Raw genomic sequence first — 117,002 nt, forward strand, 5'->3', positions numbered from 1 at the left:
AGCCTGCCACCTGGACCATGCTCCTTGGTCCATTTGAATCCAGCCAACGCCCTTGCTTAGCTTGCTGCCACAAGGCAGCCCTTGCAGCTCTACTGCAAGCTCCAACTGCACCATTGAGGCTCAGCAAGCTTCCTGCCACTTGTCCAAGTCCTGCAGGCAAGGCAGAACACCACTCTGCCCACTGTAGCAGGCAATGATCAGCCATGGGGCTTGGCCAGCGCCCCACACCATCCCACTGCTACACTCAAGGTCATTCAGCCCTCCAACTCCACTGCAAGGCAATCATAGCACCCTGGCACAGCAGGTCTTCTTGAACAAGGCAAGGGCACCATGTGGCTGATCCAGCAAGCCACACCATGCTTCAACAGCACCATCACTTGGGCAGGACAGTGCCACCACGTGGCCACTGCCTGCAGGCATCCCTCCAGCATAGCTCAAAGGCATCTTGGGCGCCATGTGGCCCCTCTCAGCAGCATACTGCACCATGGTCCAGACAGACAAGCATACAAGGGCCTGGGCCACGCCCAGCCCACTCACACAAGCCATCCCAGCAATCCATGCGCCCCACAGCAGCTCTTGGGCCAACAGCAACATGCCCAAGCACCTTGACAGTGCATGGGCCACTCCCTTTGATCCTTTGCAGCAAGCTTTAGCCTTCTCCAAGCAGCATCCTCAACCTTGGCATGCCCCTTCATGCCTTGGCTTAGTGGCCAGCAGGGGTGCAAAGCACTCATGCCCCTGCTGCCATACCACAGCCACATTAGGGCCGTGACATTAGGTCTATCAAGTTTCTGTTGAAAGAAATAAATTACTTGTATTCCTTTCATCTCCTTCCTTGGCCTTTGTAGTAGCTGTGGACATGAGCTCTGGTGAAGTCCTTTCATTCTTGTGCTTCAGACTCCATCCTTGACCTTTTAGGGCACTTTTCTTCATTATAACAATCATTGCTTGGTCCTGCAGCCTCATTTTCCTCTCGACCCCTCTTAGCAGACACCATATCCATACTAATTACATACCCATCATCTCTTACAATATTTGAGTCATCAAATAGTAGAAGAATTCCACACTTCTTCACTTCAATGGCTTCCCCAGCTCTGATGGACACCTCCAACTCTTCACTTTCCATCTCAAATTCATATCTTTTAAGTGGCCGGTATATAGGTGGCACAGGTATGATCTTCACAGGTTTTGGGGATGGCATAGAATGTTGGACTAAAAATAGCACGTGCCCTCTAGTTTTATTAGTGATTATCATGAAAGGAGCTGCAGTTATGGCATTGGATTCTTCCTTGGCTCCATAGACAGCACAAACGAGCAACCCCTGGACTTCACCCTCTGAAAGTGGAGGTACGTCAAAGGACATAGAACATCCAATCCCATGATGCTTGAACCAATTTGGAACCTCAAAACCAGGGAGGAAAACATCTCGAAGCTCGTTACGCTTGGACATGCACTATTTCAACAAAAAATATTCACAAACCATCATTTATCCCAAAATTTTAAGCTTATAAAAGAGTTCAGCAGCTAATGGAAGTCTTCCAACATAATCCACTACATCAAGTGAAAGCTTTTTGAAATCTTATGCTGGATCGGTCATTCTAAATGCATGCCAACAAAAAAGTTGAAGGAACTCCTCATAATTCATTTCTTCAGCCTTATATTTTTCATTGACTCCTAGTTCAGTCAGGACATATTTATCTCTTGATGTTACAATGAGTATACTTCCTTGGCCAAACAATTCGAAGTTTCCAACTAATGAATGAAGTTGTTTCAAGTGATCCACATAATCAAGAACAACAAGAACTTTTTTGCGATAAAATCTTTTTGTAATCAAATTTATTCCTCCATCAACACTGCCAATCTTCCAATCCTTCATTTTCAATATATCATAAAGAAATTATTCTTGTAAATGAATCAAACTATTTGGGGTTTTGATAAAGGACCAATTTAGTCCATCCGATAATTGACCGTTAGTTGACCTTTAAGACTGACACGTGGACCAATCAGATGTTGACACGTAGCACATATTTAATTTTTTTTTTATAAAATTAAAAAAAAAAGAAAAAAAAAGGAAAAAACTGGGGGTGGCTCGGCCATTTGGGGGTGGCCGAGCCACCCCCTTTGGCCATGGGGGTGGCCAGGCCACCCCCATCTGGCCGGATGGGGGTGGCCGAGCCACCCCCTGGGCACCAGGGGTGGCTCGGCCACCCCCTTAGGCTCCAAGGGGGTGGCCGAAACCACCCCCAGTACCCACTGGGGGTGGCCGAGCCACCCCCATGGAGCCTTGGGGGTGGCCGAAACCACCCTCAGCTCCTCTTAGGTCTGACTGCGTGGAATTGGAAATAAAGCTTTGCAATGCCATTCAAAATTCCAATTCTTTTAGATTTGGAATCAAGTTGAATTACTATTCTGATGTTGGACGGCCAAAAAACAACTGAAGACAAAAGTTGCAAATGGTACTTATGAGAAAAGGTAACAAAATATTTTCCATAAGATGGAAACTGGAAAAGACTAATTGAAAAATAAAAAAATTGGAAATTTCCAGTCTCAGACAAGGAAAAAGAAAACTCAAAACAGAAAAATCAAGTAATTGAGAAAAAGCATTTAATGAAGAAGAAAAATCAATTGGTTGAGAGTTACATTCAAGCCTTAAAAAATTAGCCTAAATATATGATAGCTTTATAGAACAGAAAAAAAATAAATAAATAAGGAAAAAAATAATAATTCTAATCTTGCAGTAGCACCAAAGGACATAACTAGAATCAGGAGGCCCATTTCCAATACCCAACCTCAATTCTGCCTCCAACTTTGGTCTCCAATTGGACCCTAATAATTTGAATTATGCCAAATTTCATACAAAAGCTCGATTGTTCACTTCAGAGGTCTGACTTGTATGCTACCATCACTGAGTATCCTCCCCACAGATTTTCTAACTTTTGCCTTCCCTAGAAGATCACAAAAAAAACCATAATGGACTATAAGTCCTACTCATGTAAACCCTTACAAAATCCTGGACACCAATGAAGAGCACTTCCAGACATCAAATGCAACTCAATAAAAATGGCCTCATCTTCAGCGCCATCAAACCAATCCGAGAAAACAAATAGGAAACAGTAAATTTAATCATTTAATTAATATTTTAACGCAACCATCAAACTAGCTCCCATGCAGAACTCTCCACAAAAAACAACTCCAAAAAAAAAAAAAAAAGTTAAAAACATAGGCAATCGGAATACTTGGAAAGGATGCTACTTTATAGATGCCATAACCTTCTCATAAGCTAAGGAATAAGACCCCAAATGAAAATGAACCCAATTTCAGAAACCGCCACAACATACAGAAAACGAACCCAATTTCAGAAACCGCCACAACATACAGAAAACGAACCCAATTTCAATCTGGGAAAGCTAACAACAAAATACAATTTCTAAATCTAGTTTAGCACCAATGGATTCAACCCATTCAAAATCGCTTAAAATTTACTTACAACACGCTTCCCCTCCTTCAAATAAATTCAACAATTAGAAGCTGAGCCCAATTCGAATCAGAAGCGGAATCAAAACAAATAATAAGAAAGCGATGAGAGAGAGAGAGAGAGAGAGAGCATACATAGGTGTTGAGCTGGCGGATGAAGCTGGAGAAGTTGTTGTGCTTGAAAATGGCCGGGAGGAGGACCCGGGCAAACTCGGGCGGGTTCCACACCACGAAGCTCGTCTTGTTCTGGCTCCACGACACGATCTCGTCCATCGTCGAGTCGTCCACCATGTCGTACGACTTCATCAGAAACGGCGCCGGACCGCCTCCCCCTCCTCCTCCGCTCCCGCTCCCGCTCGTCGTCGGAGCTCCGTCCATTTTCAGGTCCCGGATTCCGCGGGTTGGGCTTTTGGATTTGGATGGATGGTTGTGGACGTGATTAATTACTAGACTTCCAATTGTGTGTTTGACACTTCAGACAAACGAGGCGATGGTAAAACTTGTACGATGGAGGAGGAGCTGTTGACTTTTCTTAGACTCGGACACCGTTTCAATTGATTTTTTTTTTTTTTTTTCCTTTAAACTTGTTAACCAAAGTCAGTCTATTATTATTATTATTTTTTATTAATTTAGCATTCATTTTTAGAATATTTGATTTTTATGTGCTTTTTTTTTAAAAAAAAAAAAATTAATAAAGCACATAATTATCACATTTAAATTTTAAACTACAGATGATAATTACATGTTTTAAAAATAGACGTTGCTTTAATAGATTAAGTTGAACAACTTTTTTCTAATATAATTTGAAAAAAACAAACCTTTATTCAAATTATAGTGTTTGAGAACAAAATAAATAAAAATTCATTAGGGATTTTTAATCTTTGTACAGGACTCTTTGATGGAATGGATATATATATATATATTTCTTTCTTTGTCAAGTTCATAAGTTAGAATATTTTTAACCTTGGAAAATACAATTCTCTTTCCAAATTCTGAAAAATAGGGCCCTTCACATAATAGTTATCCAACAATTTTTAAATGCAGCTCCCACAACTAATATACTTTTCAAAACAAAATCACAAAATACATTTTCAAAAACTTTACAACCTTCGTACGTATAGGAATATTTTGGAAATTCAGGTGTGGAGGTTGACTGATATTGTTACTTAAAAAAAGAAGATTTTAAATTTTTTTTAAAGAGAAAATACATTTTATCCGTCCAAAGTATCACCACTTTATCCTTTTAGCCTCAAAAGTTTAAAAAGTAATGCTCAAACCCCCCACAAACTACAAAACTGTAACAATTTAGCCAATCTATTTATTTATTTTTATCTGTCAATTTTTATGCAGTCAGACAAGCTAAGAGTCTTTAAAGATTTCAATTTAGAAATGCTTTCTGAAAGATTCTTTAAGTTATCACATCCTTTCAAATTCAATAAAACAAGCTTTTTCAAATGTCTAATTGACTCATGTACCTCAATCAAGCTCGTGCAACCTTTAAGTATGAGCGTCTCTAAATGTGGGAGTTGTAAGAAGTTTGGTGATTGGGTGAGACATTTAGAACCTTTGAGATTAAGAACTTTTAACTTGTCGAATATCTGCCAAAACAAAATCAAATGAAAAAAAAAAAAAAAATCATTTAAGTTATTCATTCAAAGTTGAGAAGAAAATAAAAGGTAATATAAGATTTGCTATACTTTGATGTCCTTCCAAACTTGTTTGACATTACTGTGCTGCATGTCGAGGATAAAAAGGTCCTCGAGATGAAAATTTGATGGTAGAAATTCCAGAGGACACTTATACCAATGAAGCCATCTTAACTCTTTGGAAAGGTGTTCATAGGATCCTGTGAGATATGCACCATCAATTTGGAGCAATCTCAAATTTTTCATATTTGCAAATGCTTCAGTTTTCATTTCTACATCTTCAAATGCAGGTAGATTTAGGTTGAGACCCTCTATTGATTCTGATCCCTGGCAACATAGCTGGGTTAGCAATGCGTATTCACATCTTGTGTGAAGCTAGAACACCTTCAAATTGGAGGTGACCTAGATATTTTCACAATAACTAAATTAAAAAAACTAATGTGTTTTAGACATGATCATAATTGCTTAAACATGCATGATTGCATACATTTTTTTTTTTTTTTTTTAACAATAGTTAAGTATCAGTTTTTTGCTTAGTAGAAAATTGTTAGATATAAAATCATGTTGATAGAATATTCAAGCTATATCCATGTTTGGACAAAAGACAAAACTCTCGTACATACTTTTATAACATGTGCATATTATGATTATGTGTTTTTACATGTATTTATATAATATTAATGCATCTACCTCTTACCAGATGTTTGTTAAGCACATTTAACACATCCTCGTGAAACCACAATCTACTTCGTTTTCTTAGATCCCTGGGTGCCATTTCGCGAACAATCTCTCTTCCCATATCGCGAATCAAATCATGCATCCTCAACTCATTTCTTTCATTAACTGTTAGGAGGGACCTTTCAATGAGAATGTTGATACTAATATCTGGAAAGAAACCAAAACCATCGAGAACTTTGCTGACATATTCTTTCTTTGTACCGATAAAGAAACATGTTATATCAAGGAATATGTCCTTCAGTGTAGAATCTTCTAGTGAATCAAAACTTATTCTGACTATTTTTTGAATCTCTTTGTGAGGAATTTTTTGTAATTTTTCCAATGCACTTTTCTATTCAATAATACTTCTTCCTAATAGATAAGAACCCAAAACTTCAATAGCTAATGGAAGTCCTCCAACATAATCCACTACATCAAGTGAAAGCTTTATGTAATCTTCTATTGGATCGGCCATCCTAAATGCATGCCAACTAAAAAGTTGAAGGGACTCCTCACGATTCATTTCTTCAACCTTATATTTTTCATTTACTCGTAGTTCAGTCAGCACATGTTCATCTCTTGTTGTTACAATGAGTCTACTTCCTTGGCCAAACAATTCGAAGTTTCCAACTAATGAATGAAGTTGTTTCATGTGAGTCACATCATCAAGAACAATAAGAACTTTTTTGTCACAAAATCTTTTCGTAATCAAATTTATTCCTCCATCAACATTGCCAATCGTCCAATCCTTCGTTTTCAAGATATCAGAAAGAAGTTGTTCTTGTAAATGAATCAAACCATTTGGTTGTTCTAAAGTTTCTTTAATATTGAAAAGAAAGCTGCTTCCTCCAAATTCGCGGTATATTTTGTTATAGACAGCTTTTGTTATTGTTGTTTACCTATTCCACCATTCTCATAAATGCCCACAATATGAACATCACTTGCTCCAAGATTTAATAAATTTTTTATTTCTTTAACACAAGAATCTATTCCTACAAGGTATTTGGCAACATGCAAGTAAGCTGGGTTCATTTTACGCAAAATTTCTTCAACAATCTTCTGAATGAACCTTGATTCAAACCTGATCATCATAGTTCAAATAAAAATACAACAAGAATATAAGCATAAGAAAAGAAAAATAAGAAACCAAATTATTTTTATGCAACTGTAAACAATTAAGTTATATCAACTATTAAGAATATCATTTAAATATATTCCTATATAATTTCTTATCCTATCCAGTAACATGCCTTAGAATAATTTTTATTTTTCCTTTTCGAAAAAGAAGTCTGTTAGTTTAGGTTTGGCACATTCGGTTTGCATGTATGTTGGTGAAAATAATCACCTCAAAATGTTTCAGGAAGCAAATTCTAGAGGCATGTCCGGACCTCCAGAAAACGGGTCCGGACACAAAAACCAGCAAGGGTATTTTGAAGAGCAGGTCCGGACCTCCAGACGCTGGGTCCGGACCTGATTTCCAGAAGCTAAGTTTGATGAAGCAGGTCCGGACCGCCAGACGCTGGGTCCGGACCTGATATCCAGAAAGTGATGTTTGAAGGAGATGTCCGGAGCTCCAGAAGTTGGGTCCGGACCTCAGTTCCAGAGAACACGTTTTTGAAGGAGATGTCCGGACCTCCAGAAGTTGGGTCCGGACATCAGTTCCAGAGAACACGTTTTTGTTGAGATGTCCGGACACACGAATTGGAGGTCCGGACATCACTAGGTTACGAATAAGTAATCCTAGCCATGTCCGGACCTCAGATCAACCATGTCCGGACACGGCAGTCTTATGTTGTGTATTTTTCTATTTAAGCTACGGGAGTTTGCCATTGTAACTTACGTATTTTATTTAGAAAAATTAGAGTGCTTTGAGAGAGAAAATTTGTTCTAGATTATTGTTGAAGAGAAAATACGTGAAGCCAATCGGAGTTCCGGTGAAAGAAAATCTTTTAGAAGAATCGTGTCAAATGTTCTGGAAAGGGCTACTGAGGTAGAAGTCAAGTGGGTCACTTGTCGTGTGCAAGGGAGAGTCAAAGGTTTTGTTATTCTTCTTGTATTCCTTATTCTTCTATATAGTGAATTGATTTCCTGGGTTTGGCTGCCCCGGAGAGGTTTTACATTTAGAGAGTTCTCTAAATGGTTTCCTCTTCGTAACCAAATTTCTGTGTTCTTGATTGCATATTTCATATCAGTATTTGGTTGATCTTTTAACTGCTAAGTTAGATCTGCTTTCTGGTTATTTTCTGTAAAACTCCTAAGCGTGTGAGTTGGTGATAATTGGAGTCGTTTTAGAATTTTCAATTGGTATCAGAGCGGGTTCACTCTGTGAAGGAATTTTTTTTTCCTGAGTGTGATCCAAGACTCCATATCAAATGTCTCTTATGGTTGCTCCTAATTCTCTTCCCGTCTTTGACGGAACAAATTATACGCTTTGAAAAATTCGTATGAGAGCTTATTTTAAATCCATTAATGTTTGGCATATTGTTGAATCTGGATGGACATGTCCAGACAAAACAATTGCTGAATGGACAACGGAAGAAAAAAATAATGCTACTGCGAATGACAAAGCTATAAATGCTATTTACATCTCTGTTTCAAATGAAGAATTTTCTAGGATTTCTAGATGTGCAATAGCTAAGGAAGCTTGGGAAACGTTAGAAATCACACATGAAGGAACTAAGGTTGTTAGAACTTCAAAAATTCAAATGTTGGTTTCTCAGTTTGAGGAGATTAGAATGCAGGAAGATGAAACTTTTGATGAATTCTATTCAAAGCTTAGTGCCATTAGAAACTCTACCATTAATTTGGGAAAGAAAATGGATGATGCTAAAGTAGTAAAAAAAATCTTAAGATCATTGCCTGAGAGGTTTATTCCACAAATTGCTGCTATACAACAGAGCAAAGACTTAGACACTATGAGAGTAGAAGAACTTGTAGGTTCCCTTCAGACTTTTGAACTAATTCTACCCAAACTCAAGAAAACTAAAAACATTGCTCTTAAAGCAAAAAATGTTAAAGTCAATTCTTGTGGGTCGTCTGATGAGGATTCTGGGGATGATGAAGAATTTGCCCTGTTTGCTAAAAAATTTAGAAAATTTTTTAGACCCGTGAATGGAAGGTTTAAAAATCGTGACTCAAAAACTCTTGTGAAACCTAAAGGTGAGTTTAGAAATAATCCACGTGAGAACTTAGAGAATGATCAGAAAGATAAGTTCACTAGTGGACGAAAATGTCATGAATGTGGGGGTAGGGGTCATATTCGAATTGAATGTGCTAATATGAAAAAATCCAAAGGTAAAGCTTTCAATGTCACTCAGAGTGATGAATCAAATGATGAAAAATCCGAAGAAGATGTTGAAGGAGGAGTGAATTATTTAGCTTTTACTGCTTCTTATGATAATTATTATGAGACTGTTAACTCACCTCACATGATAAATGAATCTGAAATTGAATCTGATGATGAGGTGGATTTACAAACTGCTTATAATAACTTGTTTGTGGAATGTGATAAATTAAACAAGCTGAATAGGAAAAATCTGAAAAATCTGAAAGAAGCTGAACTTGAGAAAGAAAGATTAATGAAATCTATGGATGAATGTTTAGCTATTCGAAACACTTTGACTTCTGAAAATCTCATGCTGATTGCTAAAGTGAAATCTCTGGAAAAGAACTTGAATGATTCGAATGATCATTTAAAGAAGTTTTCGAGTGATAAATTGAATCAAATGTTAGGAAATCAGAAACATTCACAAGATAGGACTGGATTGGGTTTTAATAAACATGTTAATGCATCTTCTTCAAATGTTGCAACCACTTCAAAAATCATGTTTGTGAAACCTAAAATGAAAAATGTGGAAATTGAGAATTCTTGCTTACCTCAAGAAAGTTCAGAAGATGTGACCAAGAAAAATAAATTAAAATTCAAAGTTCCGGTAAGGACTAACTTCATTCCTACTTGTTTTCACTGTGATGTCAAAGGTCATACTCGACCAAACTGTTTTCAAATTAGGGCTCAACAACCATGGTCTCATAAGAATTTCCCTAGAATAGATGAACCTGGAATTGGAAATCAACTAAAAGTTTTAACTGCTCAAGTGAAACTTATTAGTGAAAAGTTAGCTGTTTTGTCAAATTCTGTTGATATAAAAGATATGTCTAATTTAATTGACAAAAATGTGCAAGTTCCTCCTCAAAAGGAACAAGTCTGGGTTAAAAAGAAGGATCATCTATGTCTTGTTGCTCATACTGCCTTAAGTGTGCTTAACTCGTGTTTGTGGTTTCTGGATAGTGGTTGTTCAAAACATATGACAGGTGATAAGTCGCTATTCAAAGAGCTTAAAGAAGGCAAAGGAGGTGGAAGCATCACTTATGGAGATGGCAGCAAATCGAAGGTGATTGGTCAAGGAATTGTGGAAATTTTCGGTGCCCCTACTCCACAAGAAGTACTGTATGTTGAAGGTCTCCGGGCAAATTTATTGAGCATCAGTCAATTTTGTGATTATGATTTAGTGGTCCAGTTTTCCAAGAAAGAATGCAGCATATTTGACTCTCAAGGAAAATGGTTGATGGGAGGAAAGCGCACTGCTGACAATTGCTATTGTCTCTCCTCAAATTCCCAAATAATATGCAATAAGGCAACCCTGGACACTGGAGAATTATGGCATCAACGGTTGGGGCATCTAAATTTTCATGATCTGGTCAGAATTTCTAAGACAGAAGCCATAGCTGATCTACCAAAGATTCATCAGGCTGATAAAGGAAAATGTGGCCCATGCCAATTGGGGAAACAAACTAGAACTCCTCACAAAAAGATCTCAGGTATTGTTACCTCTCGAAACTTAGAGCTTCTTCACATGGATCTCATGGGCCCTACACGGACAGCTAGTTTGGGAGGCAAGAAATACATTATGGTGATCGTTGATGACTTCTCTCGATACACATGGGTAATTCTGTTAAGAGAAAAATCTAAAGCCTTTGCACAAGCTCAGATCTTGTTTCAGAAAATCCAAAATGAACAAGACTGTCTCATCAAGCGGATCCGAAGCGATCATGGCAGAGAATTCGAGAATTCAAGTTTTGAAGATTATTGTGCTCAGCAAGGTATCAAACAAGAATTCTCATCTCCCATAACCCCTCAACAAAATGGAGTAGTTGAACGGAAAAATCGAGTCATACAAGAAATGGCAAGAGTTATGATACATGCTAAGGATTTGGCACAACATTTTTGGGGAGAAGCAATCCATACAGCATGCCATATTGTTAATCGAGTTTTTCTCAGACCTACTACTACCAAGACACCATATAAGCTATGGCGAGGAAAGAAACCCACTGTCAAATATTTTAGGGTGTTTGGAAGTACCTGTTACATTCTTCGTGATAGAGAAAACTTGGGGAAGTTTGATGCAAAGAGTGACGAAGGAATTTTTCTTGGATACTCTAATACAAGTCGAGCCAGTCGTGTGTATAACAAAAGAACCAAGACAGTAATGGAATCAGTAAATGTTGTCATCGATGATGAAACTACCAATGAGCATTTTGCAGAAGAAGAGCCTCAGGTTGAGGGGGAGCAAGTTGATATGTCTGATAAAACTCATGAACCTCTTAGTCCGAACAGCTCAGCAGTCCGTACTTCAATACCTTCAGATACTGAAGACAAGACTCCTTCACCAGTTCCACACTTGAACACTCATGCACCATCCTCCAGAGTCAAACTTAATCATCCTAGAGAAAATTTGCTGGGAAATGTTAATGAAGGATTACGTCTACGAAACAGGGTGGTCAATCAAGTCACTCATTCTTGTTATCTCTCTCAGTTTGAACCAAAGAAGGTTAATGAGGCATTAAAAGATGAGAGTTGGGTGTCAGCTATGCATGAAGAACTCAATCAGTTTGTTAGGAATGATGTCTGGAAATTGGTTCCAAAACCAAAATATCAGAATATCATTGGCACTAAATGGATCTTTAAGAATAAATCTGATGAGCATGGTACAGTGGTAAGAAACAAAGCTCGATTGGTTGCTCAAGGATACACTCAGGTTGAAGGAGTGGATTTTGATGAGACATTCGCACCAGTAGCCAGATTGGAATCTATCAGAATTTTGTTGAGCATCTCATGTCATCTCCAGATCAAATTGTATCAGATGGACGTCAAGAGTGCTTTTCTTAATGGCATTCTTCAAGAAGAAGTATATGTAGCTCAGCCAAAAGGGTTTCAGAATCCAACTTATCCGGATCATGTTTACAAGTTGAAAAAGGCGCTTTATGGATTGAAACAAGCTCCGAGAGCTTGGTATGAACGTCTGACAACATATCTTCTTGCATATGGGTTCATCCGAGGACAGGCTGACCGTACATTGTTCATTCGTAGGAAAGGCAGTCACCTTCTCATTGTCCAAATTTATGTAGATGACATTATATTTGGCTCTACAGTTGACTCTCAGGCTCATCAATTTTCTACAGAAATGAAGCAAGAGTTTGAAATGAGTATGATTGGTGAACTGACCTATTTTCTAGGTTTTCAAGTTCAACAATCCAACAAAGGCATCTTTGTATCTCAACCAAAGTATGCCAAAGATCTTGTGAAGAGATTTGGGTTGGATGGAAAAAGTCATGCTCGCACACCCATGAGTACGAGTGTTAAGCTGAGTGCAGATGTAGCTGGAAAATCCGTTGACCAAACTTTATACAGAAGCATGATAGGCTGTCTCCTTTATCTTACAGCTAGTCGACCAGACATATCTTTCAGTGTGGGTGTATGTGCTCGATTCCAAGCTAATGCAAAGGAATCCCATCTGACAGCTGTTAAACGGATCCTCAGGTATGTAAATGGCACAATCAATTTTGGAATTTATTTCTCTACTAATACAAATCTTGAACTTGCAGGATATTCTGATGCTGACTGGGCTGGAAATGCTGATGATCGAAAGAGTACATCAGGCGGATGTTTTTACGTGGGAACGAATCTGGTCGCCTGGATGAGTAAGAAACAAAACTCCATCTCTCTTTCTACTGCTGAGGCCGAATATATAGCTGCTGGGAGCTGCTGTACACAGCTCATCTGGATGAAGCAACTTCTTGCAGACTATGGATTTGATCAAGGAAAAATGATTGTCTACTGTGACAATACGAGTGCCATCAACATCTCAAAGAATCCGGTTCAACATTCACGCACGAAACACATTGACATTCGTCATCATTTCATCCGTGACTTGGTAGAGACCCAGGTGGTATCTCTTGAATTTATGCCTACTGAACACCAATTAGCTGACCTGTTTACAAAACCCCTAGATGGATCTAGGTTTGAGTATCTCAGGAATGCTATTGGTGTATGCGATCTCTCATGATTGTATACATAGAACATGCCTAGAAATTGCACATATTGATACTTGTCTATAGCTGTTCTAGGGCAATTTTTTTTTTTTGTCTTATTTGTTTTTATTATCTTTACTTCTTTTATTTTATTTTATTTCTTTTCTAATTGTTGGATATTCAGTTACTCATGTCTTGTGCTCAAATGAATTTTTCACATATGAGTGGGGTCAATATTTCTGCAATTTACATCTATTGCTCCATATGTTTCTGATATACTTTGTTTTTCTGAAGACTGTTAAAGGAGTAAAAGTCAGTTTTTTTTTTCTCATGTCCCAAATTGTGCACTTGTTACCCCCATTAGGTTTAGATTTTTTTATGTGTTTGGAAATTTGGAGAAAACATTTTGTTTGGAAGATAGGAAGTGTAGAATCTTGCCACTTGACCAACTCGTTAGTTGAACCTAGCTCCTAAAAATTCCACCATTTTTCCATATAAAAAAAAAAAAAAGGGCATAAAATAAGCTCAGATGATTTCATTTTGCTTCTGTCTGTCCCTAAAGAAAGAATCAGTGATCAAATCATTGCGGAAATAGATGATTACTAAAGGACATGGTAAAAGAAAATGATCAGTCTCAGGGGGAGTGTATCGGATGAGGGAATCTAGGTCCTAACAGTATAAGGTTTTACTGTGGTTTGAATCAGCCTGCTGGTCTTCCTTTACAAAATGTCTGCCTAGATTTACCTTTCATTGATGAAATCTTAGTTAATGGGAGTATTCACACACTACACCATCACATGAGATCTCTGATAATTGCTTACTTGACCGAATTCACAGAATAAGGTTGTGTCTTGCATATGGTACATTCATGGGTTATTAAATATCTAAACAATTCTGTTTGTTTTATGTTTTTTTTCTTTTTCTTTTTTTTTTTTTTAAAAAAAAAAATTAATTAATTAATTAATTTTTTGTTGTTTTTAGTTTCTTTTTATTGTTGCGGTCCGGACACTGTGCTTACATGTCTGGACACGCATACAACTTTGGTTGTATCGACTGGTTGCTTAAAAACCTTGCATTCCCATTGTTCATATTTCTTGCTCGGCCGAACCATTTTTTTTCTCTCAATTTTTTTGTGTTCTTTCGTTTGCTTCTCTGTGTGTCCATCTCCTCTACCTACATTCAACATCCAACAATCCACGGTATGTTCTTATTTCTCCTTTATTTTTTTTTTCAGTTTTTGTGCTCAAATCAAAACTTGGGATGAATATGGTTGGGTTTGAATTTGAAACTCCGAATTGCTGTTGTGATTATTTAGAGTTGATAGTTCTATCTCTTTCACATAAGTGTACTCAAATACATTACCTATGATGTATTTAGGACTCGGTTTCTCTTCTTGCCATGTGTTTGTTCATGCTCACATCTATATGCCCATCTTGTGTTTGATAAAATGCCTCAAAGAATCAAATATCCATGTGTGCTTCATTTTCTTTCAATCACATTGATCTACTTCACTGTTATTTGTCTTTCAATATTGATTGGCATAGCACTAGGAATGCTTTGTATCAAATTCATGGATTGTTCACGGATGATTTTTTTCTTGCCCATAACGTGTTTGATAAAATGTCTCAAAGACTCAGTTTTGAAATTGTGTTCCATTTTTTTCATTACCATGTTTTATTTCAAGACATTTAGTTTTTAGATGTTGGTTGCAAAGTGTCAAGATATATACATGATTTTTTTTCAACTGTGATAATACATAGCTCAATGCCTATTACAAGGTTGATGTAATCCACATTTCAAATCTGTTTAGGTTGCATCTTTTTCGATTGTGGGATCACTTTGGATCACTTGTTTCATCTCAAAAATTATTTTCCATGATAATTTCTTCCATGATTTGAGATATTCGTTTATTTTCTTTGATATGACTGCAGCAAATGGTGTATCCAATTTCAGAATCAACAATCAGGAGAAAGCGCACCCGTGAAGAAAAATCTGCCCTACAAGATAAGATTTTGACTCGCAAAATTGTGATCGAGCGTGGAGTAGAACAAAATGACCTTCGAGTTGAACCGTTTCGATTCATTCATGACATCTTCCAAGTAAATCAACGGACCTCCTTGTTCATTCCTGTTAGTGCCTACACTCGGTTAGTTCGGGAATTCTACTACAACATCAACGACATTGACTTAGTTGGCCCCCCGTCATTCAAGACCAAAGTATCCGGGAAAACTCTCAATATCACTACTGAGCTGATCAGTGAAGTTACGGGAATTCCATTGACGAATGAGAAGCCGCTCCCATTTCTGGATGATGACCCACAACCGACAAAAGCTGAAATCATGGCAGTTCTAAATCCAAGTCAGCAGCTTGTATGGGATGAAGACCTGAACAAAATTCCGATTGGCTATGTCCGGGCTCCAGAGAGATTGTTAACTTGGATTTTATTGCAGAATATTTGGCCAATGTCTCGACATAGTCATTTAACTATCGAACGAGCAATGATGATTTATGGCATCATCAAACGTGTTGAGTTTTGTCTCTGCACTCATATGGTATTGACCATGATCGAGCTCCATGAAGATCACGCCATTGCATTACCGTATGGCGGACTCATTACGAAGATTTTGCACGCCACTTTGCCAAAGATTTCTGCCAATGAACACATGGAAGCTCCTGAAGGCTACTTTGGCAAAGGAACTGTGCTGAAGTCAAATGCACAACTTAGGCTTCAAGCTCCAGCTGCTCATGCTCCTCCGCTTCTTCAAGACCCTCCAGCTGCGTCTTCCTCAGGCTCATCCGATGCTTCAAGTCAATTCAACCAAATAATCTCCTTACTTCAAGCTCAAGGCCGAAGCATCGAAGATTTACACACCCGCATGACGACTTTGGAAAAAGATGTGAAATCTATCAAGGACCGGCTTTACCAAGAATAAGTTTGTTGCTTGCGTTGCATTCTGGCTGCTATGCTTTATGTTTTTGGACAAGACTATATTTTTTTTGGTTTCTCATGTCAACGTATTTCAGATTTCATGAGATATTTTGATTCAACTCTAGAATTTACATGTTTATTTTTAGCTTCCTTTGCCCTTCCGAGACAAAAAGGGGGAGTTGTTTTGATGTGTCAATTTTGTTCCCGAATGGCCAAAGGGGGAGTTTGTTAGTTTAGGTTTGGCACATTCGGTTTGCATGTATGTTGGTGAAAATAATCACCTCAAAATGTTTCAGGAAGCAAATTCTAGAGGCATGTCCGGACCTCCAGAAAACGGGTCCGGACACAAAAACCAGCAAGGGTATTTTGAAGAGCAGGTCCGGACCTCCAGACGCTGGGTCCGGACCTGATTTCCAGAAGCTAAGTTTGATGAAGCAGGTCCGGACCGCCAGACGCTGGGTCCGGACCTGATATCCAGAAAGTGATGTTTGAAGGAGATGTCCGGAGCTCCAGAAGTTGGGTCCGGACCTCAGTTCCAGAGAACACGTTTTTGAAGGAGATGTCCGGACCTCCAGAAGTTGGGTCCGGACATCAGTTCCAGAGAACACGTTTTTGTTGAGATGTCCGGACACACAAATTGGAGGTCCGGACATCACTAGGTTACGAATAAGTAATCCTAGCCATGTCCGGACCTCAGATCAACCATGTCCGGACACGGCAGTCTTATGTTGTGTATTTTTCTATTTAAGTTACGGGAGTTTGCCATTGTAACTTACGTATTTTATTTAGAAAAATTAGAGTGCTTTGAGAGAGAAAATTTGTTCTAGATTATTGTTGAAGAGAAAATACGTGAAGCCAATCGGAGTTCCGGTGAAAGGAAATCTTTTAGAAGAATCGTGCCAGATGTTCTGGAAAGGGCTACTGAGGTAGAAGTCAAGTGGGTCACTTGTCGTGTGCAAGGGAGAGTCAAAGGTTTTGTTATTCTTCTTGTATTCCTTATTCTTCTATATAGTGAATTGATTTCCTGGGTTTGGCTGCCCCGGAGAGGTTTTACATTTAGAGAGTTCTCTAAATGGTTTTCTCTTCGTAACCAAATTTCTGTGTTCTTGATTGCATATTTCATATCAGTATTTGGTTGATCTTTTAACTGCTAAGTTAGATCTGCTTTCTGGTTATTTTCTGTAAAACTCCTAGGCGTGTGAGTTGGTGATAATTGGAGTCGTTTTAGAATTTTCAAAGTCATTAATTAAGTGTTTCACGAAAAGTATGATTACAATATTATTCCTCTCGAGTGTATTAAAATAAAATATTTAGTTGAAATGAAGGGTGAATGAGGAAGATAATATTCAAATTTAGAACCTTTGTTATGGAGTTATAATATAATGTTGAATCAACAATTATTCAAAAGCTTAAGATAATAGAAAATGATAGACTTAATAAACTAAATTAAGATTCAAACAAACCGACCTAATTGAGCAAATCAAGTTTAAAGAAAATCCAAATGAGAAACCAGAAATGGGTAATCACTTTGAGTGAGCCCAAAACGAGGTTGGGTTGGTGGTGGCTAGCATGGATTCGATTAGATGGGTCCAGTGGAAGTGGAACTTGAGATTTGGGGGATTTGTGACAAATGTAAGAAAATAATTTTTTTAAAAAAATGTTTATAGCTATATATGGGCTATGGAGCTACCAAAATCATTTTTACTGTTTTACCAGCTTCAAAATTCAAAATTTCGAACTAGAAACAGCAAATGAGCCACTCCATTATGAGATTGGAAAAATGTTAGACTTACAAACAAATTTTACAAAAAAACTTTTACAAACAAATTTGTTTATAAACTTAGCATTCCTCTTGTGATTGGGAGTTTCCATGGCCTCTTATTAAGGTGGTTGCAAGCCACCTCGTTATTCAGAAAGGTCGCATGGTGTCTGTTTTGTTTTTTTTTTTAGAAATGTTATTTGAGGAGTACTATAATTGTATTTTCTGTGTTATTTCTATTGCCTATTTAATGGAGAGAGCTGACAAAAGTCATGAATTTAGAATAGACTTAAACTCGTGAGTCTTGGATACATCAAATTTAAAAACTAAAAAATCTTAAAAGTTAAAATGACAAAAATATTTGAGAGGGGAAAAAAAAACACAAACAAACATTGTCTTAAAATTGGAATGAGATTTCTTGGGCTAAGCAACCCAAGAGCTATCTTTTGATATGGAAGGAAGAAGTTGGTCAAGAGGAAATGTGAAGACTTTAAAATCCAATGAAAAAAATATGTAAAGGAATAGAAATATCAAATAAATATGTAGAAAGGCAATTGAAGTTGCTTGTTTATCCCATTCATGGTATCGTAAGTATAACCTTATAATTGGTAATTTGGTATAATATTTTAGTGGTTTATAAAACATGGGAGACTCTTCAAATGGCAAAATTGTTATTCTGTAAACAGTTGATATCCATACATATATTTGGTTTTTTATGTTATACGAAAATGACCCATTTGAACATTCAACCTGCTTCTTTCTTCTATAAGGTAGACTTTGAAATGTACAACAATTTTTATTAAAAAAATAAAAATTGAATTGAATCTCTTCTATAAATGGTCAATGAGATTTTCAAGTGGAATTTTCTAGTGCACCAATCTTCCTATCACTAAGCATCTATTAATTTGTATGGTTTGAGGATTAGTCCAAAGATTTGCGCTAAGCCACGCGTAGACTAATTAAATATTAGCAGTTGATTTGGATGAAGAACAAGTGTGCATTTCCTTGCCACGGGTCTTCTATGCTATGCATTTCAAAATAAGGGTCACTCTTTATTTGAGCGTGGCCCTTATTTTAAAAAAATGTTTGTTTGCCTATTTATTTGAGAGGTTTAATTTTCACTCTTTAATTATACTTAATTCAAATCCATTAGATTCAAAGGCATGGGGTAATTTTCTCATATGAAAGAATTAAGCAATCTCGTTTATTCTCTCTCTCTCTCTTCAATGCGCGCGGGAAAGGGGAAAAAAAGAGAGGAGAATCTCTTTTATTCTCTCGGATGAACTTCAATTACTAGTTAATTAGTTTGCTCCTAGTGGATCATTTTCCATTAGCAATTGTTTAGAACAAGAGATATGCCATTTTCCCATTGATATTTCAAAATTAATAGCCCACTACTATATATCCAATACTCATTTCACCTTTTTATTGGGTTTATTGAGAATTTATTATAAGAGTTAAATACTTCATATCCCCTAGGGTTTCTCAACTTTATTTTTTTCCTCCTGTGGTTTCATTTTTATCACAGGAGGTCCTTATGGTTTTGATAAGTGACCAAGTTAGTCCATCCGTTAGTTGACCATTAGAACTGACACGTGGACCAATCAGACGTCGACACGTGGCGCGCGCACACGCGCACACACACATATACACACACACACACACACACATATATATATATATTAAAAAATGTATATTTTTTTTTAAAAAAAAAAAAAAAAAAGGTAAAAAAATTGGGGGTGGTTCTTGGCCATTTGGGAGTGGCCTTGGAGCCCAAGGGGGTGGCCGAAACCACCCCCAGTGGGTACTGGGGGTAGCTCGGCCACCCCCATGGAGCCCTAGGGGGTGGCCGAAACCACCCCCAACGATGGGCCGAGCCACCCCCAATGGGTACTGGGGGTGGTTGAAGCCACCCCCTTGGGCTCCAAGGGGGTGGCTAAATGGCCAAGAGCCACCCCCAATTTTTTTTCCTTTTTTTTTTAAAAAAAAAAATATACATTTTTTTTTATTTTAAAAAAAAAATTAAATATGTGCCACGTGTCGACGTTTGATTGGTCCACGTGTCAGTCCTAACGGTCAACTAACGGATGGACTAACTTGATCACTTATCAAAACCACAGGGACCTCCTGTGATAAAAATGAAACCACAGGGAAAAAAAATAAAGTTGAGAAACCCTAGGGGGGTATGAAGTATTTAACCCTTATTATAAATGTAAATGATCGTTATGTTGCTCATAAATTTAAACATAAATGTTGATTCAAGAGTCATCACAGTTCATTACTCATCATTAATTAGGTTTCTCCAACTAAACCATGCATTTCGAGAATGATTAATAAAGCATGCCAAATTTATTAGTTTGAAATTGTTTCAATTGATGAAAACACTTTTCTTTTTCTTTTTTTTTGACATGTCCACACAAGAGGGGGAGGGGGATTTAAACTAGTGGTCTCCGCTTCATGAGGCGTGGTTTCTAACGGATTGAGCTACCTCTTGGGGACACGAAAACATATATTAAACTTGGATTTAAAATATTTTTAGAGAAATTTTTCATTAAATTTTGTCAGTCCATTTCTGCACTCAACTTTAATTTTTATGAATTTTCTTCTAACATTTAAAAGAAGAAGAAAAAAAAAAAAAAAAAAAAAAAAAAAAGAAGAGACAAACGACATATTAAAAACTGAATGAAAAGGCACAAGAGAGCTTAACATAATATAATACCCGTTTGTAATATTCTGTAGATCCCAGCTGGCATAGCCTGCAACTTTAGTAAGAGTTGCTCTCCACTTGTGCACCCTCTTCATCTCTGCTTGAAATTGGTCTTCATGCTTAGCAAATGCATCGGCAAAAGTGCCAGTTTGTTTTCGAACCTCCGAGGGGTCCACATCATAAAATATGGGTAGAAGAGTTTGACCTATAGTATTCTTACAATGCAGGATCTCCACAAGCTCATCAAGGCACCAACTAGAAGTAGCATAACCTTTAGAGAAAACTACAATGGAAACCCTTGATCCTTGAATAGTTTTGAGCAGTTCTATAGAGATGTGCTCTCCACTAGAAAGCTCGTCGTCATCTCAGAAGGTGTAAATTCCAACTTGTTTCAAGGCAGAGTAGAGATGATCAGTGAATTTTTTGCGAGTGTCTTCACCTCTAAAACTCAAGAAAACGTCATAATTCCAACGAGGCTTGGAAGGTGATGAAAGGGTTTGAGCAGCCATGATGAGCAGGTGCGTGTTGTAAACTTAAAATTGAGGAGTTGACTGGATTGCACAAGGGGCTCTTTTGGAGTTAATAGGAAGGGTGGATGCCTTACACACCTTTACACGATCAATCCTTTTATAGAAGAGTGAGAGACTACAAAAACACGTACAACACAATTTGAAGAAAAAAAAAAAAAACCCTCGAGAGAGAGAAAAGGAAGGGTGGTGGACTTTCTATTAGGGGTGCAAAGGCGGTTACGGTTAGTGGTTAGTGATAATAACTGCTAACCGTAACCGCCCTAGCTGTTAGTAAATTTCACTAACCGCAACCGCTAACCGCCTAGCGGTTAACCGCCGGTTAGCGGTTAGCGAAATAGATAACCGCCCGCTAACCGCTTTTTTAAAATTGGGCTTTTTTTTTTTGGCTTTCTTTAGGGCTTTTTGGGCTTTTTTTTTTTGGCTTTTTTTTACCCTCATTTTTTTTCTTGTATTTTTAATATCTTCTTGGCCCCAATTGCTATAAAAAGAGCTCATATTGAAAAATCAAAAACATTTGACCCAAAATTTACATTTACTTGTACTTTAAAAAAATTTCCTTAAATATTAAATCATAACCGGTTAACTTTTTTTTTAAAAAAAAAAAAAAAAATTCAACACAACATACAAAAAAAAGTTCAGAATTCAGACAACTGTCACAACATATAAAAAAAAAATATAAAAAAAGTTCAACACAAAGCATATAAAATAAGTTCAAATAAAACATTAAATGATACAAATAAAACATTAAAACTTCATCAATCCTCTCATTTAATCCTCTAGCAAATCCTGTGGACATCAAAAGAAAAAAAGTTATCATATTAAACATAATAATATTAAGGCACAAGCATGTACACATATCAAAACGTGCTTAATATAATTTTATTGTAATTAAAATACTATGACAATTCAAAAAATAATAACCTTCGTTACTAACAAACCTCTAGGCAAAAGATGAAGCAGGACTTGAACTTGAAGGTTGAGTCACATCTATGAATAAATAATATATTGTTTAATTCAATTGAATCAATTGTGATTATCATTGTACATGAATCATATGATTAACTTGTAGACTTACGACGTATGAGTTATGTTATATTATATATGTATTATTTATTATTATATAATCATATGATTTAATGATCAAGTCATCATGTGATATAATCATATCAATTACAGTTATAATATATAAATTACTAAAATTATAATGATAATACATTAATACTTAAATTGTGTTTATAAGTAACACATTGGTCATTGTTTAATCTAATGTCAATTACTTAATTTGATATTGTTCAAGACTTCAAGTAAATCATATTATCAAGTCTTGAATAAAGTATTTGAATTGTCATTGAATCATATGATTAAGTATTGATATTATACATTTATATTATTCATATGCATATGTAGACTTATATAGACTTATAACATATATAGACTTATAAGTTTATAACATACATTGGAAATAAGTCTCTAGATATTTAATTGTTGTATTAGTATGAATTGGTATACTTATGTGTTATGTCATATTATATATGTATAATTTGTTATTATATAATCAAATGATTTAATGATCAATCTCATGTGATATAATCATATAAATTATAGTGATAATATATTAATACTCAAATTGTGATTTAATTACTTTTTAAAAAAATTGTGATTTAATGATAAAGTGATTATGTTATATGTATAAATATTTTTATAATTATAATTATAAAAATATATTATATAAAAAGGCGGTTAGCGGTTACGGTTAGTAAACCCAATAACCGCTAACTGCTAACCGCTAGGCGGTTATAGCGGTTAGACGGTTAGCGGCTAATACGGTTAAGCGGTTAGAGCGGTTAGCGGTTAGCGGGTGATTTTTTACCGCCCGCCTTTGCACCCCTACTTTTTATGAAAAGAAAAGGGAAGGGTAGGGAGCTCAGCATAGCGTGTGAAATCAACAATAGTATAACTTTTACTGAACATTGAAGAAGGTAGGAATGCCGCTTCTCTTGACTGGTGCCATTCACACCTTTTCTTTCCATTTTACTTTTTTTTTCTTTTTTTTTTTTTTTGGGGGGGGGGGAGGGTGTGGGGGGTGTTTGTGGGGGTGTTACATCTCTTGAACGATATAAGGGTAATGATTTTAATTAAGTATTTAAATTGCCTGAGTTAGAGAAATACAAAAACTATAATAGAGAAATTAATTACTCATAATATTCTACTTTCTGTATTATTGACAATACAAAAATCAATAAAAATTCCCAGCAAGAAATTTAACAACAATATATATATATATATATATATATATATATTGTAGGTGCCTTCTTTTAATATCTTCAAATCAACTTAAATTCTTCTCTAAATTTTTCTTTTTAAATCGGTAACAAAATAATTGCCCCACTCAGTGTCGCTACGGCTTTGTTCAAACTAAAAAACTAAGGGCTTTGCTTAAAAAAAAAAGAGACTTCCTCTTGACATCAATTTTTTTTTTCCCCCTCTTATTTTTTTGTTGAGTAATGCTAAATGTCACCCCATGTTTTTCTTGTGTCTCCTCAAAACTGATGTAACTTTTTAAAATTACCATTGGATTAAAATTCAATAATAATTTTACTAGGGCCACAAGGGATGGTTCGGCCACCCCCATACCGGCCGTCTGAGAGTGGCCAAACCACCCCCAGGCAAAATGGGGTGGCTGGCCACCCCATAGGCCACCCCCTATGGGGTGGTTTGGCCACCCCTGATCTTTTTCTTTTTTTTAAAAAATAATAATTTAATTTAATTTTAATTTTTAGATTTATTTTAAAATCAAATTAATATTTTAATGAGGTGAGAACGGTGTGTTTTGAATTTAACTAACGGCTGTTAAAAATTTTGACGGCATGAATTTTATTGTCATTTCCATTGACACATGGAGTAAAAAAAAAAAAAAAAAAAAAAAACCTTAGGAATATAAAAATTTTGGAGGGTTGACTCAGGGACTTATTATACAAATACCTTCTTCTTTTTATTGAGTTTGAAAAAAAATATATATATAGAGTTTTTCGTAATTTTGATTCAATTCCAATTTTTTACATGTACGTTGTTACCAAATTAAGGAATAAAAATAGATATTTTATTTCATACTCTTCTATTTTCAATAGTAGCTATTTCCTTTTTAATGAACTAGACACTCAATCATGTTCTGCAACAAGCATTAGGTATTAGGCACCGTCAAGCACACTCAATCCAGCTTATTTAATGGTGGAAACATTCTCCAAATAAATAAATAAATACACAAAAAATAAATAAAAAATAAATAAAATAAATAAAAATAAAAAAGAAAAAGAAAAAAAGGGGACTTTCAGCTTTAGATTTCTAAAATGTTGGGCTGGATGTGAACAAAAAGCTTGAACCGTGTGGAAAATTTGGAGAAGTTTCTTTGGCAGAGCAGTCAAGCTCACAATCACAATGCTCTACACCTAATTAGCTTTTAGTTAGATTTGTACAACCCCTAAGCTAGGAATGGCATAAAGAATATATTTTATATTACAAGTTGCAGCTTTCGAATTTGAATATGATAAATTATATATATAGTTTATATGAATTACTTGGCCTTGATTACCTGGCAAGTGGCAGCTGGTTGGGAAAACTAAATAATTATAGTGTTGTTATGTGCTGACAAAGACATAATGATATTGATTATAGTTAAAAAGTAAATGCATTTTTCACATGTCCGAGTTTCATATATTCAAGACCATGACAGGTTAAATTTCCTCAAATCAAACTGATCAAACTCAAACATGTGGAAAATGAATTTAATTTGAACTATAATCAATATTTTTGTATCTTGGTCAATACATAAATTCTATAATCAATATTCTTATAGGGTTTAATGGGTTCCAATGCATCAAATTCTTTATTCAAAAGAATTCTTTATAAGGGTTTCAATTCCAAATCTAGATTGAAAATTCTACTGTAAATCTCCAAGAAGAGGGTTAGTGACCTCGGCCGACATTACACAAAGCCAAAATCCATATTTATAGAAACCTGATTATTTAAGGCCATTACATCTTGCATGTTAATATATATCATCAAGGCAAAAGATCCATAACATATGCATCATTAATTCAAAAAATAATTATTAGGATTTTATGAATTCTATAATTAAGTTACCCTAAAAATCTAAAAGTATCCTTGTGCATGCATCCAGAATTTGTAATCCCGTAAACAATTAAACAATTAACTAATAAACTCGATCCACCACTTATTTTTAGAGTAATTGATTTTTATCACATTTAAATTTTGAAATATAGGTAACATTCACATACTCTAAAAATAGACGTCACTTTAATAGATTAAGTTGAACGACTTTTTTCTATTATAATTTATTTGAAGAAAAACTTTATTATAATTGTAGTGATTGAGAACAAAATAAATAAAAATTCATTAGGGATTTTTAATCTTTGTACAAGACTATTTGATGGAATGGATTCATGTATATATATTTTTTCTTTGTCAAGGTCATCATAAGTTAGAATATTTACTTTTCTCTTCTAAAATTCTGAAAAATACTCTTCACATATAGTGCATCTATATATCTCTCTTCTGAAACATATTTATGAACAAATTTGTGGTCTTAGTTTTGGTTTCTGATGAAACATATTTGACCACATTCTGTATTTCTCCAAAGTTGATATAAATTCAAGAATATATATATATATATATATATATATATATATATTAAACATTTCAACAAAAATAAAAGCGATATTTTTGATCTCCTTATATATATATGGTTGGAGGGTTAGAACAAAGGCGGTTGAATAAATAAGATCAACAAAATTCAATTATGAATAAACATATTAACAAGTCCTCCTTTCATTATTGCGCTTGATCCGAGTCATCAAGATCCTTGATCTTTAATCTTTTAGGGCAGTTTAATTGATCATCAGTAGACGAATCAATGCTTGGTCCGGCCTCATTGTGATGATCATGACCTCTCTTCAAAGTAACAGAATCCATGTATTCATCCATTGCATTTGGGTCATCAACTATTACATGAATTCCACACTCCACTTCAAAGTATTTCCCACCCTCGCACTCTATCTTTACTTCCATTCCACTTGCTATTTCACCTTTAATCCATGAATAGGGAATATAGATTCTCCAGGAAGGATAATCTTTATGAAATATACCACTGCCGAAATCGTAACCTCTCCAACGCTTGCTATTAATGTACAACATCATTTCCACGTACTCGTGTCGTGCTTCTTGTATTTGTATGGGTGCAAAACCAGCACAAAAAAGCAACCCCTTGATTTGACCCTTTGGAAGAAAAGGTATATGCAAGGATATCGAACATCCAATTCTCTTATGGCTGAACCAATTTGGAACCTCACCACCACCAGGGAGCATAATGGAAGAATAGAAGCCTATACTCAACTTGGACATGTACTGTTTCGAAAGAGAAAAATAGTTCGCTTCATAAAATGAGAGAGAGAGAGAGAGAGAGAGAGAGAGAGTACCTGAAGAAGACTCTTCCTGAAATCATATGCTAGATTGTCACTACTTTCCAAGAAAAACTCTGCCCATAAACTTCCGTGATTTGGCACATCTGGGAATCTCTGCAATGATGAGCAGCCTCTTGCATCCAACCTTGTTAAACTTGTAGGAAGTTTTGAAATTGATTCGAGACTCGCACACTCATCCACATCAAGATAATATAATTGAGGAAGTTGACCGATGCAATGAGGCAGTGTACGGAAATTATTTCTTGATAAAGACAAACAATTGAGCGAAGATAAACTCCCAAGATCAATAGGAATCTCATCTTCAAACAAATTGCAACCACTGAGATTTAGTCTGGTCAAAGAACACAATCCAGAAACAGAAGTTGGTAGCAAATATATGGGTTTCGTGAATTTTGGTGATATCCACGACACGAACCGTGACATCCATGATCTTGAGGATTGCCCTTTACATCCCGATAATGAAAGAGTTTTGAGGTTCTTCAAAAGACCAAATGAGTATGGTAGTTGCTTAATGGCAATTCCATTTGCAAGCAGCTCCTCTAAAGCAACCATATTTCCCAATTGTTTTGGTAACTTGTCAATTTTGATGCAGTAAGACAAGTTAAGAGTTTTTAAAGATTTTAAGTTAGAAATGTTTTCCGGAAGATTCTTTAAGTTCTTGCATCCTTTTAAATTCAATAAAACAAGTTTTTTCAAATGTCCAATAGACTCGTGTACCTCAATCAAGCTCGTGCAACCTTCAAGTATGAGTATCTCCAAATGTGGTACTTGTAAGAAGTTTGGTGATCGGGCGAGACATTTAGAACCTTTGAGATTAAGAACTTTTAACTTGTTGAGTATCTGCCAAAATAGAATCAAATGAAAAAAAAAAAAAAAAAAAAAAAAAAAAAAAAAAAAAAAAAATTCATTAAAGTTGTTCATTCAAACTTGATAAGAAAATAGAAGGTAATGTGAGATTTGTTATACTTTGATTTTCTTCCAAGCTTGTTTGACATTACTGTATTGCATGTCAAGGATAACAACATTCTCAAGATGAAAATTTGGTGGTAGATATTCCAGAGGGCACTTATGCCAGTGAAGCCATCTTAACTCTTTGGAAAGGCATTCATAGGATCCTCAGAGATATGCACCATCAACTTGGAGCAATCTCAAACTTTTCATATTTGCAAATGCTTCAGTTTTCAACTCTACATCTTCAAGTGCAGGTAGATTTAGGTTTAGACCCTCAATTGCTTCTGATCCCTGGCAACACAGCTGGGTTAGCAATGTATATTCATATCTTGTGTGATGCTAGAACACCTTCAAATTGGAGGTGACCTATATATTTTCACCATAACTAAATAAATAATAATAATAATAATGTGTTTTAGACATGATCAAAATTGCTTAAATATGGTTGCATTTTTTTTTTTTTTTTTTTTAACAATAGTTAAGTATCAATTTTTCGCTTAATAGAAAATTGATGGATTTAAAATCTTACAGTTACGAGTCATGTTGATAGAATATTCAAGCGTTATCCATGTTTGGCAAAAAGAAAAAATTCTCATACATACTTTCATAACATGTGCATATTATGTTTATTTGTTTGTACATGTATTTATATAATATTAATGCATCTGCCACTTACCAGATGTTTGTTAAGCACATTTAAGACATCATCGTGACACCACAATCTACTATGTTTTCCTGGATCCCTGGGTGCTATTTCGCGAACAATCTCCCTCCCCATATCGCGAATCAAATCATGCATCCTCAACTCATTTCTTTCATTAACTGTCATAAGGGACTTGTCAATTAGAATGCTGATACCAATATCTGTAAAGAATCCACAACCATCGAGAACTTTGCTTACATATTCTTTGTTTGTACCGATAAAGAAACACGCTATGTCAAGGAATATGTCACGTGTGTAATCTTCTAGTGAATCAAAACTTATTCGGAGTATTTTTTGAATCTCTCTGTGAGGAATCTTTTGTAATTTTTCCAATGCACTTTTCCATTCAGTAATACTTCTTCCTGACAGGTAAGAACCCAAAACTTCAACAGCTAATGGAAGTCTTCCAACATAATCCACTACATCAAGTGAAAGCTTTTTGAAATCTTCTGCTGGATCGGTCATTCTGAATGCATGCCAACGAAAAAGTTGAAGGGACTCCTCATGATTCATTTCTTCAACCTTATATTTTTCATTGACTCCTAGTTCAGTCAGGATATGTTTATCTCTTGTTGTTACAATGAGTGTACTTCCTTGGCCAAACAATTCGAAGTTTCCAACTAATGAATGAAGTTGTTTCAAGTGATCCACATTATCAAGAACAACCAGAACTTTTTTGCTATAAAATCTTTTTGTAATCAAATTTATTCCTCCATCAACACTGCCAATCTTCCAATCCTTCATTTTCAAGATATCATAAAGAAGCTGTTCTTGTAAATGAATCAAACCATTTGGTTGTTTTGAAGTTTCTTTAATATTAAAAAGAAAGCTGCTTCCTTCAAATTTATGGAGTATTTCGTTATAGACCGCTTTTGCTATTGTTGTTTTGCCTATTCCACCCATCCCATAGATACCCACAATACGAACATCACTTGTTCCAAGATTTAATATATCTTTTATCTCTTTAACACGAGAATCTATTCCTACAGGGTATTTGGCAACATGCAAGTAAGCTGGGTTCACTTTATGCAAAATTTCTTCAACAATCTTCTGGATAAACCTTCATTCAAACCTAATCATTATAGTTCAAATAAAAATACAACAAGAATATAAGCACAAGAAAAGAAAAATAAGAAACCAAATTTTTTTTATGTAATAGTAAACAATTAAGTTATATCAACTTTATTAAGAATGTCATTTAAATATATTCCTATATAATTTCTTATCCTATCCAGTAACATGCCATAGAATAATTTTTATTTTTCCCTTTCGAAAAAGAAGTCATTAATTAAGTGTTTCACGGAAAGTATGATTACAATATATTCCTCTCTAAATTAGTAATTTTTATCCAAAAGGCTTAGTGGACAATGAGCTGGCGAATGGGCTTAGTTGGGCTCATTGCAACTGAATGGCCTATTGGAGGAAAAGTCTGTTAAATTTGTTATGGGCCAATTTTGTGTATTTAAGTCAGTATTAGTCTTCTTGGTGAATGGAGGTTGGGCCATCCCCGAATTAGGCCAGTTTTTATTATTTTATTATTTTTGATTTAAGTCCTTTAGCCCAGTTTATCACAACTATATTAGTTTGGTACAATAATTCCAGCTATCGAATTTATTACATTCTATTTCACATTCATATCAAATCAAATACAACAACCAGATTTCCATAGACCAAAAATAGTAAAGAAGTGTTACATTGAGCAGTTAGATGGGACTGTTAAATTACCGTTTATCTTAAAAATTTTATAAAATAAAATATTTAGTTGAAATGATGAAGATAAGATTCGAATTTAGAACATTTGTTATTATATAATGTTAAGATAATAGAAAATGATAAACTTAATCAACTAAATTAATATTCAAACATACCAACCTAATTGAGCAAATCAAGTTATTTGAGACAAAGTTAAGAAAATAAATTGTTAAAATTTGTTTATAGCTAGCTATATATGGACTATGGAGCTACCAAAATCATTTTTAGTGTTTTTTGTTTTTCTTTTCCATTCAGTGCGGGAGAGGAAAAAAAAAAAGAAAAAGAGAGAATCTCTTTTATTCTCTCAGATCAGATGAACTTCAATTACTACTTAGTTTGCTGCTAATCGATAAATTAACAATTGTTTAGAACAAGAGCTATGCCATTTTCCCATTGATATTTCAAAATTAATAGCCCACTAATATATATATATATATATATATATATCCAAAACTCGTTTCACATTTTTATTGGGTTTATTGAGAATTTATGATATACGTGAATGATCAATTCGTAGTTCATAAATTTAAACAGAAATGACGATTTTGGAGTCATCGCAGTTCATTACTTACCATTAACTAGGTTTCTCCAACTAAACCATTCATTTCGAGAATGATTAATAAAGCATGCCAAATTAGTTTGAAATTCTTTTGATTGTTGAAAACATAGATTAAATTTGAATTTAAAATATTTTTCGAGAAAATTTTGGTTAAATTTTGTCAATCCATTTCTGCCCTACTTTGATTTTTATGAATTTTCTTCTAACATTTAAAAGAAAAAAAACAAAAGACAAACAAAAAGATAAAAAACTGAATGAAGAAGCACAAGAGAGCTTAACAATTAACATAATATAATACCCGTTTTGGAGATCCCAGCCGGAATAGCTTGCAACTTCAGTAAGAGCTGCTCTCCATTTGTGCACCCTCTCTATCTTCGCTTGAAACCGGTCTTCATGCTTAACAAATGCTTCGGCAAAAGTTCCGGTTTGATATCGCACCTCCGAGGGGTCAACGTCATAAAATATGGGTAGAAGAGTTTGGCCTATAGTATTCTTACAGCGCAGGATCTCCACAAGTTCATCAAGGCACCAGCTAGAAGAAGCATAGCTTTTGGAGAAAACCACGACGGAAACCCTTGATCCTTGAATAGCTTTGAGCAATTCTGTAGAAATGTGCTCCCCTCTAGAAAGCTCGTCGTCATCTCGGAATGTGTAAATTCCGACTTGTTTCAAGGCAGAGTAGAGGTGATCTGTAAAATTTTTGCGGGTATCTTTACCTCTAAAACTTAAGAAAACGTCGTAATTCCAACGAGACTCGGAAAATGATGAAAGGGTTTGAGCAGCCATGGATGAGCAAGTGCTTGTTGTAAACTTGGAATTGACTGGATTAAGGGGGCTCTTTTGTGTTAATAGGAAGGGTACTGGATGCCTTACACACCTTTACATCACTCTTATTGCAGAAGAGTCAGATTATTAAAAAATAATAATAATTAAAAATAAAAAAATAAAAAACGAAGGGTCGCGGAAGTTCAATGAAAACAAAAAGGTCGGTAGTGGAGCCCAGCATAACGCGTGCGTAAAATAAACTATATTTTTCTTTACCGACCCCTTTAAAAAAAAAAAAAAAAAAAAGGGAACGAGAACGTTGAAGACAGTGAGTTATCCTCCGCGGACATGAAATAGTGAGACCGGTCCTATTATAGCACAATAAATGATCTTAACCGTTGATAAGGATCTTTATATTTTCATTGAGTTCAGAACATTGGATTTGAGAGCTCATGGTTTTATGTGATACACGATATAACTCTCACTTTTGAAATGGATTACAGCCAGGGGCGGAACTAGGAATTGAGACGAGGGGGGACGAATTTTTTTTTTTTTTTTTTTAAAGAGATAAAATATTAATTTTAAAAGAATTATAAAAATGTTAAACGAAATAAAATGGACAGTGGAGCATGTTGGATCAACTTGGTAAGGGGAAGCATCAAACCTGGTCTTAAATATGGAAGCCATGATATCAAATATACCACAACTTAAAACCTTGTGTTACCATGAAACGTACAGCTTAACATCTAACAATACACCAAACCAAAACGCACAGCTTAACATCTAACAATACACCTAACCAAAACGCATAACCAACACACATGAAACAGTCTTCATAAGTGGGCGCCAGCTTTCCACTTCTTCTCCACCATTTCGACACCTGGGCATACGGATATACACTCCTTCACATACGTTATCTCGAGCCCATCTTCTCCTTTCTTCTACAAGTCTGTAGCAACCCATTTCAAATGACATAGCCACTCACTAGTCCATCTCTAAAAACTCCTTTCCTCCAACTCCAGACGTGAGGATGGTTCTACACTTAGGACAGGGGGGACGAATACCGTAGGATTGGGGGGACAAATATTAACAATTAAGGGAACTCTTCATTCAAAACCCCTTAATAGTAGAAGTCTTAAAAATTTTTGCAGGGGCGGTCGCCCCCCCAACCCTTAACGTGGGTCCGCCCCTGATTACAGCTGTATTAGATTTATCAAATCCAACGGCCTATATTAAATTGAATTCAATCCGACGGTCTAAAAAGGTCAAGTTTTTTACAACCGACCTACATTGCTATTAATTTATTGTTTTTAAGAAAAGCAATGTCTCAATCCATCCAATCTTGTGGAAAGTGCATCGAATCTTATATTCTTTTCTTTGTTTTCTCCCACTCCCAGGCACATACGCGGCTCCAGATAGATAGGGTTTTATTTTAAATACCCATAATTATTTAAGATTACAACGCAATAAGGAAGGGCAAAATGATAAATTTAGCTCAAACAAAATTCTTAGTTTCTTACAATCACTGTTGAATATGTTCAAAAGACATTAATGGCATAATTGTTTAAGATAGCAATGCAATTAGGAGGGTCAAAATAGTAAATTTAGCCTCGAACGGTGCAAACGACATGAATGCCCATAATTGTTTAAGACGACAATGCAATTACTAAGGTCAAAGTCGTAAATTTCTCCGTTCAAAAGACATTAATGCCCATAATTTTTTAAGATGGCAATGCAGTAAGAAATGTCAAAATGGTAAATTTAGAATACAAAATATGTTCAAAAGACATTAATGCCCATAATTGCTTAAGATAGCAATGCAACAAGGAAGGTCAAAATAGTAAATTTAGCCTCAAAAACAATTTATTTGCTTTTTCTGTCGGTGTTGTTTTATTTTCTTTTATTTGCTTTGATTTGAAGGTTAAATATTTTCTCTTGTCAGTATAAATAATTTTTCAGGTTTATGAAAAATTTTAGATTACATCTTAGGCAAACCAAAAACAATTAGAAAGGTTAAAATTATTTTTATTGTATTTATCATATTATAATAAAAATATAATACATAAAGAGAACAAAAAAATTTTATCATTATGTTTTATTGTTTATTTTTGCCCCTAATAACTCCAATTCCTCAATCTGCCACTAATCACACCCTATTTGAGTCAAATATGATTTAAAAAGTATCAATACAAGCATATGTTATGCTCCCATGATTATTGAAAGGGGAAAATAAAAACTGTGAAGGAGATATCACAGCATGATCTCAACTGTTTCCATGTGATAGATAATTAATAAATTCCAATATATTACTATATATATATATATATATATATATATATATAATGTAGTGATTTTTTATTTGAATAGTAATAAAAAGATTTGAATAATAATAAAAAGTTATTCAAGTGATGTAAAAAATAAAAATATTGGGATTGATTTTTAGATAAATAGTAAATGACTTTTTTTTGGTTTTTTTTTTTTTTTAATTTTTTAATTTTTTATCCTTTTGGCAAGTTCCATGCATGTTCTGTAACAAGTATTAGGTATTAGGCACTGTCAAGCACGCTCAATCTTGCTTATTTAATTGAGCTATGTATTACACCCAATCCTGCAATACATAGGGTTTAATGGGGGCCAATGCATCAAATTCTTTATTCAAAAGAATTCTTTGTAAGGGTTTCAATTCCAAATCTACATTGAAAATTCTATTGTAAATCTCCAAGAAGAGGGTTAGTGACCTCGGCCGACATTAGATGTAAGAGAGCAGTGTCATACATACAAGCAAAATTCAATTTTGAATAAACACATTAACAAGTCCTTCTTTCTTAGGCTTCAGAATCAAAGATCCTTGATCTTTTAGGGCACTTTTCATCATCAGACAAGTCATTGCTTGGTCCGGTCTCATTGTCATCACGCCCTCTCTTGGCGGACACCATATCCATCATACAATCTCCAGAAGTTGCAGAATCGATGTATTCATCTATTGCATTTGGCTCATCAACTAGTAGGTGAATCCCACACTTCCTCACTTCAAAGTCTTCCCTAACCTTGCAGTCTATCTTTAATTCCATTCCACTTGCTATTTCAGCTTCAAGAAGTGAAACGGGTATATAGCTTAGACAAGAATGATCTTTACGGATTTCATTAATGAAATGGGAGATTCTCCCAAAAGTGCGGCTGTTGATGTTAATAGAGGGTATAGCGAACTTGGGCACTGTTTCTTCTTTGGGTGCATAAACAGCACAAACAAAAAACCCCTTGATTTGACCCATTGGAAGCGAAGGTATTTGAAAGGATATCGAAGATCCAATTGTCTTGTGGTTGAACCAATTTGGAACCTCAGCACCCGGGAGCAAAATGCCACGATACCCACCACACTTGGAAAGGTACTGTTTCAAAAAAAAAAAAAAAAAAAAAGTTCACATCATAAAATGAGAGAGATACCTAGAGAGAGAGAATACCTGGAGAAGACTCTTCTTGAAATCATATGCTAGACTGTCACAACTTTCCAAGTGAAAATATGCCAATAATCTTTCCTGGTTCGGCACATTTGGGAGTCTCTGCAATGAGGAGCAGCCACTTGCATACAAGGTGCTTAAACTTGCAGGAAGTTCTGAAATTGATTGCAGACTTGTACACTCATTCAACAGAAGTATATCTAATTTAGGAAGGCGACTGATGCAATGAGGCAAGCTACGGAAATTGTTTCTTGACAAATTCAATTCTTCGAGTGAAGATAAACTCCCAAGATCAATAGGAATCCCATCTTCAAACAAATTGCAACCATTGAGATTAAGTTTTCTCAAAGAACATAATCCGGAGACAGAAGTTGGTAACAAATTTTGGGGTTTCTTGCATTTTAGTGACATCCACGACAAGAAACGTGACATCCAAGATTTTGAGGATTGCTCTTTACATTCAGATAATGATACAACTTGGAGGTTCTTCAAAAGACCAAAGGAGTATGGGAGTTGCTTAATAGTAGTTCCATCTGCAAGGAGCTCCGTCAATGCAACCATATTCTCCAACTGTTTTGGTAACTTGTCAATTTTTATACAGTTTGATAAGTTAAGAGTCTCTAAAGATTCTAAGTTAGAAATGCTTTCTGGAAGATTCTTCAACTTCTTGCATCCTTGTAAATTCAATAAAACAAGCTTTTTCAAACACCCAATGGATTCATGTACCTCAATCAAGCTTGTGCAACATTCAAGTATCGACATCTCCAAATGTGGGACTCCTAAGAAGTTTGGTGATTGAGTGAAACATTTAAAACCTTTGAGATTAAGAACTTTTAACTTGTTGAGTATCTGCCAAAACATAATCAAATGAAAAGAGAAAAACAAAAAACCATGTAAGTTCTTCATTCAACATTAATAAGAGGCCGGATAAAAGATAATATAAGATTTGTTATACTTTGATCTCCTTCCAAACTTGTTTGACATTACTATGCTCCATATCGAGGATAACAAAGTTCTCTAAATGAAAATTTGCGTCTAGAAATTTCAGAGGGCACTTATGCCAGTGAAGCCATCTTAACTCTTTGGAAAGGTGTTCATAACATCCTGTGAGATATGCACCATCAAGTTGGAGCAATCTTAAATTTTTCATATTTGCAAATGCTTCAGTTTTCAACTCTACATCTTCAAGTGTAGGTAGATTTAGGTAGAGACCCTCTATTGCTTCTGATCCCTGGCAACAATAGCTGAGTAATTAGCAATGTATATTCACATCTTATGTGAAGTTAGAACACCTTCAAATTGAAGTTGACCTAGATATTTTCACCATAACTAAACAAAAAAACTAAAGTGTTTTAGACATGATGAAAATTGCTTAAACATGATTGCATACATTTTTCTTTTTTAATAATGGTTAAGTATCAGTTGTTTGCTTGTTTGGAAAATTGTCAGATTTAAGATCTTATAGTTATCTGTCATGTTGATAGAATATTTATGCTATATCCTTGTTTGGCAAAAAAACAAAACTCTTATACATACTTTCATAACATATGCATCTATGATTATGTGTTTGTACATGTATTTATATAATATTAATGCATCTGCCTCTTACCAGATGTTTGTTGAGTACATCTAAGACATCTTCGTGAAACCATAATCTACTACGTTTTCCTGGATCTTTGGGTGACATTTCGCGAACAATCTCCCTTCCCATATCGCGAATTAAATCATGCATCCTCAACTCATTTCTTTCATTAACTATCAGGAGGGACCTTTGAATGAGAATGTTCATACCAATATTTGGAAAGAAACCACAACCATCGAGACCTTTGGTGACATATTCTTTGTTTGTACCGATAAAAAAACATGCTATATCAAGGAATATGTCCTTCAGTGTATCATCTTCCAGTGAATCAAAACTTATTCCAAGTATTTTTTGAATATGTTTGTGAGGAATTTTTTGTAATTTTTTCAATGCACTTTTCCATTCAATAATACTACTTCGTGATAGGTAAGAACCCAAAACTTCAATAGCTAATGGAAGTCCTCCAACATAACCAACTACATCAATAGAAAGCTTTAGGTAATCTTCTATTGGATGTGCAATCCTGAATGCATGCCAACTAAAAAGTTGAAGGGACTCCTCAAGATTCAATTCTTCAACCTTAAATTTCTTATTTACTCCTAGCTCAGTTAGCAAATGTTCATCTCTGGTTGTTGCAATGACTCTACTTCCTTGGCCAAACAATTCAAAGTTTCCAACTAATGAATTAAGTTGTTTCAAGTGATGTACATCATCAAGAACAACAAGAACTCTTTTGTGACAAAATCTTTTCTCAATCAAATTTTTCCCTCCATCAACATTGCTAATCTTCCAATTCTTCGTTTTCAAGATATTAGAAAGAAGTTGTTCTTGTAAATGAATCAAACCATTTGGTTGTTCTGAAATTTCTTTAATATTGAACAGAAAGCTGCTTCCTTCAAATTCATGGCATATTTCATTATAGAGAGCTTTTGCTATTGTTGTTTTACCTATTCCACCCATCCCATACATGCCCACAATGCAAACCTCACTAGTTCCAAGATTTAATAAAGCTTTCATCTTTTCAACACGAGAATGTATTCCTACAGGGTGTGTGGCAACATGCAAGAAAGCTTGGCTCACTTTACACAAAATTTCTTCAACAATCTTCTCAATGAACCTTGATTCATACCTGAACATTATAGTTCCATTGAAATACAACAAGAATATAAGCACAATAAAAGAAAAATAAGAAACCAAATTATTTTTATGTAATGGTAAACAATTAAGTTATATCAACTTCATTAAGAATATTATTATTTCAATATATTCCCATATAATTTCATATCCTATCCAATAACATGCCATAAAATAATTTTTATTTTTCCTTTTCGAAAAAAGAAAAGAAAAAAAAGGTCATTAACCAGTTTCACGGAAAGTATATATGATTACAATATCATTATCCAAAAGGCTATCATAGACTTAATAATTCTAGAAATGAAATCTCACTCTAACAGGCATGATCTATATAGACTTTCCTATAAAAAAATAAAAAAGCCAAAACAAAACAAAACAAAGATCTATAAAGACTGGTAGAGTGAGTCAGTGGGCTTTGAACACACAATTTCACTAACGTTTCAATGAATGATTATTTTGTTTTGTTTTTACTTTTTTAGAAATGTTATTTGAGGAGTACTGTAACTGTATTTTCAGTGTAAATGAAAAAAAAATAAAAATAAAAATACAGGAGATCGAGCTTTTACCTATTTCCCTTCAATTAATTCTTACCTTATGACATCAATGTCGTATAGTACATGTGGCATGTGCTACCTTATATTTACTTTTACCTCTATTTGAGATGTTTTCACTCTTTAATTATACGTATTTCATATCTATTTCACTATTTGAAAATTTTCTTGTTCAGCAACTTTGCACAAGTGAGAATCTCTAAGGCATGGCGTTATTTTCTCAGATGAAAGAATTGAGCAATACATCTCTTTTATTCTCTCAGGTGAACTTCAATTACTACCTAATTAGTTTGCTCCTAGTGGATCGATAAATTAGCAATTGTTTACAACAAGAGCTATGCCACATTTTTCCCATTGATTATTGATACTTCCGTTTATTCATTAAAAAATAAAAAATAAAAAGGGAAAATCTTACCAAAAATAAATAAATTAAAAATATTTTTTTTATAAAAAAAATAAAAAAATTAAAAAAAAAAGAGGGAAAAGAAAGAAAGAAAACATAGATTAAATTTGGATTTAAAATATTTTTCGAGGAATTTTAAGTTAAATTTTGTCAATCCTTTTCTGCTCAACTTTAGTTTTAATGAATTTTTGTCTTAACATTTAAAAAAAAAAAAAACTGCATGAAAAACCACAAGAGCTTAATTAACACAATACCCATTTGCCATATTCTGAAGATCCCAGCCAGAATAGTTTGCAGCTTCAGTAAGAGCTGCTCTCCACTTGTGCACCCGCTCCATCTCCACTTGAAACCGGTTTTCATGCCTAGCAAATGCTTCGGTTAAAGTTTCGGTTTGTTTCCGCACATTCGAGGGGTTCACATCAAAAAATATAGGAAGAAGAATTTGGCCAATGGTATTCTTACAGTGAATAATCTCCACAAGCTCATCAAGGCACCAACGAGAAGAAGCATAGTCTTTAGAGAAAACGACAACAGAAATTCTTGATCCTTGAATAGCTTTAAGCAGTTGTGTAGAAATGTGTTTTCCTCTAGGAAGCTCGTCTTCATCTTGAAAGGTGTGAATTCCGGCATGCACTAAGGTAGTATAGAGGTGATAGGTGAAGTTTTTACGAGTATCTTCACCTCTAAAACTCAAGAAGACGTCATGATTCCAACGAGGTTTGGAAGGTCGTGATGAAGGGGTTTGAGCAGCCATGGATATGCAGGTGCTTGTTGTGATGTTGAATTTGAGATTGACCGGACTGCACAAGGGGGCTGGCTCTTCTGAGTTAATAGGAAGGGTGGTGGAGCCATCATAGTGCGTGAAGTCAACGCCATTTCTTCTTTTTGGCGTACGTTGGTGCCGTCACCTCCTATTCTTTTCAATTTACTTCTTTCTTTCTTTTTTTTTGTTTAATTTTTTTCCACATAAAGGGAAATAAAAGATTTGAAGTTTGAACTAATGACCTTTATTTTATGAAGCATAATTTTTAGTTAATTGAATTACCTCTTGAGAATTACTGTATTTTTTTGTTTTCCTTTCAAATCTTACGTCACCTCGAGGAATGCTAGGAAAAAAAAAAAAAAAAACAAAAACAAAAAAGTATTTAATAAATTGCCTGAAATAGAGAAATACCAAAACTATAATAAAGATATTATTCATAATATGTTGAAAATATAATGAAATATCAGAAAAAATATGAAGGTAAAAAGAATCTCATGCGAATTTTTATAAATAAATAAATAAAAAGAAGAATTGAAGTTTATGTGGCTGTAACAAGTTTAAAACGCACTACTTGTGGTGCCTGTGGTCTCGTACATTGCTTTTTAAGGGTTGCGTATTGACGAAGCGGAAATCTCATCTTGTTCTCATTTTTCTCAAACCCTGTGTTGACATTAACTGTCTTTTTTCTTTTTCTTTTAAAGAAGTCCTATATATTTCATTAAAAATCAAAAATATCTTACCCATCAGGTACAAATATGGCAAATGAATACCAAGTTTTTCTATATTTCTATCTCTTTTAAGATTGGTAAAGGTTATTTCTCTAAATAAAAATATAATATCTAATATTTCTCTAAATTTTATCTTCTTGCCACCCAAGATTATGGGTCGTCCCTATTATCCTCCCAAAAGGCTTGATTACTAATTAAGTGAAGCAGATTTTTAAGTTTATTTTTATTTATTTATTTTTAATGTGTGAAAAGGAAGAGTTTAAACTCATAATTTCAGTTCGAAACATGTCTTAAAAATCCACGGTCTTGGAGAGTTTAAACATATATGCCTTAACACATTAATGTTTTTTTGTCCTCAAGAATCAGTTGGGAACCAGTAACCACGCTTATGAAGTAAATGTCATTAGTTTAAATTTCTCTCACCATTTATCTCCCGTGCAGACATGTTGAAAAAAAAAAAAAAAAAAAAAAACTAATATTTTTGATGCTCAGACCAGATTTTCAAGTTGTCTACTAAACTCATAATTTTAGTTCGAAACATGTCTTAAAAACCGACAGTCTTTAAGCTTGACATAAACCCGATTTGAAGTTTATCATAATTTCTTAAAATAATTTCGAAAAAATTCAATATATATTCTACCAAGAAGTGAATCAAGAGTAGCCAAAAGTATGAAGTGCAATCAAGAGACCGTGTTCCCTTTTCTATTTTTGTTTTTTTTCCTCTGAAGTGAATCAAGAGACCATGTCAAGAAACGAAGGTTATTGATTAATTGATTATTCTATTCCTTTCATCTCCTTCCATTACCTTAATAAGTAGTAGCTATGGACGTACATGAGATGTGGTGAAGTCCTTACAGCAATGCACTTGTTCATTTCAATTAAAGTCCTTTCATTCTTGTGCTTCGGACTCCATCCTGGACCTTTTAGGGCACTTTTCTTCATCATTAGAACAATCATTGCTTGGTCCTGCAGCCTCATTGTCATCTCGACCTCTCTTAGCAGACACCATATCCATACTTACATATCCATCATCTCTTAAATTTGAGTCATCAAATAGTAGATGAATTCCACACTTCTTCACTTCAATGTATTCCTGAGATATGATGTACACCTCCATTTCCTCTCCACTTTCCATCTCAAATTCATATCTTTTAAGTGGTATATGGCAGACACAGGAATGATCTTCACAGGTTATAGGGATGGCATAGAATGTTGGCCTAAAAATATCTTCGTGGCCTCTACTTTTATTACTGATTTTCATGAAAGGAGCAGAAGTTATCGCATTGGATTCTTTCTTGGCTGCATAAAGAGCGCAAACGAGCAGCCCCCGGATTTCACCTTCTGAAAGTGGAGGTACCTTAAAGGATATAGAGCATCCAATTCCCTGATGCCTGAACCAATTTGGAACCTCACTACCAGGGAGGAAAATGGCACGAACCTCATCACGCTTGCACAAACACTACAAAAAAAAAAAAAAAGAAAAAGAAAAAAAAGTGCTCATATCATAAAAATGCAGTCACATAGAGTGAGAGAGAGAGAAACCTGAAGAAGACTCCTCTTACAATCATAGTTGCACCGTTCCATGTGAATTAATGGTCCAAATTCCAAACTCTCCAAGCCTTGAATCTCAACCAATTTCTGACAGTTAGTAAGGAAACATATAGGTGGTCGTTTCAGGTTTGACGGAATTGCGAGTGTTTCTATTGATGTGCAGTCAGTTGCATGCAAGCTCGTTAAACTTGCGGGGAGTTCTGAAATTGATTGAACTTAGTCAACCACAATGTAGTTAATTTAGGAAGGCGACTGATGCAATGAGGTAGATTAAGGAAATTGTTTCTTCCTAAATCCAGCTCCCCGAGTGAAGATAAACTCCCATGATCAATTGGAATCCCATCTTCAAACAGATTGCACTCGTTGAGAACTAGTCTTCTCAAAGTGCATAGTCCATAAATGGAAGCCGGGAGCAAATGCGTTGGATTAATGGAGTTTTTTGGGGATATCCACGATGAGAACCGTGATAACCAAGATTTTGAAGATTGTCCTTTACATCTAGATAATGACACAGTTTTGAGATTCTTCAAATGACCAAAGGAGGTAGGGAGTTGCATAATAGCAGTTCTGTCTGCATGCAATTCCGTTAGAGCCATCATATTCCCCAATTGCTCTGGTAGCATATCAAGTTTTAAGCATTCAGACAAGTTTAGAGTTTCAAGAGATTTTAAGTTAGAAGTACTTCTTAGAAGATTCCTTAAGTTCTGGCATCCTTCTAAATTCAGCAAAACAAGTCTTTCTAGATTTCCAATGGACTCGTGAAGCTCAACCAAACTTGTACAACCTTCAAGTATTAGCATCTCCATAATTGGAACTTGTAAGAAGTTTGGTGTCTTGGTGAGATATTTGAAATTGTGGAGATTAAAGACTTTCAACTTGTTGAGTATCTATCAAAACAAAAATTGTTAAAACAGAAGAAAGAAAATTTTGACTTATACATTTGAAAATAATATAGAAATATAAGGAAATATAAGGAAATGTAAGATTTAAGTCATTAATTAAGTGTTTCACGGAAAGTATGATTACAATATATTCCTCTCTAAATTAGTAATTTTTACCCAAAAGGCTAAGTGGACAATGAGCTGGCGAGTGGGCTTAGTTGGGCTCATTGCAACTGAATGGCCTATTGGAGGAAAAGTCTGTTAAATTTGTTATGGGCCAATTTTGTGTATTTAAGTCAATATTAGCCTTCTTGGTGAGTGGAGGTTGGGCCATCCTCGAATTAGGCCAGTTTTTATTATTTTATTATTTTTAATTTATGTTATTTAGCCCAGTTTATCACAACTACATTAGTTTGGTTCAATAATTCCATCTATCGAATTTATTACATTCTTTTTCACATTCATATCAAATCAAATACAACAACCAAATTGTTCTCAATGAGTAGTTCAATCGGTTAGGGACCATGCCTTATGAAGCGGAGGTCACTAGTTCGAATCCCACTTTCCCCCTCTTGTGTGTGGAGACATGTCAAAAAAAAAAAAAATACAACAACCAGATTTCCATAGACCAAAAATAGTAAAGAAGTGTTACATTGGACAGTTAGATGGGACTATTAAATTACCGTTTATCTTAAAAGTTTTATAAAATAAAATATTTAGTTGAAATGATGGGCGAATGATGAAGATAAGATTCGAATTTAGAACATTTGTTATGATATAATGTTAAATCAACATTTATTCAAAAGTTTAAATATGTTCAGGGCTTTGATGGTGGCACTGGTTATGATTTTTGAGCTTTTGGTTGGTTGGCGTTGATCTGAATGTAGACATTTGTAGAAATTGGGATATTGCTTTTGATGTATTGTATTGATATTTGGTTGTATTGATGACATATAACTTTTGATGGTTGTATTGATGTTTGGGATATTGCTACAGTGGCATATTTCTGTTTTGTCTTAATCAAACTTTATTCATCCTACTGAAATTTCAAAAATGATAGAATCAAAAACCGAACATATAGCTCAACATTCATCTTGGAATGCAGACTTCTAAAGCAAAATCGAAATCAATATCTTAATTTCATCACCTGCCAATAGAAATGAATATAATCTGCAAGTTCTCATTTTGGCTAAAAAGTTTCAAACAATAGCAACATAATATCAAAACACTGTATTTTACATTTTTCAAATATATATATTTTTTTTTGAAAAAAAAATTAGTTAGTGAACTAAAAAACAGCAAATCTCCTACATCTCTGCATATATCTGATTTTTGTAACTCTCTTAATGTCTACATCAGATGACACTTTTAACTCCCTTTATCTGAGCCGGAACAGTGACTCCAGCTCTTTGCGCTCATATGTTCCTCCAAAGCCAGAAGTGTTTGATATAGCTACTCTAATTGGCATTTAAGAAATCAATGGTGCAACTCCCTGCAATGGAACACAACCATTTAGTCATGATTGCTTAGGGTAATTGGCTTATTGCTGATAATCCACTAGAAAAGATCTGGGAAAAAAAGTTGGGCAACAATGAGTCAAGGGTCCCTTACCACAACACCATAAAAGATGACTACAACATCAAATCTTGCAGGCACCCAAAACCACCAACCAATCCTGTAGCAGAGAAACTACCAAACACCATAAAAGATGACTACACTCAACACCAAAGATCACAAAGATTACCCACAAACCCATAAAATTTCTCATTCCGAATTCACCCCTTCGGATGAACACCTAACTGGTTGCTTCCTTCTCAACCGAAAATTCAAGAGGAAATTAAAAACTCCTCCATTAGACCCCTCTTACCACTCATTCAGCCAACACAAAAGCATTCAAAAAAAAATTCCCATTCCAGAAACAACCCAAGAAAACCTATCCAAACATTAGCAAGACTCTTCCCTTCCCCCATTCGGTTAAATAAAAAATAAAAAATAAAAATAAAAAAGAAAGAAAGAAGCACAAAATTTCGAACTTCACTCATTCAGTTAAAGGAACACAAGGTCTAGATTGGGTCCTGATCCCTATCACCCCGGTTGCTTTCCTCCACACACAGACAGTGGCCAAGTCGGTAAACTTCAATCCGCGCCAAGATTTTCTGGAGAGGGGAGAGGGGAGAGGAAGGGTGAGAGGGAACAAGTGTTTTCGTTTTGGAAGACTCAAACAAAATAGGGCGAAACAATTTTGAATTTCAAATTTGTTTACGCCCCTTTTTGAAAGACTCAAGAATATGCACCGACTTTTTCTTATTTGGGTTAAATATAAATTAGTCCATGTGGTTTTATTACTTTATTTTTTTCTTCATAAGGTTTCATTTTTATCACAGAAGGTCTTTGTGGCTTTGATAATAGACTAAGTTAGTCCTCTGTCAGTTGACTTAATGAAATTTTACGTGGACCAATCAAATATTAATACGTGGCACCTATTTAATTTTTATTTTTTAAATTAAAAAAATGTATTTTTTTAATAAATAAATAAATAATTAATTAAAAAAAAAAGGGAAAAAAATTTTGGGTGGCTCCTTGGTGCCCAAGGGGGTGGCCGAAACCACCCCCAATGGTGGTTGGGGGTGGTTTCGGCCACCCCCAATTTTTTTTTTTTGGTTAGAAAATACTTTTTTTTTTTAATTTTTAATTTTTTTAAAAAATTAAATAGTTGTCATGTGCTAACATTTGATTGGTCCACGTAAAATTCCGTTAAGTTAACTAACGGTCAATTGACGGGGGACTAACTTGGTTTATTATCAAACTACAGGGGCCTCTTGTGATCAAAATGAAACCTTAGGAGAGAAAAAATAAAGTAATGAAACCCCATGGACTAATTTAGTATTTAACCCTTCTTATTTTAAGCCATTAAATATATTAAACCTACTTTCTCTTATTCTAATCTATCTCACCCACTTTCTCTTAATCTAAGCCATTGGATATATCCAGGGGCTTAGATTTCAAAATTTGGGAGCCGGCAATTTTGAAGTATTGCCGGGATCCCAATCCGGTGGAATCCAAAAACTATAATAGAGAGATTATTCATAATATTCTACTTTCTGTATTATTGACAATACAAAAATCAATAAAAATTCCTGATTAATCGAAAATGTTTTGATTTGATACCAAACATTGAAAATACCAAAAAAAACTCGAACAAAAGGAGATTAGAGAAAAAAGGAAAGAAAAGAAGAAGACGTATGGTACAACTATCTCTTCCGAAACATATTCATGAACATTTTTGTCTTAATTAGTTTTCGTTTCCGATGAAACATACAACTATCTATTGGACACCATATCCATTATACAATCTCTTCAAGTATGAGTAATAATATGAAAAGGACTAAAGTCATTCTAGAGTCATCCCAAATGTGATGTAGCATTTTAAATCACCATTGAATTTGAGATGATAATTATTGAATTTGGGATGACTCTAAGAGAACTCTAGTCCTTTTTATATCATTACTCCATAATCCATTGCACTTGGGTCATGATCAAGTATTACATGAATTCCAAACTCCTTCACTTCAAAGTATTTCTCACCCTCGCGCTTCATCTTTATTTCCGTTACACTTGCTTTCACCTTCAATATATGAATAGGGCCAATAGCATCTCCGGGAAGGATAATCTTTATGAAATTCATACAATAGAATCTTCAAAGTTTCTTTCCTTTGCTTCATCCAAGAAAGAAAACTGGAAAAGACTAACTGAAAAATAAAAAATTTGGAAATTTTCAGTCTCAGACAAGGAAAAAGAAAAGCTCAAAACAGAAAAATCAAGTAGTTGAGAAAAAGCATTTAATGAAGAAGAAAATCAATTGGTTGAGAGTTACATTCAAGCCTTAAAAAATTAACCTAAATATATGATAGTTTTATGGAACAGGAAAAAAATAAAAAATAAAGAAAAAAAAAAAATCTAATCTTGCAGTATCACCAAAGGACATAACTAGAATCAGGAGGCCCATTTCCAATACCCAACCTCAATTCTGCCTCCAACTTTGATCTCCAATTGGAGCCTTACAATTTGAATTATGCCAAATTTCCTACAAAAGCTCGATTCTTCGCTTCAGAGGTCTGACTTGTATGCTACCATCCCTGAGTATCCTCCCCACAGACCTTCTAACTTTTGCCTTCCCCAGAAGATCGCAAAAAATCCATAATGGACTATGAGTCGTACTCATGTAAACCCTTACAAAATCCTGGACACCAACGTATAGCACTTCCAGACATCAAATGCAACTCAATAAAAATGGCCTCATCTTCAGCACCATCAAACCAATCGGAGAAAACAAATAGGAAACAGTAAATTTAATCATTTAATTAATATTTTAACGCATCCATCAAACTAGCTCCCATGCAGATCTCTCCACCAAAAACAACTCAAAAAAAAAAAAAAAAAAAAATGTTAAAAACATAGGCAGTCGGAATACTTGAAAAGGATGCTACTTTATAGATGCCATAACCTTGTCATAAGCTAAGGAATAAGACCCCAAATGAAAATGAACCCATTTCAGAAACCGCCACAACATACAGAAAACGAACCCAATTTCAACCTGGGAAAACTAAAAGAAATACAAATTTCTAAATCCAGTTTATCACCAATGGATTCAACCCATTCAAAATCGCTTAAAATTTACCTACAACACGATTCCCCTCCTTCAAATAAATTCAACAATTAGAAGCTGAACCCAATTCGAATCAGAAGCGGAATCAAAACAAATAATAAGAAAGCAAACAGAGAGAGAGAGAGAACATACATAGGTGTTGAGCTCGCGGATGAAACTGGAGAAGTTGTTGTGCTTGAAAAAGGCCGGGAGGAGGACCCGGGCAAACTCGGGCGGGTTCCACACCACGAAGCTCGTCTTGTTCTGGCTCCACGACACGATCTCCTCCGTCGTCGAGTCGTCCACCACGTCGTACGTCTTCATCAGAAGCGGCGCCGGACCGCCTCCCCCACCTCCGCCGCTCCCGCTCGTCGTCGGAGCTCCGTCCATTTTCAGGTCCCGGATTCCTCGGGTTGGGCTTTTGGATTTGGGTGGATGGTTGTGGACGAGATTAATTAATTTGACTTCAATTGAGACAAACGAGGCGGTGGTAAAAGCTGTAAGATGGAGAACTTGTTGACTTTTCTTAGACACTGATATCGTTTCAATTGTAGGACAATTTTTTCTTTAAATTTGCTAACGAAAGTCAGTCTATTATTATTTTTTATTAATTTAGCATTCATTTTTAGAATATTTGAATTTTATGTGCTTTTTTTTAATTGTTTAATAAAGCACATAATTATCACATTTAAATTTTAAACTACATATGATAATTACATGCTCTAAAAATACACATCGTTTTAATAGATTAAGTTGAACGACTTTTTTCTAATATAATTTGAAGAAATTGTTTATTACAATTGTAGTATTTTAGAAAAATAATAAATAAAAATTCATTAGGGATTTTTAATCTTTGTACATGACTCTTTTGTGGAATGGATTAATGCATGTATATATATTTTTTCCTGTAAGCTTTTTTGGCAAAAGACGTGGTTAAAAATGATTGATGTGATATAAAATAAAAAAAAAGTTTTGAATTTTTTGTATGAAAAATTTAAAATATTTTGTTTTATAGTGAGTTTTTTTTATTTAAATAGTTATTAATGTGATATAATTAGTAAGAATGTTAGGGAGTTGAAAAAAAAATGGACCTAATTAGGCATTTGCCAAACAAGACATATCTCTTGTGAAACATATTTACCAAAAAATTTGTGGTCTTAGTTTTGGTTTCTGACGAAACGTATTTGACCCCATTCTGTATTTCTCCAATGTTACTATAAATTCAAGAAGCTATATATATATATATATATATATATATATATATATCAAACATTTCAACAAGAATAAAAGCGATATTTTTGATCTCCTTATCTATATATGGAAGGGTTAGAAAGAACAAAGGCGGTTGAATAAATAAGATCAACAAAATTCAATTATGAATAAACATATTAACAAGTCCTCCTCCTTTCATTGTTGCGCTTGATCCGAGTCATCAACATCCTTGATCTTTAATCTTTTAGGGCAGTTTAATTGATCATCACTAGACGAATCGTTGCTTGGTCCGGCCTCATTGTCATCACGACCTCTCTTCAAAGTAACAGAATCCATATCTTCATCCATTGCATTTGGGTCGTCATCAACTATTACATGAATTCCACACTCCTTCACTTCAAAGTATTTCCTACCCTGAACCTCCATCTTTACTTCCGTTCCACTTGCTATTTTACCTTCAATATTTGCATAGGGCCAATAGCCTTTCCAGGAAGGATAACCTCTACGAAATGGACCATTGATAACGGCGAACGGCGTATGTCCAATAGCTGTTGTTAAGGAGCAAAGTGATTAACGGCTGCTCGCCCGGGATCTCGTCCGGTGTTTCTGGTTTGGGTGCAAAACCTTGACAAAAAAGCAACCCCTTGATTTGACCCTTTGGAAAAGAAGGTATACGAAAGGAAATTGAAGATCCAATTCCCTTATGGCTGAACCAATCTGGAATCTCACTACCAGGTAACTCAATTGAATTATATTCACCACACTTGGACACGTACTGTTTCAAAAGAGAAAAAAGTTAACATCATAAAGTGGTTCTAGAGAAAGAGAGAGAAAGTACCTTGATAAGACTCTTTCTGAAATCATATGCTAGATTGTCACTACTTTTCAAGAAAAAATGTGTCCATAAACTTCCTTGATTCGGCACATCTGGGAGTCTCTGCAATGATGAGCAGCCACTTGCATACAAGTCTCCTAAACTTGCAGGAAGTTCTGAAATTGATTCGAGACTCGCACACTCATTCAACGACAATACATATAATTGAGGAAGTCGACCGATGCATTGAGGCAGTGTACGGAAATTGTTTCTTGATAAATCCAAATGTTGGAGTGAAGGTAAACTCCCAAGATCAAAAGGAATCCCATCTTCAAACAAATTGCAATTACTAAGATGCAGTTCTCTCAAAGAACATAATCCAGAAACAGAAGTTGGTAGCAAATATATGGGTTTCATGCATTTTGGTGATATCCATGACACAAACTGTGACATCCATGATCTTGAGGATTGCCCTTTACACCCCGATAATGATAGAGTTTTGAGGTTCTTCAAAAGACAAAAGGAGTATGGTAGTTGATTAATAGCAATTCCATTTGCAAGCAGCTCCTTTAAAGCAACCATATTTCCCAATTGTTTTGGTAACTTGTCAATTTTTATGCACCCAGACAAGTTAAGAGTCTCTAAAGATTTTAAGTTAGAAATGCTTTCTGGAAGATTCTTCAAGTTCTTGCATCCTTGTAAATTCAAGAAAACAAGTTTTTTCAAATGTTCAATAGACTCATGTACCTCAATCAAGCTCGTGCAATCTTCAAGTATGAGTATCTCCAAATGTGGGAGTTGTAAGAAGTTTGGTAATCGGGTGAGACATTTAGAACCTTTGAGATTAAGAACTTTTAACTTGTTGAGTATCTGCCAAAATAGAATCAAATGAAAAAAATAAAATAAAAATCATTAAAGTTATTCATTCAAAGTTGATAAGAAAATAAAAGGTAATGTGAGATTTGTTATACTTTGATTTTCTTCCAAACTTGTTTGACATTACTGTATTGCATGTCAAGGATAACAACATTCTCAAGATGAAAATTTGGTGGTAGAAATTCCAGAGGGCACTTATGCCAGTGAAGCCATCTCAACTCTTTGGAAAGGCATTCATAGGATCCTGTGAGATATGCACCATCAATTCGGAGCAATCTCAAATTTTTCATATTTGCAAATGCTTCAGTTTTCAACTCTACATCTTCAGGTGCAGGTAGATTTAGGTTAAGACCCTCTATTGCTTCTGATCCCTGGCAACATAACTAGGTTAGCAATGTATATTCATATCTTGTGTGATGCTAGAACACCTTCAAATTGGAGGTGACCTATATATTTTTACCATAACTAAATAAATAATAATAATAATAATAATAATCATAATAATAATAATAATAATAATAATAATAATGTGTTTTAGACATGATCAAAATTGCTTAAATATGGTTGCATACTTCTTCTTCTTTTTTTAAAAAATCTTACAGTTACGAGTCATGTTGATAGAATATTCAAGCTATATCCATGTTTGGCAAAAAGAAAAAATTCCCATACATACTTTCATAACATGTGCATATTATGTTTATTTGTTTTTACTTGTATTTATATAATATTAATGCATCTGCCACTTACCAGATGTTTGTTAAGCACATTTAAGACATCATCGTGACACCACAATCTACTATGTTTTCCTGGATCCCTGGGTGCCATTTCGCGAACAATCTCCCTTCCCATATCGCGAATCAAATCATGCATCCTCAACTCATTTCTTTCATTAAGTATCAGAAGGGACCTGTCAACGAGAATGTTGATACCAATATCTGTAAAGAATCCACAACCATCAAGAACTTTGCTGACATATTCTTTGTTTGTACCAATAAAGAAACATGCTATGTCAAGGAATATGTCACGTGCATAATCTTCTAGTGAATCAAAACTTATTCTGAGTATTTTTTGAATCTCTCTGTGAGGAATTTTTTTTAATTTTTCCAATGCACTTTTCCATTCAATAATACTTCTTCCTGACAGATAAGAACCCAAGACTTCAGCAGCTAATGGAAGTCTTCCAACATAATCCATTACATCAAGTGAAAGCCTTTTGAAATCTTCTGCTGGATCAGTCATCCTGAATGCATGCCAACGAAAAAGTTGAAGGGACTCCTCATGATTCATTTCTTCAACCTTATATTTTTCATTGACTCCTAGTTCAGTCAAAACATGTTTATCTCTTGTTGTTACAATGAGTGTACTTCCTTGGCCAAACAATTCGAAGTTTCCAACTAATGAATGAAGTTGTTTCAAGTGATCCACATCATCAAGAACAACAAGAACTTTTTTGCGATAAAATCTTTTTGTAATCAAATTTATTCCTCCATCAACACTGCTAATCTTCCAATCCTTCATTTTCAAGATATCAGAAAGAAGTTGTTCTTGTAAATGAATCAAACCATTTGGTTGTTCTGAAGTTTCTTTAATATTAAAAAGAAAGCTGCTTCCTTCAAATTCATGGAGTATTTCGTTATAGACCGCTTTTGCTATTGTTGTTTTGCCTATTCCACCCATCCCATAGATACCCACATTACGAACATCACTTGTTTCAAGATTTAATAAATCTTTTTTCTCTTTAACACGAGAATCTATTCCTACAGGGTATTTGGCAACATGCAAGTAAGCTGGGTTCACTTTACGCAAAATTTCTTTAACAATCTGCTGGATGAACCTTGATTCAAACCTGATTATTATAGTTCAGATAAAAATACAACAAGAATATAAGCACAAGAAAAGAAAAGTAAGAAACCAAATGATTTTTATGTTATTGTAAACAATTAAGTTATATCAACTTGATTAAGAATATCATTTAAATATATTCCTATATAATTTCTTATCCTATCCAGTAACATGCCATAGAATAATTTTTATTTTTCCCTTTCGAAAAAGAAGTCATTAATTAAGTGTTTCACGGAAAGTATGATTACAATATCATTCCTCTCGAGTACTGTATGAAGTTTTATCCAAAAAGCTATCCTACACTTAATAATTCTAGATTTGAGATCTCACTCTAGTCGGAGGAAAAGTATGTTAAATTTGTTATGGGCGAATTTTGTGTATTTAAGTCAGTTTTAGAGCTTGTTTGGGTTGCGTTTGAAAAATAGAGATTTTAAATCAAAAAAAAACTTTTGGACAAAAGCTTCATTTTGAAACTTTTGCTAAAAATGTTTTTTTGGCCATTTTTAAGCTTTTTGGACCATTAAAAGTGCTTTTAATTTTTTTTTTTTTTTTTTTTTACCAAATGTGTACTTTTTTCTTCAAACAAAATTTTTTAGTGTTAAAAGCACTTTTAGGTATTTCAAACGCAATTTCAAACAGGCCCTTTAGTGTTCATTGTAAATGGAGGTTGGGCCATCCTACAATTTAGCCCAGTTTAACTTTTTATTTTTTATTTTTTATAAATCATTTAGCCCACTTTATCACAACTACATTAGTTTCATTCAATAATTCCATTTATTTCATCCATCTAAGGAATTTATTACATTCTATTTCACATTCATATCAAATACAAGAATCAGATTTCTATAAATAGACCAAAAATAGTATACAAGTGTTACATTTGGCAGTTAGATAGGATTGCCCACCACTTTTGCAAATCACGTCAAGATCATCTAACACCGCATTTGTTGTCCTTAGATGGAGCTATTAAATTACTGTCTACCTCAAAAGTGTTAAAAATAAAATATTTAGTTGAAATGATAGGTGAATGACAAAGATAATATTTGAATTTAGAACCTTTATTATGATATAATGTTAAATTAACACTTGTTTAAAAACTTAAGATAATAGAAAATGATAGACTTAATCAACTAAACTAACATTCAAACCGACCGACCTAATTGAGCAAATAAGTTTAAAGAAAATCCAAATGGGAAGCTAGAGTTGGGTAATCACTTTGAGTGAACCCAAAACGAGCTTGGCTTGGTGGTGGCGGCATGGGTTCGAATAGATGGGTCCAGTGTGAAATTTGGGATTTGGGGGATTTGTGACAAAGTACTATAATTGTATTTTCAGTGTTATTTCTATTGCCTATTTAATGGAGAGAGCTGACAAAAGTCCTGAATTTAGAAATTCAGTGGCAGATATACATGGGGTGACCCAAGGGCGGGCGCCCCTAGTAAAAAAAATAAAAAATTCTCTAAGCTTTTTTAAGCCAAAATTTTAAGGGCGCCCCTGATATTTTTAATTTTTTGAGATGTGGGTCTATTATGTGCTACAACTTGCCCACTATCTCATTTTAATAATAAACAATTAGCCCATCATGTGCTACACTTCTCTCCTATATGAAAAATAATTTTCTCTCTCCATGCATGTGCTACAAACAATTGGATGCTATTCACCGATTTTGATGCTACGAGGGAAAAAAGAATAAAGAAAGAAAGAATAAAAAAATGAATAGAAAAATAATATTTAAATTATAAGAAAAGATGATTTAAATGAGATAATAAAAGTGATAAGTTAAAATGTTGAGCCGGATATGGGTGTTTTAAGAAAGTAGATAACTAAAATAGATAAACATGGTTTTTTTTTGTTGCTAAATTTAGGCCCTATTCTCTAAATTTAGACTCTAGTCTCTTCTTGTAGACTCTAATCTCTAATGTGATTTATACTTTAAGATTTTTGGCTTTTCTAAAAGAAATAATCGTAAGCTAACAGCCCACTAAAAGGTACTCACTTTTCTTAGATACTACTAGTCATTTAATTGTGCTTAGTTTATTTCGCAAATAGTTTAAATTAGTATGTGTTTGTAACGTCATTAGATGAAGATTTTTAATAGTTTGATTTTTTTTACATATATTACGTGATACATATACCATGGTATAATTTATTTTTTGATTGTATTTACCATATAATAGGAAAAAAAATTATCATTATATTTTATTATTTTTTTGCGCCCCTAGTAACTCCAATTCCTAGATCCACCACTATTTAGAATAGACTTAAACTCGAGTCATGAATATGTTAAATTTATAAACTTAAAAACTTAAAAATCTTAAAGTAAAAATGACAAAAAATACAGGAGATCTTTTACCTGATTTTCCTTCAATTAATTATTAACTATATAAAATCAATGTCGTACTCGTATAGTACATGTGCAACTTAACTTAACTTATATTTACTTTTACCGCTAGTTGATCAGGTGAAAGAATTGAGCAATCTCTTTTATGCACTCAATGAACTTCAATTACTACTCAGTTTGCACCTAGTCGATCGCTAAATTAGGAATTGTTTACAACAAGAGCTATGCCATTTTCCCATTGATATTTCAAAATTAATAGCCCACTACTATATATACAATACTCGTTTCACCTTTTTATTGGGTTTATTGAAAATTTATGATAAGCATGAATATTGATCAGTAGCTCATAAATTTAAACAGAAATGATGATTCAAGAGTCATCACAGTTTCATTACTCATCATTAACTAGATTTGTCCAACTAACCATGGATTTCGAGAATGATTAAAGCATGCCCAATTAGTTTGGAATTCTTTTGATTGACGAAAACATAGATTAAATTTGAATTTAAAATATTTTTCGAGAAAATTTTGGTTAAATTTTGTCAATCCATTTCTGCTCATAATTTTTATGAATTTTCATCTAACATTTGAAAGATTTAAAAAAAAAAGAAAAAGGACAGACAACCGATTAAAAAAAACTGAATGAAAGGGCACAAGAGAGCTTAACAATTAACATAATATAATACCCGTTTGCAATATTCTGAAGATCCCAGCCAGAATAGTCTGCAGCTTCGGTAAGAGCTGCTCTCCATTTGTGCACCCTCTCCATCTCCGCTTGAAACTGGTCTTCATGCCTAGCAAATGCTTCGGCAAAACTTCCAGTTTGTTTTCGCACATCTGAGGGGCTCACGTCATAAAAGATGGGGAGAAGAATTTGGCCTAGGGTATTCTTACAGTTCAAAATCTCCACAAGCTCATCAAGGCACCAACGAGAAGAAACATAGTCTTTGGAAAAAATCACAATGGAAATCCTTGATTCTTGAATAGCTTTGCGCAGTTCTCTAGAGATGTGCTTCCCTCTAGGAAGCTCGTCGTCATCTCGGAAGGTGTGAATTCCAGCATGCACCAAGGCAGTGTATAGGTGATCGGTGAAAGTTTTGCGGGTGTCTTCTCCTCTAAAACTCAAGAAAACGTCGTGACTCCATCGAGATTTGAAAGGTGATGGAAGGGTTTGAGCAGCCATGGATGAGCAGGTGCTTGAAGTAAACTTGAAATTGAGGTATTGACTGGATTGCACAAGGGAGGCTCTTCTGAGTTAATAGGAGGGTTGGTGGAACTGGAAATTATATAAAAAGAAAAAGGAAGGGTGGTGGAACTTATATAAAAAAAGAAAAAAAGAAAAGGAAGGGTGGTGGAACACTGGAACTTACATGAAAAAAAGGGGGAAAAACGAATTAAAAAAGAAGAAGGAAGGGTGGTGGAACACTGGAACTTACATGAAAAAAAGGGGGAAAAACGAATTAAAAAAGAAGAAGGAAGGGTGGTAGAGCCAGCATAGCGCGTGAAATCAACAACATATATTTCTTCTTTGAGACGTACATTGGAGATCGAAGGAACGCCGCTTCTTTTTGTTCTAATTTCCTTGTTTGTGTCTAAGTCAATAGAAGTTGAAAAAAAAAAAGAAGAAGAATATAGTATTGTTTCTGTGTGTCTTGACAGCATTTTTTTTTTTTAATCTATTGTGTGTGACTTGAATTACTCAAGCCAAAATCACTGCGCCCTGCAGCATATTTTGCTTTGTTAAGTTGGTATACCTACTCCAACTTGGAGTTCTTTTTTTATTTATTTAAATGACAAAAGGGACTACAAGAAAGGTGTTACGTTTCTCATTCTTATCCTAATAGAAGTGAGAATGGGAGACCAATTAGAAACGTTTCCAAACACGAAGTGAAAAGCAACCCATTTAGCTAAAGAATATGCACAAAAATTGACACCATAGAAATTTTTGCAGCTTTCCAAACTTGGCATTTAGGTTGTCTTAAGTTTAAATCTCACAATGAGAAGTGCTTGGGGTTATTAGGTTGTCTATTGGCTTGAGTATCACTAGAATCTTCAATGGAGCTGGTGTTAAGTTATGACTCGATCGGTCTTGAGAAAGCACCTGCAATTTCTAGGGTTTATGGCCCTCTTGAATGATGTCAACGCAGGTGCTACCATCTCGCACATTTTTCTTGAATGTTCTTTGGCTAGAATCTTATGGAGAAGCTCCCATTGGCCTTTTAATTCAGAGGCTTTCAGCAGCATTCCTATTTCTGAATGGGTGATGGTGTTGCTGAACCCTCACAACATTTGTCTATACCTAAGGTGGATATTTGGCAGTTTACTTCAAGCATCAATTACAAGGGATCACATCTGGTTTGTAAGGAATCGTTTAGTGCATGATAAAGTCCAGCCCATTCCTAGTTTGTCTGTCCATCACGTTTCCAACTCAGTGAAGGTCATAAACTTGCTTGGAATGATTCTCTATCCTTCTCTCTTTGGTCATTGCCTTTTTCAGGTAATATCAAGGCTAACTTCGATGTGGCGGTTAAGAGTGCTTCTCAATTGCAGCTATGGTTCTTAGTGACTCTAATGGTAAAATTATCCATGCCGTGACCAAATGTCTCTCCACTACTGATGCTGCTATCGGTGAAACTCAAGTTGCTCTTTTAGCCTTCAAACAGCTTTCTCTCTTGGGATTTAGTTGTTTTTGCTGGAAGGAGATGCAATCAACATTATTCTTGCCATTCAACAACCGTCACTTTTCAAAGATTGGAATTTTGCTTCTATTATTTCTGATAGTAAAGTAAATTTGCTCTCTTTGTATATTTGGAAAGCTTGCAAAGTTTATAAGAATACAAATTACCGTGCACATTTTTTAGCTAGATGGGCCGCCTCCAATCATGTGTTTGGAAGCATTCCCACCGGATCATCTATTCTTTCTTCCGTCCGGATTAAAAATGGAAAAGACCCTTGTTGTAACCCTTTCCTTATTGGCTTAGTTGTTCTCACTTTCATCCAACCCTGCATTGACTATGATGGCGTTGGCATGTGAGAAATTATAATCTCAATTTCTGTTATAGTAATAATTAAGTGATTAAATTTACATCTTCATATAAGTTTAAGTTTTTTGGATAAATGGTAGTTTAACATGGTATCAAAGCCAAAGATTCTAATATCGAACCTTGACTCTATCAATTTACCCCATTTAAATTAAATATTATACCTGTTGAGCCCTACCTATTAAAACGGGAGTTTGAGCCCACATGTGAGAGAGTGTGTTTAATTAATAATTAAGTTATTAAATTTACCTCTTCCTATCAACTTAAGTTTTTGGGATAAGTGATAATTTAACAATCCCTAATTTCTTTATCGCATAAAGCCTAGTTATATACACAATTCTCCTTTAAATATGAGTATGTTATGTTGTAAATATCACTCAGACAATAAGATCATAATTTAGTCTTAAGGCTTTATTATAATTTATAAGGACGTAAGTCATAGACCCGAATCTCATAAATCTCTTTGTCACTTATTATTTTCACATTATTATATATGTATTATTAGTTTCTATAGTGATTTCTATCCTATCATTAATAATCAATAAAAAATATTATCATTATTCATCATTCATTTAAAATTACAAAATAACTCAACAATAATTGCAAACCAATAAAGAAACCCGAATTTCTAAATGTAAGTTTTCCAAACCTTACAACTTATCCAAACTTAAAAGGTAGATGTGTGTTGAACGTTCTAATTTGGATTGTAGTTTGAAATTAATGTCACTAAAACACTAAATTAATATTGTGTGTCCACTATCTAGCTATGAATATGATAATAGCTTAAATATATTTACTTTCTTAATTAAAGTAAGCGGTATCATACATTATTTTGTGTCAATTCTTGTATTTTATAGTTAATTCTGAAAGAGTATTTAATTACTGATATTGAGCTTAAATAATATATTAATACAAGAGATTGTGTTTTGTAGGAGTTTCAATAATTTTTAAGAAAAGAAAATCAATTGTAAAAATGACAACGTTGTCATTTAACCGTGAATCAATTGTTCTGTTGTTGTTATTTTTTGTTATAAATTATTGTCTCCCTGTATTATGTTGGTTAGATCTGAATGTTGAGACTTTTGTAACCGAATTTATGTTGGTACCTCTCTTCTGACAGTGCATCTTTGGCTTCATCCTCCTTCCAATGGTTGTTGCTAGTTTCAAATAGGAGTTCAGATATGTTCGTCTTAATGTGTGCCCATTTTGCTTTTGTAACAGTTTTGTGCCGCTCTTTAAAAGGATCATATCACTTGTTTGACCCATTTTATACCATTTATAATTATTTATGTAATGTTTTAATTTATTTTGAATATGTTGTTGAAGAACTCACCCTTTTTTACGTTTTTAAAATCACTCATTCTCTCTTCTTTTTGATTAGGAACAAGAATAATATTTTCATGTAACCATTTTCCTTTAGAAAAAGAAAAAGAAGTAGACAAAGAAGAAAAGACAAGTCAAAGGAAGAATTGCACGCGGAAAGAAAGAATCAACAAAGAAGAAAGAAAAACCAAAGAAACGACTCCTTTTTAAAATCACTCATTCTCTTTTCTTTTTGATTAGGAATAGAATAATATTTTCATGTAACCATTTTCCTTAGAAAAAGAAAAAGAGTAGACAAAGAAGAAAGACAAGTCAAAGGAAGAATTGCACGCGGAAAGAAAGAATCAACAAAGAAGAAAGAAAAACCAAAGAAACGATTCTTTTTTGTCTCTTATATTTACGTGGGGCCCACAACTTGAAAGAGAAATTTCTTGGAAATCAAACAACCTTAAAAATGCATTAGTAGAGATGCATCAGCAGGGGTTTTGGGATCTACTTTTTGGATTTGGCTCCCATATTGAAAGGAAAAAGGACAGTTTCGTCTTTTTCCCTCTATAAAAAGCGGCTTAATGCAGAGACTTTGTGGGAGGAGGAGCAGCAGCAGGATTTTTTTATGAGGAATTTCTCAGGATAAATAATTTCAGAGATTGAAGACAACGGCTATTGGTTATTTTTAATTTATTTGTTTTAGTTAAAGTTTGATGTTTAGTACTTTGATTATATAATTTATTTTCGTAGTTATTTAGTAGTTAAAATCTCTAGATAGGGCTAAGGGTGAAGCCAATTATTTTTATTATGTATTATTGAGACTATTTATTGTTCTTTATAAATTAATTATTTGAATTTTTTAGGATGTTTTTTAATTTGAGAATAATTTCATGTGACAAGTTTATTTTGATTCATTATGATTTTTGTTTATATCAAATGCTAGCTTTGTTTGATTTGTTATGATTCAAAAGTAATTTATTGTAACATTGTTATTAAAATCAAATTCTCAACAAATCTATGTTCAGTCTATTTTATATTTGATTGATGCTTAATTCTTTTATCTTCCGATTATGAGAATTGATTTTCTACCTAATTGAGTTACAATTATATGTCTCATGAATACGTAATAGAATTATAGGTGGATCCTTGAAACCTTAGACTCCTTAGTGTTTTTCCCATTAATTTTTACATAGCTTTATTTTACGTAATTTAGTTTGGTTAATTTAATCACTTAATTATTTCACTTTTTAGTAGAAAACCAAACTCAACTTTTTTTTTTTTTTTTCTACACAATAAAAGTAATTTTACTTTAATGTTTTACCATTCTCAAAGGATCAACCTCGTACTTACTGAAAATTTATTATTTGTAATAGTCTGCCAGCGTAAAGGATCTACCAGTGTTCCCTTTAGCATTATCCAATATCTGGTACTTAATTAAGTTGGTATAACCGGAGTGAATAGGATCGGAGAATGAGAGACAGAGTCTAAAGAAGGAGAAGAAAGTCCAATTCACCGCCTTTTATAACCAATTAATTGTCGTACCTGCTACCCATGTGATATGCACTTATTGGAAACTTTCTCGTTGTTGTATTCCCTATTCCCTAAGCCCTGTGACTCCTCCAAAACATCACTTCTTGTTTGGATTGTGGGAACTGGGAACCGATGCTGGTACTAAGAGATGGAAACTCTTTTTTTTTTTTTTGTAAGTTAAGAGATGGAAACTTGAATGGCATGAATTTTGGTATGGTTAACGATAATATTTTCAATTTAAAAAAAAAAAAAAAAAACCTCATTTTTGTTTTAAAAAAATTCTTGCCCAATATTTAATGCATTATTTTGTTTTATTAAATTGGTTATAGTTAAACAAATGTCATGAATTACATGCAGGGTGTAACTCGTTGGAATGTTCATATGAGAGAAAGATGCCATTTTTGTAAAAATTAGCTGTTTACTCATTTAAATTTATTTTAGTTGTCCCTGTGTTATATGTACATGATAGATCATATGTATATGCAAGAAATAAAATTCACAATATTATTTAATACATTACACACGTACAAAAATTGGCAAATTATAGGGTTAGGTCTATCAAGTTTCTGTTGAAAGAAATAAATTACTTGTATTCCTTTCATCTCCTTCCTTGGCCTTTGTAGTAGCTGTGGTGCCCTAGGCAAAATTGTGAAATGGGGCTTTATTTTTTTAATATTTAAATATTAATTAAATATTATTATTTTTTTTGTTTGAAATCAAAATTATCATTTTTCCTTTACTCTTTGTTCTTTATATTTAAATTAAGTAATATGACTCAAGTTGCGGCAAAACGTGAATGCACATGGCTATTTTATTTTTCTGCTGTTTTGTTTTAATCATCATAATGATACATGATCGTCAGAATGTTTTGTGACTTTGTTAGCAAACTTAGGCCATCAGATTATTCTATGTTTTGCACGCTTGTCAATAAACAGAGCCATTTTAGTTATAAATTTGTTGTGTTGTACAGCCAAGAGCCAAGAAAGCATTATCATTGTCAGAGCATCTCCAGCAAGAGATTTCATTTTACTACTCAAAATATAAATTTTTATTTTTTTATTTTTTTATTTTAACTACTAGTTTTTCACTACATACTCCAACAATAACATCTATTTTAACAATGTCAATCTACTCTAATTAAATATTATTTTTAGTATTATTTTATTAGTTTTTTATTATTTCCTTGTCTTCCCCATAAAAAGAGATAAAAAAAGAAGGAGAGAGAAAATATTGAAAAAAATAGAAAGAAAGATAAAATATAATAAAATAGTACTTACAAATAACTTGTAAATATGAAAGTTCACTATAGCAGTAGTAGGAAAGCTTTTTATTTTACAGTATCTGTTGGAGTAAAAAAAGTTAACAAAATAGCTAAATTTAATTAAAAAGCTAATTTAAAAATATTGTTGGAGATGCTTTTAGCAAGTGCTTGTGCTGTAAAGGGCATGAATATTATAAACAAATAATATTATTTTTTAAAAAACATTTTGTGGGCCTTGTGGCCGTTGTGCTTGTGCAGAAATCATATTAGGGCCTCCATATATATATATATATATATATATATATATAATTTTTTTAAAGCATATTAAATGCCTCAAAAAAGCATGTTGAGGGCTTTAAATTTTTATGCAAATTTTTTTGGCCTTATTAAAAATAATAATAAAAAAAAAAAAATTAAAAAAATAAAATAAAAATTGGGCCTTAAGACCTGATTTGGAAAAGGAATTATGAAACATGAAGTTTCTTTAACTCTTAGAGACTTGGAGAGGAAGAGAAAAATGGCAGAACGTCTGGCCGTTGTATTTGAAATGTTTGTTTTCTTACTTCTTGTGGTGTCCAAGAAAAAAATGATTAGAGACATTTTTTTAATGAGAAATGCTAGAATGCAACATCTAGCCCACATTTTGCCCATAAACATCCCAGGTGGCAAAGGCCCATCCCCCAATTTTTATTTTTTTATTTCTCCCTACCCAACCACTTGCACGCCTATCTTCTTCTCTTTTTATTGTTTTTATTTCTCCCTACCCCACGGTCCCCACCACACCTGCACGCTTATCTTCCTTTCTCCCTCTCAAACGCTCCTTCTCTCAGACCCTTCTAGAAGCCCTCTCCCTCCCTTGCCCATGTCTTCCTCTCTCCTGTCTCTCTCACTCCGGCGAATGATCCGCTCACTGGATTTGGTTGATTCGCTCCCAGCACGACGGTGGTTTTGCTCCGGCGGGGTTTTGCTCAGATGACACCGGCGGGGTTTTGTCAGATTTTTTGTTTTGTTTTTTTTTTTTTTTCATGTTTCTAGAACATATTTGTTTTCCTGGGTTTAAATTTGTTTGGGCCTTATTAAAATTTGTTTGGGCTTTATTAAAAAAATTTGGGCCTTAATAATAATTTTTTTGGGGGCTTAAATTTTGGGGGCCCAAGGCGCCGGCCTAACTCGCCTAGCGGTTGGGCCGGCCCAGTGGACATGAGCTCTTGTGAAGTCCTTTCATTCTTGTGCTTCAAACTCCATCCTTGACCTTTTAGGGCACTTTTCTTCATTATAACAATCATTGCTTGGTCCTGCAGCCTCATTTTCGTCTCGACCCCTCTTAGCAGACACCATATCCATACTAATTACATATCCATCATCTCTTACAATATTTGAGTCATCAAATAGTAGATGAATTCCACACTTCTTCACTTCAATGGCTTCCCCAGCTCTGATGGACACCTCCACTTCCTCTCCACTTTCCATCTCAAATTCATATCTTTTAAGTGGTATATAGGTGGCACAGGTATGATCTTCACAGGTTTTGGGGATGGCATAGAATGTTGGACTAAAAATATCCTCATGCCCTCTAGTTTTATTAGTGATTATCGTGAAAGGAGCTGCAGTTATGGCATTGGATTCTTCCTTGGCTGCATAGACAGCGCAAACGAGCAACCCCTGGACTTCACCCTCTGAAAGTGGAGGTACGTCAAAGGATATAGAACATCCAATCCAATGATGCTTGAACCAATTTGGAACCTCACTACCAGGGAGGAAAACATCTCGAAGCTCGTCACGCTTGGACATGCACTATTTCAACAAAAAATGTTCACAAACCATCATTTATCCCAAAATTTTAAGCTTATAAAAGAGTTAAATTTAACCATTTAATTAATACTTTAACATTCTTTTCATATGTGAGCTAAAACTCTTTTATTAGGTGGGATCCAATACGTTAAATATTTTAATTGAAATAGGGATGACTTGATAGAATCAGTGTTCAAATTCATGACCTCTTGTTTTGATATCATGTTTAGCATCACTCTAACAATAATAAAACTACACAAACACACACACACACACATGGTAGAGTGACAGAGAGAAACCTGAAGAAGACTCGTCCTAAAAACGTATGCTAGATTGTTGCACTTTTCCATGTGAATTGTTGGTGCAAATTCCAAACTCTCCAAGCCCTGAATCTCAATCAATTTTTGACAGTTAGTAAGAAAAATAGTAGGTGATCCTTTCAGGTTCGACAGATTTGAGAGTGTTTCTATTGATGTGTAGTCAGTTGCATGCAAGCTCGTTAAACTTGTGGAGAGTTCTGAAATTGATTGAAGACTCGTACACTTAGTCAACCACAATGTAGTTAATTTAGGAAGGCAGCTGATGCAATGAGGTAGATTAAGGAAATTGTTTCTTCCTAAATCCAATTCCTCGAGTGAAGATAAACTCCCAAGATCAATTGGAATCCCATCTTCAAATAGATTGCACTCGCTGAGAACTAGTCTTCTCAAAGAGCATAGTCCAAAAATGGAAACCGGGAGCAAATGTGTTGGATTAATTGAACTTTTTGGGGATATCCACGATGAGAACCATGATAACCAAGATTTTGAAGATTATCCTTTACATCTAGATAATGACACAGTTTTGAGATTCTTCAAATGACCAAAGGAGGTAGGGAGTTGCATAATAGCAGTTCTGTCTACATGCAATTCCGTTAGAGCTATCATATTCGCCAAGTACTACTCTAGTAGAATATCAAGTTTTAAGCAGCCAGACAAGTTTAGAGTTTCAAGAGATTTTAAGCTGGCATCCTTCTAAATTCAGCAAAACAAATCTTTTTAGATTTCCAATGGACGCATGAAGCTCAACCAAACTTGTGCAACCTTCAAGTATTAGTATCTCTAGAATTGGGACTTGTAAGAAGTTTGGTGTCTTGGTGATATATTTGGAATTGCTGAGACTAAAGACTTTCAACTTGTTGAGTATCTGTCAAAACAAAAATCATTAAAACAAAAGAAGAAAATTTTGACTTATACATTTGCCAATAATAGAGAAATATAAGGAAATGTAAGAATTATTATACTTCTATCTCCTTCCAAACTTGTTTGAGATTACTATTATGCATGTCAAGGATGACAAGGCTTTCTAAATGAAAATTTGCTGGTAGAAATTTTAGACACTTATGCCAACAAAGCCATCTTAGCCCATCAGAAAGATGTTTATAGTTTCCTAAGAGATTTACACCATTGATTTGGAGCAATCTCAAATTTTTCATTTTTGCAAATGCTTCGGTTTTAAAATGTACATCTTCAAGTATAGATAGATTTAGAATGAGACTCTCCACTGCTTCTGATCCCTGGAGAAATAGACAATAAGATTAGTAACACACATTCTCATGTTGCGTAACCTAGATATTTGCAATAATTAAAAAAAAAAAATACATTAATGTGATGTAAACATGATTATAAGTGCTAATAATCATTTCTGAGTATTTTTTGAATTTGTTTGTGAAGAATTTTTTGTAATTTTTCCAATGCACTTTCTCATTCAATAATACTTCTTCTTAATAGGTAAGAACCTAAAACTTCAACAGCTAATGGAAGTCCTCCAACAGAACCCACTACACCAATAGTAAGCTTTAGGAAATCTTCTACTGGATGGGCCATCATGAATGCATGCCAACTAAAAAGTTGAAGGGACTTCTCAAGATTCAATTCTTCAACCTTATATTTTTTATTTACTCTTTGTTCAATTAGCAAATGTTCATCTCTAGTTGTTACAATAACTCTACTTCCTTGGCCAAACAATTCAAAGTTTCCAACTAATGAATTAAGTTGTTTCAAGTGATCAATATCATCAAGAACAACAAGAACTTTTTTGTGACAAAATCTTTTTGTAATCAAATTTATTCCTCCATCAACATTGCCAATCTTCCAATTCTTCGTTTTCAAGATATCATAAAGAAGTTTTTCTTGTAAATAAATCAAACCATTTTGTTGTTCTGAAATTTCTTTAATGTTGAAAAGAAAGCAACTTCCTTCAAATTCATTGCATATTTTGTTATAGAGAGCTTTTGCTATGGTTGTTTTACCTATTCCACTCATCTCATACATGCCCACAGGGCCACAATACAAACATCACTTGTTCCAAGATTTAATAAAGCCAGTGGCGGAGCCACATTACCCATTGGAGGTGCCCCCAAGGATTTTAATTTTTTTAATTTTTAATTTTAATTTTTTTTTTTTTTTTGAGGTGGATTAAAAAAGAAAAAAAAAAAAATCTTTTTACAATTTTACCTATCCATTACCCAAGACACAGTAACCCTTCTCCCGCACCCAAAAGAAAAAAAAAAAAAAAAATCTCAACAATAAAAATTGACTCTTCCAATGTCTACATCAACTACCGAATGAGCATTTTTAGCAATGAAAATTGCTAAAATATGACTTCACAACAAAATGGATGATGATTTTCTTGCAAATAGTTTAGTTCTCTATATTGAAAGGAAAATTGCTGAGAGCTTCGATTTAGATTCGATACTTGATGATTTTGTACTTCTAAGAGACCGTAAAGTGCAATTCGATACTTGATGATTTTTTTTTTTTTGTATTTCTGTCTTTTTGATATAGTGTTGACATGTTATATTTCCAATATATCAATTTGAGCACATATTTATGAACTTTTATAGATATTTTTTGTGATGCATATATTGTGTGAATTACCAAATTTTTAGGGTGGAAAAAATTTTTAAGACGCCAAAAAAATTTTAGCGACACCCCCAATATAAAATGGTTGGCTCCGCCACTGAATAAAGCTTTCATCTTTTCAACACGAGAGTGTATTCCTATAGGGTGTATGGCAACATGCAAGTAAGCTTGGCTCACTTTACACAAAATTTCTTCAACAATCTTCTCGATGAACCTTGATTCATACATGATCATTATATAGTTCCATTGAAATACAACAAGAATATAAGCACAAGAAAAGAAAATAAGAAACCAAATTATTTTAATGTAATATTAAACAATTAAGTTATATCAACTTTATTAAGAATATCATTTAAATATATTCCTATATAATTTCTTATACTATCCAATAACATGCCAAAGAAATTTTTTTTTTTTTTCCTTTTCAAAAAGAAAAAAATCATTAATTGTTTCACAGAAAGTATGATTGCAATATCATTCCTCTCGAGTGTATGAAATTTTATAGAAAAGGCTATCCTAGACTTAATAATTCTAGAACTGAGATCTCACTCTAACATGCACGATCTATGTAGATTGGTAGAGTGGGCATTGAACACACAGCCATCAACTAATTCAATTTAAGAACTGACATTTCTATGTATGATTATTTTGTATATTAGGAATTCTAGGTTTTGCGAGATTTTAATCGTGGTTGTGCAGCTCTTTTCAGTGTAGGGTGGAGCGATTTGGTGTATTGTTTGGGCCGTTGGATAGAATTGCCCCCACACTATCTGCAAACCAGAATAGAATCTCCACAATAATAACTCTAATCTTGCAGTACCTCCAAAGGACATAACTAGAATCAGGAGGCCCATTTCCAATACCCAACCTCAATTCTGCCTCCAACATTGATCTCCAATTGGAGCCTTACAATTTGAATTATGCCAAATTTCCTACAAAAGCTCGATTCTTCACTTCAGAGGTCTGACTTGTACGCTACCATCCCTGAGTATCCTCCCCACAGACCTTCTAACTTTTGCCTTCCCCAGAAGATCGCAAAAAATCCAGAATGGGCTATGAATCATACTCATGTAAACCCTTACAAAATCCTGGACACCAATGTATAGCACTTCCAGACATCAAATGCAACTCAATAAAAATGGCCTCATCTTCAGCACCATCAAACCAATCCGAGAAAACAAATAGAAAACAGTAAATTTAATCATTTAATTAATATTTTAACGCAACCATCAAACTAGCTCCCATGCAGTCTCTCCACGAAAAACAACTCAAAAAAAAAAAAAAAAAAAAAAAAAAAAAGTTAAAAACATAGGCAATCGGAATACTTGAAAAGGATGCTACTTTATAGATGCCATAACCTTCTCATAAGCTAAGGAATAAGATCCCAAATGAAAATGAACCCATTTCAGAACCGCCACAACATACAGAAAACGAACCCAATTTCAACCTGGGAAAACTAAAAAAAATACAATTTCTAAATCCAGTTTATCACCAATGGATTCAACCCATTCAAAATCGCTTAAAATTTACCTACAACACGATTCCCCTCCTTCAAATAAATTCAACATTAGAAGCTGAACCCAATTCGAATCAGAAGCGGAATCAAAACAAATAATAAGAAAACGAACAGAGAGAGAGAGAGAGAACATACATAGGTGTTGAGCTGGCGGATGAAGCTGGAGAAGTTGTTGTGCTTGAAAAAGGCCGGGAGGAGGACCCGGGCAAACTCGGGCGGGTTCCACACCACGAAGCTCGTCTTGTTCTGGCTCCACGACCACCTCCGCCGCTCCCGCTCGTCGTCGGAGCTCCGTCCATTTTCAGGTCCCGGATTGCTCGGGTTGGATTTTTGGATTTGGATGGATGGTTGTGGACGAGATTAATTAATTTGACTTCAATTGAGACAAACGAGGCGGTGGTAAAACCTGTAAGATGGAGAACTTGTTGACTTTTCTTAGACACTGATATCGTTTCAATTGTAGGACAATTTTTTCTTCAAATTTGTTAACCAAAGTCAGTCTATTATTATTTTTTATTAATTTAGCATTCAGTTTTAGAATATTTGAATTTTATGTGCTTTTTTTTTTTTTTTTTTTTTTGAAATGGGATTCATTAATAACGCATACAAAATCAGCTTTCATGAATTACAATATCTTGTACGCACTGAGGGAACGACTCCCTCCATTCTTGAGCCGCATCATGCCCGAGAGCTAACTTGGCGAGTTGGTGAGCAGCACCATTAGCCGATCTGCTAACATGTTGTACTCCCCATCCCGGCCAGCAACGTAGTCTCTCTTTTGCATCATTCACCATCTGTCCGTAATTAGCCCAACAACCTCCTTCCTTTTGCAGCATTTGGACAATTTCCAGGGAGTCCCCTTTAAGGATGATATTTCGTAGTTCCATTCTTTGTGCCATCAATACTGCTTCCCAAGCTGCAACAGCTTCGGCCATGGTTGGGTCCTGCACGTAAGGCTTACTAGTGCAATACATAGCTATAGTTTGGCCTTCATGATCACGAACCAATACACCAACCCCCATCCTATTTCTTCGTTTATCAACCGATGCATCCCAATTGAGTTTCATAAAACCCCAGGGTGGTTTGGTCCATGTGGCAGGGGAGGTTTGACCCAAAACTGCTGCTCTCCTTGGTTGTCGCGTATGGAACTTGCACTAGTTGTCCAGTTGGTCCTTGGCCCATCGAATGAGTGTGCTCGGGTCCGTCATTACCCCCCCAAACACAACAGCATTTCTCCTCAGCCAGATTTGTCGTGCGATCACTGCCACAAGTTGCAATTGCTCCTCATCCAACCTCTCCATCAGGTGTGCCATAATCTCTATGAACTCATCTTCATTGCTAGCACACTTACTGATTTTGGGGGAGCATTCAGTCCACACATCATTTGCCGATGGACAACTCCAAAGAATATGGCCAACCGTTTCAGTTTTCAACCCACAAATCGGACACATCGGGTCTTGGATTATTTTGCGCTTACACAATCTCTCCTTTGTGGGCAGAATGTTGTTGCATGCTTGCCATAGAAAGGTCTTAACCACACTTGCTCCCTTTATCTTCCATAGCCCTTTCCACAGTCCCTTGAGTATATTACCTTTTGAGCAGCACCCTTCTTCCCTTTGCCCAATTTCTTTGGCTAGATGGTAAGCACTTCTCACTGTGAATACCCCATTTTTCCCTCCTATCCACGCCAAATGATCCCTGCTGTTTAAAGGGCATACCGCCATGCCACAAATCTCCCTAGCCTCCTCTTCATTGAAAAGCTGGTGTACCAAACCTATATTCCACCAATTAGTGTCAGGATTTAGGAGTGCACTCACCTTAGCATCTCTATGTAGCCCTTGGATCGGAAACTGGGCTGGACGGGCCCCTCTAGTATGAAGCCATCGATCTTCCCAAATCCGGATAGATTCTCCATTACCAACTCGCCATATCAATCCTTCCTTGAGTAAATCTTTGGCTTTCCATATGCTCCTCCACGCATAAGAGGGTTTTCTCCCCAACTTTGCTTCCAAAAACGTCCCTTGGGGATAATATTTTTCTCGGAAAATGGTGGCGGCTAGAGTGTCCGGGTTCATCAACAATCTCCACCCTTGTTTGGCTAGGAGAGCAAGGTTGAACATTTCAAGGTCACGGAATCCCAACCCTCCACTCTCCTTTGCCAATCCCATTTTGGGCCAGCTCATCCATGCAACCCGCGAGTCATTCTCCTTATGCCCCCACCAAAATTTTGCCATCATAGCGTTAATATCATTACACAATGTTTTTGGCAAAAGAAAAACACTCATTGTATAGGTTGGGATTGCCTGCACCACCGCCTTCAATAACACTTCCTTCCCCGCTTGTGATAAGAATTTCTCCTTCCACCCAGTGATACGTTCCCAAATTTTGCCTGTGATATTTGTGAAAGCACTCACCTTGGATTTACCAATTATTGCCGGTAAGCCCAAGTATCTCTCATACCTGGCCGTAGAGGCTATCCCAGCTGCATTAAGGATGATCGTTTTGGCTTCCGTCTTGGTATTTTTGCTAAAGAAAATGGAAGTCTTATTTCGGTTTAGTTGCTGGCCCGATGCTTTCTCGTACACCTCCAAAACTTCTTGAATGCGATTCCACTCCAGAATGCTAGCCCTGCAAAAAAGCAAACTATCATCCGCAAAAAGCAGATGATTTAGCTTCGTGCCTCCTCTGGTAATTGGGACCCCTGTGATCCTTCCCTCCCTTTCCGCCTTATTCAATAAAGTGCTAAGTCCCTCCGCCACTAAAATAAAGAGATAAGGAGATATTGGGTCCCCTTGTCGTATCCCTCGTGTAGGCACAATTTTCCCATATGGTTGGCCATTAATGAGAATAGAATAGGTGACTGTACGAACACAGATCATCACTTTCTCCACCCATCTGGCTGCGAACCCCAGTCCAACCATGATAGCCTCCAAAAACGTCCACTCGACCCGATCATAGGCCTTGCTCATGTCTAGCTTTAGAGCCATATATCCTTGCCTTCCCGTCATCCTAGCATCCATCGTGTGGAGAGCTTCGAAAGCTACCAAAATATTGTCCGTTATCAAACGTTCTGGAATAAAGGCGCTTTGGTTGGGAGAAATAATGTGGGGCAAAACCTTTTTCATCCTGTTAGCTAAGACTTTCGCAATCAATTTATAAATGACATTGCATAAACTGATTGGCCTATACTCATTGAGCCGTGTGGGAGCTTTAACCTTTGGAATTAGAGTAATAAAAGTCTCATTGATAGATGGATCAAAATTTCCATTATTCAAAAAATCAAGTACGACGAGACATACCTCCTTATTAATCGTAGCCCAGGAATGTTGATAAAACACTGCTGACATGCCATCGGGACCGGGGGACTTTAGGGGATGCATCTGATTGAGGGCTCCTTCCACTTCGCTACTAGTAAAAGGCCTGAGGAGATTATGATTCATCTCCTCTGTAACTCTTCTCTCCATCCCTGCCAAGCATTCTTGTACTCCCTGGACTGCCCCAGTTGAGAATAAATGTTGATAAAACTCAATGAAGGCCCTACTAATGTCTTCTATCTTATTCCACTCATTCCCCTCTTCATCTACGATTTTACCAATATGGTTAACTTTCCGTCGATGGCTCGCCCACGCATGGAAAAATGGGGTATTGCGGTCACCATTTTGATACCAATTCTGTTTTGCCCGTTGCTTCCACCGCGTATCATCTTGCTCCAACAAAACTTCAATTTCATCCTGAAGTAATTTTATATTCCTCATGTTTTCCCTGTCCTCCTGTAGCTGCATTGCTTCCAGTTGCTTCGACTTTTCCTTAATTTTCTTTTCAACATTTCCATACTTCAGCCAACTCCACTTACGTAACTCAGTTTTGCATGAGACTAGTTTTTGCTGCAGATTTTGAATACTCGGCCCCCCCAGCAAATCGGACTCCCATACCCTTTTAATGATCTCGTTTGCTTCATCATCATGGAGCCATTTTGCTTCAAATTTTGTACCCCGAGTAGTAGAAGTGTGTCCTTCTTCTTTGTCTGTATAAGAGAGCAAAAGAGGCTTGTGATCTGATGTGCGTGCTGCTAACACCCGGAGTTCGAACTTCTTGAAAAGATCGCACCATCCCGAATTAGCAGTGGCCCTGTCCAACCTTTCTTTGATGAAGCCCTCATCTTCTCTACCATTGTTCCACGTGTACTTAGACCCAGTATAGCCTAGATCACTGAGATTACAATCATCTAAAGCCTCCCGAAACTGGCCCATCTGAGCTTCCTTCCGAAGTGTGGCTCCTACCTTCTCACTTTGATTCAGAATCTCATTGTAGTCACCGATGCAGAGCCATGGCAGTGGGGAAAATTGCTTGAGGTGCCTCAGTAATGTCCACGATTCATGCCGTTTAGTCCATATCGGCTGCCCATAGAAACTAGTCAACTTCCATTCGCTGCCACCCTCGCCATTTTTGACCACTGCATTAATATGCATTCTTGAAAAGTTTTGAATCTCCAACATGTCCTTCTCCCTCCAAAAAAGCCCCAGCCCTCCACTCCTTCCGATAGGTTCCACAACAAACATCCCTTCAAAGCCTAACTTCACCCTTATTATCTCCATTTTATGTTTCCTGCATTTTGTTTCTATTAGAAACAAAATGTTGGGCTTCTTTTCCCTTGTCAAAAGACAAAGGTCTCGAACTGCCCGAGGGTGCCCAAGCCCCCGGCAGTTCCAACTTAGTAGACTCATTGGTACTGGCGGGGCTGGTTCTCAGCCGCCGCCAATTCAGTCTCCACTTGAATTTCCATCTCTGCATCCCGTCTGCTTCGCTTTCCTTCCTGCCCTGCACTGACCCCTGTTTCTCCTTTAACACTCTTTCGTTTCCTGCTCACTGTGGCCCCGCTGCCTTCGCCCAAATTAATAGCATCAGTAATTCCCACCCGGGCCCTTCTTTTCCAGGCCCTGATACTCCTTCCCACTTGGCTCACCATGCAATCCTGGGCCGCAACCTGGGATTGGCTATTAATGACATCCATTGGGATACTTTGGGCCCCCATTTCCTCATTGGTCCCTTCATTAAATCTTGGAGCTTCACCATATTTGAGACCCCCTTCATTTGACACGTCACTTTCTAGTGGGTCAGCTCTAGCAGATTTATTACCCTTATTAGCGTCTCCTCTCTTCTTTCCATATATATCCGCCTCTTCTGCTTCCAAATTTTGTTCGACAGAATCCCCCTCAATCTCCTTTTCCTTTCCCTCCTGCTCCTCCTGGCCTCCAATATGGTAAGAATTTGAATCTTCAAGACCTGCCCGTTGAAGATTATTGGTCATTGGCCTAGGGTTACCTTGGGTTCCGCCAGTTCCCATATTTGTCGTGTGTGCTCGTTGGTAGCCGTCACCTTCACCTCTCTCCCCATCCTGGCTGTGCCGCCACCCTTCATCGCCTGTGGAAGTAGTGTAGCCTCCGTCAGATTTCCGACGTCTGTCATCCACCCGTAGCCAAACTCCCCATGGTTTTTTCTCTCCTTTCGAACTCCATCTGTTATTTCTTGGTATTGGACATCCTTTGTCTCCATGAATTACTCTGCCACACTCAAAGCACATCGATGGTAGTTTTTCATACTTGAAAGTGACCCAATGGGATTTTCCTGCCAATATGAGAGCCCTTCCTCTGTTGAGAGGTTTGGTTAAGTCGAGGACCACTCGTAGCCGCATACACCTTCCCCAGCCCACGCCATCTCCTGCAACATCTACCTCCACTAACTGCCCCAAAGACTTCCCAATTTTCTCTCCAATCCCCTTTGTCATGAACAAAAGGGGCATGTCATGCACCTGCACCCAAAAAGGGGAGTGTGTGAACTGCATTTGTGAGGGAGGGGTGCTTCCATCAAATTCATTAAGCACCAGACTCTGACGATCGAATGACCACGGCCTTCCATCCAGGACCCTTTTCATGTCTGACTCATCTTCGAACTCGAAAAGCCACACATTATCATCTAGTTCCTTGAATATCACTCCTCGGATTGTTCTCCATACTCGAGATAACACTGTCTTGAAAGCCTCCTTATTAACCGTCTTTCCCGCCCATATTCTTCCTATCAAACATCTTCCTCCTTGAACTCTTGCTTCCTCTATTTCACCCTCTGTTATAGTGATTCCAGTCTTTTCTTCCTCCAGTAACGAAAGTTTCCCACACAGGTTTTCAATACTATCAGTCATCCTCTTCCTTTCTTCACACCCCCAATATGCCGTTCTCAGCCCTCCCGAACACCACCGGACCTGCCGCACCCTCCTCAACTGTGCTCAGTAGGAGGTAAAACCCTAGCCGCTAGTCGTCTCGCGAGAGAAAACTAGGAGGGACTATCCGTTTATGTACTTTTTTTTTAATTGTTTAATAAAGCACATAATTATCACATTTAAATTTTAAACTACAGATGATAATTACATGCTCTAAAAATAGACATCATTTTAATAGATTAAGTTGAGCGACTTTTTTCTAATATAATTTGAAGAAAATTTTTATTACAATTGTAGTGTTTTAGAAAAAAAATAAATAAAAATTCATTAGGGATTTTTAATCTTTGTACAGGACTCTTTTGTGGAATGGATTAATGCATGTATATATATTTTTTCCTGTAAGCCTGGTTTGGCAAAAGACTTGATTAAAAATGATTGATGTGATATAAAATAGATAAAAGTTTTGAACTTTTTGTATGAAAAATTTAAAATATTTTGTTTTATAATGAGTTTTTTTATTTAAATAGTTATTAATGTGATATAATTAGTAAGAATGTTGGGGAGTTAGAACAAAAAAAAGGGACCTAATTAGGCATTTGCCAAACAAGACCTATCTCTTGTAGTCTTGTGAAACATATTTACGAACAAATTTGTGATATATATATATATATATATATATATATATATATATATATATCAAACACTTCAACAAGAATAAAAAGCGATATTTTTGTTCTCCGTATATGCATATGGAAGGGTTAGAAAGAACAAAGGCGGTTGAATAAATAAGATCAACAAAATTCAATTATGAATAAACATATTAACAAGTCCTCCTCCTTTCATTGTTGCGCTTGATCCGAATCATCAACATCCTTGATCTTTAATCTTTTAGGGCAGTTTAATTGATCAATACTAGACGAAACATTGCTTGGTCCGGCCTCATTGTGACGATCACGACCTCTCTTCAAAGTAACAGAATCCATGTATTCATCCATTGCATTTTGGTCTTTAAGTATTACATGAATTCCACACTCCACTTCAAAGTATTTCCCACCCTCACACTCTATCATTACTTCCATTCCACTTGCTATTAAACCTTCTCTCCATGAATAGGGAATATAGATTCTCCAGGAAGGATAATCTTCATCAAACATACAACTGCTGAAATGGTAACCCCTCCAAGGCTTGCTATTAATGCACAAATACATTTCCACGTCCTCGTGCGGTGTTTCTTGTATTTGTATGGGTGCAAAACCAGCACAAAAAAGCAACCCCTTGATTTGACCCTTTGGAAGAAAAGGTATATGCAAGGATATCGAACATCCAATTCTCTTATGGCTGAACCAATTTGGAACCTCACCACCAGGGAGTGTAATGCAATGACATGGACCAATACTCAACTTGGACATGTACTGTTTCGAAAGAGAAAAAAAAAGTTCGCATCATAAAATGAGAGAGAGAGAGAGAGAGAGAGAGAGAGAGAGAGAGAGTACCTGGAGAAGATTCTTCCTCATATCATATACTAGACTGTCACTACTTTCCAAGAAAAAATCTGCCCATAAACTTCCTTGATTCGGCACATCTGGAAATCTTAGCAATGATGAGCAGCCCATTGCATCCAAACATTTTAAACTTGTAGGAAGTTTTGAAATTGATTCGAGACTCTCACACTCAATCACATCAAGTGCATATAATTGAGGAAGTTGACCGATGCAATGAGGCAGTGTACGGAAATAGTTTCTTGATAAATACAAAAATTTAAGTGAAGATAAACTCCCAAGATCAATAGGAATCTCATCTTCAAACAAATTACAATCCCTGAGATTCAGTTTTGTCAAAGAACACAATCCAGAAACAGAAGTTGGTAGCAAATATATGGGTTTCGTGAATTTTGGTGATATCCACGACACGAACCGTGACATCCATGATCTTGAGGATTGCCCTTGACATCCCCATAATGAAAGAGTTTTGAGGTTCTTCAAAAGACCAAAGGAGTATGGTAGTTGCTTAATAGCAGTTATATCTGCAAGTAGCTCCTCTAAAGAAACCATATTTCCCAATAGTTTTGATAACTTGTCAATTTTGCTACAGTAAGACAAGTTACGAGTTTTTAAAGATCTCAAGTTAGAAATACTTTCCGGAAGATTCTTCAAGTTCTTGCATTCTTGTAAATTCAATAAAACAAGTTTTTTCAAATGTCCAATAGACTCATGCACCTCAATCAAGCTCGTGCAATCTTTAAGTATGAGTATCTCCAAATGTGGGAGTTGTAAGAAGTTTGGTGATCGGGTGAGACATTTAGAACCTTCGAGATTAAGAACTTTTAACTTGTTGAGTATCTGCCAAAAAAAAAAAAAAAAAAAAAAGAAATCATTAAAGTTATTCATTCAAAGTTGATAAGAAAATAAAAGGTAATGTAATATTTGTTATACTTCGATTTTCTTCCAAACTTGTTTGACATTACTGTATTGCATGTCGAGGATAACAGCATTCTTGAGATGAAAATTTGGTGGTAGATATTCCAGAGGGCACTTGTGCCAGTGGAGCCATCTTAACTCTTTAGAAAGGCATTCATAGGATCCTGTGAGATATGCACCATCAATTTGGAGCAATCTCAAATTTTTCATATTTGCAAATGCTTCAGTTTTCAACTCTACATCTTCAAGTGTAGGTAGATTTAGGTTAAGACCCTCTATTGCTTCTGATCCCTGGCAATATAGCTGGGTTAGCAATGTATATTCATATCTTGTGTGATGCTAGAACACCTTCAAATTGGAGGTGACCTATATATTTTCACCATAACTAAATAAATAAATAATAATAATAATAATAATAATAATAATAATAATGTGTTTTAGACATGATCAAAATTGCTTAAAACAATAGTTAAGTATCAATTTTTCGCTTAATAGAAAATTGTTGGATTTAAAATCTTACAGTTATGAGTCATGTTGATAGAATATTCAAGGTATATCCATGTTTGGCAAAAAGAAAAAATTACCAGATTTTTGTTTATTTGTTTGTACATGTGCATATTATGTTTATTTGTTTGTACATGTATTTATATAATATTAATGCATCTGCCACTTACCAGATTTTTGTTAAGCACATTTAAGACATCATCGTGACACCACAATCTACTATGTTTGCCTGGATCCCTGGGTGCTATTTCGCGAACAATCTCCCTTCCCATATCGCGAATCAAATCATGCATCCTCAACTCATTTTTTTTATTAACTGTCAGGAGGGACCTGTCAATGAGAATGCTGATACCAATATCTGCAAAGAATCCACAACCATCGAGAACTCTGCTGACATATTCTTTGTTTTTACCGATAAAGAAACATGCTATGTCAAGGAATATGTCACGTGCATAATCTTCTAGTGAATCAAAACTTATTCTGAGAATTTTTTGAATCTCTCTGTGAGGAATTTTTTGTAATTTTTTCAATGCACTTTTCCATTCAATAATACTTCTTCCTGATAGATAAGAACCCAAAACTTTAGTAGCTAATGGAAGTCTTCCAACATAATCCACTACATCAAGTGAAAGCTTTTTGAAATCTTCTGCTGGATCGGTCATCCTGAATGCATGCCAACAAAAAAGTTGAAGGGACTCCTCATGATTCATTTCTTTAACCTCATATTTGTCATTGACTCCTAGTTCGGTCAAAACATGTTTATCTCTTGTTGTTACAATAAGTGTACTTCCTTGGCCAAACAACTCGAAGTTTCCAACTAATGAATGAAGCTGTTTCAAGTGATCCACATCATCAAGAACAACAAGAACTTTTTTGCGATAAAATCTTTTGTTAATCAAATTTATTCCTCCATCAACACTGCCAATCTTCCAATCCTTCATTTTCAAGATATCATACAGAAGTTGTTCTTGTAAATGAATCAAACCATTTGGTTGTTTTGAAGTTTCTTTAATATTAAAAGGAAAGCTGCTTCCTTCAAATTTATGGAGTATTTCGTTATAGACCGCTTTTGCTATTGTTGTTTTGCCTATTCCACCCATCCCATAGATACCCACAATATGAACATCACTTGTTCCAAGATTTAATAAATCTTTTATCTCTTTAACACGAGAATCTATTCCTACAGGGTATTTGGCAACATGCAAGTAAGCTGGGTTCACTTTACGCAAAATTTCTTCAACAATCTTCTGGATAAACCTTGATTCAAACCTAATCATTATAGTTCAAATAAAAATACAACAAGAATATAAGCGCAAGAAAAGAAAAATAAGAAACCAAATTATATTTATGTAATAATAAACAATTAAGTTATATCAACTTTATTAAGAATGTCATTTAAATATATTCCTATATAATTTCGTATCCTATCTAGTAACATGCCATAGAATAATTTTTATTTTTCCCTTTCGAAAAAGAAGTCATTAATTAAGTGTTTCACGGAAAGTATGATTACAATATCATTCTTCTCTAAATTAGTAATTTTTATCCAAAAGGCTAAGTGGACAATGAGCTGGCGAGTAGGCTTAGTTGGGCTCGTTGCAACTGAATGGCCTATTGGAGGAAAAGTCTGTTAAATTTGTTATGGGCCAATTTTGTGTATTTAAGTCAGTATTAGTCTTCTTGGTGAATGGAGGTTGGGGCCATCCGCGAATTAGGCCAGTTTTTATTATTTTATTATTTTTAATTTAAGTCATTTAGCCCAGTTTACCACAACTACATTAGTTTGGTTCAATAATTCCATCTATAGAATTTATTACATTCTATTTCACATTCATATCAAATCAAATACAACTTTCATAGACCAAAAATAGTAAAGAAGTATTACATTGGGTTGTTAGATGGGACTGTTAAATTACCGTTTATTTTAAAAGTTGTATAAAATAAAATATTTAGTGTAAATGATGAGTGAATGATGAAGATAAGATTCGAATTTAAAATATTTGTTATGATATAATGTTAAATCAACATTTATTCAAAAGTTTAAGATAATAAAAAATGATAAACTTAATCAACTAAATTAATATTCAAACATACCAACCTAATTGAGCAAATCAAGTTATTTGTGACAAAGTTAAGAAAATAAATTGTTAAAATTTGTTTATAGCTATATATGGACTATGGAGCTACCAAAATCATTTTTAGTGTTTTTTGTTTTTCTTTTCTAATCAGTGTGGGAGAGGAAAAAAAAAAATGAGAATCTCTTTTATTCTCTCAGATCAGATGAACTTCAATTACTACTTAGTTTGCTGCTAATCGATAAATTAGCAATTGTTTAGAACAAGAGCTATGCCATTTTCCCATTGATATTTCAAAATTAATAGCCCACTAATATATATCCAAAACTCGTTTCACATTTTTATTGGGTTTATTGAGAATTTATGATATACGTGAATGATCAATTCGTAGTTCATAAATTTAAACAGAAATGATGATTTTGGAGTCATCGCAGTTCATTACTCACCATTAACTAGGTTTCTCCAACTAAACCATTCATTTCGAGAATGATTAATAAAGCATGCCAAATTAGTTTGAAATTCTTTTGATTGACGAAAACATGGATTAAATTTGAATTTAAAATATTTTTCGGGAAAATTTTGGTTAAATTTTGTCAATCTATTTCTGCCCAACTTTAATTTTTATGAATTTTCTTCTAACATTTAAAAGAAAAAAAACAAAAGACAAACAAAAAGATAAAAAACTGAATGAAGAAGCACAAGAGAGCTTAACAATTAACATAATATAATACCCGTTTTGGAGATCCCAGCCGGAATAGCTTGCAACTTCAGTAAGAGCTGCTCTCCACTTGTGCACCCTCTCTATCTTCGCTTGAAACCGGTTTTCATGCTTAACAAATGCTTCGGCAAAAGCTCCGGTTTGATATCGCACCTCCGAAGGGTCGACGTCATAAAATATGGGTAGAAGAGTTTGGCCTATAGTATTCTTACAACGCAAGATCTCCACAAGCTCATCAAGGCACCAACTAGAAGAAGCATAGCTTTTGGAGAAAACCACGACGGAAACCCTTGATCCTTGAATAGCTTTAAGCAATTCTGTAGAAATGTGCTCCCCTCTAGAAAGCTCATCGTCATCTCGGAATGTGTAAATTCCGACTTGTTTTAAGGCAGAGTAGAGGTGATCAGTAAAATTTTTGCGGGTATCTTTACCTCTGAAACTCAAGAAAACTTCGTAATTCCAATGAGACTTGGAAAATGATGAAAGGGTTTGAGCAGCCATGGATGAGCAAGTGCTTGTTGTAAACTTGGAATTGACTGGATTAAGGGGGCTCTTTTGAGTTAATAGGAAGGGTACTGGATGCTTTACATCACACTTATTGTAGAAGAGTGAGATTACAAACCACAATACAATTAAAAAACAATAAAAATAAATAAATAAATAAATAAAAAACCTCGAAAAGAGAGAAAACGAAGGGTGGCGGAAGTTCAATGAAAACAAAAAGGTGGGGTAGTGGAGCCCGCATAACGCGTGCGTAAAATAAACATTATTTTTCTTTACCGCCCCTTTAAAAAAAAAAGTCTAAAAAACTCTCCAGCTCCAACAGTGTTGTGGGGAACGAGAATGTTGGAGTTATCCTCCGCGGACATGAAATGGTGAGACCGGTCCTATTATAGCACAATAAATTATCTTAACGGTTGATAAGGATCTTTATATTTTCATTGAGTTTAGAACATTGGATTTGAGAGCTCATGGTTTTATTTGAAACACGATATAACTCTCACTTTTGAAATGGATTACAGCTGTATTACATTTATCAAATCCAACGGCCCATATTAAATTGAATTCAATCGACGGTCTAAAAAGTTCAAGCTTTTTACAGCCGACCTGTATTGCTATTAATTTATTGTTTTTAAGAAAAGTAATGTCTCTCAATCCTATCTCTATCCATCCAATCTCGTGGAAAGTGCATCGAATCTTCTGTTCTTTTATTTGTTTTCTCCCACTCACAGGCACATACGTGGCTCTAGTTAGATAGGGTTTTATTTTAAATACCCATAATTATTTAAGATTACAACGCAATAAGGAAGGGCAAAATGATAAATTTAGGCTCAAACAAAATTCTTAGTTTCTTACAATCACTGTTGAATATGTTCAAAAGACATTAATGGCATAATTGTTTAAGATAGCAATGCAATTAGGAAGGTCAAAATAGTAAATTTAGCCCTCGAACGGTGCAAAAGACATGAATGCCCATAATTGTTTAAGATGACAATGCAATAACTAAGGTCAAAGTCCTAAATTTTTCCGTGCAAAAGGCACTCATGCCCATAATTTTTTAAGATGGCAATGCAATAAGAAAGGTAAATTTTTCTCAAAAAAAAAAAAAAAAAAAAAAGAAAGGTAAATTTAGCATACAAAATATGTTCAAAAGACATTAATGCCCATAATTGTTTAAAATAGCAATGCAATAAGGAAGGTCAAAATAGTAAATTTAGCCTCAAAAACAATTTATTTGCTTTTTTTGGTGTTGTTTTATTTTCTTTTATTTGCTTTGATTTGAAGGTGAAATATTTTCTTTTGTCAGTATAAATAATTTTTCAAGTTTATAAAAAATTTTAGATTACATCTTGGGCAAGCCAAAAACAATTAGAAGGTTAAAATTATTTTTATTGTATTTACCATATTATAATAAAAATATAATACAAAAAGAGAAAAAAAAATTATCATTATGCTTTATTATTTATTTTCGCCCCTAATAACTTCAACCTTATATTTTTTTATCTACTCATACTTTAGCCAGCAAATGTTCATCTCTTGTTGTTGCAACAACTCTACTTCGTGGGCCAAACAATTTGAAGTTCCCAACTAACGAATTAAGTTGTTTAAAGTTATCCACATCATCCAAAACAACAAGAACTTTTTTGTCACAAAATCTTTTTTGAATCAAATTTATTCCTCCATCAACATTGCCAATCTTCCAATTCTTCGTTTTCAAGATATCAAAAAGAAGTTGTTCTTGTAAACAAATCAAGCCATTTGACTGTTCTGATATTTCTTTAACATTTAAAAGAAAGCTACTTCATTCAAATCCATGGCATATTTCGTTATTGATAGCTTTTGCTATTGTTGTTTTGCCTATTCCACCCATCTCATAGATGCCCACAATACCAACATCACTTGTTCCAAGATTTAATAAAGTTTTCATCTTTTCAACACGAGAATGTATTCCTATAGGGTGCATGGCAACATGCAAGCAAGCTTGGCTCACTTTGCACAAAATTTCTTCAACAATCTTCTCGATGAACCTTGATTCATACCTGATCATTATAGTTCAAATAGAAATACAATAAGAATATAAGCACAAGAAATGAAAAATAAGAAACCAAATTATTTTTATGTAATGGTAAACAATTATGTTAAATCAACTCTATTAAGAATATCATTTCAAAATATTCCTATATAATTTCTTATCCTATCCGATAACATGCCATAGAATTACTTTTAATTTTCCTTTTCGGAAAAGAAGTCATTAAGTACTGTTTCGTGGAAAGTATGATGCAATATCATTCCTCTCGAGTGTATGAAATTTTATCCAAAAGGCTATGCCACTCTTAATAATTCTAGAATTTAAGATCTCACTCTAACAGCCATGATCTATATATATAGGCTTTCCTAAAAGAGAAAAAAATCTATATGGAGTGGTAGAGTGGGCAATGAACACAATTCCATCAACTAATTCAACCGAAGAACTAACGTTTCGATGTATGATTATTTTGTATATTAAGCAAATCAAGTTTAAAGAAAATCCAAATGGGAAGCTAGAAATGGGTAATTACTTGGAGTGAACCCAAAACAAGCTTGGATTGGTGGGTTGGTGGTGGCAGGCATGGAGTGGAAGTGGAATTTGGGGTTTGTGGGATTTGTGACAAAGGTATATAGGAAAATAAATTGTTAAAAATTGTTTATTGCTATTCAGTGTTTTACCTTCAAAATTTTAGTTTTTGAATGCTTTCTTCTTGAGAAATGCTAGGAGTACTAAACTTTTATCAAGAAATGGATACCAAAATGATGTGAACCTTATTCATTGGAAATTATCAAAACAATTAATAAGTTCTACATCATCTTATTTATTCCTTGGTAAAAGATCTAGTATTTGAAATATATTTTATACTAGACACAGCAAACGAGCCACCACATGATTAGAACATTCCTATTATAGGGTGGTGGCTTGTTATTAAGGAAGGTCGCAAGCCGCTGGTTTTGTTATGTTTGTTTGTTTTTTTTGTTTTTTTTTTTTTACCATTTTAGAAATGTTATTTGAGGAGTACTATAATGTTATTGACTTAAACTCGAGTTTTGAATATATCAAATTTATGAAATTAAATCTTAAAGTTAAAATGACAAAAAATACAAGAAAGCTTTTACCTGATTTCCCTTCGATTAATTCTTAACCATATAACATGGTCAATGTCGTATAGTACGTACATGTGCTAACTTATATTAACTTTTACCGCTATTTGAGAGGTTTTCACTCTTTAATTATACTTATTTCATATCTATTTGAAAATTTGCTTGTTCAACAACTTTACATAAGTCATAAGTGAGATTCAAAGGTATGGGGTAATTTTCTCAGATGAAAGAGTTGAGCAATATTCTCTTGTTTATTCTCTCAGATGAACTTTAATTACTACTCATTTTGCTCCTAGTCGATAAATTTGTAATTGTTTACAACAAGAGCTATGCCACTTTCCCCTTGATATTTCAAAAATAGTCCGTTATTATCCAAAACACGTTTCTATGTAAGACCCAACACGTAAAATATTTAATTTAAATTAGGATAACTTGACAGAGTCAAAGCTCAAACAGTCAAATCCATGACTTATGACTTTGATACTATATTAAATCTCCACTTATCCTAAAAGTTTAAGTTGAAATGAATAGGTAAATTTAATCATTTAATTAATACTTTAACAATTACTCATCATTAACTAGGTATGTCCAACCAAACCATGCATTTCAAGAATAATTAAAGCACACCAAATTAGTTTGAGATTGTTTTGATAATTGACAAAAACATAGATTAAATTTGGATTTAAAATATTTTTTGAGGATTTTTGTTTAAATTTTGTCAATTCTTTTCTGCTCAACTTTAATTTTTTTTTTAATGAATTTTCGTCTAACATTTAAAAGAAAAGAACAAAGAGACAAACATATCAAAAACTGCATGAAAAAGCGTACAAAGACAACTTAAAAAAAGCATAGCTTCAATAAGAGCTGCTCTCCACTTGTGCACCCTCTCCATCTCTGCTTGAAACCGGTCTTCATGCCTAGCAAATGCTTTCGCAAAAGTCCCGGTTTGTTTTCGTACATCTGAGGGGTTCACATCAAAAAATATGGGAAGAAGAGTTTGGCCGATGGTATTCTTACCGTTCAAGATCTCCACAAGCTTATCAAAGCACCAACTGGAAGAAGCATAGCCTTTGAAGAAAACCACAATAGAAACTCTTGATCCTTGAATAGCGTTGAGCAGATTGATAGAGATGTGCTCCTCTCTAGCAAGCTCGTCATCATCTCGGAAGGTGTGAATTCTAGCACGCACTAGAGAGGTGTAGAGGTGATCGGTGAAGGTTTTACGGTTGTCTTCCCCTCTAAAACTCAAGAAGACGTTGAAGTTTGGAAGGTGATGAAAGGATTGCAGCCATGGACAAGCAAGTGCTTGGTGTAAACTTTGAAATTGAGGAATTTACTGGACTGCACTAGGGGGCTCTTCTGAGTTAATAGGAAGGGTGGTAGAACACTGGAACTTACATTAAAAAAGGGGGAAAGAAAAAGAATTAAAAAAGAAGAAGGAAGGGTGGTGGAGCCAGCATAGCGCGTGAAATCAACAATATGTATATTTCTTCTTTTTGACGTACATTGGAGAGATCGAAGGAATACCGCTTCTTTTTGTTCTTATTTCATTGTTTTTGTCTAAGTCGATAGAAGTTAAAAATGAAAAAAGAATAAGAATATAGTATTGTTTCTGTGTGTCGACATAAATTTTTTTTTTGTGTTTTTTTTCCTTGTTTTTGTCTAAGTCGATAGAAGTTGAAAAAATAAATAAAAAGAAGAATATAGTATTGTTTCTGTGAGTCTTGACAGCAATTTTTTGTTCTAATTTCCATGTTTTTGTCTAAGTCGATAGAAGTTGAGTAATGCTACGGAATAGCAAAATATTGGTAAATGATATGCATTTCTCTGGTTTAATACAACTCGAGTTAAATCAGTCTAATAAAAATAAAAAGATTTAAACCAAAACCGCGTGCTTTTAGTTTTAGACTAAGAAATTTAAGAAAAGCTCTATTTCGTTGGAAGATAATACCTAGAAAAGATGAACTAATCAATAAACATATAAATGAACTATCTGGTTCTAACATGGCTCTAATGGATCCCACAAAATCAACTATTTACTCTTTGATCTATGAGTTTGACTGATAAACTGCCAATTAATTTTTGTTTATCAAACTGAAAGAAATTCCTACTATCAGCTTTGTAGGAGGATGTTAGAAGATAAAATCTGATCAAATCAAGTATATCCAAGCAAGTCAATAATCCCATGATTTCCTCCTCCATGATCTATAGGATGTGTTCCCTTCATATGCCTATATATTGTACTCTAACATTCAAATTACCGAATCTAATGTAGACAAAATATAGTCTTATATTTTGTCTTTGTGTTCTTTTCCTTCTTCCCTATCTTCTTCTTTCTTTACAAACTTTCTTCCCCTTTCTCTATATTTTACATGGTATATTAAGCTGATAATTGAAGATCAACCCAACAACCAGATTCTAAGGAGCTATTACGGCTGTGCGAGTCAACCGGACTTCAAGGGAAAACAATGTCACCTATCACAGGAAACATGGGGCCTCAATCCTCCTTAATTCAAGGCTTATTTCCTGGGTGTACAGCTGCTACCTAGTTGTACGTCCTCCTATATGTATTGAACTAAGTCTGAATGCTAAGCAAGACATTACAACCAAAACTCTCTTGGTGTCTTCAATCTAATATATATCACTACACCAAAAAGGCTCATTTCTGCATATATATATATATATATATATATATATATATTGCAAATGACAATTGGTTTTGCGATATATATATTTTCCTGTTTAAGTAAGATTCATTTAAGAAATAACATTTGGTTTTCGGTTTTTGTTCTTTCAGTTTCTCCCATCGTCCTTTAAATATGCTATAAATCACTCTCCCGCCATGAAAATTACATGAGATCTTACAGATTGAACAACCCACAAAAATCCAATAATGCGAAAATTACTAAGCAAAAACCGTCGCTTTCCGTGCTTTCATACTCAAATAGACGTCTCTTTAGTAGATTAAGTTGAACGACTTTTTTCTAATATAATTTGAAGAAAAACTTTATTATAATTGTAGTGTTTGAGAACAAAATAAATAAAAATTCATTAGGGATTTTTAATCTTTGTACAGGACTAATTGATGGGATTCATGAATATATATTTTTTCTTAGTCAAGGTCATAAGTTAGAATATTTATGACCTTGAAAAATACAGATTGAGATCCCATAAAATTCCCTTTAAATTTGATATTCTCAAATTCATAAATCTCAACCATTTATTTCATCTAAGCCATAAAGAAATTTAATGAGGAAGCTACACTCAAGAAATTTAATAAGTCATTTTTTTTTTATTAAATGTTGAAACATCACTTATTTTAGACGTTTAGATGAGATAAGCGGCTGAGATTTATGAATTTGATAATCTCAGATTTAAAGAAAATTCTAGGAAATTTCAATCCGAAAAATACTTCCAAAATACTTTTCACATTTAGTGCAACTATATATCTCTTCTGAAACATATTTATGAACATTTTGTGATCTTAGTTTTGGTTTCCGATAAAACATACAACTATATATCTCTTCTTTTTCAACACTGCGCATTCTCTATTTCTCCAGAGTTGCTATAAATTCAAGATGTAGAAATATTTTAAAAATTAATAGTTAATAAATATTATTTTGTTTCTTGGAAATATTTTTAAAATAAAAGGTTTTAAAGAGCATTGAATGAAGAGTCCCACATTGAAAAGACAAAAAGTGAAGTTGACATTTATAAGGCTTAACATATTTTAAGCTATTAAAAAAACTTGGTTGTATACACTATACACTAGTATGTATAGTGTCGACTAGTGTATAGTCCTAGCAAAACAAATAATGCATGTCCTTATTTGTTTAGGACATGCATTTACTACCGTTAGGATTGCTAAAGCCCTATTCGAGATACCGCATTACCTTTGATGAAATAACTCATAGCCACAGCATGAGCCTAATGAGGGGAGAAAAAATCATAGTAAAGTAAAAAGTTGTTCACCCACATTTGCATAGGGTTGCACGTACACACACAAATAAAAAGAAAAATAAGACCATTTGCCTTCACAGAACACTTCAAACCTCATCTCCTCTTAGGTCTGACTGCGTGGAATTGGAAATAAAGCTTTGCAACGCCATTCAAAATTCCAATTCATTTAGATTTGGAATCAAGTTGAATTACTATTCTGATGTTGGACTGCCAAAAAACAACTGAAGACAAAAGTTGCAAATAGAACTTATGAGTAAAGGTAACAAAATATTTTCCATAAGATGGAAACTGGAAAAGACTAGTTGAAAAATAAAAAATTTGGAAATTTTCAGTCTCAGACAAGGAAAAAGAAAAACTCAAAACAGAAAAAATCAATTGGTTGAGAGTTACATTCAAGCCTTAAAAAATTAACCTAAATATATCATAGTTTCATAGAACGGAAAAAAAAAAAAAAAAAAAAAATTCTAATCTTGCAGTACCACCAAAGGACATAACTAGAATCAGGAGGGCCCATTTCCAATACCCAACCTCAATTCTGCCTCCAACTTTGGTCTCCAATTGGACCGTTATAATTTGAATTATGCCAAATTTGAAATTTCATACAAAAGCTCGATTGTTCACTTCAGAGGTCTGACTTGTATGCTACCATCACTGAGTATCCTTCCCTCAGATTTTCTAACTTTTGCCTTCCCTAGAAGATCACAAAAAATCCATAATGGACTATAAGTCCTACTCAATGTAAACCCTTACAAAATCCTGGACACCAATGAAGAGCACTTCCAGACATCAAATGCAACTCAATAAAAATCCTAAACCCATGCAGATCTCTCCACGAAAAACAACTCCAAAAAAAAAAAAAAAAATGTTAAAAACATAGGCAATCGGAATACTTGAAAAGGATGCTACTTTATAGATGCCATAACCTTCTCATAAGCTAAGGAATAAGAACCCCAAATGAAAATGAACCCAATTTCAGAAACCGCCACAACATACAGAAACGAACCCAATTTCAACCTGGGAAAACTAAAAAAAAAATACAATTTCTAAATCCAGTTTATCACCAATGGATTCAACCCATTCAAAATCGCTTAAAATTTACCTACAACACGATTCCCCTTCAAATAAATTCAACAATTAGAAGCTGAACCCAATTCGAATCAGAAGTGGAATAAAAAAAAATAATAGAAAGCGAACAGAGAGAGAGAGAGAGAACATACATAGGTGTTGAGCTGGCGGATGAAGCTGGAGAAGTTGTTGTGATTGAAAAAGGCTGGGAGGAGGACCCGGGCAAACTCGGGCGGGTTCCACACCACGAAGCTCGTCTTGTTCTGGCTCCACGACACGATCTCGTCCGTCGTCGAGTCGTCCACCATGTCGTATGTCTTCATCAGAAATGGCGCCGGACCGCCTCCCCCTCCTCCTGCGCTCCCGCTCGTCGTCGGAGCTCCGTCCATTTTCAGGTCTCGGAATCCTCGGGTTTGGATTTGGATGGATGGTTGTGGGCGCGATTAATTAATTGACTTCAATTGTGTGTTTGACACTTCAGACAAACGAGGCGGTGGTAAAACATGTACGATGGAGGAGGACCTGTTGACTTTTCTTAGACTCGGACCACCGTTTCAATTGTTGGACAATTTTTTCTTTCAATTTGTTAACCAAAGTCAGTCTATTATTATTTTTTTTATTAATTTAGCTTTCATTTTTAGAATATTTGATTTTTATGTGCTTTTTTTAAAAATTTTTTTAATAAAGCACATAATTATCACATTTAAATTTTAAACTACAGATGATTATTACATGCTCTAAAAATAGACGTCACTTTAATAGATTAAGTTGAATGACTTTTTTCTAATTTAATTTGAAGAAAATTTTTATTACAATTTGGCTTGGCATGTTTTTTGTTTTGTTTTCAAATTCATATTTTTTGATTTTGTAAACAGATTTGGTACAAATTCACAAACTCAAAATTTTGCCCAATGTTCTAAAAATCACATTTTCTCTTTGAAAACCAAACAACAGATCTGCATCAGTTTCTTAAAAAATCCCAGACAAGAATAAAATTTGGCCCATCCAAACAACACAACTGCATTGGTTTTTTAAAAAATCTAAAACAAGAATGAAATTTGGCCCATCCAAACAAGGCAGTGTTTTAGAAAATAAATAAATAAAAATTCATTAGGGATTTTTAATCTTTGTACAGGACTCTTTTGTGGAAATGGATTAATGCATGTATATATTTTTTTTTTCCTGTAAGCCTGGTTTGGCAAAAGACTTGGTTAAAAATGATTGATATCATATAAAATAGATAAAAGTTTTAGATTTTTTGTATGAAAAATTTAAAATATTTTGTTTTATAGTGAGTTTTTTTATTTAAATAGTTATTAATGTGATATAATTAGTAAGAATGTTGGGGAGTTGCAAAAAAAAAATGGACCTAATTAGGCATTTGCCAAACAAGACCTATCTCTTGTGAAACATATTTACGAACAAATTTGTATTATATGTATGGAAGGGTTAGAAAGAACAAAGGCGGTTGAATAAATAAGATCAACAAAATTCAATTATGAATAAACATATTAACAAGTCTTCCTCCTTTCATTGTTGCGCTTGATCCAAGTCATCAACATCCTCGATCTTTAATCTTTTAGGGCAGTTTAATTGATCATCACTAGACGAAACATTGCTTGGTTCGGCCTCATTGTGATGATCGCGACCTCTCTTCAAAGTAACAGAGTCCATGTATTCATCCATTGCATTTGGGTCATCATCAACTATTACAAGAATTCGACACTCCTTCACTTCAAAGTATTTCCCACCCTCGCACTCCATCTTTACTTCCATTCCACTTGCTAATCTATCTTCAATCCATGATGTATAGAGTATATAGATTCCCCAGGAAGGATAATCTTTATGAAATTCATGCGAGAAACCGATATTTTTCCAAAGGATGCCATTAATGTAAACACTGATTTTCGGGTTCTCCTCCTGCGGTGTATCTTGTTTGGGTGCAAAACCAGCACAAAAAAGCAACCCCTTGATTTGACCCTTTGGAAGAGAAGGAATAAGCAAGGATATCGAAGATCCAATTCTCTTGTAGCATAACCAATTTGGAACCCCACCACCAGGGAGTTTAAAGGAAAAATACGAGCCAGTACTCAACTTGGACATGTACTGTTTCAAAAGAGAAAAAAAGTTCACATCATAAAATGAGAGAAAGAAAGAGAGAGAGAGAGTACCTGGAGAAGATTCTTCCTCAAATCATATGCTAGACTGTCACTACTATCCAAGAAAAAATCTGCACATAAACTTCCTTGATTCGGCACATCTGGGAATCTCTGCAATGATGAGCAGCCTCTTGCATCCAATTTTGTTAAACTTGTAGGAAGTTTTGAAATTAATTCGAGATTCGCACAGTCCTTCAACGAAAGATAATATAATTGAGGAAGTTCACCGATGCAATGAGGCAATGTACGGAAATTATTTCTTGATAAATACAAATATTTGAGTGAGGATAAACTCCCAAGATCAATAGGAATCTCATCTTCAAACAAATTGCAACCACCGAGATTCAGTTTTGTCAAAGAACACAATCCAGAAACAGAAGTTGGTAGCAAATATATGGGTTTCATGAATTTTGGTGATATCGACGACACGAACCGTGACATCCATGATCTTGAGGATTGCCCTTTACATCCCGATAATGAAAGAGTTTTGAGGTTCTTCAAAAGACCAAATGAGTATGGTAGTTGCTTAACGGCGGTTCTATCTGCAAGCAGCTCCACTAAAGCAACCATATTTCCCAATTGTTTTGGTAACTTGTCAATTTTGATGCAGTCAGACAAGTTAAGAGTTTTTAAAGATCTTAAGTTAGAAATGCTTTCCGGAAGATTCTTTAAGTTCTTGCATCCTTGTAAATTCAATAAAACAAGTTTTTTCAAATGTTCAATAGACTCATGTACCTTAATCAAGCTCGTGCAACCTTCAAGTATGAGTATCTCCAAATGTGGGAGTTGTAAGAAGTTTGGTGATCGGGTGAGACATTTAGAACCTTTGAGATTAAGAGCTTTTAACTTGTTGAGTATCTGCCAAAATAGAATCAAATGAAATATATATATATATATATATATATATATATATATATATATATATATATATATCATTAAGGTTATTCGTTCAAAGTTGATAAGAAAATAAAAGGTAATGTGAGATTTGTTGTACTTTGATTTTCTTCCAAACTTGTTTGATATTACTGTATTGCATGTCGAGGATAACAACATTCTCAAGATGAAAATTTGGTGGTAGAAATTCCAGAGGGCACTTATGCCAGTGAAGCCATCTTAACTCTTTGGAAAGGCATTCATAGGATCCTATGAGATATGCACCATCAATTTTGAGCAATCTCAAATTTTTCATATTTGCAAATGCTTCAGTTTTCAACTCGACATCTTCAAGTGCAGGTAGATTTAGGTTAAGACCCTCTATTGCTTCTGATCCCTGGCAACATAGCTGGGTTAGCAATGTATATTCATATCTTGTGTGATGCTAGAACACCTTCAAATTGGAGGTGACCGATATATTTTCACCATAACTAAATAAATAAATAATAATAATAATAATAATAATAATGTGTTTTAGACATGATCAAAATTGCTTAAATATGGTTGCATACCTTTTTTTTTTTATTTTTTTATTTTTTTATTTTAAACAATAGATAAGTATCAATTTTTCGCTTAATAGAAAATTGTTGGGTTTAAAATCTTACAGTTACGAGTCATGTTGATAGAATATTCAAGCTATATCCATGTTTGGCAAAAAGAAAAAATTCCCATACATACTTTCATAACATGTGCATACTATGTTTATTTGTTTGTATATGTATTTATATAATATTAATGCATCTGCCACTTACCAGATGTTTGTTAAGCACATTTAAGACGTCATCGTGACACCACAATCTACTATGTTTTCCTGGATCCCTGGATGCTCTTTCGCGAACAATCTCCCTTCCCATATCGCGAATCAAATCTTGCATCCTCAATTCATTTATTTCATTAACTATCAGGAGAGACTTGTCAATGAGAATGCTGATACCAATATCTGTAAAGAATCCACAACCATCGAGAACTTTTCTGACATATTCTTTGTTTGTACCGATAAAGAAACATGCTATGTCAAGGAATATGTCTTGTGCATAATCTTCTAGTGAATCAAAACTTATTCTGAGTATTTTTTGAATCTCTCTATGAGGAATTTTTTGTAATTTTTCCAATGCACTTTTCCATTCAATAATACTTCTTTCTGACAGATAAGAACCCAAAACTTCAGCAGCTAATGGAAGTCTTCCAACATAATCCACTACATCAAGTGAGAGCTTTTTGAAATCTTCTGCTGGATCGGTCATCCCAAATGCATGCCAACGAAAAAGTTGAAGGGACTCCTCATGATTCATTTCTTCAACCTTATATTTTTCATTGACTCCTAGTTCAGTCAGGACATGTTTATCTCTTGTTGTTACAATGAGTGTACTTCCTTGGCCAAACAATTCGAAGTTTCCAACTAATGAATGAAGTTGCTTCAAGTGATCCACATCATCAAGAACGACAAGAACTTTTTTGCGATAAAATCTTTTTGTAATCAAATTTATTCCTCCATCAACACTGCCAATCTTCCAATCCTTCATTTTCAAGATATCATAAAGAAGTTGTTTTTGTAAATGAATTAAACCATTTGGTTGTTCTGAAGTTTCTTTAATATTAAAAAGAAAGCTACTTCCTTCAAATTCATGGAGTATTTCATTATAGACCGCTTTTGCTATTGTTGTTTTGCCTATTCCACCCATCCCATAGATACCCACATTACGAACATCACTTGTTCCAAGATTTAATAAATCTTTTATCTCTTTAACATGAGAATCTATTCCTACAGGGTATTTGGCAACATGCAAGTAAGCTGGGTTCTCTTTACGCAAAATTTCTTCAACAATCTTCTGGATAAACCTTGATTCAAACCTAATCATTATAGTTCAAATAAAAATACAACAAGAATATAAGCACAAGAAAAGAAAAATAAGAAACCAAATTATTTTTATGTAATAGTAAACAATTAAGTTATATCAACTTTATTAAGAATGTCATTTAAATATATTCCTATATAATTTCTTATCCTATCCAGTAACATGCCATAGAATGATTTTTATTTTTCCCTTTCGGAAAAGAAGTCATTAATTAAGTGTTTTACGAAAAGTATGATTACAATATATTCCTCTCTAAATTAGTAATTTTTATCCAAAAGGCTACCGTAGACTTACTCTAATAATTTTAGATTTGAGATCTCACTCTAACCGGCATGCATTTTCGATCTATAATACTTTCCTTTGACAAAAAAAAAAAAAAAAAAAACAAAGATCCATGTGCGGCTGTTTCTGGGGGTGGAGCGATTTGGTGTATACCGTTACTTTATTAAGCTGTTAAAGCTCAATTCAAAAAAATAATAATAATAAATAAATAAATAAAAAGAAGTTAGAGATAATCTTAAATAAAAATATAAAAGAAAAAAAGTCATAGATAATCTGCCTAAGTGGACAATGAGCTGGCGAGTGGGCTTAGTTGGGCTCATTGCAAATGAATGGCCTATTGGAGGAAAAGTCTGTTAAATTTGTTAGTGTATTTAAGTAAGTATTAGTCTTCTTGGTGAATGGAGGTTGGGCCATCCTCGAAGTAGGCCTATTTTTTATTATTTTATTTTTAATTTAAGTCATTTAGCCCAGTTTATCACAACTACATTAGTTTAGTTCAATAATTCCTTCTACCGAATTTATTACATTCTATTTCACATTCATATCAAATCAAATACAACAACCAGATTTCCATAGACCAAAAATAGTAAAGAAGTGTTACATTGGGCTGTTAGATGGGACTTCCGTTTATCTTAAAAGTTGTATAAAATAAAATATTTAGTTTAAATGATGGGTGAATGATAAAGATAAGATTCGAATTTAGAACATTTGTTATGATATAATGTTAAATCAACGTTTATTCAAAAGTTTAAGATAATAGAAAATGATAAACGTAATCAACTAAATTAATATTCAAACATACCAACCTAATTGAGCAAATCATTTTTAGTGTTTTTTGTTTTTCTTTTCTAATCAGTGCGGGAGAGGAAAAAAAAAAAGGGGAGAATCTCTTTTATTCTCTCAGATGAACTTCAATTACTACTTAGTTTGCTGCTAATCGATAAATTAGCAATTGTTTAGAACAAGAGAGATGCCATTTTCCCATTGATATTTCAAAATTAGTAGCCCACTACTATATATCTAATACTCGTTTCACCTTTTTCGAGAATGATTAATAAAGCATGCCAAATTAATTAGTTTGAAATTCCTTTGATTGACGATTAAATTTGAATTTCAAATGTTTTTCAAGAAAAATTTTGGTTAAATTTTGTCTATCCATTTGTGCTCAACTTTAATTTTTATAAATTTTCATCTAACATTTTTTTTTACAAGAAAAAAACAAACGATAGATAAAAAACTAAATGATAAAGCATAAGAGAGCTTAAGAATTAACACAATATAATACCCGTTTGCCATATCTTGAAGATTCCAGCCAGAATAGTTTGCAGCTTCAGTAAGAGCCGCTCTCCACTTGTGCACCCTCTCCATCTCCGCTTGAAACTGGTCTTCATGTTTAGCAAATGCTTTAGTAAAAGTTCCAGTTTGGTTTCGCACATCCCCGGGGCTCACGTCATAAAAGATGGGGAGAAGAATTTGGCCTAGGGTATTCTTACAATTTAGGATCTCCACAAGCTCGTCAAGGCACCAATGAGAAGAAGCATAGTCTTTGGAAAAAACAACAATGGAAATCTTTGATCCTTGAATAGCTTTAAGCAGTTTTGTAGAGATGTGCTCCCCTCTAGATAGCTCGTCGTCATCTCGGAAGGTGTAAATTCCGACTTGATTTAAGGCGGAGTAGAGGTGATCTATAAAGCTTTTGCGAGTGTCTTCACCTCTAAAACTCAAAAAGACGTCATAATTCCAACGAGGCTTGGAAGGTGATGAAAGTGTTAGAGCAGCCATGGATGAGCAGGTGCTTCTTGTAAACTTGAAATTGAGGAATTGAGTGGATTGGGCTCTTCTGAGTTAATAGGAAGGGTGTTGGAAGTTCTATTAAAGAAAAAGGAAGTGTGGTGGAAGGTCTATTAAAAAACAAAAATCTACTGAAAGAGAAAAATGAAGGGTGGTGGATGTTCTATTAAAGATAAAGGAAGGGTGGTGGAAAACGGCATAGCGCGTGAAATCAACAATATTTCAACTTTTTGACGTACATTGAAGGCAGAATGCCGCCTCTTTTGACTGGTTGGTGCCATTCCCTCCTATTCTTTTTTTTTTTTATAAGTTTTTTTTTTTGGTTACTTGCAAATCTTACATCTCACGGAGGAGATAAGGGTAATGATCAATTAAGCATTTAAATTGCCTGAGTTAGAGAAATACAAAAACTATAATAGAGAAATTCTAGCAAACTAATTCGATTATCAAATTTCTGCGAGCTTCAGTGACTGGTTTCAACGAATGTCAAATACAGATTGCTGTATTGAAGAAGCAGAAAGAACAGAGCAGGGCAGAGAAGAAGAAGAAGAAGGCTTGAGAAGATTGAACACAATGAGAGAGACCCTGAGAATTGTATTCTCTGTATATTCAATCTTAATCAAATACAATGAAGAAATTCAGCTTATATACTCGCATACAATTGATAACTGAACTTAACAAACTAACTTAACTAATCAAATAAACAGAATGAACAATAAGTTCAAACTGACTAAACTGAAAAATAAGATTACAAAGTTACAAGCTTGTTTAACACGTGCATATATTTGATAAGCTCCAACAGATCGAGGATTACGGCGGCAGTGGCCGGATAATGAAATGCAACAGAATACGTATAGTACAAAAAAAAAACAAGAAAAAAAGAAAAAGAAAAGAAGAAGTATGGTACAACTATATTATAACCGCATTATCTATTTCTCCTGAGTTGCTATAAATTCAAGAACCTATATAGATGAAACTTTTCAGCAAGGATAAAAGTGATTTTGATCTCCTTATATATATATATATATATATATATATGAAATGAATGTAAAGCAAAATAAAAAACCTTTGTCCCCTACTCCAATTAGTGTCATTGTGTACTTGCTACCAGCTTCCAAGCATACAAGCAAAATTCAATTTTGAATAAACACGTTAACAATTACTTCTTTCATTCTTGCGCTTCAGAGTCAAAGATCCTTCATCTTTTAGGGCAGTTTTGATCATCACCAGACCAATCATTGCTTGGTCCGGCCTCATTGTCATCACGACCTCTCTTCAAAGTATCAGAATCCATATCTTCATCCATTGCATTTGGGTCATCAACTATTACATGGATTCCACACTTCTTCACTTCAAAGTATTTCCCACCCTCTGCACTTCAACTTTATTTCCGTGACACTTGGTTTCACCTTCAATATATGAATAGGGCTAATAGAATCTCCAGGAAGGATAATCTTTATGAAATTCATACAATAGAATCTTCAAAGTTTCTTTCCTTTGCTTCATCCAAGAAAGAAACTGGAAAAGACTAATTGAAAAATAAAAAATTTGGAAATTTTCAGTCTCAGACAAGGAAAAAGAAAAACTCAAAACAGAAAAATCAAGTAGTTGAGAAAAGGCATTTAATGAAAAAGAAAAATCAATTGGTTGAGAGTTATATTCAAGCCTTAAAAAAATCAACCTAAATATATGTTGGTTTTGTAGAACAGAAAAAAAGAAGGAAAAAAAAAAAATTCTAATCTTGCAGTATCACCAAAGGACATAACTAGAATCAGGAGGCCCATTTCCAAATTCCAATACCCAACCTCAATTCTGCCTCCAACTTTGATCTCCAATTGGAGCCTTACAATTTGAATTATGCCAAATTTCCTACAAAAGCTCGATTCTTCACTTCAGAGATCTGACTCGTATGCTACCATCCCTGAGTATCCTCCCCACAGACCTTCTAACTTTTGCCTTCCCCAGAAGATCACAAAAAATCCATAATGGACTATGAGTCCTACTCATGTAAACCCTTACAAAATCCTGGACACCAATGTATAGCACTTTCCAGACATCAAATGCAACTCAATAAAAATGGCCTCAGCTTCAGCACCATCAAACCAATCCGAGAAAACAAATAGGACCTTGTAAATTTAATCATTTAATACGCCCAGCAAACTAACTCCCATGCAGATCTCTCAACCAAAAACAACTAAAAAAAATAAAAATGTTAAAAACATAAGCAATCAGAATACTTGGAAGGATGCTACTTTATAGATGCCATAACCTTCGCATAAGCAAAGGACTAAGACCCCAAAAGAAAATGATCCCAATTTCAGAAATCGCCACATCATATATTAAAAACCTAATATAACTCCAAACAACACCTAGAAGGGGGCTGAATAGGTCTATGCAAATAATACGCGGAATTAAAATATTAATTAATCACAATCAATCGTTCACCAAAATATGTAAAACAATAAAATAAAGACACATATATTTTGATTACAAAGAGAAAACCATTTAGAGAACTCTTTAAAATGTAAAACCTCTACGGCACTGCTAAACCCAAGAAACCACTAAATCAGTAGAAATTACACAATGTCGAAGACTTACACAACCTATGCACTTGACACTTCTGTGTATTAGACCAGCGACTTGTTAAATCCCACATTGCTTGGGTATTAAGGAGATGGGCCATTTATAAGAGTGAAGGAAAACCTCAACTCTTGAGGTAGCTTTTGGGTTGAATTAGGCCCAAAACCCATTTCTAATATGGTATCAAAGCCTAGCCCAATTGGTTGTGGCCCACCGTCACCCATTGTCGCATGTGTTGGCTTGGATGTCCTCCCACCACACGTGAGGGGGCGTGTTGGAAGTCCCACATTGCCTGGGTATTAAGGAGATGAGCCATTTATAAGGGTGAGGGAAAACCTCAACTTCTGAGCTAGCTTTTGGGTTGAGTTAAGCCCAAAACCCATTTCTAATATGACTCACTTGTCTGCTACCGCAGTAGTTCTCCTAAAATGTCTAAACTCTTCCTTCTACGTGATCTCCCTTCACCGGAACTCTAGTTGACTTCAATTACTTTATCAATGAGGACAATCAAACAATCCTTAGTCTAAGAGAGAGAATTAACGCTCTATAACAAAAACTCTCTTAGCACAAATCTTTGAACTCTAGATGCGGAAATTCGTACCTATACATATCTATATGGTTTAATATAAATAGACTCTAGACACCTAGTCGAATCCAACACAAACTCTATCCAAAAAGACTAAAATTACATGGGGTGTCCGGACGGGAATTAAGCTCATCCAGGTGGAACTAGGCTATAAACACAAACCCTAGTTCTTTGGCACGGCGCGTCCGGACAGCTTGCAGACAAGGCTCTAGGGTTTTCTTGTTCAGCCATCTCGTCCGGATGGTCTGTAGATGAAGTTGCAGACGAGGCTATATATTCAACTGTTTACTCATTCTCGCATTGCACACTTAAACCGAACATGTTAACTACAAGTATTTTGTTCACTCGAATCCAGCCAAGACAAAAATAAAACTAACAAACTCCCCCTTTGGCTATTCAATGACAAAAAAAAATAAGTTCGATTTAAGTAATAAACTTTCGATCACTTAAGCATGGATATTAAACATAAATTTCCTTAAACCCAGTACTGCCCACAGTTAATCAAGTTTAAAGAGAATGAAACAAAATATCATAGATTAAAGATTAAGTTCTACAAAAAAAACTTCACTCCCCCTTTTTGTCATGAAGGACAAAGGGACTATGCGCGAGCAGGTGGATCACTTGGAGAACGTTCCTCAACACCATCTTCTCCAGCCGTGCTATCCACTCTAGATGCGCCCATGAATCTAACCTTCAAGGAGTTGACATCCTGCTGTAATCCCGTGAGGATGGATGTAAACCCCATCATTTGAGTGGACATTGCCTCCAACTTTGTCATCACATCAGCCAAAGTAACTGCGGAAGATGTACATGGACCTCCAAAAGAACCAGTAGTGTCTACTATATCTTCAGTTCCTTGCACACAAATCTGAGCTTGGGATCGACGAACTGTAGCTTTACAGAAAGGACGAAGAGGCTTGATTGTTGGCTCGGTAGCTGGAATTTGGACAAACTTGGCAATGATACGTGATATCAAGCTTCCATAAGGCAATGGGACTGAGCTCTCAAAGAACATAGCCTTCATGAGTGGAATAGCCACAGATGCAAAATCGATGGAGACATCGGTGAGAAGGGCATAAATGAATCGAGCTTGTGCCATACCAAGATCTGAATGGTGATCAATCGGATAGACATTGCTCATAACTATCTGAGCTAACAACTTCACCGGTGGAGTGAGATTTCCAAGTGGGAGCACATTCAAGACCTCATGCCAATGTTTGTAGGAGCCCGATGGAACAAATAAGTCGGACATATCAGACTTGGATGGAAATTCCTGGGTCGGAAATGGGAACCCGGGATCATCAATGAGTGGAATGCCGGTGACTTCGGCAATCAATTTGCGAGTTACTTCTATGGTGACACCCCGAACGTGTGATACCAATCGCGGAGAATCATCCTCAGCCTCATCAGTATCTGGCTCCTGCTCAATATTGGCATAGAATTCCTGAACCAAATGGATGTAGGGACGAGCAGGAGGTAAGATGAAGTATTGCCATTGCCGCTGAGTGAAGATGCGAGAGATGATTTGGAACTCATCATCCTGAAGGTCGGAAAGGTTTATCGCCCTTTCTGCAATAACTGTGCGGTCATGAAACCTATCTCGAAAAGCATCACGAGCAAACTTGTTCCTAAACCGAAACCCGATCTCAGGCCCAGTCAAAGGGATAGAGGCAGGAGCTGATGTAAAAGCAGCATCATCAATTGTTTTATGATCACGACCTCTCTTCAAAGTATCAGAATCCATATCTTCATCCATTGCATTTGGGTCATCAACTATTACATGAATCCCACACTCCTTCACTTCAAAGTATTTCCCACCCTCGCACTCCAACTTCAATTCCATTCCACTTACTAATTGACCTTCAATCCATGAATAGGGATTAAAGATTCTCCAGGAAGGATAATCTTTATGAAAATCATCACTGCCAAAAAAGTGATATTTCCAAAGGCTGTTGTTAATGTAACAATAGATTTTTGCGCGGTCGTCCTCGTGCGATGTTTCTTGTTTGGGTGCAAAACCAACACAAGAAAGCAACCCCTTGATTTGACCCTTTGGAAGAGAAGGTATATGCATGGATATCGAAGATCCAATTCTCTTATGGCTGAACCAATTTGGAACCTCATAACCAGGTAAATAAATGTCATCGCCCTGATTATCACACAAGGACATGTACTGTTTCGAAAGAGAGAAAAGTTCATATCATAAAATGAGAGAGAGAGAGAGAGAGAGAGAGAGAGAGAGAGTACCTGGAGAAGACTCTTCCTGAAATCATATGCTAGACTGTCATAACTTTTTAGGCAAAAATGTACCCATAAAAATGTGCCCACATCTGGGAGTCTTTGCAATGATGAGCAGCCTCTTGCATCCAATTTTGTTAAACTTGTAGGAAGTTTTGAAATTAATTCGAGATTCGCACAGTCCTTCAACGAAAGATAATATAATTGAGGAAGTTCACCGATGCAATGAGGCAATGTACGGAAATTGTTTCTTGATAAATACAAATATTTGAGTGAAGATAAACTCCCAAGATCAATAGGAATCTCATCTTCAAACAAATTGCAACCACTGAGATTTAATTTTGTCAAAGAACACAATCCAGAAACAGAAGTTGGTAGCAAATATATGGGTTTCGTGAATTTTGGTGATATCCACGACACAGACTGTGACATCGATGATCTTGAGGATTGCCCTTTACATCCCGATAATGATAGATTTTTGAGGTTCTTCAAAAGACCAACGGAGTATGGTAGTTGCTTAATAGCAGTTCTATCTACAAGCAGCTCCTCTAAAGCAACCATATTTCCCAGTTGTTTTGGTAACTTGTCAATTTTTATGCAATCAGACAAGTTAAGAGTCTTTAAAGACCCTAAGTTAGAAATGCTTTCTGGAAGATTTTTTAAGTTCTTGCATCCTTGTAAATTCAATAGAACAAGTTTTTTCAAATGTCCAATAGACTCATGTACCTCAATCAAGCTCGTGCAACATTCAAGAATGAGTATCTCCAAATGTGGGAGTTGTAAAAAGTTTGGTGATCGGGTGAGACATTCAGAACCTTTGAGATTAAGAACTTTTAACTTGTCAAGTATCTGCCAAAACAGAATCAAATAAAAAAAAAAAAATCATTTAAGTTATTCATTCAAAGTTGATAAGAAAATAAAAGGTAATGTGAGATTTGTTATACTTTGATCTCCTTCCAAAGTTGTTCAACATTACTGTGCTGCATGTCGAGGATAACAACGTTCTCAAGATGAAAATTTGGTGGTAGAAATTCCAGATGGCACTTATGCCAGTGAAGCCATCTTAACTCTTTGGAAAGGCATTCATAGGATCCGGTGAAATTTGGAACCTCACTACCAGGGAGGAAAATGGCACGAAGCTCGTCACGCTTGCACAAACACTACAAAAAGAAAAAGAAAAAGTGTTCATATCATAAAAATGCACGCACATGCACACACATAGAGTGAGATCGAGAGAGAAACCTGAAGAAGACTCCTCTTAAAATCATATGCTAGATTGTTGCACTGTTCCATGTGAAGAAATGGTCCAAATTCCAAACTCTCCAATCCCTGAATCTCAACCAATTTCTGACAGTTAGTAAGGAAAAATGTAGGTGGCCGTTTCAAGTTTGACGAAATTGAGAGTGTTTCTATTGATGTGCAGTCTGTTGCATGCAAGCTCGTTAAACTTGCGGGGAGTTCTGAAATTGATTGAAGACTCGTGCACTTAGTCAACCACAATGTCCTTAATTTAGGAAGGCGGCTGATACAATGAGGTAGATTAAGGAAATTGTTTCTTCCTAAATCCAACTCCTCGAGTGAAGATAAACTCCCAAGATCAATTGGAATCCCATCTTCAAACAGATTGCACTCGTTGAGAACTAGTCTTCTCAAAGAGCATAGTCCAGAAATGGAAGCCGGGAGCAAATGTGTTGGATTAATGGAGCTTTTTGGGGATATCCACGATGAGAACCGTGATAACCAAGATTTTGAAGATTGTCCTTTACATCCAGATAATGACACAATTTCGAGATTCTTCAAATGACCAAAGGAGGCAGGGAGTTGCATAATAGCAGTTCTGTCTGCATGCAATTCCGTTAGAGCCATCATATTCCCCAATTGCTCTGGTAGCATGTCAAGTTTTAAGCAGCCAGACAAGTTTAGAGTTTCAAGAGATTTTAAGTTAGAAGTACTCCTTGGAAGATTCTTTAAGTTCTGGCATCCTTCTAAATTCAGCAAAACAAGTCTTTCTAGATTTCCAATGGACTCGTGAAGCTCAACTAAACTTGTACAACCTTCAAGTATTAGCATCTCCAGAATTGGGACTTGTAAGAAGTTTGGTGTCTTGGTGAGATATTTGGAATTGCGGAGATTAAGGACTTTCAACTTGTTGAGTATCTGTCAAAACAAAAATCGTTAAAACATAAGAAAAGAAAATTTTGACTTATACATTTGAAAATAATATAGAAATATAAGGAAATGTAAGATTTATTATATACTTTGATCTCCTTCCAAACTTGTTTGACGTTACTATTCTGCATGTCAAGGATGACAAGGCTTTCTAAACGAAAATTTGCTGGTAGAAATTTTAGAGGACACTTATGCCAACAAAGCCATCTTAGCCCATCAGAAAGATGTTTATAGTTTCCTGAGAGATTTACACCATTGATTTGTAGCAGTCTCAAATTTTTCATCTTTGCAAATGCTTCGGTTTTAAAATGTACATCTTCAAGTAGAGATAGATTTAAAATGAGACCCTCCACTGCTTCTGATCCCTGGAGAAATAGAAAATAGGATTGGTAACACATCCTGATGTTGCGTAGGCCTAGATATTTGCAATGATCCAAAAAAAGAAGAAGAAAGGATAACATTAATGTGATGTAGACATGATTATAAGTGCTAATAATGTGATTGCATGCCTTTTTACTATATCGGTTGTTGACATGATTTATAATTTTTTTAAAAAACAAATTTAAGATCATACTGTTATTATGTGTTATTTGGATAAACTTTTCAAGGAATGATGCATGCTTAATTAGTAAAAAAAAAAAAAAAACAACATAGAACTCATGAGTACCTATATAACAAGTATATTATGTGCTCGTGTATGTTCAAGTGTTTATATATATATATAGTAATTAATTATGCTTCTTACCATTTGTTTGTTAAGCACGTGTAAGACATCATCATGAAACCATAATCTGCTACTTTTTCCTAGATCGTTGGATGACCTTTCACGAACAATCTCCCTTCCCATATCTCGAATTAGATCATGCATTCTCAACTCATTTTTGTCATTGATTGTCACAAGAGATCTTTGAATAAGAATATTAATACCAATTTCAGGAAAAAAACCACAACCATCAAATATTTTGATGGCATAATCTTTGTCCATACCAACAAAGAAACACGCAATATCAAGGAATGTGTTCTTTACAGTATCATCATCTAGTGAATCAAAGCTCATTCTAAGTATTTTCTGAATCTGGTGGTGAGGATATTTTTGTAATTTTTTCAATGCATTTTTCCATTCAATAATGCTTCTTCCTGATAGATAGGAACCCAAAATTTCAAGAGCTAATGGAAGCCCTCCCACATAATTAACTACACCAATTGAAAGCTCATGGTAATCTTCTATTGGATGAGCCATCCTAAAGGCATGCCAACTAAAAAGTTGAAGAGATTCCTCATGATTCAATTCCTCAACCTTATATTTTCCATGTACTCCAAGTTGAGTTAGCAAATGTTCATCTCGAGTTGTTAAAATGACTCTACTTCCTGGACCAAACCATTCAGAGCTTCCAGCTAATGAATTGAGTTGTTTCAAGTGATCCACATCATCAAGAATAACAAGAACTCTTTTACAACGGAATCTTTCCTTAATCAAATTGATTCCTCTATCAACATTGGCAATCTTCAAGTTCTTGGTTTTTAAGACATCAAAAAGAAGTTGTTCTTGTAAATGAACTAAACCATTGGGTTGCTCTGAAATTTCTTTAATATTTAAAAGACAACTACTTCCTTCAAACCCATTATATATTTGGTTATAAACAGCTTTAGCTAAGGTTGTTTTACCAATTCCACCCATGCCATAGATGCCTATAATGTGAACATCACTTGTTCCAAGATTTAATAAAGCTTTCATCTTTTCAGTACGGTAATCTATACTTATTGGATGTTTGGCAATATCCAAGCAAGCATTGTTCACTTCACACAAAACTTCTTCAACAATTTTCTCGATGAACCTTGATTCGTACCTGATAATTATAATTTAAAAGAAAACAAAAGAACAACATGAGCACAAGAAAAGAAAAGGAAGAAAATTATATGAGTCATCGGTGTGTGTCAAAAGGATATTATCATTTCGGTCATTTGAGACTAATTTTCCTGGTAAATAATAAAGTAATATATATCAAATTTATTAAGAATGCCATTAAATATATTTCTGAGAAATTTCTTATCCTGCCAAATGACATGCAAGGAAACAATTGTTGTCCATAGGGGTCAATCAGGATGCCAAGCACCCATTGCCTACCAGCCATTTAATTTTATCACAAACTAAATGTCTGAGGTTCAAGATCTTTTTCCATGACCAAGAGCAATCACCAAGGAACTCCAAAGTTCCAAAAATTCCTCCTCCAACTTCTCCAAATCAATGAGGTAAGCTCTAACCCAACTTCTCTAAACCAATTGATCTTTTTTCGAGCACCTTGCCGAAGGTGCTTAGTTAATTGAGATTTTTTTTCTTTAAATTTTGTCAATCTATTTTTAGCTCAACTTCAATTTAATTTTGATCAACTTTAGGCTAACATTAAAAAATAAAATAAAATAAAATAAAATAAAAATAAAAATAAAAATAAAAATAATAATAATTCATCAAAAAGCACAAGAGACAGAACATATATATAATACCCATTTGCAACGTTTTGGAGATCCCAGCCGGAATAGTTTGCAGCTTCAGTAAGAGCTGCTCTCCACTTGTGCACCCTCTCCATCTCCGCTTGAAACCGGTCTTCATGCCGAGCAAATGCTTCGGCTAAAGTTCCAGTTTGTTTTCGCACATCGGAAGGGTTCACATCAAAAAATATAGGAAGAAGAGTTTGGCCTATGGTATTTTTACAGTGCAGGATCTCCACAAGCTCATCAAGGCACCAGCGGGAAGAAGCATAGTCTTTGGAGAAAACGACAATAGAAATTCTTGATCCTTGAATAGCTTTTAGCAGTTCTGTAGAGATGTGCTTTCCTCTGGGAAGCTCGTCGTCATCTCGGAAGGTGCGAATTCCGGCATGCACTAAGGCGGTATAGAGGTGATCGGTAAAGTTTTTACGAGTATCTTCACCTCTAAAACTCAAGAAAACGTCGTGATTCCAACGAGGTTTGGAAGGTGATGAAAGGGTTTGAGCAGCCATGGATAAGCAGGTGCTTGTTGTGATCTTGAATTTGAGATTGACTGGACTGCACAAGGGGGCTGCCTCTTGTGAGTTAATAGGAAGGGTGGTGGAGCCAACATAGCGCGTGAAATCAACGGCATTTCTTCTTTTTGGCGTACAATATTCGTGCCGTTCCCCCCTTTTCTTTTCAATTTACTTTATTTTTTTACTTGCAAATCTTACATCTCTTCGAGGAGACAAGGGTAATGATTTATTAAGCCTTGCCCAGGAAATTAAGAAAAAAAGAAAAAAAGTAATAAATTTCCTGAATTAGAGAAATAATAGATAAATTATTCATAATATTTCGGAAATATAATGAAATATGAGGAAAAATATGAAGGTAAAAAAAGAAATAAGGACTTTAAGGCTAGATTGTAATGATGTAACCATCAAATCCACTTTAATGAACACTATAAATCGGATATTATACCTTTTAATATGAATATGCTATAAAATTATGGATTCAATAATAAAAATGATTACAAATATATATGAATATCATTTAATCCCAAATCTTAATTGTAGGGATGACCATGTCACAAAAAAAAAAAAAAAAATAGTAGGGATGACATTACAAATTTTTTAAACTTTAATACACTAATTTTTTTTAAAAAAAGAAAGTAAAAAAATTAATAATTACAAATGCAATGAAAAGAGTTTTCCTTCAATTTTTCTTTACAATGAACAGATCAGATTTCCTCACACCATAATTTCCCCACTAGTGTCGCTGCTCCTTTGTTCAAAAGAAAAAAAAAACAAGGCTTCCTGATGCACAGCAATTTTATTTTATTTTTTTAATTTTCTTTTTGTCTAAGTCGATGGCAATTACAATAAATAAATAAATAAAAAGAAAAAGTTTATGTGGCTGTAAGAGTTTGAAGTGGGCCAAGTGGCTGCGAAACGCACTACCTGTGGTGCCCATGGTCTCGTACATTGCTTTTTAAGGGTTGCCTATCGTTGAAGCAGAAATCGCATCTTGGCCTACTATTTCATTAAAATATCATAAACATTTTACAAAACAAGTACAATATTGCAAATAAATACAGAATTTTCCTATATTTCTATCTTTTTAAAGATTGGTTTGTGTATAACATAACTTTTAAAATTATTATTAAATTTAAGATTGATAGCTATTGAAATTTTGATCTAATAAAAAGAGTGTGGGAATGAAGTATAGTGTGAGAATGGAAGAGTAAGTAGCATTACTCTTTATATACACCCATTTGTAAATAGTCTCTATACCTAATATATATATATATATCATAAACCCTTGGAATCTCGAAGAAAAAAAAAAGGTAATGATAAAAAGATAAGAGTTAATGTATCAATCTCAATTAACCCTCTATCTTTATTAAAAAATATAAGAGTTGATTACGACTATCACATCAACATTGTATGATAATTGTGAGATAAAAACGTGGTATATAACACTAATCTTTACAATTGACATAAAATTTGTGATAAATCATTTCTTATGTTACAAATTTGAGCAAAATCTAGCAAATTTTTAGAGAATAATCAATAAAAGATATTATCACTCTTCATTAATTCATTTAAAATTACAAAATAACTCAATAAGAATTTCCAACCAACAAAGAAATCCTAATTTATAAACCTCATAAACAAAATAAAGAATCCAAAGTAAAAAGAAAAAGAAGAAGAAGAATGTTAAGAGTAGCATTTGTAAAATTTTCCAAACCTTACAATGTATCCAACCTTAAAAGCCCATTTCTTTAAAATAAGTACCCCAAAACATGGTTAGAAGTACAAAACATATGGAGACAAGTACGTTATTCTTTTCCACATGGGATTGTACTAGAACAAAACATGAATCCATGCTTGCTCTATTCCTTTTCACTTGAATAAAACATGAATCTATGTTAGATTGTAAAGTGCTCGCAGATAAATAGCAACCAAAGCAAAGAGTTGGGTATAAATCTGCATTAATTTTTGTAATTAAAAAATAATAATAATCTTATTTAGTAGACTCTTATATAATTATCATACAACTATATGAAAGTAAACATTTATTATGTGAAAAGGAGGAGTTTAAACTCTTAACTTCAGTTCGAAACATGTCTTGAAAACACACGGTCTTAGAGAGTTTAAATATGTCCTAAAAACACTCATATTTCTGACGTTCAGACCAGATTTTCAAGTTATTACATGTATACTAAAAAAACTCATAATTTTAGTTCGAAAAATGTCTTAAAAACACACGGTCATTAAGCTTGACCTAAACACGATTTCAAGTTCATCACAATTTCTTAAAATAATTTCAAAATAATTCAATATATATTCTACCAAAATACTTAATGAATATCCCAATATTTTTTTCTCAAAAGAAGTACTCCTTTATTGATAACACAGGTAAAGATACTTAGATACAGGTGGCCGAGTAGTAGGTCTAGCTAGAAACACATAAAAACAGACGTATTACATCATGAGCTAGCATCAATCCTTGTAATATCTAAACCCCAAACTCACACAGGTCCCATATTACAAAGAGAGCACGTTATTTGCAAATATTAATATATATATTATCCTTGGAATGGCAGCATCCCATTAATGGGGCTGATGTCCACCACCACCACCAGCACCACCTCCACCGGCACCACCACGACCCTGTGGTTGATGTCCGCCGCCCGGACCATGCCCACCTTGGCCATGCTCCTCCTGACGCCCCCCTTCATTGCCGGGGCGACCCTGCTGCTGCTGTCCTCCTTTGGGATCATTGCCACGCCCATCTTGACGTCCACCGCCGCCTGGCTGTCCTTGATCACCAAGACCACGTCCGCCAGGTTGTCCTTCACAGCCGGGACCACGTCCGCCAGGTTGTCCTTCACCCTTCCCATGTCCACCTGGTTGTTGTTGATCATGAGGTGCTTGGTGAGACATTATAGCCCAATGCTTTCTCAGAAATCAGAATTTTGGTGTTTTTCTTTTTTCCTCTCAGAATATTGAATGGCAGATAAGTAGGGGATGAGATGAATTTATCTTAGAATCAGTGGAGTATTTATAGGATAGGCGGTGGCCAGTGCATGGGGTCAATTATGCCATTACACGTACGTACACGTGGCTTCATCTGGTTTTGGATTTGGTGGGGGATATATATATAATATAATAAACAATTCCCGTGCTTCACTGACAATTTGCCACATAAACAACCAAACTTATTATCAGGAATAGTAGGACGCCGGCGTTCCGATTATTCATCCAAAAAGATAAATGCAAAATACAATTCTCGCCTCAGGAAAATATCTTCACTAGTGTACGTACGTAACGTGTCTGTCGGCAACTACTCTTCTTCCCTGTTCCACGGCCCGGTTCATTCATTGCAAGCCATTTAAGGATTTCTGAAATATTAATTATAGGTGCTTTTTCTTCTTTCTTTTTTTTCTTTTCTTTTCTTTTTTTCGTTTTCTTAGCCGACACAAAGTGGATTAAATGTAATAAGTCGCAAATTTGATAAAGAGATGTGCTCCCTTAAAGGAGATAAGGATAACACGTTGAACTATGAACTATCTTGTCGTATGCTTTCTTCTTACGTCTTTGTCTGATTTATATGGTCTTATCTCATACAAAAAGAATTAGAGGATAAATTCAATGAGGCTTGGGTGTAAATTCAATTATTTATAGTCTTTAATAAAAAAAATTGTTGCGTCAATTTAAAACATCAAATATCATAAATATGAAAATACCAAATTTTTGAAAGAAAATTCACTTAATTACATCCATTTCTCCCCTGGAATTTACACTAGTTTGACATATTTGAGAGTCTTTTAACCCATAAAATAGCAGGTTTGAGACACTACATCATTCAAAAGTTTGAGTCCAATAATATTATATTCATCACTTCTTACGTCTTTTTCAATGTGAAACTTTTTTTTTTTTTTTTTTTTTTTTTTTTTACACTAACATTATCCTCAAAAACCATTACCACACGTTCTTGTGCCAAATGAATCTCCACCACGTTGGGTTTTAGTTCTCCCACCATCTCATGGCTCGGCTCACACAGATTGATGTATGTGCCTCAAATTAGATATTGAGCATTAGTTTCCAAACTGCAGTAAGAAATGACAAGTTCCTTCAAAATATAAAACAGTAAAAGCAAAGTATTCACGTACGCGAACATATAAATTGTTGGGAGATTTGGGTCTCCTTTGATCTAACACAACAACTCCCATAAAATTGACACCTAAAATGGGTAAAACTCTTCATTATGAGCTTTTAGACTCTAAATGATGCAGATCAGATCCCGTTTGAACACCCCCTGGTACTGCGCTCGATCGCAAGATCGAGCGCCTACCTACGCTCGATCACACTTGTAACTACGCTCGAGTGCACACGGAAGGCTTACGTTATTTTTCTGCATTTTATTATTTTCTAGCCGACTTTATGTTGTTGTTTTATTAGGGTTAGAGTTTTAAGAGTTTTTATTTCGTTATTTTTTTAGGTTTAGGGTTTTGGGGGTATTTATATCATATTTTGTTAGGTTTTGGGTTTTGGGCTATAAATATATACTTATAGCCTCCATAGAAAGGCAGTTGTTGTTTATTATTGATTTTGATTAATGAGAATATACTCAGAGTTTAGTTTATTCCTCTTTTCCTTCAAAACCTAGGGAGTATCTAGTTTTTCAAAAAGAATTCTTAGATCATTGATAAATTCAAGATCTGGAATTACATATCCGCTGCAGCCCACTAAATCACGCTGCATCACTAAAGAACCAAGAGAGGGATAATACCCACAAAACCCTCTGGATTTTGAGCCAAGAATACTTTCAACCCCCCAATAAACCAATGCCTAAACCATCCCCACCTCCCCAGCCGAACACTACCGTCAAGAATGATCAGAAATATTATGGGTTAGTTTAGCTGGCTAAACTGGTGTATTGTATTTTTGTTCAATTTATTTTATGCTTTTAACTTATTTGTTCAATTTTTATTGGAGGTGGTAAGAGAGGAGTTGTACATTCCTCGGAGATAGAAGGCGCTCCCAAAGAATTATTACAATCCTATATTTTAAAAATTCAATTAACAAGTTATTGATAAACCATATTAGAGCATCGTTTTAAATAAAATCTTAAATTTATAAATTTTAAGACAATTAGAAATGTAAAAGAAGAAGACGATACTTATACATTTTGAACAGAAAACAGAAGTAACATCCGAATAGGAGAATCATGATATATGAGTGCTAAATCCCATGAGATTGACTTTGAATTGTGGCATTTATTAAGAATGAACAAGTTTTAAAGCCCAGCACCAATTCCTAAATATTTAAGGTCCGGTAACCTTGTTAGAATTGGAGAGTAATTGTTAAGTACTGAGCCTAATACACCGAGAGCCTAATAAGCCCACTAGAATATATAAGGCCCATCGTGAGGCTTCGAGAAAGTGTACGTTCAAGCGATATGGAATTTTTTTTTTTTTACATGTCCGCATAAGAAGGAAAAAAAAAATTCGAACTAGTCACTTCCGCTTCTTTAGACATCTTTAGACATGATCTTAACCTATTGAGCTATCCCTTAGGACTGCAATTTACGGAATTAGCTTACCCTATTGGATTGAAATCCATCTACTTAATTAGCCTTGAAGGCCATAAAAGGAGAAGCCCAAACCAGGTATAGGGATCTTCTCTGAGAGAAAATACAAACTTATATTCCTTATGTTTTCCCTCCTCTAAGAAGTCATTGTTGACTTCAACATCAGAACTATCTCCCGTTGGTTTACACCTGCAAGTTCTTTTGCCTACTATTCTCTTTGCATTTGCATGTTACCCTCACTCAATTTTCACCAATTAGAAAACTGCATTAACAATAATCATCAACACCCACTAATTTTGAAAGTATATTCCATAAGCATCAACCATAATTAAAGCCCAAAAAAGTACATTGAAGAAACTAAAAATTAACAAAATTAAGTGATTAATTGTAATTAGTGAATAGAAATGAATAAGTGCTATTAATACTACAAATTGTCCATAGTAGTCCAATTTTCATGCACAGAGAATTATATCTTTTTCTGTTTCTCTAGAACACTATACTTTAAATTTTGAGTTTCTATCTCTTGCTAGAATAAAAATAAATAAATTAAGGGCGTTCAAATTTGGTCTCGTTTATGCAAAACACAATACTCTTTGGATAATGGATACCGTTTTATTGGGTAGTAACAGAGGTAAAGATACAAACAGATGGTCTAGAAACACACAAACATGAGAACCATTACATCATGAGCTCTCTTAATTACTTGAAACGTTGCTAAATCTTACAAAGACACCATGTTATTTGCAAATATTAAGGCAGGCAGGCACTAGCTAGGCAGCATCCGATCGATCGAGGAAGCTAAGCCCAAGATAACGGCCTCTCTAATGGGGGTGATGTCCACCACCACCACCAGGACCATGACCATGTGGTTCATGTCCTCCGCCCGGACCATGACCATGTGGCTCATGTCCTCCTCCGCCAGGACCATGACCATGTTGTTCAGGTCCTCTGCCCGGACCATGCCCCCCTTCATGACCGGGGCCACCATGATGCTCCGGTCCTTTGTGATCATGGCCATGCCCATGATCTTGATGTCCACCGCCATGCCCATGTCCACCTGGCTGTCCTTCGCCAGGGCCATGTCCGCCTGGTTGTCCTCCGCCAGGACCACGTCCGCCCGGAGGCCCTTGATCACCCTTCCCATGCCCACCGTGAGGTGGGTGGTCATGAGGTCCCTGGTGAGACATTAGCCCAACAATTTCTCACAAATCCGAATTTCGGTTCCTTCTCTCTCAAAATATTGAAATATTGAATAGCAGATAAGTAGTGTGAGATGATTTATGTAATCGAACGAATATTTATAGGATGGGCAGTGGGCGGTGGGGTCAATTTTTCCATTATACACGTGGCTTTATCTGGTTACGGTGGGGCCCGTGGGGTATTTGCCACACATATATATAACCAACGTGCCCATTATTCATCCAAAAAGATAAATGCAAAATATAATTCTCGCCACAGAAAAATATATTCACCAGTGTACGTGTCTGTCGGCAACTCCCTTCTTCCCTGTTCCACGACCCGGTTCATTCATTGCATAAGCCATAATGGATTTCTGAATATCGTAAATGTAAAGTTGACTAGACGTGGCAGATTTTAATAAAGAGATGTGCTCCCTTTAAAAAAGATAAGGAGATAAGGATAACACGTTGAACTGTGAATCATCTTGTCGTATGCTTTCTGCTTTCTTTCTTTCTTTTATTTGTGTAATTTACGGTCTTATATATTATCTAATATCTCATACAAAAAGAAATATTATAATCCCATGTCTTAAAAAATCTATTACTAAGATGAGATGAAACCATATTAGAGAGCATCATTAATAACTTAAAATCTTATATTTTATAAATTTTACTTTAGCTGTACCCTTTGTAGATACCATAATTAATCTACTATGTGAATCTCATAATACCTTGTGAATCGAACTCAAAAGGGTAAAAATATTTAGAGGTCCTACATATATAGGATAGCATTTGAATCTCAATTATTGTTGATACCATACTCTACTACACAACAATCAAAATAAAAATAAAAACAATATCTTTTTAAGTGGATATGATTCTTTAGACAACATTATTTACTTTGGGACCTATGAAATGAAAAGACAATGAATGAACAATCTCTTTTGATCTTCTTGGCTCCAAAAAGGGAAACATCAAACATTCAATTTCTCGTTTCCTAAACTGCCCTTTTTATCCCTTTCCCTAGACCCTCACTTTAATCCTATACTAATTGAGATATTGAGATTGAATTATATAAGTAACTTTAAAGAACTTTAATTGTAATTTTGACTAATCTTTTTAGACTAATTGTATAAAAAATGGTTTTTTTTTTTTCGAAGAAACTCCACTTTAGTTCACTGAACTTCCACTCGATTTTACAAACCCCCCTAAACTTTCAAATCTCTCATTTTGGACCCCTAAACTTTCAATTACTATTAATGTAGACCCATCCGTCATATTTTAAACATTATATAACGTTTATACCCTTAACTTTTGTATAAAATTTTAACTTCCAAAACGTTTTTTTATTTTTTTAAAAAAATGAAAATTAAGGACATTTTAGTCTTTTTTTTGTATTTTTAACAGCTAAAATTAACGGAAGGGTTATAATTGAGAGTAATTGAAAGTTCAGGGATCCAAAATGAGATATTTGAAAGTTCGGGGGTTCGTAAAATCGGGTAAAAGTTTAGGGGACCAAAATGAAGTTTCTCTTTTTTTTTTTTTTTTTTTTTCTCTAGATCGTGAAATTTGGCTTAGATAATGACATGGTTTTTCGTAAACAAAACGTAAGATGATACCTAGAATCCTTACCTTAGCTAAGCTTAGTTTGTGAGCTGGCCCAAAATGTTGGGCTTAGACATGCAGGCCATTAACATTGGGCCCAAGTAGCTTAGTGAGAATGGATCAAAGCCCTTTAAAGGGGATCATAAGAGTTTTAAAAATTCAATTCATCTCTAATGATATGCATGATTTAATAATAGTTTAATTAATGACACATGACGTATAGGGTAATGGAATTAATATCTTATGATTTCAACTTAGCATAATTCTTTGATTAATGAGGTGATTTATATGCCACAAACCATAGTTTATTTAGTTAACCATTTAATAATTTTAACCTTTAGTTTTTTAAATTAACCATTATATGATTTTAACCCTGGGTTATGAGACTAACACATGTCACTAACCATTAATTTTTGATAAATAGCCATTTAGATGATTGATCCAATTTTGATAAACAGCCCTTTAGGTGGTGTGAAAACTATTTCTATAAAATTAAATGATTTCTCACAAATTGCATAAAAAATAATAATTGAACCAACTTTAAGATTTTCTATCCAAAGCATGTTTAGAAAGGTGTTTGATCCAATTTTATGAAGTGTTAAGTCTTAATTATGCTTTGGGCTTGTTGGGCGAAGGTGGCTAAGTGCAGAATGTAGATGCTAGTTTGGGCCCATTTAGTAAGTTATGGGCCTTACGTGGCAAGCTTACCGTAATTGAATGGTATTTTTTTTTTGTAAGTAAATTAATGGTATTGCTCTTTGAAAAAAATTACATAATTGATTAAATTGTGATCGTGGCACCACTCCCTCAAAAAAGAATTTCATGCTTCCCCAAAAGGTCAGCCGTGCGATTAGAAGCCATGAAAACCATAAGAAAATGGAGCAAGTGTACTCTTCAGCCACCTCTTTTATTAATTTTTTATAAGCACAGTCCGATGAAATCAAATATATATATATATATATATATATATATATATATAAGAACATTCCATTACATAAAAGAGGGAGTACTAGTAAACAAATTGGACTCTCCAATAACAAACACAAACTGTATACCGAAGGGAGGCAATGAGTCCAATAATGATCTCATAGGACCATAAAAGACCGAGACCTTTATTTATATCCTAAACAAAGGTTAAGAAATGGGCCAAATAAAGCGGCTAAAGGGTGAGAGTATGAGATCCTTTAACCCTAAAAGAGCACACGAACAAGGACATAACTCTCACAATACCCTTCAACCCTGCCCGTACCCTCTTGCATATTCCATACAAAGCTGAACTGCATATATCTTCCCCATAATTTCACAAATATATATGGGGTTTATTCTTCACTGACATAACAAGCAAGGCACCAGAAGATAACTAATGATCTTTCATCTCTCTAATGTGGATGATGTCCTCCGCCATGACCATGAGGATGATGCCCCCCACCATGACCATGTGGATGATGCCCTCCGCCATGACAATGCCCACCGTGATGTCCTCCACCATGGCCAGGACCTCCATGATGCCCGTTTCCATGATGACCATGACCATGACCATGCCCACCGTGATGTCCACCTTCATGACAATGCCCTCCTCCGCCATGACCATGCACTTCGTGATGCCCTTTGCCATGACCGTGGTGTCCCTCAACATGCGGTGGAAGAGAATGATTTCCGTGGTGCGACATTTTCCCAAGTGTTGCTCAGAGGTTAGAAGATGATGAGTTTGTTGGGAGATAATGTTGAGGGGCGTTGGTAAATATATATATATATATATATAGCGATAGGTAGATAGAGATCATCAATGAAGACTTAAGCGCGTTAAATCAAGAACACGGCTTTAACTTGGCGATCAAGTATATATGAATTGCGTGCAAGTGTTTTATCCGTGTGATTGTAGTGCATGCTCGCTTGGGGAGGACAATGTTCACGTGAATGCATGCATTGAAGGAAAGCGCGTGGTGGGTGATATGGACATCCAACTCATCAATTGCATTATTAATAGATCAACAACTATTGAGGCAATCATCATGGGTGGGTCCCAATTTATCACGTTTACACGGACGCATGGAAATACACAGAATCTTAGGAATGCGTTCAGCAGGACAATCGTGCATCAGTGCATGAATTATGCAGCTTTCAGAGATTTTTTTTAGAATTGTAAATTGGAGGGAGGGGTCAAAGACAAACGAGCATGATTTCATTGTGGTAATGAACTCTGCTAATTTAAAGATGTTTCACATGAATATGAAATTATGTCTCCATACTATTTGCATGCTTAGAGGAAAATGAATTTGAAAGAAGAAATTTTTCACAGAAAAAAAGGTTTGGAAGTAATTAAAAGTATATATGCTTTTACATAAAATGGTTGTGAAAGTATGAGTTGAGTAACATGGTGGTTAAGTGGGGTTATATACTTCTTTTTTTTGACATGTTCACACAAGAAAGGAAGGGAGATTCGAACTAGTAACATCCGCTTCATGAAACATGGCCTCTAGCCGATTGAGTTACCCATTGGGGATGTGGGATTATATACTTCACACCCCACAATGTTAGGAAGTGAGAAAGAAAGACTAGCAACCCGGTAGTTTGTGAGATTATACACTCCTAGCTAAGAAATGCGAGGAAAGACTAGCAAGTAGCAACCCTGCAATTAATTAAGTGGGATAATATGCTTAACAAAATTCGGGGGTTAAGTAGGATCATACGCTTAACTGATCAATGCAAAAAAGGGGAGAAAAATACCATCAAACCCGGTGATTAAGCAAAGGTGATACACTTAACAAAGTAAAGAAAGTGACAAGTAAATGTTTGTGTATATATATATATATATATATAAGCATGTTTGTGAGTTATTATGATATGTAGTTGTGATTTAAACTGTTGTTTTACATTACTACATGGAATCAACTATTTTATTTGCTTTTTACGATGGGTATGGAGTTATATTTATCCTATATATAGAAAAGAAAATGTAAAGGAAAATATAAGTTTTGATTTTACTTCTATGTAAAACCTATCTCTAAGACGTATGACTTGCAAAATGGTTATAGCACT

General features: G+C 34.9%; 5 protein-coding genes, 1 long non-coding RNA gene and 4 pseudogenes across 10 annotated transcripts; all 10 read right to left on the minus strand.

The window, feature by feature from the left end:
• Positions 1 to 4,802: 4,802 nt before the first annotated feature.
• LOC148586584 (disease resistance protein RPV1-like) lies at positions 4,803 to 21,049 on the minus strand (annotated as a pseudogene).
• Positions 21,050 to 25,851: 4,802 nt separating this feature from the next.
• On the minus strand, positions 25,852 to 31,369 carry LOC148586585 (TMV resistance protein N-like; annotated as a pseudogene). Its single transcript, XR_015911925.1, has 5 exons — positions 30,832 to 31,369; positions 28,196 to 29,294; positions 27,535 to 27,810; positions 26,563 to 27,408; positions 25,852 to 26,491 (listed from the first exon to the last, which is right to left on the minus strand). The product of XR_015911925.1 is annotated as a TMV resistance protein N-like (transcript).
• Positions 31,370 to 34,059: 2,690 nt separating this feature from the next.
• On the minus strand, positions 34,060 to 39,255 carry LOC132177101 (TMV resistance protein N). Its single transcript, XM_088515833.1, has 5 exons — positions 38,681 to 39,255; positions 36,366 to 37,467; positions 35,712 to 35,987; positions 34,760 to 35,605; positions 34,060 to 34,687 (listed from the first exon to the last, which is right to left on the minus strand). The coding sequence occupies exons 1-5, from the start codon at positions 39,178 to 39,180 to the stop codon at positions 34,124 to 34,126; spliced, it is 3,288 nt and encodes a 1,095-aa protein (XP_088371959.1). The 5' UTR covers positions 39,181 to 39,255; the 3' UTR covers positions 34,060 to 34,123.
• A 1,407-nt stretch (positions 39,256 to 40,662) lies between these two features.
• On the minus strand, positions 40,663 to 55,262 carry LOC132178376 (TMV resistance protein N-like; annotated as a pseudogene).
• Positions 45,591 to 47,252, minus strand: LOC148586586 (uncharacterized). The gene is made up of 2 exons (XR_015911864.1): positions 47,148 to 47,252; positions 45,591 to 46,098 (listed from the first exon to the last, which is right to left on the minus strand). It is a non-coding gene; the product is annotated as an uncharacterized LOC148586586 (long non-coding RNA).
• A 7,105-nt stretch (positions 55,263 to 62,367) lies between the features above and the next one.
• LOC148586587 (disease resistance-like protein DSC1) lies at positions 62,368 to 68,454 on the minus strand (annotated as a pseudogene). Its single transcript, XR_015911907.1, has 5 exons — positions 68,062 to 68,454; positions 67,568 to 67,792; positions 64,296 to 64,568; positions 63,313 to 64,198; positions 62,368 to 63,016 (listed from the first exon to the last, which is right to left on the minus strand). The product of XR_015911907.1 is annotated as a disease resistance-like protein DSC1 (transcript).
• Positions 68,455 to 74,447: 5,993 nt separating this feature from the next.
• Positions 74,448 to 79,947, minus strand: LOC148586588 (TMV resistance protein N-like). Its single transcript, XM_088515324.1, has 5 exons — positions 79,374 to 79,947; positions 76,738 to 77,836; positions 76,079 to 76,354; positions 75,140 to 75,985; positions 74,448 to 75,058 (listed from the first exon to the last, which is right to left on the minus strand). Exons 1-5 carry the CDS (start codon positions 79,859 to 79,861, stop codon positions 74,486 to 74,488), a joined length of 3,282 nt encoding a protein of 1,093 aa, XP_088371450.1. The 5' UTR covers positions 79,862 to 79,947; the 3' UTR covers positions 74,448 to 74,485.
• Positions 79,948 to 81,662: 1,715 nt separating this feature from the next.
• LOC132177099 (disease resistance protein RPV1) lies at positions 81,663 to 86,883 on the minus strand. Its single transcript, XM_088515699.1, has 3 exons — positions 86,879 to 86,883; positions 83,794 to 84,231; positions 81,663 to 81,900 (listed from the first exon to the last, which is right to left on the minus strand). The coding sequence occupies exons 1-3, from the start codon at positions 86,881 to 86,883 to the stop codon at positions 81,663 to 81,665; spliced, it is 681 nt and encodes a 226-aa protein (XP_088371825.1).
• A 2,535-nt stretch (positions 86,884 to 89,418) lies between these two features.
• On the minus strand, positions 89,419 to 95,150 carry LOC132177100 (disease resistance protein RPV1). Of its 3 annotated transcripts, XM_088515322.1 has the most exons (6): positions 94,534 to 95,150; positions 91,863 to 92,961; positions 91,172 to 91,447; positions 90,913 to 91,035; positions 90,190 to 90,369; positions 89,419 to 90,124 (listed from the first exon to the last, which is right to left on the minus strand). In XM_088515322.1, exons 1-6 carry the CDS (start codon positions 95,028 to 95,030, stop codon positions 89,549 to 89,551), a joined length of 2,751 nt encoding a protein of 916 aa, XP_088371448.1. In that variant the 5' UTR covers positions 95,031 to 95,150; the 3' UTR covers positions 89,419 to 89,548. The 3 variants fall into 3 exon arrangements, with proteins under 3 accessions (XP_088371448.1, XP_059445303.2, XP_088371449.1); XM_059589320.2 differs by having other exon boundaries at positions 90,190 to 91,035; XM_088515323.1 differs by lacking the exons at positions 90,913 to 91,035; positions 91,172 to 91,447 and having other exon boundaries at positions 94,534 to 95,149.
• A 3,644-nt stretch (positions 95,151 to 98,794) lies between these two features.
• Positions 98,795 to 105,732, minus strand: LOC132177103 (disease resistance-like protein DSC1). The gene is made up of 7 exons (XM_088515321.1): positions 105,115 to 105,732; positions 103,358 to 104,459; positions 102,702 to 102,977; positions 101,686 to 102,600; positions 101,388 to 101,603; positions 100,453 to 101,292; positions 98,795 to 100,378 (listed from the first exon to the last, which is right to left on the minus strand). Exons 1-7 carry the CDS (start codon positions 105,609 to 105,611, stop codon positions 98,804 to 98,806), a joined length of 5,421 nt encoding a protein of 1,806 aa, XP_088371447.1. The 5' UTR covers positions 105,612 to 105,732; the 3' UTR covers positions 98,795 to 98,803.
• Positions 105,733 to 117,002: the final 11,270 nt, after the last annotated feature.

Source organism: Corylus avellana, chromosome 4 (genome assembly GCF_965113065.1).
Source record: "Corylus avellana chromosome 4, dhCorAvel1.hap1.2, whole genome shotgun sequence".
In the NCBI taxonomy this organism is placed as follows: domain Eukaryota; kingdom Viridiplantae; phylum Streptophyta; class Magnoliopsida; order Fagales; family Betulaceae; genus Corylus; species Corylus avellana.

What these genes read in the sequence shown, in the direction of transcription:
- LOC132177101 (XM_088515833.1), bottom strand. Translation starts at nt 39,180, where the DNA reads ATGGCTGCTCAAACCCCTTCATCACGACCTTCCAAACCTCGTTGGAAT. An exon ending in CTTCAGAATATGGCAAATGG is followed by an intron (nt 37,468 to 38,680) that starts GTATTGTGTTAA and finishes TATAATGTTCAG; the next exon opens with GTATGAATCAAGGTTCATTG. An exon ending in AAGTTTGGAAGGAGATCAAA is followed by an intron (nt 35,606 to 35,711) that starts GTATAACAAATC and finishes ATGTTTTGGCAG; the next exon opens with ATACTCAACAAGTTAAAAGT.
- LOC148586588 (XM_088515324.1), bottom strand. Translation starts at nt 79,861, where the DNA reads ATGGCTGCTCAAACCCTTTCATCATTTTCCAAGTCTCATTGGAATTAC. An exon ending in GGCTGGGATCTCCAAAACGG is followed by an intron (nt 77,837 to 79,373) that starts GTATTATATTAT and finishes TATAATGATTAG; the next exon opens with GTTTGAATCAAGGTTTATCC. An exon ending in ATGTGCTTAACAAAAATCTG is followed by an intron (nt 76,355 to 76,737) that starts GTAAGTGGCAGA and finishes CTATATTGCCAG; the next exon opens with GGATCAGAAGCAATAGAGGG.
- LOC132177099 (XM_088515699.1), bottom strand. An exon ending in TTTCATGCAGTTTTTGATAT is followed by an intron (nt 81,901 to 83,793) that starts GTTTGTCTCTTT and finishes TATAATGATCAG; the next exon opens with GTATGAATCAAGGTTCATCG.
- LOC132177100 (XM_059589320.2), bottom strand. Translation starts at nt 95,030, where the DNA reads ATGGCTGCTCTAACACTTTCATCACCTTCCAAGCCTCGTTGGAATTAT. An exon ending in ATGTGCTTAACAAACATCTG is followed by an intron (nt 91,448 to 91,862) that starts GTAAGTGGCAGA and finishes CTATGTTGCCAG; the next exon opens with GGATCAGAAGCAATAGAGGG. An exon ending in TGAGGAAGAATCTTCTCCAG is followed by an intron (nt 90,125 to 90,189) that starts GTACTCTCTCTC and finishes CTTTTGAAACAG; the next exon opens with TACATGTCCAAGTTGAGTAC.
- LOC132177103 (XM_088515321.1), bottom strand. Translation starts at nt 105,611, where the DNA reads ATGGCTGCTCAAACCCTTTCATCACCTTCCAAACCTCGTTGGAATCAC. An exon ending in ACGTGCTTAACAAACAAATG is followed by an intron (nt 102,978 to 103,357) that starts GTAAGAAGCATA and finishes CTATTTCTCCAG; the next exon opens with GGATCAGAAGCAGTGGAGGG. An exon ending in AACTTTGGAAGGAGATCAAA is followed by an intron (nt 101,293 to 101,387) that starts GTATAACAAATC and finishes CTGTTTTGGCAG; the next exon opens with ATACTTGACAAGTTAAAAGT.